The sequence below is a fragment of the Homarus americanus genome, unplaced genomic scaffold (genome assembly GCF_018991925.1).
Source record: "Homarus americanus isolate GMGI-L3 unplaced genomic scaffold, GMGI_Hamer_2.0 scaffold13944, whole genome shotgun sequence".
Classification (NCBI taxonomy): Eukaryota; Metazoa; Arthropoda; class Malacostraca; order Decapoda; family Nephropidae; genus Homarus; species Homarus americanus.
This window is the reverse complement of record NW_024757136.1, coordinates 9,814-153,992: the sequence shown is the minus strand read 5'-3', so window position 1 is coordinate 153,992 and position 144,179 is coordinate 9,814. Positions and strand designations below refer to the sequence as shown.

General features: G+C 42.1%; 2 protein-coding genes across 15 annotated transcripts; both read left to right on the top strand.

Moving 5' to 3' along the window:
• The first annotated feature begins 30,965 nt into the window (after nucleotides 1-30,965).
• On the top strand, nucleotides 30,966-79,850 carry LOC121857383 (F-box/LRR-repeat protein 7-like). 2 transcript variants are annotated; one of them, XM_042353402.1, is made up of 6 exons: nucleotides 30,966-31,156; nucleotides 69,651-70,438; nucleotides 71,492-71,660; nucleotides 72,004-72,078; nucleotides 72,298-72,495; nucleotides 74,521-79,850. In XM_042353402.1, the coding sequence occupies exons 1-6, from the start codon at nucleotides 30,991-30,993 to the stop codon at nucleotides 75,054-75,056; spliced, it is 1,932 nt and encodes a 643-aa protein (XP_042209336.1). In that variant the 5' UTR covers nucleotides 30,966-30,990; the 3' UTR covers nucleotides 75,057-79,850. The 2 variants fall into 2 exon arrangements, with proteins under 2 accessions (XP_042209336.1, XP_042209337.1); XM_042353403.1 differs by lacking the exon at nucleotides 72,004-72,078.
• Nucleotides 79,851-88,631: 8,781 nt separating this feature from the next.
• Nucleotides 88,632-136,421, top strand: LOC121857380 (E3 ubiquitin-protein ligase rnf8-like). 13 transcript variants are annotated; one of them, XR_006087177.1, is made up of 14 exons: nucleotides 88,632-88,839; nucleotides 95,026-95,136; nucleotides 95,594-95,796; nucleotides 98,749-98,895; nucleotides 99,486-99,594; nucleotides 108,396-108,494; nucleotides 108,666-108,791; nucleotides 109,578-109,793; nucleotides 111,299-111,475; nucleotides 111,614-111,818; nucleotides 114,412-114,517; nucleotides 125,869-126,464; nucleotides 130,054-130,799; nucleotides 136,355-136,421. XR_006087177.1 is itself a non-coding variant. In XM_042353390.1 (13 exons), exons 1-13 carry the CDS (start codon nucleotides 88,799-88,801, stop codon nucleotides 130,095-130,097), a joined length of 2,145 nt encoding a protein of 714 aa, XP_042209324.1. In that variant the 5' UTR covers nucleotides 88,632-88,798; the 3' UTR covers nucleotides 130,098-131,345. The 13 variants fall into 13 exon arrangements, 11 of the variants coding, with proteins under 11 accessions (XP_042209324.1, XP_042209323.1, XP_042209322.1 ...); XR_006087178.1 differs by lacking the exon at nucleotides 136,355-136,421 and adding an exon at nucleotides 132,231-133,028 and having other exon boundaries at nucleotides 130,054-130,547; XM_042353390.1 differs by lacking the exon at nucleotides 136,355-136,421 and having other exon boundaries at nucleotides 88,632-88,804; nucleotides 130,054-131,345.
• The last annotated feature ends 7,758 nt before the right edge of the window (nucleotides 136,422-144,179 follow it).

Genomic DNA, 144,179 nt, shown 5'->3' with positions numbered 1-144,179 from the left:
ACGTCATGTACCCCCATGCCTGTACCCAGTCATACTACCTGTCGTGTACCCCCAGCTGTACCTGTACCAGTCGGCACTACCTATGTCGTGTACTGGCTGTACCTGTACCTGTCCATGCTACTATGTCGTGTACTTTAGCACTGTACCTGTGCCAGTCATGCACCTATGTCATGTACCCCAGCTGTACCTGTACCTGTCATGCTACCTATGTCGTGTACCCCAGCTGTACCTGTACCAGTCATGCTACCTATGTCGTGTACCCCCATTTCCTTCACCCTGTACCAGTCATGCTACCCCTCATGTCGTGTACCCCCAGCTGTACACCTGTACCAGTCATACTTTCCCACCTATGTCGTGTACCCCAGCTGTACCTGTACCAGTCATGCTACCTATATCGTGTACCCCCAGCTGTACCTGTACCAGTCATGCTACCTATGTCGTGTACTAGCTGTACCTGTACCTGTCATGCTACCTATGTCTCGTGTACCCCCAGCTGTGCCTGTACCAGTCATGCCTATGTCGTGTACTTTTAGCTGTACCTGTACCAGTCTGTGCTACCTATGTCGTACCCCAGCTGTACCTGCTTACCAGTCATGCTACCTATGTCGTGGCCACCCCCAGCTGTACCTGTACCAGTCCATGCTACCTGTCGTGTACCCCCAGCTGTACCTGTACCAGTCATGCTACCTGTATCGTGTACCCCAGCTGCCTGTACACCAGTCATGCTACCTATGTCGTGTACCCCCAGCTGTACCTGTGTACCTGTCCATGCTACCTATGTCGTGTGCCCCCAGCTGTACCCTGTACCAGTCATGCTACCTATGTCGTGTACCCCCCAGCTGTACCTGTACCAGTCATGCTACCTATGTCGTGTACCCCAGCTGTACCTGTACCAGTCATGCTACCTATGTCGTGTACCCCAGCTGCTTTTCTTGCAGTCATGCTACCTATGTCAGTATTACCCCAGCTGTACACCTTGCAGTCCTTCTGCTACCTATGTCGTGTACCCCCAGCTGTACCTGTACCTGTCATGCTGCCTATGTCGTGTACCCCCCCAGCTGTACCTGTACCTGTCATGCTACCTATGTCGTACACACTTTATTGTACCTGTTACCTGTCATGCTACCTATGTCGTGTCTTTAGCTGTACCTGTACTCAGTCATGCTACCTATGTCGTGTACCCCCCAACTGTACCTGTACCAGTCTTGCTAATGTCGTGTACCCCAGCTGTACCTGTATAATAATATAACCTATGTCGTGGCCACCCCAGCTGTGCCTGTACCAGTCATGCTACCTATGTCATGCACCCCAGCTGTACTACTGTACCAGTCATGCTACCTATGTCATGTACCCCCAGCTGTACCTGTACCTGTCATGCTACCTATGTGTACCCCCAGCTATACCTGTACCAATCATACTACCTATGTCGTGTGCCCCCAGCTGTACCTGTGCCTGTCATGCTACCCCTGTCGTGTGTGCCCCCAGCTGGCCTGTACCAGTCCTCATGCTACCTATGTCATGTACTAGCTGTACCTGTACAGTCATACTGCCTATGTCGTGTACCCCCAGCTGTACCTGTACCATCATACTGCCTGTGTGCCCAGCTGTGCCTGTGCCAGTCATGCCCTGTCGTGTACCCCCAGCTGTACCTGTACCAGTCATGCTACCTATGTCGTGTGCACTCCAGCTGGCCTGTGCCAGTCATGCTACCTGTGTCGTGTACTAGCTGTACTACCTGTCATACTTACCTATGTCGTGTACCCCCCAGCTGTACCTGTACCAGTCATGCTACCTATATAAGTGTACCCCCAGCTGTACCTGTACCCAGTCATGCTACCTATGTCATGTACCCCCAGCTGTACCTGTACCTGTCATGCTACCTATGTCGTGTGCCCCCAGCTGTACCTGTACCAGTCATGCTACCTATGTCGTGTACCCCCCAGCTGTACCTGTACCAGTCATGCTACCTGTGTCGTGTGCCCCCAGCTGTTACTGTACCAGTCATGCTACCTGTAATAAATTGTGCTTCCCCCCCAGCTGTACTTTGTGCCAGTCATGCTACCTGTGTCGTGTGCCCCCAGCTATACCTGTACCAGTCCTTGCTACCTGTCGTGTACCCCCAGTACCTGTACCCAGTCATGCTACCTATGTCGTGTACTTTAGCTGTACCTGTACCTGTCATGCTACCTGTGTCGTCTTACTAGCTGTACCTGTACCTGTCATGCTACCTATGTCTGTACCCCAGCTGTACTGCAGTCATGCTACCTATGTCGTGTATGCCCCAGCTGTACCTGTACCAGTCATACTACCTATGTCGTGTGCCCCAGCTGTACCTGTACCAGTCATGCTACCTATGTCGTAGCCACCCCCAGCTGTACCTGTACCTGTCATGCTACCTATGTCTGTGTACAGCTGTGCCTGTACCTGTCATGCTACCTATGTCGTGTACCCCCAGCTGTGCCTGTACCTGTCATGCTACCTGTCATTGTACCCCCAGCTGTACCTGTACCTGTCATGCTTACCTATGTCGTGTACCCCCCAGCTGTACCTGTACCAGTCATCACTACCTATGTCGTGTACCCCCCAGCTGTACCTGCCTGTCATGCTACCTATGTCGTGTACTAGCTGTACCTGTACCAGTCATGCTACCTATGTCGTGTACCCCCAGCTGTACCTGTACCTGTGTGCTACCTATGTCTCATGCCCCCCAACTGCTTACCTGTACCTGTCATGCTACCTATGTCGTGTACCCCAGCTGTACTGTACCAGTCATGCTACCTATGTCTCGACACCCCAGCTATACCTGCCCAGTGGCACTACCTATGTCTCGTGTACCCCCCCAGCTGTACCTGTACCTGTCATGCTACCTATGTCGTGTACCCCCCAGCTGTACCTGTGCCAGTCATGCTACCTATGTCTCGTGTGTACCCCAGCTATGCCTGTACCCAGTCATGCTACCTGTCGTGTGTGCCCCAGCTGTACCTGTTACCTGTCATACTACCCCTGTATGTATGCCCCCCAGCTTCTGCCTGTACCTGTCATGCACTACCTATGTCGTGTACCCCCCAGCTGTACCTGCTTACAGTCATGCTACCTATGTCGTGTACCCCAGCTGTACCTGTACCTGTCATGCTACCTATATCGTGTGCCCCCAGCTGTACCTGCTGCAGTGTGCTACCTATGTCGTGTGCTTTGGCCTGTGTACCTTGCCAGTCATGCTACCTATGTGTTGCTTTTAGCTGTGCCTGTACCTGTCATGCTACCTGTATCGTGTACCCCAGCTGTACCAGTCATGCTACCTATGTCGTGTGCCCCCAGCTGTACCTGTACCAGTCATGCTACCTATGTCCGTGTACCCCCCAGCTGTGCCTGTACCAGTCATGCTACCTGTGGTGCCCCAGCTGTACCTGTACCAGTCTGCTACCTATGTCGTGTACCCCCAGCTGTACCTGTACCTGTCATACTACCTATGTCATGTACTAGCTGTACACCTGTACCAGTCATACTTTCACCTATGTCGTGTACCCCCAGCTGTACCTGTGTACCAGTCATACTACCTATGTCTCGTGTACCCCGGCTGTACCTGTACCCAGTCATGCTACCTATGTCGTGTACCCCAGCTGTACCTGTACCTGTCATGCTACCTGTCGTGTGCCCCCAAGCTGTACCTGTACCTGTCATGCTACCTATGTCGTGTGCCCCCAGCTGTACCTGTACCAGTCATGCTACCTATGTCGTGTACCCCCAGCTTGCACCTGTACCAATCATGCTACCTATGTCGTGTGCCCCAGCTGGCCTGTACCTGTCATGCTACCTGTCGTGTGCCCCAGCTGTACCTGTACCAGTCATGCTACCTATGTCGTGTACCCCCAGCTGTACCTGTGTACCTGTCATGCTACCTATGTCGTGTACCCCCAGCTGTGCCTGTACCTTGTCATGCTACCTATGTCATTAGCTGCTTTACTGGCTGTACTTACTGGCTGCTGTCTGTCTTTACACATGTCATTGCTTTTAGCTGTACCTGTACCAGTCATGCTACCTATGTCGTGTACCCCCAGCTGTACCTGTACCTGTCATGCTACCTATGTCGTGTACTAGCTGTACCTGTACCTGTCATGCTACCTATGTCGTGTACCCTAGCTGTGCCTGTACCTGTCATGCTACCTATGTCGTGTACCCCCAGCTGTGCACTGTACCAGTCATGCTACCTATAATAAGTGTACTAGCTGTGCCTGCTGCCTGTCATGCTACCTATGTCATTGCTAGCTGTACCTGTACCTGTCATGCTACCATGTCGTGTACCCCAGCTGTACCTGTACCAGTCATGCTACCTATGTCATTGTACTAGCTGTACCTGTACCTGTCATGCTACCTATGTCGTGTACCCCAGCTGTACCTGTACCTGTCATGCTACCCCACCTGTCATTGTACTTTAGCTGTACCTGTACCTTATCATACTACCTATGCATCGTGTACTAGCTGTACCTGTACCAGTCATGCTACCTATGTCATGTACCCCAGCTGTACCTGTACCAGTCATGCTACCTGTGTCGTGTACCCCCAGCTGTACCTGTACCTGTCTGTACTACCTATGTCGTGTACCCCCAGCTGTACCTGTACCAGTCATCCTACATGTCGTGTACCCCCAGCTGTACCTGTGCCAGTCGTGTGCCACCCCTGCTCCAGTGTACCCCCCAGCTGTACCTGTGCCTGTCTGCCTACCTATCGTGTGCCCCCAGCTGTACCTGTACCAGTCATACTACCTGTGTCGTGCTTACCCCAGCAACTGTACCTTACCAGTCCTTTACCTATATCGTGTACCCCTAGCACCATACCTGTACCAGTCATGCTACCTATATCATGCCCACTTTAGCTGTACACCTGTACCAGTCATTACTACCTATGTCGTGTACCCCAGCTGCACCTGTACCAGTCATGCTACCTGTCGTGTACTCGCTGTACCTCACCAGTCATACTACCTATGTCGTGTACCCCCCCAGCTGTACCTGTCATGCTACCTATATCGTGTACCCCCAGCTGTACCTGTACCTGTCATGCTACCTATGTCATTATTACTAATATACCTGTACCAGTCATGCTACCTATGTCGTGTACCCCCAGCTGTTCCTGTACACAGTCATGCTACCTATGTCATGTACCCCCAAGCTATACCTGTACCGAGAGATCATGCGCTACCTATGTCGTGTCACTTTGGCTATTGCCTGTACCTGTCATACTCACCTGTGTTGCTAGCTGTGCCTGTACATCATGCTACTATGTCGTGTACTTTGCTGCCCACCTGTACCAGTCATACTACCTATGTCATGTGCCCCCAGCTGGCCTGTACCTGTCGCTTCCTATGTCGTGTACCCCCAGCTGTACCCCTGTACCTGTCATGCTACCTGTCGTGTACCCCAGCTATACCTGTACCAGTCATGCTACCTATGTCGTGTACCCCCCAGCTGTACCTGTACAGGGTGTGTGTGTGTGTACCAGAGAGCTGTTGGGGAGAGAATACACGTCCTTCACGATAGCCTCAGGTCCTCCTCCCCACTCACCCTCTCCCCCCACTCCCCTCTCCCCACCTCCCTCCCCCACTACTACCCCCAACAGCGTACCTGAGTGGAGGCAGGGGTGGAGTGAGGCCTTCTGTGTATGCCTGGGACCTCTTCGCTGGTATCAGGATCCACACACGGATACCAGGAAATCCACAGCTTGCCGCAGCCTCCATCCATCCGTCCATCCATCTGTTCTACGCGTGTGGTCGATAAGGACGGTGTGTGTGTGTGTGTGTGTGTGTGTGTGTGTGTGTGTGTGTGTGCCGGTACCTTGTCAGATTTTTTGGTACTGGTTGATATTGACTAGTCTGACGAATTTTTTGGGGGTGGTATTCGAAGCTCATTCCTCTGACAGATTTTTGGATAGGTTTTGATATTGATTTACCTGACAGATTTTTTTGGTAGTTGTTGTTATTGATTTACCTGACAGATTTTTTTGGTAGTTGTTGATATTGATTTACCTGACAGATTTTGATAGATTTTGATATTGACTCACCTGACAGATTTTGGTTAGTCGTGGCGAAATTTAAAACGAAACTGAAACCATAGAAGTAACATATGATATCCTTGTAAATAACACACATCCTTCCTTCCTCTTCCTCCTCCTCCTCTTCCCTCATAACCCTCCTCTTCCTTCATCACCCCCCTCATCCCCACCCCAATCTTCCCCACCCTCTTTCCCCCACCCCCTCTTCCCCACCCCCCTCTTCCCCCCACCCCCTCTTCCCCCACCCCATCTTCCCCCACCCCATCTTCCCCACCCCATCTTCCCTCACCCCAATCTTCCCCCACCCACCCCTCTTCCCACCCTCTTTCCCCCTCTTCACCCTCCCCACCTCCTCCTCTACTTAAAAGCATCAACTAAGGAATATATGAATAGTTTTAAAACATCATTTACAAAGTCATTGAAATACAGATTTTAACTAATTGTTCCTCCTCGATGACTCTGTGTTTAGTGGGGACAGACAGACAGACAGACAGACAGACAGACAGACAGACAGACAGAGGGATTGAAGGACCATTATATACATTCACTGCTGATGTGCCCCTTCACTGTGTCGAGTTAATGTCCCCGGGAGGTGCTGACATCAGTAATCCAATTTCTGACATCAATAACCCAGGTTCTGACATCAATAATCCAGGTTTTGAAATCAGTAACCTAAGTTCCGACATCAGTAATCCAGGCTTTGACATCAGTAACCCAGTCCCTGACATCAGTAACCCAGGTTTTGACATCAGTAATCCAGTTCTGACATCAGTAATCCAGGCTTTGACATCAGTAACCCAGTCCCTGACATCAATAACCCAGGCTCTGACATCAGTAACCCAGCTCTGACATCAGTAACCAAGACTTCGACATCAGTAACCAAAGCTTCGACATCAGTAACCCATACTCTGACAACAGTAACCCAGTCCCTGACATCAATAACCCAGGCTTTGACATCAGTAACCCAGGCCCTGACATCACTTGACTCAGGCTGACAACAGTAGTAGACATCATTGATTAATTGACCCATCAACTCTTTAAGTTTTGGCCACTTCTTTGACGTCCTCAGCAACAGTGGGCAGAGAGTGAGTGATTGGTGCTGGCTGTGAAGTGACGTGCACCAACCTACCCTCGGCAACCAATCACAAATCAGCAATCTTCCTCAAGTGGATGGTATTGGCTGCTAAAGACGCCAAAAGGAGGAGCTTGAATGAGTATAACCAATAGGGACGATTTGGTTTTTTTTTTGTATATATAGATAATATAACACTGAGATGGTTATTAAAACAAGTCGTGTCGTAGTGAGTAATAAAGTAGCAGTAAAGTAACAGTAAAGTAACAGTAAAGTAACAGTAAAGTAGGAGTAATAATACAGTAAAGAAGGAATTAGTGGGGTAAAAATAGAGAATAATTGAATGAGTAATAAGTAAACACACACACACACACACACACACACACACACACACACACACACACACACACACACACACACACACACACACACACACACACACACACACACACACACACACAACACACACACAACACACACACACACACACACAACACAACACACAACACACACACACACACACACACACACACACACACACACTAAATGGAACAGTTGAAGGAAGAGATTTGTGTGTGTGGAACATACAGGGAGGTAAACACACATTATTGTTGGGTAAACACGAGTGTCTGGTGGCCGTCAAGGTAAACCACAACCCACCCACCCACCTACCCACCCACCCACCTACCTACCCACCCACCTACCACCCAGTGCCCACCTACCTCCACTCCCAGTGCCCACCTACCTGCACAGTGCCCACCTACCTGTGCCCACCTACCCAGTGCCCACCTCCCCACCCACCCACCCACTAAATGGCTTACATTCTTCATTATCACCACCACCGTTGTTATTACCACTTCCTTCACCATCACCACACCAACACCATCACCAACACCATCACCAACACCATCACCAACACCATCACAACACCATCACCAACACCATCACCAACACCATCACCAACACCAACACCATCACCAACACCAACACCAACACCAACACCATCACCATCACCATCACCATCACCATCACCAACACCATCCCAACACCAACACACTGTCAACGTCGATCGGTTTGTGCAAATGTATGTTAATATGAGTTGAGAATTATTAAATGTTGTTCTCATCTCAGGAAGAAATTGACGTTTATGAAGAAAGCAACAATTTGAGTAATTTGAAGGAGGAGGGGAAGGAGAAGGAGGGAAGAGGAGGGGGAGAAGGGGAGAAGGAGGGGTCGGATGATGAGGAAGAACAGGAAGAGAGGAGGGGAAGATGGGCGAGTGGTAGATGATGGGTGGCTCCTCCTCCTCCTCCTCCTCCTCCTCCTCCTCCTTTCTTCCTCCTCCACCTCCAAACCCCCTACTCCTCCTCCTCCTCCTGCTCTTTCTCCTCCTCCACCTCCAAACCCCCTACCCCACCCTCCCCCTCCTCCTCCTCACGCTGACGAAGACGCCACCATCAGTGTCAAGAGGCGTGTCTCATCATCATCATCATTTGAGATGTAACTACTGGCCTCCCCACCCCTATTTCACACACACACACACACACACACACACACACAACACACACACGCAGACACACACACGCAGACACACACACATGAGGTATATTTTTGTCTCGTATTTTAATCAACAAAGTTATATATACCTCACCGTTGCTTAACTGGTGGTTGGTGATGGTGGTAGTGGTGATGGTGGTAGTAGTGGTGATGGATGGTGGTAGTGGTGATTGATGGTGGTAGTGGTGATGGATAGTGGTAGTGGTGATTGATGGTGGTAGTGGTGATTGATGGTGGTAGTGGTGATGGTGGTAGTGGTGATGGATGGTAGTGGAGATTAATGGTGGTAGTGGTGATGGTGGTGATGGATGGTGGTAGTGGTGATGGTGGTAGTGGTGATGGATGGTGGTAGTGGTGATGGTGGTAGTGGTGATGGTGGTAGTGGTGATGGTGGTAGTGGTGATGGATGGGCAGATTTGATCGATTTCCATAAGCATATGACTTGCTGTTTTGACTTGACTCTGCTGCTGTTTTGATGACTCCAATTCATGTTTTTATGACTTGCCATGTTTCTGCTGACTTTTGACCTGCCATGACTCTGCTGAGCTTTTTACTTTGACTTTGATCTGCCATGTTTTTGATCTGCTGCTGTTTGTTTCTGACTTGCTGCTGTTTTTGCTTGACCTGCTGCTGTTTTTGCTTGACTTTGACTTGCTGGTTGACTTGACCTGATTCATGTTGTTTTTATTGACCTGCCATGTTTTTATGACTTGATCTGCTATGCTTTTATTGACCAACTGCCAGTTGTTTTCAGCTGATATGTTGTTGCTTGACTTGACCTGCTGCTGTTTATGACTTGCCAGTTGTGCCATGACGTGATGCTGTTGCCATGATTTGCTGCTGTGCTATGACTGCTGTTGCTATGACTATGACTTGCCAAGACTGACTTATGACTTGCTACAAGACTTGCCACATGATGACCTGCTGCTGAGCATGACTCTGCTGACTCTGCTGCTGCCATGATCTTTCACCAGCTGTTTTGACTTGCTGGCTTGACTCAGCTGCTGCTTTGACTTGCCATTGTTTTTGCTTGACTTTGATCTGCCATGTTTATTTTGACCTGCTGTTTGCTTTGATCTTGCTGCTGTTGGCTTGACTTTGCTGTTTTCATGATCTGCTGTTTTCATGACTTGCTGCTGTTGATCTGCCATGTTTTCATGACTTGACCTGCTGTTTTCAAGACTTGCTGCTGTTGCTGACTTGCTTGCTGTTTCATGACTCATGTTGTTTTTGACTTGCTGACTTGCTGTTGCACTTGACTTGCTGTTTTTATGACTGACTTGCCATGTTGACTTTTTGCCATGTTGTTGACGGACTTGCTATGACGGACTTTGCTAAGGATTGATGGTGGTAGGAGGGTGTAGAACAGTGTATTACAGAGTGGGTGTATGACCTGGTGTATAATAGTGTATACATGAAGGCAGTACACTCATTTAACTTAGCCCTTCATACTCGACCTTGACCTTTGAGATACACCTTGAGGAATGAGAGAGAGAGAGAGAGAGAGAGAGAGAGAGAGAGAGAGTTGTTACCTAGTCATGGGGAAACAGCCTAGGGTGATGGGACTCTCACCCCCCACCTGTTTGTTCCCTCACTCACTTCCACACCCCCCTTCTCACGTTCTAGGGGGGGGTGAGGGAATTAAGGTGAGGGGTTAAAGGGGTAGTAATGATGTAGGGGTTGACTGTGATGGATGAAGTGGTGGTTGTGGGTACTGGTGGTGTGAGGAAATTGTTGTAGTAGTGGTGGTTGTTGTTGGTGTTGTTGTTAGTTGTAGTCGTGGTTGTTGTTATTGTTGTTGTTGTTGTTGTTGTAGTAGTAGTACAACAAATACAACAACTATAGTGATTAGAGTGTTATGAAGTCTCTCTCTCTCTCTCTCTCTCTCACACACACACACACACCAGGTGAAACACGTCGACATACACAGTGTGGACCAGCGGGGATGTTTACATGGCGTCAGGAGATGTAGCCAACCATAACACTACTACCATGACCACTGGGAGTACTACCATTGTTATTACCATTATTATCTCTGTGTCTCTACCATCACCACTGCAACTACCATCACCATCAGTCACCAGTCACCACCATTATCACTATCAGTCACCACCATTAACAGTCACTACCACTACCATTCACCACCATTACCACTACCACCATTAACAGTCACCATCACCACTACCAGTCACCACTATTAACAGTCACTACCACTACCATTCACCACCATTACCACTACCACCATTAACAGTCACCATCACCACTACCAGTCACCACCATTAACAGTCACCATCACCATTATCAGTCACAACCATTAACAGTCACTACCACTACCATTCACCAATTAATACTCACTACCACCATTAACAGTCACCATCACCATTATCAGTCACAACCATTAACAGTCACTACCACTACTACCACCATTACCACTACCAGTCATCATCATTACAGCACTAGAGACTGTATGCATGCACCCTCCTCTCCCCATCAATTCATCTTAACCCACCCACCCTTTTCCCTATGATGCTAGTGAGTGGAAGTGGACTGTACACACATTAAGCGAGGCAAGGGCGGACCTGTCACCTCGACCCTGTCCAGTCACCAGTCAGGGGAGTAACTGGGGGTGACAGACAGCTGCTGCTTGACTGGCTGGCCCGGGAAGACCTGTTCCTCACCCGACACATCCTCCTCCTCCTCCTCCTCTGCCTCTTCTCCTTCCTCCATTTCCTCCTCTTCTCCTTTCTCCTCCTCCTCTTCCCCGTCCTCTTCCTTCTTTTCTCCTCCCTCATCTCCTCCTCCTTTATTATGTCATTTATTCGAGGAAGATAGAACGAGGAACTGGAGTAGGAGGAGGAGGAGGCAGGGAGGCTTATTTGTCACCCTTGCGACTGCCTCTGTCGTCGAAAACTGTGTGTGTGTGTGTGTGTGTGTGTGTGTTCAACACTACATCCGGGACTGTGTTGACATAGACTCTCCCTCCGTCCCTTCTCCTCCCCTCGTCACTCCCTCGTCCCTCCCCCGGGTAGAGATATAGATCAGCTTATATTAAATCTAACTCACTACCACAGTATAATACATTATAATATATATATATATATATATATATATATATATATAGTATATATATATATATATATATATATATATATATATATATATATATATATATAACATAACCACAAGGTTAGCATATACCTGATCACGCGCACCTACAGTGATTTATTTGTGCATATATATATATATATATATATATATATAATATATATATATATATATATATATATATATATATATATATATATATACATTTTCTTTAGAATATTAACCCCAGAATTTAGAATTACCTAGAATTTAATATACTATACCTCAGATCTCTTCCATTTTTATATTACGAAATTATTTGGGTCAAAGATTTGTCTACGTAAAAGTGACCTATGATGATGACCTTTTGAGAGCTGACATGACCTGGGTTGATTTTTTTTTTAAGTGATTGGTGAAAATTTTGTTGCTGGGATTTGTTTTGTTTTTTCCTCGGGTGCCGAGAGGTTGAAGTTCGTTTTGTTATGTGTGATTTTTTTTTTGAAGGTGGGGTGTTTGTTACAGTATATATTATCATCACACACACACACACACACACACACACACTGTCATCATTGACATCATCATCATTTACACACACACACACACACACACACACACTCACCACTCACTGTACCAAATACTTGTTCCTATCCTCCACTCACAAGGCCGCAATATACAAATTAAACTACATCATCCACACTGTGTCAGAACATCTCGTGTGTGTGTGTGTGTGTGTGTGTGTGTGTGTGTGTGTGTGTGTGTGTGTGTGTATGTGTTTATTTGACTTTTTAACGAGTATGGTATAGCTCACAGAAAGTTGTTTGTTTATACCTGTTTAATTCTTCCTTAATTAGCAGTGGATCGCCAGGTGTTTGAGAGAGAGAGAGAGAGAGAGAGAGAGAGAGAGAGAGAGAGAGAGAGAGAGAGAGTGTGTGTTACTCTTCGCCCCCCACAACAGCACCTCTACACACACACATGTACACCTGCGTCATGGCGAGACTGAAACGAAAAACAAAAAAACATATCAAATGAAACTGGACACTACACTCCCGGGCAGCATCACACGAGCTCCAGTAGAATAATCAACTCCAGTTTCCACTGACAGGATTTACTCGACAATTTTTAGACCGCCGTGTAGTCAACTCAACAGCCCGGCCTTCCTGACCTGGTTGGTGGTGTAATTGACGTGTGTGAGGACGTGTAGTTTATTTCTCGTGGCCAGTGACTCAGTTTTATAAGTCAGTTATGTTCTTGACTGTGGTTAGTTAGCCCTGGGAGACAGATGGCCCGGTCGGCCACTGGTCATGAGAGCCAGCCGGCCCTTGGTCTTCAACTTTTATTTGAAGTGACTGTTGCATTAACCAGCCTTATCTTATTTAGCGCGCAGTTATGTTCGCGTTGTCCCTCCGCCACCAGCCGCCCCACACGCGCTAAAATCCCTTCATTCCTCAACTTACATAAATTCAAATCATCTTGTTTTATCACAGACAAGTACCTGGGTTGTAGGGAGGACTACGGGAGATAATTCAGAGAGAAACCTCGTTGGGCAGCCTAGCGGATGAAAAGATATTGGCCGCCTCCTGATGGGGGAGTTTGCGCTAACTTTCTTCACCGACCAAAATATCCCAGATCAACACCGCCTCTATTTGCTTAGTAGTACAACATTTCCCTCATTCACCCTCACCACCACCCGCTCTCTTCCAACTCATTCACAAACTCGGAAGATTAAAAATATACAACAACCATCGGTAATATTATATACAAGAACACGATATATATATATTTTTTTTTTTAAAAGACTTAAAATATTGGAATAGAAAAAAGTAGAAAAAAAAACAAAGTAGTATCACGTGTAGATTAGGCACCCCGGTTTATTTCACCTCGAGATTAACCATCCTGAAGCTAACCTAACCTAACCTAACCTAACCATCCTGTAGCTAACCTAACCTAACCCCACCAGGTAGTATTAGGGTGTTTATTCATAAGATAAAATAAGACTAAGGTGTTTAAATCTTCAGGTGTGTGTGTGTGTGTGTGTGTGTGTGTGTGTGTGTGTGTGTGTGTTGAGTTCTCTGTCCCACTTGATGTACTGACGATGGCCTCACCCCCTTCTTCTTCTTCTTCTTCTTCTTCGGTTTCTCTTTCTGCCCCTCCTCCTCCTTTTAACTTTCTTTCCTCTCTCCTCTTCCTCCTTCTCCATCTCCCTTTCCTTCTTCTCCTCCTCTCCATCTACCCCACCACCTCTTCCTCTTCTGCTTCTTCTTTCGCCTCAACAGTCACTCTTCTGGCCACTGCGCTCATGTGGCCAAGACTCAATATGGTGGCCATGATGTAATTTTTGGCCACAGTGAAGCTCGGTTGAAATAACAGTTAACGGGGGGGGCTGAGCTGACTGTTAACAGAGGGCTGAGCTGACTGTTAACGGGGGGCTGAGCTGACTGTTAACGGAGGGCAAGATAACAGTTAAGGAGGGCTGAGGTAACTGTTCACGAAGGGCTGAGTAAACTATTAACGGAGGGCTGAGCTGACTGTTAACGGAGGCCGAGCTGACTGTTAACGGAGGGCAAGATAACAGTTAACGGAGGGCTGAGGTAACTGTTCAGAAGGGCTGAGTAAACTATTAACGGAGGCTGAGCTGACTGTTAACGGAGGCTGAGCTAACTGTTAACGGAGGCTGAGCATACTGTTAACGGAGGGCTGACACACTGTTAACGGAGGGCTGGTTGAGCTGTTAACGGAGGGCTGAGCTAACTGTTAACGGAGGCTGAACACACTGTTAACGGAGGATGAGCTAGCTGTTAACGGAGGCTGAGCACACTGTTAACGGAGGGTCATGCTGTTAACGGAGGGTTGAGCTAACTGTTAACAGAGGGCTGAGCTAACTGTTAACGGAGGCTGGAGCTGACTGTTAACGGAGGGCTGAGCTAACTTTAGACGGAGGGCTGAGCTAACTGTTAACGGAGGGTTGAGCTAACTGTTAACAGAGGGCTGAGCTAGCTGTTAACGGAGGGCTGAGCTAACTGTTAACAGAGGGCTGAGCTAACTGTTAACGGAGGCTGAGCTAACTGTTAACGGAGGGCTGAGCTAACTGTTAACAGAGGGCTGGAGCTAACTGTTAACGGAGGCTGAGCTGACTGTTAACGGAGGCTGAGCTAACTGTTAACGGAGGCTGAGCTAACTGTTAACGGAGGGTTGGCTAACTGTTAACAGAGGGCTGAGCTAACTGTTAACGGAGGGCTGGGCTGACTGTTAACGGAGGCTGAGCTAACTGTTAACGGAGGCTGAGCTAACTGTTAACGGAGGGCTGAGCTAACTGTTAACGGAGGGCTGGCTGACTGTTAACGGAGGGTTGAGCTAACTGTTAACGGAGGGCTGAGCTGACTGTTAACGGAGGGCTGATAACTGTTAACGGAGGGCTGAGCTAACTGTTAACGGAGGCTGAGCTAACTGTTAACGAGGGTTGAGCTAACTGTTAACAGAGGGCTGAGCTAACTGTTAACGGAGGGCTGAGCTGACTGTTAACGGAGGGCAAGATAACAGTTAAGGGAGGGCTGAGGTAACTGTTAACGAAGGGCTGAGTAAACTATTAACGGAGGCTGAGCAAACTGTTAACGGAGGGCTGAGCTAACTGTTAACGGATGGCTGAGTTAACTGTTAACGAGGGCTGAGCATACTGTTAACGGAGGGCTGAGCTAACTGTTAACGGAGGGTTGAGCTAACTGTTAACGGAGGGCTGAGCTAACTGTTAACAGAGGGCTGAGCTAACTGTTAACGGAGGGCTGAGCTGACTGTTAACGGAGGGTTGGGCTAACTGTTAACGGAGGCTGAGCTAACTGTTAACGGAGGGCTGAGCTAAGTGTTAACGGAGGGCTGAGCTAACTGTTAACGGAGGCTGAGCTAACTGTTAACGGAGGGCTGAGCAAACTGTTAACGGAGGGCTGAGCACACTGTTAACGGAGGGCTGAGCTAACTGTTAACGGGCCAGGGATGATCCAAGGAGTCCTGTTGAGAGACTTAACGGGTTCTCCAGAGTCTCCTGCTGAATGGAACCTGCCCGTCATTCCCCGAGCCACCACCTGCAGCAGTCCCCACCACCACCTGCAGCAGTCCCCACCACCACCTGCAGCAGTCCCCACCACCACCTGCAGTCCCCACCACCACCTGCAGCAGTCCCCACCAACTGCAGCAGTCCCCACCCACCACCTGCAGCAGTCCCACCACACCTGTAGCAGCAGTCCCCACCACCACCTGCATCAGTCCCCACCACCACCTGTAGCATCCCCACCACCACCTGCATGAGGTCCCCACCACCACCCAGCAGTCCCCACCACCACCTGCAGCAGTCCCACCACCACCTGCAGCAGTCCCCACCACCACCGGCAGCAGCTCACCACCTGCAGCAGTCCCACCACCACCTGCAGCAGTCCCACCGCCACCTGCAGCAGTCCCCACCACCACCTGCAGCAGTCCCCACCACCACCTGCAGCAGTCCCTCACCACCACCTGCAGCAGTCCCCACCACCACCACCTGCAGTCCCCACCACCTGCAGCAGTCCCACCACCTGCAGCAGTCCCTACCACCACCTGCAGCAGTCCCACCACCTGCAGCAGTTCCACCACCACCTGCAGCAGTCCCACCACCTGCAGCAGTCCCACCACCTGCAGCAGTCCCTACCACCACCTGCAGCAGTCCCACCACCTGCAGCAGTCCCTACCACCACCTGCAGCAGTCCTACCACCACCTGCAGCAGCCTCACCACCACCTGCAGCAGTTCCCACCACCACCTGCAGTCCCACCACCTGCAGTTCCCACCACCACCTGCAGCACCTACCACCTGCAGCAGTCCCACCACCTGCAGCAGTCCCCACACCACCTGCAGCAGTCCCACCACCTGCAGCAGTTCCACCACCACCTGCAGCAGTCCCACCACCTGCAGCAGTCCCCACCACCACCACCACCTGCAGTAGTCCCCACCACCACCTGTAGAAGTCCCCACCACCTGTAGAAGTCCCCACTACCAGACATCCTCACCACTTGCCTCTCTGCACCAGGGTGGGTTATAGACTGTGAGGGTGGGTTGGAGAGGTCTGTGGTGAGGGCGAGCTAGACAGTACAAGGGTGGGCTGGAAGCTGAGGGGTGGGCTGAACTTGTTTGGTGGGCGTGGTGGGCGGTGGTGGGCTGACGACCTCCCTCTAGCCGTCATGTTACCATCACCACTATCGCTACTGGCATCACTCACTCCTACCAGGTTGTCCGGCCAAATTTATGACTTACAGAATATATTTATTTATGATATTTCCGACTTACAAGTTTTCCGAGTTACGAAATTTCCGACTTACAAGTTTTCCGAGTTACGAAATTTCCGACTTACAAGTTTTCCGAGTTACGAAATTTCCGACTTACAAGTTTTCTTAGTTACGAAATTTCCGACTTACAAGTTTTCCGAGCTACGAAATTTCTGACTTACAAGTTTTCCGAGTTACGAAATTTCCGACTTACAAGTTTTCCTAGTTACGAAATTTCCGACTTACAAGTTTTCTTAGTTACGATTCCGACTTACAAGTTTTCGGCTAAAATTTCTGACTTACAAGTTTTCCGAGTTACGAAATTGACTTAGTTTTCGAGCTACGAAATTTCCGACTTAAAGTTTTTCGAGTTACGTAATTTCTGACTTACAAGTTTTCCGAGTTACGAAATTTCCGACTTGCAATCTGACTAGAGCCATATTCCCAAACGACCCATAAGTTCTTTTTCTTTCTCGTAATAAATCTGACAGAATGTAATCCCTAAGCTTCCCATCATAGCTTAAGTGAATCAGTTAGATACATTCTCACTCATCAGTTAAGTTGGGAAATTTAACTTATGGGAATCTTTGAGAATCCATTTATTTTTTAATCAGACATTTTGAGATAATGAGATAGTTCTTCCCATTTCTCACTTAAGGTATAATATCATCGTAAAATTTTTAAGAATATTGTGTCTTGCTCCTACATATTCTTAACTGATCGTAAGTCATTGAGAAAATATTACGAGAAAAAAAAATCTATCGTAAATGTTGTATATGGTGGAGTGATAAAACCTTCAATGTTAGTTGGTTTATGGGGTGGTGGAAGGAGGGAAAGGAGGAAGGGAGAGAAGGAGTGAGGGAGAGAGTCAGGGGAGGAGGGAGGGAGGAGGAAGGTTTTGGGCAGATGATGTTGATAGTGTCAGTGATGAACTTGACAGAGTAAACCATGGGAGGGAGTTGATGCCTCTACTGATGTGCCTCTCTCTCTCTCTCTCTCTCTCTCTCTCTCTCTCTCCTTGTCATCGCCGTAGCTCCTCAACCCCACACAGTTCCTTGCTTAGTCCCTCCCCCTCCTCCTCTTCTCCTCCTCTTCTCCTCCTTCTCGTCTTCCTCCTCCCCTTCTTCCTCCTCCTCCTTGCCTCAGTAGCTGACAATCCCTCCTGACGACCGCTGGACTCTGGGCAAGTTGAAAATTGCAGTGACATCTTGTTGGGTCAGGTTAGGTTGAAAGACTCTCCTCCTTCTCCCTCCTTCTCCCCTCGTCTCTCCTTCCCTCCCCCCCCCTCTCCCCCCTTTAAAACCTACACCTACAAGCATGGGACGCAGAAGTATGTGTGTGTGTGTGTGTGTGTGTGTGTGTGTGTGTGTGTGTGTGTGTGTGTGTGTGTGTCTTGGTGATGGATGATGTTGAAGAAACCGCTCTTGAAAAATGATCCGCTCAGAACAGCCGTGTATGTGTGTGTGTGTGTGTGTGTGTGTGTGTGTGTGTGTGTGTGTGTGTGTGTGGCTTGTGCAGTGTGCATCCTTCCTGCACCTTGCAATACCACTGCATTGGTGGCATATACTTGCAACTTTTTTCCTTCCCCACCTACCTCCATCCTTCACTATCACCCAACCTCCCCCCTCCTACCCTCCTTCCCCATCTCTCCCTCTTTTCCTTACCTCCCTCCTCTCTCCCTCCCTCTCTCCCTCCCTCTCTCCCTCCCATTCTGGTGCCCGTCTTGTGGATGATGTCACCAGTGCTTGTCTCTTGTCACCTCTGATCCACCTACTTGATCCACCTACTTGATCCACCCTACTTGATACACCCTACTTGATCCACTCTACTTGATCCACCCTACTTGATCCAATCTCTACGATCCACCCTACTTGATCCACCCTCTACTTGATCCACCTTGCTTGATCCATCTACTTGATCCCACCCTCTTGATCCACCCTACTTGATCCACTCCCCACTCCCCTCCTCTTAACATGTTTTAAAGTCCTCCTTTCCCCGACACGCTTTAAAGTTGTGATTATATTATAGAACAGAAAGGTGGTGTTGACTTGTGTTGTGATTGTGTTTCTTAGTGGTGTTGACTTGTGATTGTGTTCATAGTGGTGTTGACTTGTGTTGTGATTGTGTTCCTAGTGGTGTTGACTTGTGTTGTGATTGTGTTCCTAGTGGTGTTGACTTGTGTTGTGATTGTGTTCTTAGTGGTGTTGGACTTGTGTTGTGATTTGTGTTCTTAGTGGTGTTGACTTGTGTTGTGATTGTGTTCATAGTGGTGTTGACTTGTGTTGTGCTGTGTTCATAGTGGTGGTGTTGACTTGTGTTGTGATTGTGTTCATAGTGGTGTTGGACTTGTGTTGTGATTGTGTTCTTAGTGGTGTTGACTTGTGTTGTGATTGTGTTCTTAGTGGTGTTGACTTGTGTTGTGATTGTGTTCATAGTGGTGTTGACTTGTGTTGTGATTGTGTTCATAGTGGTGTTGACTTGTGTTGTGATTGTGTTCTTAGTGGTGTTGACTTGTGTTGTGATTGTGTTCTTAGTGGTGTTGACTTGTGTTGTGATTGTGTTCTTAGTGTGTGACTTGTGTTGTGATTGTGTTCATAGTGGTGTTGACTTGTGTTGTGTCTTGTGTTCATAGTGGTGTTGACTTGTGTTGTGATTGTGTTCATAGTGGTGTTGACTTGTGTTGTGATTGTGTTCTTAGTGGTGTTGACTTGTGTTGTGATTGTGTTCTTAGTGGTGTTGACTTGTGTTGTGATTGTGTTCATAGTGGTGTTGACTTGTGTTGTGCTTGTGTTCAGTGGTGTTGACTTGTGTTGTGATTGTGTTCATAGTGGTGTTGACTTGTGTTGTGATTGTGTGTTCATAGTGGTGTTGACTCGTGTTGTGATTGTGTTCATAGTGGTGTTGACTTGTGTTGTGATTGTGTTCATAGTGGTGTTGACTTGTGTTGTGATTGTGTTCTTAGTGGTGTTGACCTGTGTTGTGATTGTGTTCTTAGTGGTGTTGACTTGTGTTGTGATTGTGTTCCTAGTGGTGTTGACTTGTGATTATGTTCCTAGTGGTGTTGACTTGTGATTATGTTCCTAGTGGTGTTGACTTGTGTTGTGATTGTGTTGCTAATGATTTTTGTCTCCCCCACAGGTGAGAGCCACTGTAGGTCTGAGTATCTCCAGGTATACAACCCCGAGTGTGAGTAACAGTCTAGAGTGTGAGTAACAGTCTAGAGTGTGAGTAACAGTCTAGAGTGTGAGTAACAGTCTAGAGTGTGAGTAACAGTCTAGAGTGTGAGTAACAGTCTAGAGGTGGAGTAACAGTCTAGAGTGTGAGTAACAGTCTAGAGGTGAGTAACGGTCTAGAGTGTGAGTAACAGTCTAGAGTGTGAGTAAAGTCTAGAGGTGAGTAACAGTCTAGAGTGTGAGTAACAGTCTAGAGTGTGAGTAACGGTCTAGAGTGTGAGTAACAGTCTCAGAGTGTGAGTAACGGTCTAGAGTGTGTGAGTGTTGGTCAGAGTGTGAGTAACGGTCTAGAGTGTGAGTAAAGTGTCTAGAGTGTGAGTAACGGTCTAGAGTGTGAGTAACGGTCTAGAGTGTGAGTAACAGTCTGGGAGTGTGAGTAACGGTCTAGAGTGTGAGTAACGGTCTAGAGTGTGAGTAACAGTCTAGAGTGTGAGTAACAGTCTAGAGTGTGAGTAACAGTCTAGAGTGTGAGTAACGGTCTAGAGTGTGAGTAACAGTCTAGGAGTGTGAGTAACAGTCTAGAGGTAGTAACAGTCTAGAGTGTGAGTAACAGTCTAGAGTGTGAGTAACAGTCTAGAGTGTGAGTAACAGTCTAGAGTGTGAGTAACAGTCTAGAGTGTGAGTAACAGTCTAGAGTGTGAGTAACAGTCTAGAGTGTGAGTAACAGTCTAGAGTGTGAGTAACGGTCTAGAGTGTGAGTAACAGTCTAGAGTGTGAGTAAAAGTTAGAGTGTGAGTAACAGTCTAGAGTGTGAGTAACAGTCTAGTGTGAGTAACAGTCTAGAGGTGAGTAACAGTCCAGAGTGTAGTACAGTCTAGGAGTGTGAGTAACAGTCTAGAGTGTGAGTAACAGTCTAGAGTGTGAGTAACGGTCTAGAGTGTGAGTAACAGTCTAGAGTGTGTGAGTAACGGTCTAGGAGTGTGAGTAACGGTCTATGATAACAGTCTAGAGTGTGAGTAACGGTCTAGAGTGTGAGTAACAGTCTAGATGTGAGTAACAGTCTAGAGTGTGAGTAACAGTCTAGAGTGTGAGTAACAGTCTAGGAGTGTGAGTAACAGTCTAGAGTGAGTAACGGTCTAGAGTGTGAGTAACAGTCTAGGAGTGTGAGTAACAGTCTAGAGAGTGTGAGTAACAGTCCAGAGTGTGAGTACAGTCTAGAGTGTGAGTAACAGTCTAGGAGGTGAGTAACGGTCTGGGAGGAGTAACAGTCTAGGAGTAACAGTCTGAAGTGTGAGTAACAGTCTAGAGTGTGAGTAATAACAGTCTAGAGTGTGAGGCCTAGAGTGTGAGTAACAGTCTAGAGGTGAGTAACAGTCTATTGAGTGTGGGTACAGTCTAGAGTGTGAGTAACGGTCTAGAGTGTGAGTAACAGTCTACCTGAGTGTTTATAAAGTCCTTGAGTTGTGTAAAAGTCTAGTTGGTTATAAAGTCTTGATGTTGTGTTTATAAAGTCCCTTGATGATTGTGTTTATAAAGTCCCTTGATGTTTGTGTTTATAAAGTCCCTTGATGTTTGTGTTTATAAAGTCCCTTGATGTTGGTGTTTATAAAGTCCCTGGATGTTGGTGTTTATAAAGTCCCTTGATGTTGGTGTTTATAAAGTCCCTTGATGTTTGTATTTAGAGTTCCTTATCTAACCCAACCCATCACCCCAACCCATCACCCCAACCCATCACCCCAACCCATCAACCCAACCCATCACCCCAACCCATCACCCCAACCCATCACTCCAACCCATCACCCAACCCATCACACCAACCCATCACTCCAACCCATCCAACCCATCACCAACCCTCCCCTTACATCACAACCCATCACCAACCCATCACAACCCATCACACCAACCCATCACCCCAACCCATCACCCCAACCCATCACTCCAACCCATCACCCCAACCCATCACCCCAACCCATCACCCCAACCCATCTAACCAACCCATCACCGCCTCATTCCCTTATGGACGAGGACACAGCAATCTTCAGGAGGTTCGAATTATTTCTCTTCTTAGTAGTGCAAGCGTGTTATGGTCGTCACGCTTGAGTTTTTTGCCGTCACGCTTGAGTTTTTGCCGTCACGCTTGAGTTTTTACCGTCACGCTTGAGTTTTGCCGTCACGCTTGAGTGTTTTTGTCGTCACGCTTGAGTTTTTACCGTCACGCTTGAGTTTTTACCGTCACGCTGGAGTTTTTGCCGTCACGCTTGAGTTATTACCGTCACGCTTGAGTTTTGCCGTCACGCTTGAGTTTTACCGTCACGCTTGAGTTTTTACCGTCACGCTTGAGTTTTGCCGTCACGCTTGAGTTTTTAGCGATGCGTTTGAAAATTATATTCACGTATTATTATTTTTCAGGAGCAATATTGTCCTAGTAGTCAAAAAATGTGATAGGGTCAAAAATAGAAGGAAATGCAAATGGCGCAGGATTTACGTTGAGACTCATTCCTCCCTCTTTCTCCTCCTTCTTCCTCTCCTTCTCCTCTCCCTTCTCCTCCTCCTTCTACCTCTCCCTTACAGTCACTGCCACCACTACCACAATCAGCATAATTATTACCACTATGACAGCCACCAGCATAACAACGTCACCCGAAGCACATACCAAAACCACTACCACAACCATCACTCACCATAACCACCACCACAACCACAACTACCAACACCACAACCAGCAGCCAATAACCACAACCACCACCACCATAATTAATACCACTATTACTCACCATCACAACCACCACCACCACCAGCCAATAACCACCACCACACCACCACCACCACCAGCCAATAACCACCACCACCACCAGCCAATAACCACCACCACCACCAACAACAACAACAACAGCAACCACCACCACCACCACCACCACCAATAATACACCACCACCACCACCACCACCAACAACAACAACAGCAATCACCACCACCACACCACCACCAGCCAATAACCACAACCACCACCACCAAATTTACCACTAACCACCATCACAACAACCACCACCACCAGCCAATAACCACCACCAACAACAACAACAACCACCACCACCACCAACAAATAAAACCACCACCACCACCACCACCACCAGCCAATAAACCACCACCACCACCAACAACAACAACAGCAACCACCACCACCACCAGCACCACCAGCCAATAACCACCACCACCACCACCACCACCACCACCAACAACAACAACAGCAATCACTACCACCACCACCACCAGCAGCCAATAACCACAACCACCACCACCATAATTCCACTACCACCATCACAACAACCACCACCACCAGCCAATAACCACCACCAACAACAACAACAAAACCACCACCACCACCAACAACAACAGCAACCACCACCACCACCACCACCACCAGCCAATAACCACCACCACCACCACCAACAACAACAACAGCAACCACCACCACCACCAGCCAAAACCACCACCACCACCACCACCAACAACAACAGCAACCACCACCACCACCACCACCACCAGCCAATAACCACCACCACCAACAACAACAACAGCAACCACCACCACCACCAGCCAACAACCACCACCACCACCACACAACAGCAACCACCACCACCACCCAATAACCACCACCAACCACCACCACCACCACCAGCCAATAACCACCACCACCACCAACAACAACAACAGCAACCACCACCACCACCAGCCAATAACCACCACCACCACCACCCAGCCAATAACCACCACCACCACACCACCACCACCACCACCAGCCAATAACCACCACCAACCACCAGCCAACCAAACGACCCTAATCTTGGCCCGTCTCGCTGTGTCAATTTACGACTGGACGGAATTAGAGAAAAATATTATTGTGTCTTATAATATATATATTTTTGTTTGTGTTGTAATTATTATTATTGTTGGTGAAGGTTGTCAGAGGGTAAAGGCTTGGCCACCAGCCCGCCTCAATTACTGTGTCACTTGGATTAAAAATAAACGCGCTTCTTACATGTGTGTGTGTGTGTGTGTGTGTGTGTGTGTGTGTGTGTGTGTGTGTGCGTGTTTGGATATATTAATTTATATACATACATACATACATACATTCATACCCAGGCACACACACACATACATACATACATACATACAAACACACACACATACACACACACACACACATACATAAATACATACACATACATGCAAATAAGTGTAGGTGTGTGAAGGCAGGTTAAGTAATTCCTTATTAGCGTGTTAGACCAGAGTACACCTGGTGATTATCTCTGAGTGTAATGGTGGTTAGGAGGTGGCTCATGATGTGGTCGGCGCCACACCCTCCAACACTACTGACCTCCAACACTACTGACCTCCAACACTACTGACCTCCAACACTACTGACCTCCAACACTACTGACTCAACACTACTGACCTCCAACACTATTGACCAACACTACGTTGACCTAACACTACTACTGACCTCCAACACTACTGGCCTCCAACACTACTGCTGCTGACCTCCAACACCACTGCTGACCTCCAACACTACGACCTCCAACACTACTACTGACCTCCAAATACTGCTGCACTTCCAACACTACTGACCTCCAACACTACTGGCCTCCAACACTATTGCAAGCCTCCAACACTACTGACCTCCAACAACATTCATTTACTGACCTCCAACACTACTGCTGACCTCCAACACTACTGCTGATTCTAACACTACTGCTCCTTCAACACTACTAACCTCCAACACTATTGTGACCTCCAGCACTACTGCTGACCTCCAACACTACTGCACCTCCAACACTACTGCTGACCTCCAACACTACTGCTGACTTCCAACACTACTGCTACTGACCTCCAACACTATTGCTGACCTCCAACACTGCCCTCACCACTGCCCTCCAACACTCTAACCTCCAAAACTACTGACCTCCAGCACTACTGACCTCCAAACACTACTGCTGACCCCTAACACTACTGCCCTTCACTACTAACCTCCAACACTATTGCTGACCTCCGCCACTACTGCTGACCTCCAACACTTCACATGGACCTCAACACTACTGCTGACTTCCAACACTACTGCTGACCTCCAACACTACTGCTGACCTCCAACACTACAGCGCTCCACCCAAACCCCACCACTGCCTCACCCGCCACCAATCTCTACCACCACCATCATTTCTACCCTCTCACTCACCTTCCACCACCAACACCCACACACCACCACCACACTCTCCACCACCAACACCCACACCACCACCACACCTCCACCACCACCGCCACCCACCTCACCACCACCTCCACCACCACCACTCCACCACCACTCCTCCACCACACCACCACCACCACCACCACCACTCTCCACCACCACCACCACCACCTCCACCACCACCATCTCTTCACCACCACCTCACCACTCCACCACCACTTCTTCACCACCAACACTTATCACCACCACTAACACTCCATCACCACCACCATCACTCAATCACCACACCACTGCCCACAGGTAACAAAGCCACAGTAAATGGTAAAGATAAATAAGTATTATCCAAAAAAACACCTGAGAAAAATATTGTGTTTTCCTTAACTTTCATGATCAAAGGTGTAACCAATTTATACACCTGTTCTTGTTTTGTTGTTGATATTGGTGGTGGTGGTGGTGTTGGTGGTGGTGGTGGTGTATTAGTAGTGGTGGTGGTGTTGTAATGTTGTGTTGTTGTTAATGTGGTGGTTATTGTTATTTATTTGTTGTTGTAGTTGTTGTTGTTGGTAGTGTTGTTATTGGTGGTATAGTATTGTTGGTGTGGTGGTAGTGGTGTTGTTGTTAGTGTGGTGTTATTGTTGTTAGTGGTGTTTGTATTGTTGTTGGTGTTGTTGTTGTTGTTGTTGTTGGTGGTGGTGTGGTGTTGTTTATTGTTGTTGTTGTTGTTGTTGGTGGTGGTGGTGGTTGGTGTTGTTGTTGGTGGTGGTGGTGTTGGTGTTGTTGGTGTTGGTGGTGGTGGTGTTGTTGTTGTGGTGGTGGTGGTGGTAGTGTTGTTGTTGGTGGTGGTGGTGGTGTTGTTAGTGGTGGTGGTGGTGGTGTTGTTGGTGGTGGTGGTGGTGGTGGTGGTGTGTTGTTGGTGGTGGTGGTAATTAGTGCAGTGTTGTTGGTGTTGTTGGTGGTGGTGGTGGTGTTGTTGGTGGTGGTGGTGGTGTGTGTTGGTGTGGTGGTGAGTGTTGTTGTTGGTGGTGGTGGTGGTGGTGTTGTTGGTGGTGGTGTTGTTGTTGGTGGTGGTGGTGGTGGTGGTGTTGTAGTTGTTGTTGTTGTAGTTGTTTTTGTTGGTATTGTTGTCGTTTTTTTCTTCAGGTAAAACAGAAAAAAACACGACAGTATTATTTTTTTTTCTAAACCACATTAAAAAAAAATATTATCGACATTAGCTAAAAAAAAATTAATCCCGTTTCCCAAAAATATGAAATTGTAGGTCGAAAATTATGAATATCCGGGAACGAATTTCGAGGTATCTTGATTATCGCGCTGATTGGTCACCTCTGTAAGGCTCCGTCGGGGAAGACATGGTGTAGTGTTACCAGTCCGCACTCCCCCACCAGGAGATAAAGAAGAAAAGAAAGAAAAGAGTGAGAGAGAGATCTTATAACACAGAACTGGTTAGTAAAGAAAAGAAAAGAATGAAAGAAGAAAAGATATCACGCCTGGCTTTAAGTCTCATGAACGAGATATTGTAACACATAGATCTGGTTAGTTTTGTTTGGTTCTTGCAGCGCTCTTGATGTTTACGACCCCCAAAGACCGAACCCCAAAACGTCAAGTTGTCGTATCATCCAACATGAAACAAAAACAAAAAAGAAACGGGTTTTAATAACAGCAACGAGATATATATACGATTAAAAGACCTAAAAAAAAAAATTAACATGTAACTATTATTTATTGTATTTAAGAATTAGTAGATAAGTAACTTTTGAGCAATATTATTCTCCTCAAAGTTATTCTGAATAAATAAAATAAATAAAATAAAATTGACTTAAAAGAGACTAAGATGTATTTAGGTAATTCTGAAGTCATTTTTTTTTAACTTGTCTTGGCTGAATTAAATGGTTATCTTGTTCTGTTTGTGACTTCATTTGTGGGAGATAAGTCGTTAATTATTATTGTGTGAGGGGAGTAAAGTGTGTGTGTGTGTGTGTGTGTGTGTGTGTGTGTGTGTGTGTGTGTGTGTGTGTGTGTGTGTGTGTGTGTGTGTGTGTGTGTGTGTGTGTGTGTGTGTGTGTGAGAACTGCATAATGTTAGGTACCTCCTCTCGTATATACTGCACACACACACACACATATATACCTGTATATAAACAAACTATCTGAATTTTAGAAATTTTGGGCAGCTGTGGTGTAGTTTTGGTATGGGGTAGTGGCAGGTAGTGGTATGGGGTAGTGTGGAAGGGGTAGTGTGGTGTGATGGGCATGGGGGTAGTGGCAAGGGGTAGTGGGTATGGGGGTAGTGGCAGGGGAGTGGTGGGCATGGGGTAGTGGAACGATGATGATCATGCCAAAGTCACCACCACTATTAGCAAGGACAAACGTTTTTACTAAGAAAGGAGGAGGGGAGGGTAGTTGTGGTAGTGGTGGCGGTAGTAGTGGTGGTAGTAGTGGTAGTAATGGGGTTGATAGTGGTGGTGGGGGTAGAAATGGTAGTGGTTATGGTTGTGACGATAGCAAACACACACACACACACACACACACACACACACACACACACACACACACAAATTCTCAGAGCATTTTACACCAACGTCAGTAAATTCTCAACGGGGGAAAGACGAACAGGGAAAGAACCGTTAATTTCTACCTTCACAACAGAACCCCAACAGGAGAACTATCTAACGGGTAAAAAAAATCCAACAGGGGATAGCAGTAAATAAAATATAAAATAATAATAAAAATTCATTAAATTCCACCCGAGAATTGAAGTAAAATGTCACTCTGTAAATACCAATTTGGACAAAACTATCAAAAATTAATAAAAAAAGGTGAAAATTCTAACAAGGGATTTAACTGTTAAGAGAGAATTTGAGAATTTTAATATAATAACAAAGAGGAAAAAATACCCGTGGGAAAATTCCGACAGGTTAACTCGTATTTTAAACCCTTCTGGACCACAAAAAAAAATGCCGACGGTGGTAATTTTCAACGAAGATTCGAGCGGAGAATTATATTTCGGGAATTTCAACGCAGGTACAAGTAATGATCGCGAGTACCTACCCTCCAGCACCACTACTTCCACCACCATTATCACCACCATTACCACCACCACCACCATTATCCCCATCACCACCACTACCACCATTAGTCTTACCACCATCACCATTATCCCCTTCACCGCCACCATTATCCCCAACACCACAATCACCATCACCACCATTATTACCATTACCACCACCATCACTACCACTATCCGATACCATACCGACTCACCGTGTGTGGGAACTGTTCTGCCGCGTGCCCCGAGGAGAGAGAGAGATGCTATGTGCGTTTCTGTGTGTGTGTGTGTTGTGTGTGAACTGTCTGTTTGTCTGTATGTATGAAGAGTCTTGAAAATCGATCAGAGATAATTTGGAAGGCAGTGGTGAGGGAGGGGTGAGGGAGAAGGGGGGGAGAGTAGTGAGGTGGGGGTGGAGAAAAGACTTGGACTGAGGTAATAAAGACCCTGGACACGTTATGGATACGATAAGGTTAGGTTAGGTTAGGTTAGGTTAGGTTAGGTTATTAGCGAACATTCTCATCTACGTGTGTCGGATCACCTGAGATTAGGCACCCCATCTTATATCACCTAACCTAACCTAACCCAACACTAACTCTAACCTAACCTAACCTAACACTAGCCTAACCTAACACTAACCTAACCTAACCTAACTAACTCACAACACTAACCTAACCTAACCTAACACTAACCTAACCTAACACTAACCTAACCTAACACTAACCTAACCTAACACTAACCTAACCTAACACTAACCTAACCTAACACTAACTCCCTCAGGTACCGTTAGGTGTTTTTAATCATCAGGCATATTGTAGGGGGGAGGGGTGCTTAATCTTCAGTTGATCGCGTGTTTCCCAGCCCGTCAAATTACAGTACAGAATTATCATGGCAGTGTAAAGCATAACCTGTGTATTAATGTGTGTCTGTGCGTTTATGTACTGTACCGGCATTTGATATATCTCGCATGCACACACACTCTCTTGCTCACACACTCTCGCTCACACACACACACTCTCTCGCTTACACACACTCTCGCTCACACACTCGCACACACACACACACACTCTGTCGCTTACACACTCTCTCGTACGCACACACACACTCTCCCCTCACACACTCTTCCCCTCACACACTCTCCCCCTCACCTCGCCTCACACACTCTCCCCCTCACCTCCCCCCTCCCCCACCTCTCCCCTCACACACTCTCCCCCTCACACCTCTCCCCCCTCACTCTCCCCCACACACTCTCCCCTCCCACACCTCTCGCCCTCACACCTCTCGCCCTCACACCTCTCTGTTCGTACCTGATGGTGGAGTAAGGAAAAGTGGATTGAAAAAGTCGATTTATATTTGTGATGGTGTGCAGGTGCATGTTCCTCCTCCTCCTCCTCCTTCTTCATCTCTCTCCTCCTCCTCCTCCTCCTCCTCCTCCTCCTTCTTCATCTCCTCCTCCTCCTCCTCCTCCTTCTTCATCTCCTCCTCCTCCTCCTCCTCCTCCTCCTCCTCTCTGCTACACAAGACCATTGGGTTCACTCAGTATCGTGTAATGGGAGAAAATAACCCCTTTCCTCACAAAACAGCACAGCCCTTCACAACGCTCATATGAAAAGCATGAGAACGATTTCCAGGGATAATATTTTTGTCTGGCCATTCCTGTCTCGCCTTCTTCCTCTCCTCCTCCTCCTCCTCCTCCTCTTCCCCTCCCCTGCACCTCCACCACCACCCGTCCTCCTGGGCTGCTAGAGGAACCCCTGTTGGTGTTCCATATGTTATTGCCGCCTTCGCTTTCTTGGTGAGAATGCGAGTTATGGTGGTGATGTGTGGACAGTGAGAGTGTGTAGCGGCTGTGTGAGTGTGTGGGTGAGGTGCTTCCTGCTAAAGTGAGGGCCTTGTTTGTGTCCATAGCTGAGCTCTCTCTCTTTCTCGCTCTGCTCGCCCTCTCTGTCTCTCTCTCTCTCTCTCTCTTTTCCTCCTCCTCTCTCTCTCTCACGTGATCCCACTTCGCCAAGCTTTTAAGGATATCTGTACTGAAAGTCCTTTGTTGTGTGGCCCTCTGTGGTTAGGTAGAGGTGCCGTTTTTGATTACAGGTGAAATATTCAGATCGTGTTTATCTGTCAAACACGGGGGCTTTCTCTAAATGCGCACAATTTGAGTTTCACATTTGTATGGTAAATGCTAGCGTGGACACCCAACCTCCATTCCCGCCGAGAGTATTGATGCCAGTTATAACATTTTAGGCGTTCAGATATACCCTGTGAGACGGTGTTTACTGGGAGAGTCATCATATCGGTTAATACTTTTGTATAAGACTGTACATAAAGTATAAATAAAAATGAGTCAGCAACCTTTGAGATGAACGTCATGTGTGCATGGTCAAACGTCTCGGGTATCTGGCGGCCACTGACAACTCTCCTCGGATGCCATTGAGGGGCCCCTGCCTAAAGACTTTAGTGTTGCTGGTACAGTCGTAGAGTGAATATGTATCGTGATCGAGGGACGAAATTGAGAATACGACCGAAATTGTACTCTCCTACAGTTAGTGGCAAGACTGTGGTGTTAGGATGTGACATGTGCGAATCAGGATACGAGACAGAAAGAACATTAACAGTGTGTAGGTGTGGATACTCTTGGAAGAAGCGAATATGTGAGTTGGACTGCCATTCTTCTTGCCTTCTTCCATTTTGTGTGTGTCTCTCTCTCTCTCTCTCAAGGATTGGATATTGTACGTGTGGGTTACGTGAAGGTGCTGACCAGAGAGGAAGGAGAAGCCCGCCGTGTGTCTGCGGCGAAGTGTTTTGTGTTGTTGTTGTGGTGGTGGTGGTGGTGGTGATATTAATGTGTTCCAGGAAGCTCACTCTCTGAAGGTGGTGGGGGATAATGCGGTGTTGGGATGAGGGAGACGTTTCAACCATCGTGTCCTTGGTGATGTACATGCATACATTTATAGCTGAGGATCGCGAGCCATGGAGGATGGGTGTATGGTGGCGCGGACATTACTGATATTATAAGCATCATCATCATCATCATCATCATCATCATCATCATCATCATCATCATCATCATCATCATTTCTCTCATAGTCTGATACATCTTTCTATATATCCACCATAACCTCAACACGTCTTGGTATACGATGCGCTGGTCACCTCCTGTCAACGCCTCATCATGTGACATTTTTACAACATCTGGTCGACTTTATCTTGGCTGTGACTCCCTATTGTTTTCTTTTTCTATAGTCATCCACTACCCCTACCCCCCCCCCCTTCCCCTGTGTTATGGTGTGAGCCCTTCTCTACCGACAGTCTACCCATCTATGTTATGACCCCCTCTCCCCCTCCTCCCCTCCCTTTCCTCCCCCACCCCTCTTCTTCCTCACTGGTCAACTCATGCTATGCGTTAAACCTTTCACCCCCCCCGCCCTCCATAGGCAGTCATCCTCACAGCCAGTCAAACCCACAGCCAGTCAAACCCACAGCCAGTCAAACCCACAGCCAGTCAAACCCACAGCCAGTCAAACCCACAGCCAGTCAAACCCACAGCCAGTCAAACCCACAGCCAGTCAAACCCACAGCCAGTCAAACCCACACTCTGTAGCTCTCTAAACCTTTACAACATTATCTATATACAAAATAAATTCTCAAATGGTACCATATACACCCTCCCACAACCATACTTATCTACCATCTACCATAACACTACAACCATACACAAACAAAGAGGTAAGCACGAAACCTTACAGTATCCGACTAATTGTATGATTGTATGGTAATTTTTTTTTTATTGTTGTATTTAATTGTTTTTGTTGTGGTGTTGATGTTATTGAGTCTAGTGTGTTTGTTACTGGTGTTCTTGTTGTGATTGCTGTGGTGTTTGTGTGTTTGTTGTTTGGTATTGTTTTTGTTGATGGGTTTGTGTTTCATAGTGTTATAGAGAAGTGTTGGTGTTATATAGAAGTGTTGGTGTTATAGAGAAGTGTTTGTGTTATATTGAGTATTTTGTGTTATAGTGATGTTTGTGTTATAGAGAGATTTATATATTTGTGTTGGTGTTATAGTGAAGTGTTTGTGATGGTGTTATAGTGAAGTGTTTGTGTTGGTGTTATAGTGCAGTGTTTGTGTTGGTGTTATAGTATGTTGGTGTTATAGAAATGTTTATGATGGTGTTATAGTGAAGTGTTTGTGTTGGTGTTATGAAGTGTTTGTTTGGTGTTTATAAGTGTTGGTGTTATAGAGAGAAGTGTTTGTGTTATAATAAGTGTTGTGTTAGAGTAGAGTGTTTGTATTGTGTTATAGAAGTGTTGGTGTTATAGAAGTGTTGGTGTTATGAGAAATGTTTGTGTTATAAATGTTTGTGTTATAGAAGTGTTTGTGTTGGTGTTATAAAGTGTTGGTGTTATAAGTGTTGGTGTCGTGGAGAAGTGTTTGTGTTATAGTGAATTGTTGGTGTTATAGAAGTGTTGGTGTTATAGAAGTGTTTGTGTTGGTGTTATAGAAAGTGTTTGTGTTAGTGTTATAGTGAAGTGTTTGTGTTATAGAAAAGTGTTTGTGTTGGTGTTATAGAGAAGTGTTGGTGTTATAGTGAAGTGTTTGTGTTGATGTTATAGAAGTGTTTGTGATGGTGTATAGTGAAGTTTTTGTGTTGGTGTTATAGAAAGTGTTTGTGATATAAAGTGTTATAGAAGTGTTTGTAGTTGTATAGAAGTGTTGGTGATGGTGTTATAATGAAGTGTTTGTGTTGGTGTTATAGAAGTGTTGGTGTTATAGAAGTGTTTGTGTTGGTGTTATAAAGTGTTTGTGTTGGTGTTATAGTGAAGTGTTTGTGTTGTGATTGTTATGATGTTTGTGTTGGTTGTTATAGAAGAAGTGTTTGTGATGGTGTATAAAGTGTTTGTTGGTGTTATAGTGTGTTTGTGTTGGTGTTATAGAGAAGTGTTGGTGTTGGTATAGTGGAGTTTTGTGTTGGTGTTATAGAGAAGTGTTTGTGTTGATTGTGAGTGAAGTGTTTGTGTTGGGTTATAGTGAAGTGTTGGTGTTATAGTGAAGTGTTGGTATTATAAGAGAAGTGTTTGTGTTGGTGTTATAGAAAGTGTTTGTGTTGGTGTTAGTGAAGTGTTTTTGTGTTGGTGTTATAGAGAAGTGGTTTGTGATGGTGTTATAGTAAAGTGTTTGTGTTGGTTACAGTGGGTGTTATAGTTGGCAGTTTGGTGATGGTGTTATAGTGAATTGTTTGTGTTGGTGTTATAGATGTTGTTTGTGTTACCATAGTATTTGTGTTGGTGTTATAGAAGATGTTGGTGTCGGTGTTATAGTGAGGTGTCAGTTGGTGTTAAGTAGCTGTTGGTGTTATAGTTGTGCTTGGATGGTGTTATAGTAGTTGTCTGTGTTGGTGTTATATAGATGTTTGTGTTATAGAGAGTTGTTTGTGTTTTGTGAGAGTGTTTGTGTCTGTGTTATAGTAAGTGTTTGTGTTGGTGTTATAGAGAAGTGTTTGTGTTGGTGTTATAAAGTAGTTGTTTGTGTTATAGTATAGTGTTTGGTGTTGATGTTTATAGTAAGTGTTTGTGTTGGTGTTATAAGAGAAGTGTTTGTAGAAGGTGTTATAGTTGGTGTTTGTGTTGGTGTTGTTAGTGTTTGTGTATATAGAGCTGTTAAGTTATGTTACAGAATGTTTGTGTTGGTGTTATAGAAGTGTTAGTGTTATAGAGTGTTGGTGTTATAGAGAAGTGTTGGTGTTATAGATAGTTGTTGGTGTTATAGAGAAGTGTTTGTGTTGGTGTTATAGAAGTGTTTGTGTTATAGAGAATGTTTGTGTTGGTGTTATAGTGAAGTGTTATTGTTATAGAGAAGTGTTGGTGTTATAGTTAAGTGTTTGTGTTGGTGTTATAGAGAAGTGCTGGTGTTATAGAGAAGTGTTTGTGTTATGTTTATAGAGAAGTGTTTGTGATGGTGTTATAGAGAAGGTTTGTGTTGGAATAGAGAGAAGTGTTTGTGTTGGTGTTATAGAGAAGTGTTTGTGATAGTGTTATAGAGTAGTGTTTGTGTTAGGAGAGGTATTGTGGTGGTGTGTACTGTTTGTTAGAGAGAGAGAGAGAGAGAGAGAGAGAGAGAGAGAGAGAGAGAGGTGCTCCTACCCATGTTGCTTGTATCAGTGTGTGTTCTCTCTCTCTCTCTCTCTCTCTCTCGTTTTATTTCGGTTGTTTTATCTCCTGTGTTTGATATTCTTGTGTGTGTTTTTTTGTTTACGATAATGTTTTATTACTGAAACTCTGGGTGTTTTGATGTTACCTTCATGATGTACTGAGTGTTTTTTTTATTCTTTTCTATTATGTTTTGTGTGTGTGTGTGTGTGTATGTGTGTGTGTGTGTGTGTGTGTGTGTGTGTGTGTGTGTGTGTGTGTGTGTGTTCTATTATTCTAATGTTTATGTTTATTGTTAAAAATCTTTATTATTATTATTATTATATTATTATTAGGTGATGGAGAGGATAATCAAGAGGTGCAATAATTAGGGAAGAGAAAGAGAAAAAAATCGAGAGAAGAAGAAGAGAGAGAGAGAGAAAAATAATTGAATAAATGGAGAAATCAGGATGACAGATAGATAGAAAAAATGGAAAGAAAGTAAAAAAAACAACGAACAAGAAAAACAGAAAGACTAAGTTATCTAAGAGGTAAAGATGGGGTGGGGAGGGTGAGAGGGGGGGGGAGAGAAGGAAGAAGGTAGGGGCTGGGCTGAAGAGATAGAGAGAGAGAATGTTAGTTGGTTGGGTTGTCTGGTTGGATTAATGTTAACCCTACAGGTAGCAACCCTCTAAATAAAGATTATATTTACCTCAACAAAAAAACGTTGATATCACAGTAGCTGGTCTTGGTGCCCTGGTCCTCCCTCCCCCTCCCCTCCCTATCCCACCCTCCCTATCCTCCTACCCTCCCTTCCTCCTCCTCCCTTCCCTCTAGAGTTTTCCGAATGAGATAACAGTAAAAAAAAATAGAAACATATCGATATAATTCTCTAAAGGTCTGGTTTTAAGACTTAGTTGATACTCAGGTGGAGAAATACCACTCGGAGAATTCTTTGCCCGAACGAAGACCTATTAAACGGTGCTTCATGTTCCTGTGGTAGTTGAAGCACCTTAATTAAAACTAAGACCTAGTTAGTGGTCCTAAAACTTAAAGACCTATTAAACGGTGCTTCATGGTCTTGTGGCAGCTTCCTAAAACAATAAGACCAATTAATACGTGTCATCGTGGCAGTATAATAGACAGTCTTTAATAAAATACAAAATTATATACCTGTATCACCACCTCCTTCCTCTTATTCCTCTTCTCCTTATTCCATCATCTCTCTCTCTCTAGCATGGCTGCCCCTTCCCGTTACGTCGATAGGGTAGCCAGAATCAAGATAAAACACCTTTGCTCTTAGGCCACCATCAGCAGTAATAGTATATATACCCCTGGCAGGAGAGTCACCCAGAGAGAGAGAGATCCCCCTCTCTCTCTCTCTCATTCTTATTACGTATGCTAGACGATTACTCTACAACATAGTCCGGCTAAAATACGGTTCTTTCTCAGGCCATCTATAGTTACAGGCGTTTTATATTATAAGGTAATGACTCGCCTTCCACGGTATGGTATAATAATGTGTTTTCTATCGAGAATTGAGGGATAGATGACATGCACGACAGGAATTTTTTTTTCTTCTTGGGAGACGACGCCATCTTTGTTTACAATTCTACGCGGCTTATGATTGGTTCTCCTGAACACTTGTGACGTCACACTCAGCCAATCAGTACCTTAGAGATTATAGCGTCTTTTTTTTCATTAAATTATAGAAATATAGTAAATATCGTTGTTGTTGTTTTTGTCGACTGTTGGATAAATAAACACAAACCAACAATTTATTTATAGGAAAATATACCCTTTTATATAACCTCAGTGAAATCATATACCCTTGTATACCCAAGAATTTATCAAGAATATAACGAAGAAATATAACGAACAGGTATAGCATTGAATATAAAACACACACACACACACACACACACACACACACACACACACACACACACACACACACACACACACATTCTTACATAACCCCAGAAAATAACACATCCCTATAACTTAAACGGCACACACACACACACACACACACACACACACACACACACACACACACACACACACACACACACACACACACACACAATTAGAGAGAGTATACACAAAAAAAATGGAACAACGGACCAACCCCATATGAGTGGTTCTATGTGACGAACGTATAGTATTAAGAAATCCCATATCAGTGCGTTTATAATGTGGGGTCATGAGGAACTCTACCACTTTACTGGCCAGGGCGCGCGTGTGGTGTGTGTGTGGGGAAGGGAGGGAGAGAGAGAGAGAGGGTGTATGGAGAGAAGAGAGAGAGAGGGGTGTGGTGGAGAGAAGAGAGAGAGAGAGGGGGTGGGTGAGAGAAGAGAGAGAGAGGGGTGGGGTGGAGAAGAGAGAGAGAGGGGTGTATGGAGAGAAGAGAGAGGAGAGGGGTGTATGGAGAGAAGAGAGAGAGAGGGGGTGTATGGAGAGAAGAGAGAGAGAGAGGGGTGTGGTGGAAAAGAAGAGAGAGAGAGGGTGTATGGAGAGAAGAGAGAGAGGGGGTGTGTGGAGAGAAGAGAGAGAGAGAGGTATGGAGAGAAGAGAGAGAGAGAGGGGGTGTATGGAGAGAAGAGAGAGAGAGGGGTGTATGGAGAGAAGAGAGAGAGGTGGCGGGAGAAGAGAGAGAGGGGGGTGGAGAGAAGAGAGAGAGAGAGAGGGGTGTGTGGAGAGAAGAGAGAGAGAGGGTGTATGGAGAAGAGAGAGAGAGAGGGGTGGAGAGAAGAGAGAGAGAGGGTATGGAGAGAAGAGAGAGAGGGGTGTGTGGAGAGAAGAGAGAGAGAGGGGGTGTATGGAGAGAAGAGAGAGAGAGGGGTGTATGGGAGAGAAGAGAGAGAGGGGGTGTGTGGAGAGAAGAGAGAGAGAGGTGTATGGAGAGAGAGAGAGAGGGGTGGTGGAGAGAAGAGAGAGAGGGGTGTATGGAGAGAAGAGAGAGAGAGGGGAAGGGGGAGAGAAGAGAGAGAGAGGGGGTGTATGGAGAGAAAGAGGGGTGTATGGAGAGAAAGAGAGAGGGGTGTATGGAGAGAAGGTGTATGGAGAGAAGAGAGTGTATGAAGAGAAAGAGGGGTGTATGGAGAGAAAGAGGTGTATGGAGAGAAAGAGAGAGGGGTGTATGGAAAGAAAGAAGGGTGTATGGAGAGAAAGAGAGAGGGGTGTATGGAAGAGAGGGTGTATGGAGAAGAGAGAGGAGAGGGTGTATGGAGAGAAAGAGAGAGGGGTGTATGGAGAAAGAGAGGGTGTATGGAGAAAGAAGTGTATGGAGAAAGAGAGGGGTGTATGGAGAGAAAGAGGTGAGAGAGGGGTGTAGGGCCCAGTCTTTACCTCAGCTCAGCACAGCCAACAAACCACAGATTACTGTTGATATCATCTGTACACGAGGTACCCGGCTATAATTGACCCACCTCAACCTGAAGAGCCTCTGATAAGTCTTCATAGGGAGGGGTAATTCTCCTCTTCTTCCTCCTTCTCCTCTTTCTTCTTCTTCTTCTTCTTCCTCCTCCTCTTTCTTCTTCTTCTTCTTCTTCTTCTTCTTCTTCTTCTTCTTCTTCTTCCTTCTTGTTGTTATCGTTGTTGTGTTGTTGTTGTTGTTGTTGTTGTTCTTTTTCTTCTTCTCCTCCTCCACCTCTTCTTCTTCTTCTTCTTCTTCTTCTTCTTCTTCTACTACCTCTTCTTACTGCCGCGAATATGTGTGTGTGTGCGCACATAGTCCTCCTGAACACGTAAAACACACACACACACACCTGCTTTCTCTCCTTCATTAACCCTCAATAGCCCAGGTTAATGTTGTAGAGGTCCAAAGGGCAGTGGTCAGGGTTCAACAGGTCAGGGGTCAGTGGTCAGGGTTCAACAGGTCAAGGGTCGGAAGCCTCTCTCTCTCTCTCTCTCTCGGTCACCCTTGGCACAGTGCCCCATTATAATCCACCGACCTATCACACACACCTGTCCTTTTTACCTGCTTAATGAATCATCCTTACCATATAGATAACTCCTACATATGTATTTTTATAACACATAATGGTATTTTATAATATGTAATAACGTATATGAAATTACACATAAATATAATGCAAGTCGTTGGAGGTTTACTTTATTTATTGACCGTGTTGTAAGTTCAGGATAAGTGTGTGAGTCAGTTAGTGAGTGAGTGAGTGAGTGAGTCAGTTAGTGAGTGAGTGAGTCAGTTAGTGAGTGAGTGAGTCAGTCAGTCAGGTCAGAATTTCACTCCAAAGAAACGCAAAGCATCTTGGACTTTACCTGGTTTTATCAACGTCTCTTAGTCCCTTTCTTTCTTCCCTCTCCGCCTTCCCTCTCATTCCCTCTTCATCCCCTTTCATTCTTCCCTCCTCCTTCTCTTCTTTCCCTCTCATTCCTTCTCCATTCCCTCCCCTACTTCCCTCTCCACCCCCTTCCTCCTCCCCTATCGTCTCCATCATTCCGTCCTCCTCCTCCCCTAATCGTCATCCCTCTGTCAGTCCCCTACCCCATACATCATGGTTCTCCCCATCATTATCTCCATCATTCTTCCTGATTTCATTCCTCCCACCCACCCATCACCCTTCTTCCACCATCACCTCCTCCCCAACCAACACCTTTCCTCCTCACCATCACCCCACCCCATCACCCTCCCTCCCTACCTCTTTCCCCACCATCAACCCTTCCCCACCCTTCCTCACCCCCCATCACCCCTTCTTCCCACCATCACCTCCCTCCCCCAACCAACCTTCCCCTCCCTCACCATCCCCCACCCCCATCACCCTCACCCTCCATATCCTCTTCTCCCCACCATCACCCCCTTCCCCACCCTTCTCCCACCCCATCACCCTTCCATATTACTGGACAACTCTGTTATATATATTTTTTCCCTATAGAGATGTGTAGTATCATTAGCGGGGCGAGTAAGAGGCTGAGGGGCCGTAGTAAGTGACGTGGAGGAGACGATCAAGTGTTATTAGTCAGGATTAAAGGGTTTTATCTAGGCTAAATTATGACCTACAAGTGATTATGGTATATGGTGGCTACTGGCCAGATACCAGGACTGACGCTGCTGCTATACTCACACGCACACATACATACACACTCTCTCACACACATACATACACACTCTCTCTCACACACACATACACACTCTCTCTCACACACACACACACACACACACATACACACACTCTCTCTCACACACATACATACACACTCTCTCTCCACACACACACACACACACACACACACACACACACACACACACACACACACACACACACACACTCACACACACACATACACACTCTCTCTCACACACATACATACACTCTCTCACACACACACACACACACACACACACACACACACACACACACACACACACATTTAACACTTATTGAAACAAACATTGAATACATATCAGTTTCATATAAAGTATCGTATGTCATCACCAACAAAGTATACACAAAGAAATAATTAAAATTTAAAGCTGAACGGGTCAGTAATTTACCTTGGCGGTAGAATTAAACCGTAGGGCGGCGAGAAGCCAAGGTTTATACAGCTAACTAACCTAACCTAACCTAATCTAACCTAATCTAACCTAACCTAACCTAATCTAATCTCAATCTCTAACCTAACCTAATCTAATCCGCCTAATCTAACCTAATCTCCTAACCTAACCATGGTAGTTGAAGCACCTTAAAACCTTGACCTAGTGAACGGTGCTTAATAACCCTGGCAAGTAGAGCACCTAAAACAACAACCACAACAACAACAATAACGGTGGCTGGGGCAAGCAACGTGAAGGCTTGATGAGAGATGGCTGTGGCGAAGACGGCAGGGGCCGCGGCAGGCAGAGATGGCGTGACAGATGACGGTAGCGACGACGAGCGGTGACGGTGGCTGAGACGGTATTTGCAGGGGGGCCAGGATGAGCTGTGGGGATGACGTTAGCAGGGGGTGACAGTGGCTGGGCGATGGGGATGGGGATTGGGAGGGAGGATGAGGTGGGGACTGAGCCGGGCAGTGGCGATGACTGGGGAGCTGTGAACGGGAGGATGAGGTGTGGGCCAGGGATGTTTGTGACGGGCGGGGCGGTGGCAGGGGTTGGTGTGGGGTGGCGTGTGGGACGGTGGGGATGGGGAATGGGGATGGGCTGTGGGCGGTGCTTGATGGGGATGGGAGTTGGGGCTGACGGTGCTGACGGGGGTGGGGGCTGTGAGCAGGGCTGTGACGGGACTGCTGGGGATGAAAATGAGACAGAGAATGGTGTCAGGCTGAATGATGAGGGCTGTGGGGAGACTGGGAATGGTTTATGACAGGACGACCAGGATAGCGACGGTGACGGTGGGAAGCAAGAATGGCTGAAGGCAGTAGCAGGCAAGGACAGGATGGGACGTGAAGGACGGGCGGTGGGCAGACTTGGGGAGGATGGGGCGTGACAGGGACAGATTGGATTGATGACGGGAGTGGGTGAGCAGGGCGGTACTGACAGATGGGGGATGGCTGTGGAGCCAGGATGGGATGGCAGTGACGGTGACTGGAGACGTGACGGTAGCAGGCGAGGCAGGCCAGGAGGATGGCTGTGACAGGGGCGGTGCGGTGCCAGTGACGGTGACTGAGGTGGCGGGGAGCCATTGCTGTGACTGACAGGGGAGATGGCTGTGACGGATGACAGGGGTGGAGCTGATGACGGTCAGGCTGGGGAAGATGACGGTGCTGACAGGCAGGAGTATGGATGTGAGCAGGATGACGGTGTGACTGACAATGAGATGGCTGTGACAAAACAGGCGTCCATGACAATGACAGCCGCACAACAGCAACAATAACAACAACCACAACAAACACAACAGCACATCAATAGCTTCAAGGTACAACCAGGTGTTGAGGTACATACACACACACCAGTATGAATGGGTTTACCGGTACCTCTCAGGAGTGACTGGTGAGAGGGGGGGGATTGTCTTGTGGTGTCTGGAAGGTTCCCCCCTCTCAGGGAGTGACTGGGGGGAGGGGGTGTCTTGTGGTGTCTGAAGGTTCCCCTCTCCAGGAGTGACTGGTGGGGGGGGGGAGGGGATTGTCTTGTGGTGTCTGAAGGTTCCCCTCTCAGGGTGACTGGTGAGAGGTGTCTTGTGGTGTCTGAAGGTTCCCCTCTCAGGGTGACTGGTGAGGAGGATGTCTTGTGGTGTCTGGAGGTTCCCTCACCACACTACTTCCCCCACCCACTCCCCTCTTCAACCCCTCCAAAGCCTTCTACCCCCACCCCACCCCCCGCCCCATTGTAAACACGATAGCTCTAAGTTCAATAAAGTTTTCCCTTATGAAAAAATTTTGTCGTCTTTAAGTTTATTAGGAATTATTATTATTATTATTATTATTATTATTATTATTATTATTATTATTATTATTATTATTATTATTATTATTATTATTATTATTATTATTATTATTATTTATTATTGTTATTATTATTATTATTATTGTTATTATTATTATTATTATTATTATTATTATTTTATTATTATTATTATTGTTATTGTTATTATTATTATTATTATTATTTGTTTTTTTTATTATTATTATTATTATTATTAGTAGTAGTAGTAGTAGTAGTAGTAGTAGTAGTAGTAGTAGTAGTATTAGTATATGGCTGTGAGGGAAGGTTGAAGATCATTAAATAAAAGTAGTAGTACAGTAAAAATAATAAAAGTAGTAATTATTTTTGTTTGAATATTTTTTATTATTATTATTATTTAGTTTTTTTGTTCCTTATGTAAGTTATTTATGTTTATATGTTTATCAATATTGTACCTTCCATGTTATTTATCTTCTGTTGTTGTTTATTATTTATTAGACTCTCTTTCCTCCCCTTCTTTTCTTCTTCTCCTTTTACTCCTCCTCTCCTCTTCTCTCTGTCTTATTCATCATTTCCTTCCTTCCTCTTCTCTCTTTTTGTTCAATCTTTCTTTCTTCTTTCCATCTCCTCTTCCTCCTTATTCCCACCGTTTCATCTCTCCCCCCCTCTGTTTCCCCTCTTCCCCCCCCTCTGTTGCTGCCCGTCCCTCTCTCCTCCTCCTCCTCCTCTTCCTCCTTTGATGCTGCCGCCCTCTTCTCCTCCTCTTCCTCCTGTTGTTGTGCCACCCCCTCTTCTCCTCCTCCTCCCTCCTCCTGCTGTTGATGCTGCCCACCCCCTCTTCTCCTCCTCCTCCTGCTGTTGATGCCCGCCCCTCTTCTCCTCCTCCCCTCCTCCTGCTGTTGTTGCCCACCCCTCTTCTCCCTCCTCCTCCTGCTGTTGATGCTGCCCCTCTTCTCCTCCTCCTCCTCCTCCTCCTCCTGTTGATGCTGCCCGCCCCCTCTTCTCTTCTTAGCTACCATTGCACTGGTAGTGGGCAAGGGTAATCAGAGTGGGGGTAGGGAGAAAGAAGGAAGGGGGAGGAGGGAGGGAAGAGAGAGGGAGGGAGGAAGGAGCCCGTAGGGAGGTGATGAAGGTTCTGAGGGAGTGATGAAGGAGGCTGGGTGAAGAAGGGCGGAAAGGAAGGGATGGGGGAGGGAGAGAAGGCAGTTGGGGCCAAAGAGGGAGGGGGAGTACCAGAATGGAGGGAGGGCTGATGGGAGTAGGGGGAAGGAGGGAGGGAGAGAAGGAGGGAGGTAAGGAAGGAAGGAAGGAAGGAGAGAAGGAGGGAGGTAACTGAGAGAACTTATCAACTTCAACAATTAATCATCAACCACCTCCTCACCCTGACTACCCCCTGATGACGTCGATCCATAACACATTCTTAAAGACTCCCTGGCCATTCTTAAGACTCCCTGGCCGCTCTTAAGACTCCCTGGCCATTCTTAAGACCCCCTGGCCACTCTTAAGCCTGCCTGGCCATTCCTAAGCCTCCCTGGCCATTCCTAAGCCTCCCTGGCCATTCTTAAGACTTCCTGGCCACTTTTTAGGCGTGCTGTTCCTGTTACATTCTGAACACACCCCTCATGTTATACAGTACACCGGGCAGGTTAACTTGTGTACATATGATTATACTGTATAGTGTTGATTGTGTTTCTTCTTCACATCTGGCACAGTAGTCATATGTAGCTTATTTCAGTACAGTTTATATGTATCTAGACTTTAAGGATAAAGTCTAAATGCACATATTTAGTAGTGTGTATGAGTATAACCTTCCTCAGATTAAAATGTAATTCTACATTTTGTACATTCGAACTTGAATGCCTATTGGCCTATGTATAGTAAAGTCTTAATTCTCAAGGATAGTTGTTTTTTTGGCCGTAAAGTCTGGGAAAGGAATTTACTGTATATCCTTTAAGTAGTCTTTTCTTTATACTCCAGCCAGTCTTTAAAACCCTCTTGCAATACCCCCAACAAGTCTTAACCACCATAGTCTTTATTTGTATTTTTATATATAAATAATATTTTTATTTTTTTTTTTGCTACAACAAATCTTTAAAACCTCCTCATGACCGCCATTAACTTCGAATCAATTCCAGTCGCCCTCACTCATTAACTGGAGAGGAGGAGGAGTGAGGCGAGGGTGAGGGGGCGGGGTTGGGAGGGAGGGTGGGGTGAGGTAGGGATGGGTGGGAGAGACCTGAAGACCCTAGTTATTAGGTTTGATCCATGTTTCGTCCCCTAGTCATTACGCTCTACAACTAGATTCAACCCGCGGCTATTAATCAAACACTAACGTAAAAAAAAAAAAAAAGGGGACGAGACCTAATAACGAGACGGTCGGTCAGAATCTACTAGGTACCCCTAGTTTTCTCTCCTAGTCCTGTACCCCTCTAGTCTTCTCTCCTAGCCCCTACCTGGTCCTGTAGCCTGGTCTTCTCTCTGGTCCCCTGGTCCTGTGGCCCTCTAGTCTTCTCTCCTAGTCCCTACCTGGTCCTGTAGCCTAGTCTTCTCTCCTAGCCCTACCTGGTCCTCCGCCTAGTTCTCTCTCCTAGTCCCTACCTGGTCCTGTAGCCTAGTCTTCTCTCCGTCCCTACCTGGCCCCTAGTTCTCTCTCCTAGTCCTACCTGGTCTGTAGCCTAGTCTTCTCTCCCTAGTCCCTACCTGGTCCTGTAGCCCTAGTCTTCTCCTGGTCACCTGGTCTCCCAGCCCTCTAGTCTTCTCTCCCTAGTCCCTACCTGGTCCTGTAGCCTAGTTTTCTCCCCTAGTCCCTACCTGGTCCTGTAGCCTCTAGTCTTCTCTCCTAGTCCCTACCTGGTCCTGTAGCCTAGTCTTCTCTCCTAGTCCCTACCTGGTCCTGTAGCTGGTCTTTCTCTCCTAGTCCTACCTGGTCCTGTAGCCTAGTCTTCTCTCCTAGCCCTACCTGGTCCTGTGGCCTAGTTCTCTCTCCTGGTCCCTACCTGGTCCTTGGCCCCTGGTCTTCTCCTAGTCCCTACTGGTCCTGTAGCCTAGTCTTCTCTCCTAGTCCCTACCTGGTCCTGTAGCCTAGTTCCTCCCCAGTCCTACCTGGTCCTGCAGCCTCAGTTCTCTCCTAGTCCTGGTCCTTGGCCTGATGCTCTCTCTCCCTGAGTCCTACCTGGTCCTGTAGCCCTAGTCCTCTCTCCCTAGTCCCTACCTGGTCCTTGTAGCCTGGTCCTCTCTCCTGGTCCTACCTGGTCCTGCTGGCCCTAGTTCTCTCTCCTAGTCCCTACCTGGTCCTGCCTTTAGTCCTGTCTCCCTGGTCCCTACCTGGTCCCTGTAGCCCTAGTTCTCTCTCCTAGTCCCTCCACCTGGTCCTGTAGCTAGTTCTCTCTCCTAGTCCCTACTGGTCCCTGTAGCCCCTAGTCTCTCTCCCTGGTCCCTACCTGGTCCTGTAGCCCTAGTTCTCTCTCCCTAGTCCCCACCTGGTCCTCTAGCCCTAGTTCTCTCTCCCTGGTCCCTACCTGGTCCTGTAGCCTAGTCTTCTCTCCCTAGTCCCATACCTGGTCTGTGGCCCTGGTCTTCTCTCTAGTCCCTACCTGGTCCTGTAGCCCCTGGTTCTCTCCTCCTGGTCCCTACCTGGTCCTGCTGGCCCTAGTCTTCTCTCCTAGTCCCTACCTGGTCCTGTAGCCCCTAGTTCTCTCTCCCTAGTCCTACCTGGTCTGTAGCCTAGTCCTCTCCTAGCCCCTACCTGGTCTGTAGCCCCAAGTTCTCTCTCCCTAGTCCCTACCTGGTCCTGGCCCTAGTCCTCTCCTAGTCCCTACCTGGTCCTGTAGCCTAGTTCTCTCTCCTGGTCCCACCTGGTCCCAGCCCTAGTCTTCTCTTCGGTCTGGCCTAGTTCTCTCCTGGTCCCTGGTCTGGCCTAGTCCTCTCTCCTGCTACCTGGTCCTGTAGCCTAGTCCTCTCTCCTGGTCCCTACCTGGTCCTCTTGCCCTAGTTCTCTCTCCTGGTCCCTACCTGGTCCTGTAGCCCTAGTCTTCTCTCCCTGGTCCCTACCTGGTCCTGTAGCCTGGTCTTCTCTCCTAGTCCTACCTGGTCCTGTAGCCTAGTCCTCTCTCCCTAGTCCCTACCTGTCCCTTAGCCCTAGTCCTCTCTCCTAGCCCCTACCTGGTCCCTTAGCCCTAGTTCTCTCTCCTGGTCCCTACCTGGTCCTGTGGCCCCTAGTCTCTCTCCCTAGTCCCTACCTGGTCCTGCTGGCCTAGTCTTCTCTCCCTAGTCCCTACCTGGTCCTGTGGCTAGTCTCTCCTAGTCTACCTGGTCCTGTGGCCTAGTCTCTCTCCTAGCCCTACCTGGTCCTGTGGCCTAGTTCTCTCTCCTAGTCCCTACCTGGTCCTGTAGCCCTAGTTCTCTCCTCCTAGTCCCTACCTGGTCCTGTAGCCCTAGTTCTCTCTCCTAGTCCCTACCTGGTCCTGTGGCTGGAGTCCTCTCTCTAGTCTACCTGGTCCTGTAGCCCTAGTTCTCTCTCCTAGTCCTACCTGGTCCTGTGGCCTAGTCTTCTCCTCCCGATTCCCACCTGGTCCTGTAGCCCTAGTTTCTCTCCTAGTCCTACCTGGTCCTGTAGCCCTAGTTCTCTCTCCTAGTCCTACCTGGTCCTGTAGCCCTAGTCCTCTCCTCCTGGCCCCTACCTGGTCTCCCAGCCTAGTTCTCTCTCCTAGTCCCCTACCTGGTCCTGTAGCCTAGTCTTCTCTCCTGGTCCCTGGTCCTGTAGCCTAATCCTCTCTCCTAGTCCCTACCTGGTCCTGGCCTGGTCCTCTCTAGTCCCACCTGGTCCTGTAGCCCTAGTCCTCTCTCCTGGCCCCTACCTGGTCCTGGCCCTAGTCCTCTCTCCTGGTCCCTACCTGGTCCTTGTGGCCTAGTCCTCTCTCCTAGTCCCTACCCGGTCCTGCTGGCCCCTGGTCCTCTCTCCTAGTCCCTACCTGGTCCTGTGGCCTAGTTCTCTCCTAGTCCCTACCTGGTCCTGTGGCCCTAGTCTTCTCTCCCTAGTCCCTACCTGGTCCTGCTGCAGTCCTCTCCTAGTCCCTACTGGTCCTGTAGCCCTAGTCCTCTCTCCTGGTCCCTCACCTGGTCCTGTGGCCCTGAGTCTTCTCTCCTAGTCCCTACCTGGTCCTGAGCCTAGTCCTCTCTCCTGGTCCCTACCTGGTCCTGTAGCCCTAGTCCTCTCTCCTAGTCCCTACCTGGTCCTGGCCTAAGTTCTCTCTCCCTAGTCCCTACACCGGTCCATGGCCCTAGTCTTCCTCCTCGGTCCCTACCTGGCCTTAGCCCCTGGTCTTCTCTCCTGGTCCTACCTGGTCCTGTAGCCTAGTCTCTCTCCTGGTCCCCACGGTCCTGTGGCCTAGTCTTCTCTCTAGTCCTACCTGGTCCTGTAGCCCTAGTCTTCTCTCCTAGCCCTACCTGGTCCCTAGCAGCCCTAGTCCTCTCTCCCTAGTCTACCTGGTCCTTGGCCTAGTCCTCTCTCCTGGCCCCTACCTGGTCCCAGCACGTCCTCTCTCCTGGTCCTACCTGGTCCTGTAGCCTAGTTCTCTCTCCTAGTCCTACCTGGTCTGTAGCCTGTCCTCTCCTGGTCCCCTCCCCTGGTCCTGGCCCTAGTCCTCTCTCCTGGTCCCTACCTGGTCTGTGGCCTGGTCTCTCTCCCTAGTCCCTCCTGGTCCCTGTAGTCTCCCTCTCCCTAGCCATCCTGGTCCCAGCCTGTTCTCTCTCCTAGTCCCTCACCTGGTCCCTTAGCCCTAGTCTTCTCCTAGTCCCTACTGGTTGGCCCTAGTCTTCTCTCCTTAGTCCCTACCTGGTCCTGTAGCCTAGTCTTCCTCCTAGTCCCTACCTGGTCCTGTAGCCCTAGTTCTCTCTCCTAGTCCCTACCTGGTCCTGTAGCCTAGTCTTCTCTCCTGGTCTACCTGGTCCTGTAGCCTAGTCTTCTCTCCTAGTCCTACCTGGTCCTGTAGCCTAGTCTTCTCTCCTGGTCCTACCTGGTCCTCCTGGCCCTAGTTCTCTCTCCCTAGCCCCTACCTGGTCCTGTAGCCCTAGTCTTCTCTCCTAGTCCTACCTGGTCCTGTAGCCCTAGTCTTCTCTCCTAGTCCCTACCTGGTCCTGTAGCCTAGTTCTCTCTCCTAGTCCCTACCTGGTCCTGTAGCCCTAGTCTTCTCTCCCTAGTCCCTACCTGGTCCTGTAGCCCTAGTCTTCTCTCCTAGTCCCTACCTGGTCCTGTAGCCCTAGTCTTCTCTCCTAGTCCCTACCTGGTCCTGTAACCCAGTTTGCTCTTAGCCCCTCCAAGCCAGCACCCAGCCCTCTCCTATAGCCCTCCCCGTTTATACCCAAGTCCCGCTTCCCTCCATCCAGGATCTTACAATCCTCCTTCCTCCTTCCCTCCTTCCCCCTCCTTCCATTTCCATCCTCCGTTCCTTCATCCCTTTCCTCCCTCTCTATTGCTTCCTAACTTCACTTCACTATTTCCCCCTTCATTCCTCTTCCCTCCTACTTCCTCACCAACAGTTATTTTAATAAATTGTTCTCAGCGGCTTCCCTTCCTTTCCTTCAGCACCCCATCATCACTGTCCCTTTCACCATTTCGATTCCCCATCCCTCATCCTTCTCTCCTCTCCCACACACAGACCCCCACCTCTTCCACTACTCATCTCACCTCCATCTTCCGTCCTGTCCCCCACCCCCCACCCCACCACCCTGACCCTTTAATTAGCCCACTTTCACCCATGACCCAACTAGCCCCACCCCTCACCCCTAGCCCCCCCACCCTCTCACTAACTCTTTACCCCTGACTCCTACTTGCCCTACCCACCCTCAGCCCCCTCAACCCCCCCACTTCCCCACTCCACCCATAGCCCCTAGCCACTCAGCCCCACCCCTGGCTCCTGACCCCCACTAGCTCCGACCCCCACCCTGGCCCCTGAGCCCCACTAGCTCTCCTCACCCCCTGGCCTCTGACCCCCCTGCCGCCTCCCCCACCCCTGGCCCCTGACCCCCACTAGCTCCCCACCCCACCCTGGTCTCCCCAACGCGAGAAGAACAACACCCCCAAGGCTTGACACCTAAATGACTAAGATAGACCTCTGCCGTGTTGACGCTCACACACCCAAGGGCCTCGTCAGCCTCCTGCTGCTTGTGGCGCCCGGAGGTTATGATGGGCTGAGGGTGGGGCCTCCTCCTCCTCCTCCTCCTTCCTTGTCCCTTCCCTCCCTCTATCCTTCCTCCTCCCTCCCTCCCACTCCCTCCCATCCTTCCTCCTCCTCCTACTTCTTTCTATCCTCCTCCCCCCTCCCTCCCTCCCTCCTCCCCTTCTGTCCTTCCTCCTCCTCCTCCTTCTATCCTTCCTCCTCCTCCCACTCCTCCTCATCCTTCCTCCTCCTCCCCTCCTTCTTCTTATCATCCTTCCTCCTCCTCCCCCCCATCCTCCTTCTATCCTTCTTCCTCCTCCCACTTTTTCATCCTTACCCATCCTTCCTCTCTTCTCCCTCTTCTCCTCTTCTTTCATCCTTCTGCATGGGGTCCACACCTTTCACCCTCCTTCCCTCCCTCCCCCCTCCCTCCCTTCCCTCCCCCCCCCCTTTACCCTGTCTCCTCACTAGACCTCTCCACTTTTTTTTCCTTGCTTGGGGGCCACACCTTCACCTCCTCCTCCCCCTCTGTGTTGGAATGGGGAAACAAGTGTTGGACCAGACAGAGGTGTGCGTGTGTATGAGAGTGTTGGACCAGACAGAGGTGTATGTGTGTGTATGACTGACCCCATATAGGAATTTCTATGTAGGTGTCTGGACTTGCTTTGTGTCTGAACTTTTGTGTGTGTGTGTGTGTGTGTGTGTGTGTGTGGACTTGATCTATACAATGAATACAAAACAAATAGAAATAACATTGATATATAATACACACATCTCAGAACCCGTCAGCTCAAATAGATACAGACGGTGTAAAGATTCACTCCCATCTACTCCCCAACCCCACCCTACCTACCTTGACCTCACTCGTCCTGATCTACCCATTCTACCCTACCCTACCACTACCTCTACCTACTCCTTCTCACTCCCACTCCTACCACACCACCACTAACTCTACTCCTATTTTACCTGACTAACCTACCCCTAGCCTCATTCCACTTACCCTACCATCACCTTACTCCACCTCTCTGGACTAACCCATTTCCCTTAATCCTACTTACCATCACTCCCCTTTTCACTCTGGACTAACCTACATCTGCTTACCACTACCTATTCATCCTGACTAACTCCATCTACCTCCCACTACCACTACCCTACCTTACCCTCACCCCTACTAATTCCATCTTAATTCCTACTCCCTACTCCCACTCCTACCTCTGCCCCACTCTACTCCTGACTAACTCCCACTCCCTAATTCTAGCCTACTCCTACTCCTACTCACCAATCTCCCAATTCACCCTCACTCCCACCACCCATCTCCATTCCCACTCCTTACTCCTCAATTCTCTACTCCCTACCACTACCCTTTACTCCCGTACCCTTCTCCATCTGTACTCATCACTCCCCTTTCACCCTGACTAACCTACTCCTCACCCTAGCCTACCTCTTCCTACTCCTCATTCCCACTACCTACTCCTGTACTCTACTCCTCATCCCTACTTACCCCACCCTAACCCTACCCTACTCTACGTCACAGACACAGATACCAAACAGCTCGTAGTGTTGGTACAGACGAAGCGGCGGTAATGCTAATTTAAATCAGGGTAGAAGTAGGTTAGTTACGTTATGGTTACGTTAGATTAGGTTAGGTTTAAGTCGGTTATGTTAGGTTTCTCTCTCTTACAAGCATAATAAAACAATAATAATAATAAAGATTCTACCAGCAAAACAGATAAACAAAACCAACTCGCCTGTAATAACGGGGCATAACGCATTACACGAATGACAAATACCGCCGCCATTACCAGCCACGGTGTAATGTTATGTTGTGGTGTGTCAATCAGGACTCACGAACCGGAAGTGATGTGTTGGGACGGCGGGGATGTGTGGTGGGATGCGTGGGATGTGCGTTATGTGTGTGTGTATGCGTAAGTTAGGGATTTTATATGTGTGTGGGGGGGTACATATATGTAGTACATGTTTGTGATATGCGTTAAAACATTGGTGGGATTATGCGTGGTTTATGGGTCATATGCGTGGTTTATGCGTCAACATATGCGCAAACTGATGTCTAAACCATTAGTTGTTGGGTTGTTTTTAATCACCGTTGTGTTCTAAGATATGAAAAGGTGGTGATGGGGAGAGATGATGGTAGGTGATGGGAGATGGGTGATGGAGGTAGGTGATGGGAGAGATGGGTGATGGTAGGTGATGGGGAGAGATGGTGACGGTAGATGGGAGAGGATGGGTGATGGTAGGTAGGTGATGGGGGGAGGAGGAGGATGGGGAAGGATGCTGGGGGAGGGGGGTAAAGAGGGAGGTACTAGGAATGGAGGAGAAGAAGGGAGGAGGAGGAGGAGAGAAGAGCTAATGAAGTGTGAGGGAAAGGGAGTGAAGACCCAGGCTGTTGGTTTATGCAAATGATGGACCCCTTTATTTATTTTATTTGTAATTTACTCACTGTGGGAGTCGACAGTGGCTAGGGGGGCCTTGATGGAGGGCTGTAACCATGGTGAATAATTTTGAAGTGTGGTGGGAGGTAGGAGGAGGTGAGGGGTATGAAGTAGGCATGAGGTGGGAGGGGGGTATGGCGGGAGGTGAGGTGTTATGTAGTTAGGCATGAGGTGTAGGGAGGGGGGTATGGCGGGGAGGTGTGAGGGCAAGGAAGGCAGAGGTGTAGGGAGGTGGGCAGGGGAGGTGTAGGTGGTATGAGGGGTGTAGGGGAGGGGGTGAGGGGATGTGTTAGGCATGAGGTGTAGGGAGGGGGTATGGGGGGAGGTGAGGTGTTACGTAGTTAGGCATGAGGTGTAGAGAGGGTATATGGGAGGTGTGGGTGCTGGTAGTTAGGCGAGGTGTGGAGGGGGTACAGGGGAGGTGGAGGTGTTATGTAGTTTGGGCATGAGGTGTAGGGAGGGGGTATGGCGGGGAGGTGAGGTGTGTTACGTGTTAGGATGAGGTGTAGGAGGGGGTATGGGCGGGGAGGTGTGAGGTGTTACGTAGTTAGGCATGAGGGTGTAGGAGGGGGGTAGCGGGGAGGTGGAGGTGTATGTAGTTAGCATGAGGTGGGAGGGGTATGGCAGGGGAGGTGAGGTGTTACGTAGTTAGGCATGAGGTGTAGGAGAGGGTAAGGGAGGTAGGGGGTTAGGGGTGAGGTGGGAGGGGGTATGGCGGGGGGAGGTGTGGGAGGTACGTGTTAGGCATGAGGTGTTGGAGGGGTACGGGGAGGTGTGAGGTACATGTAGTAAGGCATGAGGTGTGGAGAGAGGGGCGGGGAGGTGTGGGAGGGGTACGTAGTTAGGCATGAGGTGTAGGAGGGGGTATGGCGGGGAGGTGGAGGTGTTGCGTAGTTAGGGGATGAGGTGTTGGAGGGGTGGCGGGGAGGTGGAGGTGTACGTATAGGGCATGAGGTGTTGAGGGGGATGGCGAGGGAGGTGTGAGGTGTTACGTGAGTTGGGCATGAGGTAGAGAGGGGTGATGGGAGGTGTGAGGTTACGTAGTTAGGGCATGGAGGTGTGGGGGGTATGGCGGGGAGGTGAGGTGTTACGTAGTTAGGCATGAGGTGTAGGAGGGGGTATGGGGAGGTGTGAGGTGTTACGGAGGGGCATGAGGTGTAGGAGGGGTATGGGAGGGGAGGTGGAGGTGTTACGTAGTTAGGCATGAGGTGTAGGAGGGGGTATGGCGGGAGGTGTGGTAGGCGTAGTTAGGCATGAGGTGTTGGAGGGGGTAGGAGGGGGAGGTGGAGGTGTTACGTAGTTAGGCATGAGGTGTTGGAGGGTGGCGGGAGGTGTGAGGTGTTACGTAGTTAGGCATGAGGTGTAAGAATTGGTGATATTAAATTATAAGCAGATAAAAATAGTTTAATAGGTTGATAAAATGAGCTACAGAAGACAGTGTTATGATATCAAAGTGAGTTCCATTGGCCTAACGCTCCATTAAGACGCTGTGCTGTTTAACAAAGCTTTTTTCAGTACGCAAGGAGACACCACGACCGACACTGCACTCGACCACCCTCACTGCCTCATCTGTAAAGTTAAGGCATCCATCTACGTTGACTGGGAGTACCCTGGGATTGAACCACAGACCCTTAGGATGGGGAGAGAGTACTGTATCAACTCAGCCACCGCAATCCTGTTAAAAGAGTTAAGAGTTTTAATCAAGGAGGTAGTTAAGTTGAAGGTGGGAGGGAGGAGAGGTGTTTGAGTGTTTGTTGTACATTTTGGAGGAACTGTGTTTACCTGTGTTGTACCTGTGGAGGGACTGTGTTGTACCTGTGGAGGGCTGTGTTTACCTGTGTTGTACCTGTAGAGGGACTGTGTTTACCTGTGTTGTACCTGTGGAGGGACTGTGTTTTACCTGTGGAGGGGCTGTGTTTTCCTGTGGAGGGACTGTGTTTACCTGTGTTGTACCTGTGGAGGGCGTTGTACCTGTGGAGGGACTGTTTTACCTGTGGAGGGCTGTGTTTACCTGTGCTGTACCTGGGAGGGGCTGTGTTTACCTGTGCTGTACCTGGAGGACTGTGTTTACCTGTGTTGTACCTGTAGAGGGACTGTGTTTACCTGCTGTACCTGGAGGGTGTGTTTTACCTGTGCTGTACCTGTGGGAGGGACTGTGTTTACCTGTGTTGTACTTCTGGAGGGACTGTGTTTACCTGTGTTGTACCTGTGGAGGGATGTGTTTACCTGTGTTGCACCTGTAGAGGGACTGTGTTTACCTGTGTTGTACCTGTAGAGGGACTGTGTTTTACCTGTGGAGGGACTGTGTTTACCTGTGGAGGAACTGTGTTTACCTGTGGCAGGGCTCTGGTGGGGAGGGACTGTTTTTACCTGTGGAGGGACTGTGTTTACCTGTGTTGTACCTGTAGAGGGCTGTTTTACCTGTGTTGTACCTATGGAGGGACTGTGTTTACCTGTGTTGTACCTGGGAGGGACTGTGTTTTCCTGTGGAGGGACTGTGTTTACCTGTGCTGTACCTGTGGAGGGACTGGTTTTTACCTGTGGAGGGGCTGTGTTTTACCTGTGGAGGGATGTGTTTACCTGTGTTGTACCTTGTGGAGGGACTGTGTTTACCGTTCGGAGGGACTGTGTTTACCCTGTGGAGGACTGTGTTTACCTGTGTTGTACCTGTGGAGGGACTGTGTACCTGTGAGGGGCTGTGTTTACCTGTGAGGACCTGTTTACCTGTGTTGTACCTGTGGAGGGGACTGTGTGTTGCCTGTGAGGGACTGTGTTTACCTGTGCTGTACCTGTGGAGGGACTGTGTTTTACCTGTGGAGGGCTGTGTTTTCATGTGGAGGGACTGTGTTTACCTGTGTTGTACCTGTGGAGGGGCTGTGTTTTACCTGTGGAGGGACTGTGTTTACATGTGTTGTACCTGTGGAGGACTGTGGTACCTGTGTTGCACCTGTGGAGGGACTGTGTTTACCTGTGTTGTACCTGTAGAGGGGACTGTGTTTACTCTGTACCTGTGGAGGGACTGTGTTTACCTGTGGAGGGGCTGTGTTTACCTGTGGAGGGACTGTGTTACCTGTGCTGTACCTGTGAGGGGACTGTGTTTACCTGTGTTGTACCTGTGGAGGGCTGTGTTGTACCTGTGGAGGGCTGTGTTACCTGTGTTGTACCTGTGGAGGGGCTGTGTTTACCTGGTTGTACCTGTGGAGGGCTGGTTACCTGTGTTGTACCTGTGGAGGGGACTGTGTTACCTGGTTGTACCTGTGGAGGACTGTGTTTACCTGTGTTGTACCTGTGGAGGACTGTGTTTACCTGTGAGGGACTGTGTTTACATGTGTTGTACCTGTGGAGGGGTTGTGTTGTACCTGTGGAGGACTGTGTTTACCTGTGTTGTACCTGTGGAGGGACTGTGTTTACCTGTGTTGTACCTGTGGAGGGGTTGTGTTGTACCTGTGGGGGGGCTGTGTTTACCTGTGCTGTACCTGTGGAGGGGCCTGGTTTACCTGTGCTGGTACCTGTGGAGGGGCTGTGTTTACCTGTGTTGTACCTGTGGAGGACTGTGTTTACCTGTGTTGTACCTGTGGAGGGACTGTGTTTACCTGTGGTTATCTGTGAGGGACTGTGTTTACCTGTGGAGGGACTGGGTTTACATGTGTTGTACCTGTGGGAGGGGTTGTGTTGTACCTGTGGAGGGACTGTGTTTACCTGTGTTGTACCTGTGGAGGACTGTGTTTACCTGTGTTGTACCTGTGGAGGGGTTGTTGTACCTGGAGAGGGGCTGTGTTTACCTGTGTTGTACCTGTGGAGGGGCTTGGTTACCTGTGTTGTACCTGTGGAGGGACTGTGTTTACCTGTGTACCTGTGGAGGGCTGTGTTTACCTGTGTTGTACCTGTGGAGGGACTGTGTTTACCTGTGTTGTACCTGTGAGGGACTGTGTTTACCTGTGGAAGGACTGTGTTTACATGTGTTGTACCTGTGGAGGACTGTGTTGTACCTGTGGAGGGGCCGTGTTTACCTGTGTTGTACCTGGGAGGGACTGTGTTTACCTGTGGAGGGGCTGTGTTTACCTGTGTGTACCTGTAGAGGGCTGCGTTTACCTGTGTTGTACCTGTGGAGGACTGTGTTTACCTGTGTTGTACCTGTGGAGGACTGACTGTGTAGGAGGGACGTTACCTGTGTTGTACCTGTAGAGGGGCTGCGTTTACCTGTGGTACCTGTGGAGGGGACTGTGTTACCTGTGTTGTACCTGTAGAGGACTGTGTTTACCTGTGTTGTACCTGGGAGGGGCTGTGTTTACCTGTGCTGTACCTGTGGAGGGACTGTGTTGTACCTGTGTTGTACCTGTGGAGGGACTGTGTTGTACCTGTGTTGTACCTGTGAGGACTGTTTTACCTGTGTACCTGTGGAGGGACTGTGTTGTACCTGTGTTGTACCTGTGGAGGGACTGTGTTGTACCTGGGTACCTGTGGAGGGACTGGTTTACCTGTGTTGTACCTGTGGAGGACTGTGTTGTACCTGTGGTACCTGTGGAGGACTGTGTTTACCTGTGTTGTACCTGTGGAGGGACTGTGTTGTACCTGTGTTGTACCTGTGAGGACTGTGTTGTACCTGTGGGGGACTGTGTTTACCTGTGTTGTACCTGTGGAGGACTGTTGTACCTGTGGAGGGACTGTGTTGTACCTGTGTTGTACCTGTGGAGGGACTGTGTTGTACCCTACACCTCAATGCATCACATCAATGTCACACACGAATACAATAACTAATCAGTGTTTTACGTTTATTAATGTTCTGCAGGACGACATGTGAACTGCCACCACCTTCACTGACAACCTCACACCACTACACGGGGGCCAGCAGTGTCCAATAACACTCCACACCAGTTTCACAGTGTAATGGATATCTTTCCACGCATGTATAGCCAGGTGGACACAGCTTTCTCTTCCTGTGTTAACATGGACCTCTGCTGGTATGCCCTGAGTTAACATTGACCTCTGCTGGTATGCCTTGTGTTAACATAGACCTCTGCTGGTATGCCCTGTGTTAACATAGACCTCTGCTGGTATGCCCTGTGTTATATAGACCTCTGCTGGTATGCCCTGTGTTAACATAGACCTCTGCTGTATGCCTTTAACATGGACCTCTGGGTTTGCTCTTAGTTAACATAGACCTCTGCTGGTATGCCCTGAGTTAACATTGACCTCTGCTGGTATGCCTGTGTTAACATTGACCTCTGCTGGTATGCTCTGAGTTAACATTGACCTCTGCTGGTATGCCTGTGTTAACATGGACCTCTGCTGGTATGCTCTGAGTTAACAGACCTCTGCTGGTATGCTCTGAGTTAACATTGACCTCTGCTGGTATGCCTTTGTTAACATTGACCTCTGCTGGTATGCTCTGGAGTTAACATTGACCTCTGCTGGTATGCCCTGTGTTAACATAGACCCTTTCTGGTATGCTCTGAGTTAACATTGACCTCTGCTGGTATGCTCTGAGTTAACATTGACCTCTGCTGGTATGCCCTGTGTTAACATTGACCTCTGCTGGTATGCTCTGAGTTAACATTGACCTCTGCTGGTATGCTCAGGTGTTAACATGACCTCTGCTGGTATGCCCTGTGTTAGCATTGACCTCTGCTGGTATGGTCTGAGTTAACATTGACCTCTGCTGGTATGCTCTGAGTTAACATTGACCTCTGCTGGTATGGTCTGAGTAACATTGACCTCGCTGGTATGCTCTGGAGTTAACATTGACCTCTGCTGGTATGGTCTGAGTTAACATTGACCTCTGCTGGTATGCCCTGAGTTAACATTGACCCTGCTGGTATGCCCTGTGTTAACATTGACCTCTGCTGGTATGCTCTGAGTTAACATTGACCTCTGCTGGTATGGTCTGAGTTAACATTGACCTCTGCTGGTATGGTCTGAGTTAACATTGACCTCTGCTGGTATGCTCTGAGTTAACATTGACCTCTGCTGGTATGCCCTGTGTTAACATTGACCTCTGCTGGTATGCCCTGTGTTAACATTGACCTCTGCTAGTTGGCATACGGTTATTATCACCAACACACTCTGTTTACGTGTGGACACTTATTACACATGACTAACACGCATATTTTCCCAGGCGTGTATTGCATTGTCCAGTGTTACCGATGGTGGGTGTGGCGGTGGTAGTGGTGGTAGTGGTAGTGGTGGAAGTGGTAGTGATGTTAGTGGTGCTGGTGATAGTAGTATTGGCAATGATAGTGTTGTTGTTGGTGGTGGTGATGGTGATGGTGCAGTGAGAGTCATACCTCACACTACTCCGGTAGCTGTGAGCCTCGACGGAGTAACAGGTCTCTCTCTATCTCCGGGTAATCTGTTTCACTATTAATCAGCCCGTGGTGATGTGGTGGATACGCGCCATAAATTTCCCGCGTTTATGTGTTTACGTTGAGGCGCGCGACATGTTGTAATAACTCTAAGAAATTTGTTTTGATATTAGTGTTGATGTTATTTTAAGGAATAATATGAGAAATTTATGCAGAAGAGACTTTCATATGAAATATTTAGTGTGACATTCCCGCCAAAAATCAATTATTATTCCCGTTAATTTGTGGAGAAACAGACTGGATGCTGTGTTCATCAACACATCCTATTAAGGCACTTGAAGGAAAGAGTAATTGCTGCTGAAGACAAAATTAAATACGGCTGAGGTGGTCAAGAGGTTTATAAGGAAAGAAACCCCCAGCCTTAAGTAATTAATCGCTGACACCACTGATGAATGAGAGCCGGGGGAGGATCACGCTAAGGGTCAAATGAGGTACTGTATAAAGACACGGCCATTAGGTAAAATGAAGTACTAACGTTGGTAAAACCTCGACGTGAAGATCAAATGAGGTACAGTATTAAAAGTAACAACTGAGAAACTACGCGACAGTATAAGATCTTGTTTTGTTAAAGATCAAATGAGGTACTTTACGAGAGTATCAAATGAAAACTATCCTGAAACGAAGAATCAAATGAGATACGAAACAAAATTAAGATAAATACAATATTATTAGTTTACGCCATAAAAAAAATGCAACTAAATAAGGCTTTGTGGGACAGCAAACACAGGGTCAAATGAAAGCTTGCAAAAGACAGTTAATATTTTAGGGTCAAATTAAGATCTCTTCAGCCATAAAAAAAAAGATCAAGCGAGATACTGAAAGGAATTAAATAGTTAAATGTAGAGGCCGCTTGACGTAATACTTAAAGGAGATATAGTGTCGGGGTTAAAGTGATGTAAGTGATAATTACTGTAGACGTGTAAGTAATAACTGCTGGATGTTACTCTCACTTAAGGTATAGTTATTACATCAAACACGGTAATGATATGAAGACTTGTAACTGTTGTAATATTGTGGTCACGTAGATGAAGGTAATAATAAGAAATAAATAATAATGATAATAATAATAATAATAATAATAATAATAATAATAGCCCAAAGAAAACAAAATATTGAGGCAAGGAAATTGATTTGAGAAAATTAAACACAGATGAAATTATTACTGTATTATTATTATTATTATTATTATTATTATTATTATTATTATTATTATTATTATTATTATTATAGTCATTATTATTTTTATTTTTATTATTATCGTTATTTAATTTTTCACTAAGGAACTATATTGTATTTTTAGATATAATTTATTTTTGTATAATATATATTTTATTGCATTTATTTCCGAAAGGTGGTGGAGCTATTTCCCATCACGTCATCGCTAGGGTGAGGTAGAGATAGGGGGTGGAGGTAGGGTGAGGTAGGGGTGGTCTAAGGAGGTGGAGGTAGAGGAGGTTGAGGGGGGGAGGGGGTGAGGTAGGGGTGGTCAAGAGGTGGAGGTAGAGGGAGGTCAGGGGTGGAGGAAGGGTGAGGTACAGGAGGTCTAAGAGGTGGAGGTGGAGGGGTGGAGGTGGGGTGGAGGTGGGGGTGGTCTGAGGGAGGTAGAGGAGGTTGAGGGGGAGGTAGAGGGGTGGCTCAGGGTGTGGAGGTAGAGGAGGCCGAGGGGGGAGGTAGGGTGAGGTACAGGAGGTCTAAGAGGTGGAGGTAGAGGAGGTTGAGGGGGTGGAGGTAGGTGAGATAGGGGTGGTCTAAGAGGTGGGAGGTAGAGGAGGTTGAGGGGGTAGGAGGTAGGGGTGAGGTAGGGGTGGCTCAAGAGGTGGAGGAGGAGGTTGAGGTAGGGGTGGGTGAGGTAGGGGTGAGGTACATGGAGGTCCAGAGGTGGAGGTAGAGGTCGTGAGGGTGGAGGGTAGGAGGAGGTCTAGAGGTGGAGGTAGAGAAGTTGAGGGGTGGAGGTAGGGGTGAGGTAGGGGGTGGCTAAAGGTGAGGTAGAGGAGGTTGAGGGGTGAGGTAGGGAGGTAGTAGGGGAGGTCGAAGAGGTGGAGGTCGAGGAGGTTGAGGGGTGGAGGTAGGGTGAGGTACAGGAGGTCTAAGAGGTGGAGGTAGAGGAGGTCGAAGGGTGGAGGTAGGGTGAGGTAGAGGAGGTCTAAGGAATGGAGGTAGGGTTAGGTAGGAGGAGGAGGAGGCCAGTCTTCCCTCTTTATGGTGAGGGTGCCGCAGCGGGAGAGGAGGAGGAGGAGGAGAGGCTTACAGCATCCCGTCACCATGACAACAGGAGTCTAACCTCTCCTTGTAAACCCTATCTACCCTCCCCTCTCAGCTGGCCTTGTGCCCTCCTCCTCCTCCTCCTTCCTTCCTCCCTCCTCCCTAGGGTGATGGTGAGAGGAGGTGTCGGGGTCTGCCTGGCGGGGCGCTGCAGCAGGGGGTTGAAGAAGGGTCCTGGATAATTCCCCGTATTCCCCCGTCAGTAGTGTACCCGCCGAGGGTCTGTACTCAGTCTCAGGGTGGTTCTTCTTATACCTGGTCCTGAGTTGACTTGTTATCCTTCGCTGTACCTGGAGAGGGTACTGTCACATTCTCTCCTGGGTGTCTCCTTCTGCTGTCCACAGACACATCTATGACACACCTCCATGACAACACCTCCATGACAACACCTCCATGACAACACCTCTTTGACAACACCTATGACAACACCTCTATGACAACACCTCTATGACGACCCTATGACAACACCTCTATGACAACATTCCATATGACCACCCTATGACAACATCTCCTATGACAACACCTCACAACACCTCTATGACAACACCCATGACAACACCTCTATGACAACACCTCTATGACACTATGACAACATCTCCATGACAACACCTCCATGACAACACCTCTATGACAACACCTCTATGACAACACCTCTATGACAACACCTCCATAACACCTCAATGGCAACACTCTATGACAACACCTCTATGACAACACCTCTATGACAACTACTCCATGACAACACCTCCATGACAACACCTCTTTGACAACACCTCTATGAAAACACCATGACAACACCTCTGTGACCAACACCTCCATGACAACACTCCATGACAACACCTCCATGACAACACCTCTTTGACAACACCTCAATGGCAACACCTCTATGACCACCTTTATGACAACACTCTCCATGGCAACACCTCTATGACAACACCTCTATGACAACACCTCCATGACAACACCTCCATGACAACACCTCCATGACAACACCTCCATGACAAACCTCTTTGACAACACCTCTTTGACAACACCTCTATGACAACACCTTTATGACAACATCTCCGACCACCTCCATGACAACACCTCTATGACAACACCTCTATGACAACACCTCTATGACAACACCTCTATGACAACACCTCTATGACAACACCTCCATGACAACACCTCTATGACAACGGTATTAAATTTGTCGCAGCGAAAGAGTTAACGATTGTCCGCTTAGTGTAAATGGTGCGGTGGCCCAGTGAAGACAGCTCTCTCTCTCTCTCTCTCCCCGGCATTGAACGGAGGCCACCTGACTTTACTGTTGAAGAAGAAGTGAAGTTGATTGAATGCAGTGTCTGGTCTCACTCAATACCTTATTGTGAACAGAGTCTTAGTGTGCTGTATCCCCCACTGCTAACAGGACCCACTTTCACTTGGTGTGTGTGTATGTATCTCTGTGTATCTATGTGTCTGTGTGTATCTATGTGTGTATCTGTGTGTGTATTAATCCTCCTCAGCCTAGACTAGAAGCCGATGATCAGTATTTTGGGTCGACTTTGTACAGAGTTACGAGCCCATGAACCATGTGTCCTGACGCGGCCACTGCTGGTCTGGGTTACCTGCTCTGTAAGGAGACACCTCACCTTTTGTTGTTGTTATTATTTGTTTTTATTATTATTGTTGTTATTATTATTATTATTATTATTATTATTATTATTATTATTATTATTATTATTATTATTATTATTTATTATTATTTGTTTTTATTGTTGTTGTTGTTATTGTTGTCGTTGTTATTGTTGTCGTTGTTGTTGTTAGTATTTTTATTTACTATTCGTCATAAAAAGAAACTATCCGACCTTCACTCAGCAGAGGGTGACGGCCGGACCCCAGGAAGAGGAGAGGATAGTTCACGGTTTAATCCTTCTGGGTTGTGGTGGTGTTATAGGCCTCTCCTGCACCCCTCCCCTCTCCCTGTCTCCTCTTCCTTCTCTCTCCCCACCTAACCCCTTGACCCCTCCCCGTTTCCCACCACCCTAAGAAATCTTACCTGGTCTCTTGACTGGTACACACTGTTACGAACCCGCCTTGTCATGATCTACCTGCAGCACTACGAACCACGCCATCTGTTTGTCTACCTACCACGAGCAACGCCATCTAGGGACAGAAACACGAGTATGATGCTTTTCGTGTTTCGTCTAAATCAGCTATATCAGGATGATGATTCATAACTGTTCCCCACACCTGCGTCCTGTGTGTACAAACTTTCTTCTTATTATTATTATTATTATTATTATTATTATTATTTTTGTTTTTATTTTTATTGTTGTACTTATTGTACATTGTTTATTTTTATTTTCACTACTAAAACTAACTTAAAATTCCAGCAGTCATGTTTAATCTGTTGGGGGTAACTGTGGCAGTGCTCACAATGACTCATTTAGAGCCCCGGGAACTCATTAAAGGTGATTATCATACATCGCAGGTGCTCGCTGTCTGGCTCGGATAAAGAGACTGGTCTCTCTCTCTCTCTTGGGTCTTCACTAGAGATTCGTAAAGCTAATCTTATTTTTTAACCCCCGTAACTTAAGATGAATTGTGTTCATCCAGTCTCAGTGTTGTTTTGACGCCATTAGGGTTGAAACTTTGTTGTTGTTTTGTTATTGTTTTCTATTAAAGAACCATAAATTGCCATGTCTTCACTTATGGGAAATAGTTAACGTAAGGTTTATTTTGATTGACTTATATTACAGTGTATAGTTGAGATAGTTTTAGTGTTATTTTGGTGTTATTTTTGGGGTGAGTTGGTTTGTGGTTTAACTTGGGTCTTCCATTCCCCAAATTTACGACGAAAAGTTTACATTAGAACCTTTGAGAATCTGCGTTTTAATGTCGTACACACACACACACACACACACAATGGCATAAACATTACTTAACATTAAACTGAAAATAATGAAAACGAATTCCATTTTTTAACAAACTTTGGTGAACTAATTTATCCAACATGAGAACAAAATTAAATTAAATATAAACGACTTTTTTAACCCAATTCCTCCCTTTTTTCTGATTGGTTGACTGACAATGTTTACTAGATCAGCTCGTCACTTACACACCACATTTGATACATTTTCTGACAGATCATGGCTTGGTTCTTAGATCTTCTTAAAGGAACATATATACGGTCAAATTTCTCAGTAGTTTCGTCGCCATCTTTGTGTCATTCGTTATAGTGAGTCATGTCTCGTGTTCGTTAGGGTTTGTAAGGGTTCGTAAGTATTCGTAAGGGTTCGTAAGGGATCGTAAGGGTTCGTAAGGGTTCGTTAGTGTTCGTAAGGGATCGTAAGTGTTCGTAAGGGTTCGTAGGGGTTCGTAAGTGTTCGTAAGGGATCGTAAGTGTTCGTAAGGGTTCGTAAGGGGTTTGTAGGGTTCGTAAGTGTTCGTAAGGGATCGTAAGGGTTCGTAAGTGTTCGTAAGTGTTCGTAAGGGATCGTAAGTGTTCGTAAGGGATCGTAAGTGTTCGTAAGTGTTCGTAAAGGTTCGTAAGGGTTCGTGAAGTGAAGAGTCCTCCTAGGTGACGATCTCTCTCTCCAAGGTGTTTGACCAAGTCCCACATACTCGACTAGTCTCTCTTAGACCCAGGCACATGACGTCACAGATGAGATTTGGAAGTGACATTATCAATAACAAAAGCAACAAGAACACTGCAGTAATGATAAACAATAAGATGCCGTATCAACACCACTACGGACAACACAACAACAACAATATCACCACCACCACCACCACTAACAACAACAGTATCACCACCACCACCACCACTAACAACAACAGTATCACCACCAACAACAACAGCAACAACAGTATCACCACCACCACCACCAACAACAACAACAGTGTCACCACCACTACTACCAACAACAACAACAACAGGAGACTCACGCCACATTCCTCACCCTCGGACGCTGCCCCTCCCGTCCTCCCCTGATGGCGCGCCTCCGTAACCCCATCTGACTCTGACTTCGTCTTATAATTCTCACCTTATATAAAAAAAATACGTGTCAATTATGTCAAAAAAATACATCCTATGTATTAATAAATCCATATTCGTTAATTTAAATATCATATAAATTTGCTAGATAATAAAACAAATTTAATGAATGTGTATGTGATAAGATAACGAAGGCGAAGTCATGAACGAATGGTACGTTTCGGAGGATGGATGGCCACTGCGGTATGCCAGGTAGGCCTACGGTGGTGTGCCCTGCCCTAACACTCTTCCGTTTCCTTACAGTTTATTATCATCATCACTACTTCTTCTTCTCTCACTTTTATCAATATTTTATACACTTTTTTTTTTACCATGTCTTCTCTCTGTGTGTATTATTGTTTATAGTGTGTATATTCTGTTCGGTTTTGTGTATAATAAGCGTTGGTGTATTAATCCGTTATAGTCCGTCTACCTCCGCTAGTGATAGATTACCTGTTTCATTTCCTCTTATTTCACATCTTTCTCACCATCTTCCTCAACCATATTTCTTATTCTTTATCTTCTTCCTTCTCCTCTCTTCTTCACATTTCTCATTTTATTTTTCTTCCTACTTACTCCCAATTCTCTTGTTATTCTCTTCTACTTCATTCCCTGTTTATTCCCAATTCTCCTCTCTTAAACGTCTTTATCATATATTTATCTTCCTTATTCTTCTATCCTCTTCCTTTATTTCTCATTTATTGGTGTTTCTGTTTACTGTTTTCATTACACTTTCTGTTGTTTTTCTTCCATAGGTCCTCACTACCATAAGTCTCTACTAGTTAATCTCAAAGTATCCCAAGTGAGCTTAGTGTGATCTGATCCTAGTATGTGAACTGATCTGAGGGTTGGCGACCACCGTCCTTCACTCTAAACGTTTTGGGGGCTGTTTTTACCAATCCTCCAAGGTTTTGTATCTCTTTCGGGGACCCAGTTTTTTATTTCATTCGTCCATCCTTGCTCTCCTACCCCTCAACTTTGTCTATTAATATTTCTGTTATTATTCCCCCATCACTAATTATATGACCGAAGTATCGTATTTTTTTCCTTTTTTTTTTGTACATTTTAAGTATTTTTCTTGAAGGTTTTGCTAATGTTTGCCTGTCAGTGTAGTTTATTCTTAGCATTCGTCTATAACACCACATTTCGAAGGCCTCCAGCATCTTTCTGGTACCTTAGTGTTTCTCATTACTTTAAGGGCTTGCTTGTTTTAGTTTTTTACACTAGTTCTTTGTTTTGTGTCCTCAGTGACATTACCCATATACTCTAGTCTCTAATCTCGCCAAACTTTGATTCGGTCTTCACAAAACTCTTGAAACACCAAGTACCAAGATCATCAAACTTGATCCTATCTTCAGCCCAAATCCTTGAGACTCGCCTGTCTCCACCGAGATCAGCACCAAACTTGTTCCTGTCTTCACCAGGAAACTCGTCTGTCTTCATCAGGAGCAGCAAACTCGTTCCTGTCATCGCCAGAACTTGCCAACTCATTGACAGTTTCCACAAAAACGTTTCTCGTTTGTAGCACCAGAGTAGAATGTCTTGGGGAACATACCCGCCTCCCGCCCGTACCTGCAGGCCTCGTGCTTGGTGGGCAGGCTAAGATTTACTCGGATGTTTTGGCGCGATTGTACTGTCGATGAATCTTGTGTGTTACTGGGTATTTGACGTTTACTTAGACTCGTTGAGATCCGATAACTTCAGGTGAGCGTTGCTGTGTTTTGGTGCGTTCATTCTGTTCAAATCATTATCGTGTACTTACAGATAAAAGTAAAACACTTCGTGGGGACGCGCTATGAGTAGGTGAATATGTTTTAGGGGAGTATTAATAACAGTCAATCATCCTTACATGTTATTAAATACTGTACTGTGTTTATGATTCCTTTAGCTTCGATAATTTTTTGGGGCGCATTCGACCTGTATTCGTTTCGCGCGTTATTGGCCAAACATCTGTGTTTTTATTACCGTATTTCTTGGTTCATAGACGAGCTAAAACTGTATAATTTGTGGTGTGTTCATATTAGTTGTTCTTGTGTGTTATTGGGTAGAGGAACAAACTTTTGGGTCCGGTGTTTAAAGTCTAAAGGGAACGGGCGACATTATTAGGTACAAAAGAGAAACAAAGAGAGGAGTGAGAGAAAGGGAGAAAGAGAAGAACAAAGAGAGAGAGAGAGAGAGAGAGAGAGAGAGAGAGAGAGATTTGTCCTGGAGGAAAAAACATAATTAGGGAAAGACAAAGTACAGTAAATAGAAATAGCTGTTCATTGAAAGGTGTGAGGGAGAGACATCAGCTGATCACAGGAGAGAGGAACAGCTTTCTCTGGAGGGTGGCGCGGCGTTCTCAGCTCCCACCTGGTGCTTCACGGCTTTCACCATCCCGCCTGCTGTTCACCACCACCACCACCACCCGGCCTCTTAGTCACCATCACCACCACCAGAGAGAGAGAGAGAGAGAGAGAGAGAGAGAGAGAACAGTATCGTGCCACCTCTGAACCCCCGAAGTGACCCCTGAGAGACTGGTCGTGTACAATAGTTCTCCTGAGAGACTGGTCGTGTTAAATGGTTCTCCTGAGAGACTGGTCGTGTACAATAGTTCTCCTGAGAGACTGGTCGTGTTAAATGGTTCTCCTGAGAGACTGGTCGTGTACAATAGTTCTCCTGAGAGACTGGTCGTGTTAACTGGTTCTCCTGAGAGACTGGTCGTGTACAATAGTTCTCCTGAGAGACTGGTCGTGTTAACTGGTTCTCCTGAGAGACTGGTCGTGTACAATAGTTCTCCTGAGAGACTGGTCGTGTTAACTTGTTCTCCTGAGAGACTGGTCGTGTACAATAGTTCTCCTGAGAGACTGGTCGTGTTAACTGGTTCTCCTGAGAGACTGGTCGTGTACAATAGTTCTCCTGAGAGACTGGTCGTGTTAACTGGTTCTTCTGAGAGACTGGTCGTGTTAACTAGTTCTCCTGAGAGACTGGTCGTGTTAACTGGTTCTCCTGAGAGACTGGTCGTGTTAACTGGTTCTTCTGAGAGACTGGTCGTGTTAACTGGTTCTCCTGAGTGACTGGTCGTGTTAACTGGTTCTCCTGAGAGACTGGTCGTGTTAACTGGTTCTTCTGAGAGACTGGTCGTGTTAACTGGTTCTTCTGAGAGACTGGTCGTGTTAACTAGTTCTCCTGAGAGACTGGTCGTGTTAACTGGTTCTCCTGAGAGACTGGTCGTGTTAACTGGTTCTCCTGAGAGACTGGTCGTGTTAACTGGTTCTCCTGAGTGACTGGTCGTGTTAACTGGTTCTCCTGAGAGACTGGACGTGTTGACTGGTTCTTCTGAGAGACTGGTCGTGTTAACTGGTTCTCCTGAGAGACTGGACGTGTTGACTGGTTCTTCTGAGAGACTGGTCGTGTTAACTGGTTCTCCTCTCCCACAATTAACCATAAGCCCTGGGTTCGACTACTCAAAGTGATTCGCTATTAGTGAATATTCGGCGTAACTAAAGATGTGTGACTGTATTCTAACCTAACCTAACCTAACCCAACCTGACCTAACCTAACCTAACCTAACCCAACCTAACCTAACCTAACCTGACCCAACCTAACCTAACCCAACCTGACCTAACCTAACCTAACCCAACCTAACCTAACCTAACCTAACCTGACCCAACCTAACCTAACCTAACCTAACCTAATTCCCTGCCGAAAAAAAACCGAAAATGAACGTAAGATAAAACAACTTTCCTATGATTCATTTAAGTTACGTTCATTAGAAGTTAAACAAACGTATCTACTTAAATCTCAGTGTTTTTAATTTTAACGTTTTGGGTGTGTGTGTGTGTGTGTGTGTGTGTGTGTGTGTGTGTGTGTGTGTATCGTACGTTTAACCTCGTTGTGTGTTAAGTGAATCAGTAAGGTAGATTCTTATTATTGTTTTAACTTTCAAGAGGAAGAAGACTCATTGTGGCGAGCTTTTGAGAATGAGAAACCAGTATTTTTCTATTTATATTCATGTATGTTAGTTATGTGTGTGCGTGTGTGTGTGCGTGTGTGTGTGTGTGTGTGTGTGTGTGTGTGTGTGTGTGTGTGCTTGGCTGACACTTGAATATAAGGTAAATCCAGTGACTTTTTTTTTAATATGAGATTAATCCAGTATTCTATTGAGTTGTTTTTTTTGTATAAGGGATAAATTCTCTTCACACACACACACACACACACACACACACACACACACACACACACACACACACATCGTCGGCTTCAGAAGGTATCGTGCCACCTTTGAACCCCAGAAATGAAACCTTAAGTGAAATGAACCCCTGAAATGAATCCTTAAACGAATCCCTAAATGAATCCTTAAATGAACCCCCTGAAATGAATCCTTATATGATTCCCTGAATTAATCCCTGAAATGAAACCTTAAACGAATCCCTGAATCTTGTAATGAAGTTGATTATATTACCGGGTCCGGACTCAAAACCGGGCCTAAATTTGCATTATAAGACCGTGGGTTAAACCAGGAGAAATTTCGATTTGGCGGGTTAGGTTAGGTTAGAGGTAGATTGGATAAAGTTAAGTTAAGGGTAGGTTAAGTTAGGTTAGGTATAGAATATAATGAAACGTATTTAAATAATAATAATAATAATAATAATAATAATAATAATAATAATAATAATAATAATAATAATAATAATAATAAAACTCCCTCACGTTAATCAGCCCAAAAGAGACAGACATTGAGCTGACACACGCATCCAGAAAATAAAAATTAACCCCCCCATTTTAACATTAGGTGGCAACTGCATCTCACACGCGGTGATATGTAATTAAGCAATTTATATATCTGGCGAAGTAATTTATTTATATATTAAAAAAATTTATTTATGTGACCAATGTTAATTATTTATATATTAATTAGGAGTTGTGTGACGGTAAATAATGAATTGGTGATTAATTCTGGCCAGTTAGAGAGATGATGACATTAATGGGTAGAAAAAGAATTGTTTACGCTTTCTCTTGAAATTGGATCTTGTATTGGTGTAATGAGAGGTTGCTTACAGTGTGTGTGTGTGTGTGTGTGTGTGTGTGTGTGTGTGTGTGTGTGTGTGTTTATTATATGTTTGTTTGTTTGTGTTTAATTCTTCCACCCACATTGTGGACGGTGGAGAGTGAGATTGACAGACACAAAGGGACAGATGTGTGGAGTTAGTGGCTTATGTGGTGTTTTTACTGTTGTTGTTTGTGCTGAAGATGGATGGATGGATGGGTGGATGGATGGATGGTTGGATGGATGGATGGATGGATGGATGGATGGTTGGGTGGATGGATAAGTAAATATTGATGGATTGAGGGACACGGTTGTTATAAAATCAGGAAGAGTGAGATAGACTGTTGGTTTATTAAGTGATGTTGTTTTATGTTTACAGACGTGAGTGAGGGCGGACGAGAGGACGAGGACAGTGAGGGTGTGGGCGAGGCGCCGCCCGGCTGCCACCCCGCCACTGACCCGCCGCCCCCGCCGCCCTTCAGCCCGCCACCCCCTCGCCCGCAAGCCATGGAGGGCCGCCCTGCCGCCGCCACCAAACTGGGCCGCATGTCACCCTCCGTTTATGTGGGCGGCGGCACCTTGGGGCGTGTCAGTCCCGGTCACGACCTGGGCTACCACACCCTCGTCACCAGACAGACCCCCACGCCCACCAGGGACCGCACCACACCTACCAGAGACCGAACCACGCCCACTAGAGACCGGACCACGCCCACCAGAGATCGTACCACGCCCTCGCCCTGGTCTGACGTGCGAGCCTCGCCTTTCCCCGCACTCGACCTGTCTGCATTGTCGTCGTGTCCGCGGTCCTCCCCGAGACCGCAGCTGCCGCAGGTGCCCCCACAGCAACAGCAGACGACGCCGCAGCCGCAGCAGCAGTTGGAAAGCACAGACCAGCTGCTGGCCACGTACAAAGGTAAACGGGTGGCGCGGTCGTCGCCGTTCGACAAACTAAGCGACGAACTGGTGGTGCGGATCTTGTCCTTCCTGCCGACCAACTCGGTGTGTCAGTGTGCTCGGGTGTGTCGACGTTGGTACGTGTTGGCGTGGGACCCGCGGCTCTGGTCCACTATCACCCTGGCCAGTGAGGCCATACACGCCGACAGAGCCATCAAGCAGATCACCAGACTCCTGGCCAGGGACTCCGGCGGCTGTGTACACGTCGAGAAGGTCAGTCACCATCCACACTGTTCACCAATACCTCCATTATACCTATAAACACCTTTCATCTGTTTACTTTTATGGTGTGTTAATTACACACCTGTTATATTTGCTATCCATTAATTACCTCTTCTGACCTGTATCATCTATTGATTATCAGTGGTAATTACCCAGGTGTCATGAATTAGATTAAACATTTCTTAGATTATGTTATAGTTGTACCTACATTTAACTCATCATACTGCCTCTACGTTACTTAGTCTTCCCTCTATACCCAAAAGAATTACACCCACCCACACCCATAACACAACACTACCCACAAAAGTCACTACACTACACCCACCTACACCCATAACACAACACTACCCACAAAAGTCATTACACTACACCCACCCACACCCATAACACAACACTACCCACAAAAGTCATTACACTACACCCATAACACAACACTACCCACAAAAGTCATTACACTACACCCATAACACAACACTACCCACAAAAGTCATTACACTACACCCATAACACAACACTACCCACAAAAGTCATTACACTACACCCACCTACACCCATAACACAACACTAGTGCCCCAACATCACTTACTCCCGGGTTGGCTTTATCTCTGTGTATCAAGCCACGCCCGTCTGAGTAGATATATTAGTGTCGAGATTAAATCAGTTGGCTCCCCTTCCATTACCTCGTGCTGTACCTTAAGAGAAAGAAGAAAAAAGTAATCTTGGCTTTTATATTGGACTGTTTTCAAATGATTCGTTTTGTTTTATTTCTTATACCTAGACAGACAGTCACTCGACAATGGTTTTAGTTTTTTTTTTTTCGTGGCCTTGGTTTATGATGTTTATTTACGTCACACAAATAAAAGTAATGTTGTCTCCTACACAGTCAGCGAACACGGCATTAAGCAGAAATTCTGTTGTGGGAATCATATCTCGGTTTTGTATGTTAAAACTTTACCTTTGAATGACCCTCAGGAATACTCCAATAAACTAAATCTTTCCTTCCTTATCATGTAAGAGTAATTAACACTTCTCCCTCCCCACCAGGTGATTCTCAACAGCTGCTCTCGACTGTCTGATCGAGGATTGTCGTTGATTGGTCGACGGTGTCCTGAACTGCGACACCTGGAGATCAAGGGTTGCGTCAATGTCACCAACGTCGGTATTTTTGAGCTGGTCACGCAGTGTGTTAACCTTGAGCACCTCGACGTCACAGGTGAGATTGATACTACAGATGAGGTTCTCTTTAAGTAGTGCAGGCGGTGAGTCTTCTGGTTTGTGATTGGTCTCTCGCTTTGATTACGTTGTTTTGGTGTTTATATGAAAACACAACCAGAATTCTCCTAGCCTATGATTGTCTGGAATTTTCCTGGACAATTGTAAAAGAATTTGATGTTTGAGTATCACCTGTAATCACTTAATCAGTCAAAAGTACATACTGAGGTCTTACCTGACTATAACGCTACTGTACTTGACCATATACTATACTGTACATAATTTGTAGATGATAAATTATATTGAATTCTTGGTTAATGTAGTGTTTCCCATTGGTTGATCAGGTAGAGCGGTTAGTACCCTCAGCCAGTCATGGTACCCAGAGTACTTGTCTGATGCAGTACATGTTTTCCATCCAGGTACCAGGCGTATTGTTCCTTGTTAAAGATTAGTTATACAGTATGTTCTTATTTAAAGGTCAGGCATACTGTTCATACTCGTAGGTCAGGCATACTGCTCTCACTTGTAGGCCAGGCATACTGTTCATGAACGTCATAGTTACCACACTGATAGAGTACAGTACACCCATTATAGGCCATACCTTCAGTGCCACTAAACCCTTCTCCTTATATCCACAGGGTGTCACCAGATCACGTGCATCCACCTGACACAACAGGGAACGGTGGAGCCTGAGCCGATGCACTCCCGTCAGCTTTACCTTCAATACCTCGACATGACAGACTGCTACGCCCTTGAGGACCAGGGACTCAAGGTCATTGTCAAGAACTGTCCACAGCTCCTTCACCTCTACCTCAGGAGATGTATTAATATAACAGGTAAGTCCCCCAGCTACTGAAGGAGTATTAATATTATAGTTAGCCCCCAGCTACAGGAGATGTATTAATATTATAGATCAGCCCCCAGCTACTGAAGGAGTATTACTATTATAGGTCAGCCCCCAACTACAGGAGATGTATTAATATTATAGATCAGCCCCCAGCTACTGAAAGAGTATTACTATTATAGTTAGCCCCCAGCTACAGGAGATGTATTAATATTATAGGTCAGCCCCCAGCTACAGGAGATGTATTAATATTATAGGTCAGCCCCCAGCTACAGGAGATGTATTAATATTATAGGTCAGCCCCCAGCTACAGGAGATGCATTAATATTATAGATCAGCCCCCAGCTACCTGAAAGAGTATTACTATTATAGTTAGCCCCCAGCTACAGGAGATGTATTATATTAGGTCAGCCCCCAGCTACAGGAGAGGAGGTCATCAGCTACAGGAGATTACAGGTCAGCCCCAGCTACAGGAGATGCTCAGCCCCAACTACAGGAGATGTATTAATATTATAGGTGCCCCCAGCTACAGGAGATTAATATTATAGGTCAGCCCCCAGCTACAGGAGATGGCTATTATAGATCAGCCCCAGCTACTGAAGGAGTATTACTATTAGGTCAGCCCCAGCTACAGGAGATGTATTAATATAGATCAGCCCCAACACAGGAGATGTATTAATATTATAGATCAGCCTCAGCTACTGAAAGAGTATTACTATTATTGGTCAGCCTCAGCTACAGGAGATGTATAGATCAGCCCCCAGCTACAGGAGATGTATTAATATTATATAGCCCAGCCCCACAGGAGATGTATTAATATTATAGGTCAGCCCCCAGCTACAGGAGATGTATTTATAGGTCAGCCCCCAGCTACAGGAGATGTATTAATATTATAGGTCAGCCCCCCAGCTACAGGAGATGTATTAATATTATGCTACAGGAGATGTTAATATTATAGGTCAGCCTCAGCCACAGGAGATGTATTAATATTATAGGTCAGCCCCTGGCTACAGGAGATGTATTAATATTATAGGTCAGCCCCTCAGCTACAGGAGATGATTAATATTATAGATCAGCCCCCCACAGGAGATGGCATTAATATTATAGATCAGCCCCAGCTACAAGGAATTTATTATAGTTAGCCCTCAGCTACAGGAGATGTATTAATATTATAGATCAGCAGCTACAGGAGATGTATTAATACAGTCAGCTACAGGAGATGCATTATTACAGATCAGCCCCCAGCTACAGGAGATGCATTAATATTATAGGTCAGCCCCAGCTACAGGAGATGCATTATATTATAGATCAGCCCCAGCTACAGGAGATGTATTAATATTATAGATCAGCCCCCAGCTACAGGAGATGTATTAATATTATAGATCAGCCCCAGCTACAGGAGATGTATTAATATTATAGATCAGCCCCCAGCTACAGGAGATGTATTAATATAGGTCAGCCCCCAGCTACAGATGTATTAATATTATAGATCAGCCCCCAGCTACAGGAGATGTATTAATATAGGTCAGCCCCCAGCTACAGATGTATTAATATTATAGATCAGCCCCCAGCTACAGATGTATTAATATTATAGATCAGCCCCCAGCTAGAGGAGATGTAAATATAGGTCAGCCCCCAGCTACAGGAAATGTATTAATATAGGTCAGCCCCCAGCTACAGGAGATGTATTAATATTAAAGATTAGTCCCCAGCCCCAAGTGATGTAGTATTTGTATGAAAGGTGTTCCCCAAGTCCCAAGTGATGTTAGGGTGTGAAGTGAGAGGACTTAATCAACTTTTGGGCCATTGTTGTGTCTTTTATTTGTTTATCGACAACTGATTTCAACATACAGTACTATACTGGTTTCCTGGTTTTATTGGATTTTGTTTTTTAAGTCAGTAATTGTACGTCTAGGGTTCCTGTGTGTTTCACTTAACTTTAGGTTTAAGCTACTTTGTTACCTGCATACCTTTCGTGTATACTGCCAAATATTAATATAATGTGTAATTGTTGCAGATACGGGAGTGAAGCACATGGCCAGCTACTGCCTCATGCTGCGGGAAGTGAGCGTGTCTGACTGTGTCCAGATCACCGACTTCGGCATGTACGAACTAGCCAAGTTAGGGCCCAACCTCCGCTACCTGAGTGTGGCCAAGTGTGACCAGATCAGTGATGCTGGCATCAAGCAGATAGCTCGCCATTGCTACAAGCTTCGCTACCTTAATGTGCGAGGCTGTGAAGCGGTCAGCGACGATTCCATGGAGATGGTGGCTCGGTCATGCCCGAGACTACGTGCTCTTGATATCGGCAAATGTGACGTCACTGATAATGGCATGAAACTCATTTCAGAGCACTGCCCAAACTTGAAGAAGCTATCGGTGAAGTCTTGTGACATGATCACTGACCGTGGTGTTCAGTACATTGCGTACTACTGCCGTGGCCTTCAGCAGCTCAATATCCAGGACTGCCAAGTGACCATTGAGGGTTATAGGACAGTTAAAAAGTACTGCCGGCGCTGTATCATAGAGCACACTAACCCGGGTTTCTTTTAGTGAAGCTAAAATGTGTCTGCGCCTCGCCCAGTGTTGTGCCAGTGACTATAGCAAAAAATTGTACCAGTGCCAAATAATGTGAGCCCCTGTAATTTTGGTGCCACCAGGGACAAGACCCGGGTGCTGCTGTGAACAGCCCAGTGCCAATTCTAATGCAGCCCTAGGCAAGACGTGTGCCTACTCACCTGTGCCAAGTTTGCAGTGCCAAAACGGTGAGCTGATTCCCATGTGCAGCATGCATCAAATAACTTACTCCTCCGTTTACCAAAGTAATGCTACCGTCGCCCTGCATACAGTGCCAGATGCTGCTTTGTAGCATGCACAGTTGTAATGCATCTGCAGTGTGTGCACACTCATCTCCGTGCACCAGTGTAGTGTGTACCTGTGTAGTACACGCTTTCACCACATGCACCTTCACGATGAGCATATTTGCTGTGTGTACCTTTGTCATGTGCATCCCCATAACTTGCATCTTTGTCGCGTTCATCATCATTAAGTACCATTGATGTTCACTTATTGTGTACACTTTCAGTAGCAACTTCTCATGTTGTGCACCTGTATAGTGTACACCCTCACCATATGTAATTTCATCACATCATTTTCCTTTTCCGTAGTGCCAGTCCTTGTTACAGCAAATAGCATCGTCTGTCTGGACCTTATCTGTTCACTACCGATTATAGAGAAACATTATGCAACAACATATACAAAGTGATATTTAGGAATAACTTTGGCATTGAAAAAAGTTCCAATGTTTAAAGTTCACCAGTGATAAAATGAGGAAATATTTGCTTCATGAAATCTGTGATGCAACAGTTGTTGTTCTGTACCTGTGAGTCTGCAAAGAGAACCAACAGCCTACAAGTGTATTTCCAGGAGATAAACAATATTGTTTGGGCAATAGTTGGATCCTGGCATCAAAAGCCACATTTTCAGTAACTATGTAGACAGGATGTATAATGCCACTAAGTATGCCAGGCAGTGTAACATTGTATGCCAGTAATGTGGATTCATCCTTTTCTTATGCTGTATCCCTGTACATAAACGGGGTCCTGTATACTGTACACTAACCTTCTACATTTGCTGCATGATAGACAAAACATGCTTTAAAAACTATTTCTAGGGGTGCCTTATCATGCTCAAATTCAGGGTAAATATTTGAGTGATCAATCCTGGTATTTTTTGCTCCAAGAATCTTCAAAATAAACTGAGAATGACATATACACACTCACATGAATATTTAGGCAGCCAACAGAGTTTACTTGCGATTGGCAATGTCAACAAATTTTAGTTTCGTAAGAGAAGTTAAAAAATGTGGTTTGTAATATATTGTCCAGTATATGACAATTGTGCCTTTACAAAATGGCAATCAGAGTTTCATTTTATATATATATACAGTATGTACATGTGGTCATTATTTTTTTATGGAAAATCATTTATCCCTATCATATAATTGTTTGAAATTTTTATATATCCCAAATTTACTTCTAAGCTCCCAGAGTTAAGTGATATAAAATTGCAACAGTGCCTCAAAAATCGTAAAGAATGTTTGTTATACTTGCATACAATATGTGCCTTTTTGTTTCTAATTGCCAGATAAATTTGAAAGTGTTCTCAACTGCACCTTTTGAACAGTACCATCATTACCAGGACTACCAGTATACTATGTAGGACACCATCATTACCAGGACTACCAGTATACTATGTAGGACACCATCATTACCAGGACTACCAGTATACTATGTAAGACACCATCATTACCAGGACTACCAGTATACTATGTAAGACACCATCATTACCAGGACTACCACACTATCACACCTCAACTCCCAAATGCATCATACTTTCCCTCTCCTAGACTATAGCCACCATGTTCCTAAGAGCACACACAACACAACACAACACACACACACACACACACACACACACACACACACACAACACAACACAACACAACACAACACAACACACACACACTTTGCTACAATGTTACCAGTGACTACTATACCATTCTGTTAATGATCATGACACTCACCAACGTGTTTGCGATAGCCTACTCCCCCCACCCCACCCCCACACATTACAATTGAACCTACTATTGATTGTCCTCTCTGCCATGCTTGACTGTTGCTGTAATCCGGTGTTCCTAACAACTGTTACCACAACCTTGCTACCATTCTCCTGACAGCTACTACCATCATTGGCTACCATATATACTCCACCACCTGGTCTCTAAGAACCACCGCTGAGGGTCAGGGTCACCACTGTGGTTGACCTTCACCATAATATCAAATGTCCTACCATTCCTGACCCATGACTTGTTCCTGACTGGCATCAACTACCATGTCTGGCAACCATGCTCCTGCAACCACTACTACCATTCATCTGATGACTACCAGAATATTTTTCCTTATTATCCTCCCAAACGACGACCATTGTTGTTACCATTGTCCTCTCATAAAGGGGCCCATGAACATTTAACCATCTACCACAACACACTACCATCATGGCTGTCTACCACCATACCTGCCCCCCTATGTTTACCGTTGCTCTCATTGGTTACACCTGTTTTCTTGATGACCAGTTACCAAGTGTAGATTCTTCTGGGCCCTTAAGATCTACTAGATGTTGGTCCTAACATCTGACAGTCATTGGTCGTAGCAATTGGCAGTCATTATTCTTAGCATCTGACAGTCATTGGTCCTAGCATCTGAGTCATCGGTCCTAGCATCTGGTAGTTATTGTTCCTAGCAGCTGACAGTCATTGGTCCTAGCATCTGACAGGTGTTGGCCTTAGTATGTGGCACGTGTGGGTACAGTAGGAGACACAGTTAGCCAGACCATAGTTCCATCAAGTCTCTTCCAGCAGATGCATGACTCTATACCACACACCAAGCCTTTCGTGAAGGTCTGGTACCAAGGATGCCTGTCCCTCAGATTACTTATGCATGGTTCGTAAATATAGTACTGTTAAACTTCTCGAATGTCTTTCTGAGAAACTTTGACCAGCCATATCATCTTCTCACTGAATATTACACTTTACATGTACAGAAATGGTTACAGGCAATGATATATATGCAGTCTCTTACAATCTACAGCAACAGCTTCCTCATGAGCCACTCTTAACAGATCCGTAATTTTGAAAGTTTCCTCAGCCCTAAACATTTGAATAAAGTGAAGTAGCGATACAAATCTATTTGGTAGTGAAACAGTATTTATCAAGCTTGAAGAACATGAGGCTTCTCTTTCACACCCTTTACGGCCATTAATTAATCTTAAACTCTGCACAAATTAAAAAGAATAATAATGTTGAAGGTTCCATTCTCCTCACACAAACAGGTCAGCCTCTATATTTACACCTTTGTCTGTAAGAATTTATAACATCAGGTCATGGCCTTTGTTTACACCTACACTGTTTACCTGTCGGATGGTGAAGAGGGCGGGAAACTAGCGTGATTACAGGAGCACTTGGTGGGACAGGCATCTAGAATCTGTGATCTTTTTTATACTTTATTGTAGCGAGTCAAGGTGTGGCAAGATGACAGTACTTTCTCTACAGTCTTCACAAATATAGTAAACAAACTGATTATTTAAAGACTTGTGATATTATTTTGTTTAAAGAATTACAAATTGTAGGGTATTGATATGGTCAAATTGTTAGTGACCATTTCCTGTCCATTCTATAAAAAATCAATGAGGTAGATTTCAAAATAAATTGTCTTTAGACCAGAAAATTTAATCATAATGTATTTTTATATAATCCAAACCACGATATACTGTAATAGTGAGTTATTGCTAATTTATTTCACACAAAACTACTGAACCCTACAGTGTCAATTCAGGTTACGTCTACCAATTTTTTTTTTATTGGAGTTTGTTATTTTTAACCCAGGAAATATAACTCGGCAATCCTGTATTCTTCCCTTGTATTAGAATGTGATGAGATTGATTTTCAAGACTTAAGAGGGATGGAGAATTTATGGTTGGTTAGGTTTGAAGAACAGAGAAGACGGCGAGTTACTTAATGTTTTGGGTCTATAGAACAAAGAAAATAATGGAAAAGTATAGCCAATCAGTCATGGTATTGCCCAGTCTTAACTTAGTCAGTGTCTGGAAGAGTTTTGTTTGATGTAGGTTTGTGTTGGTCACTATAGTAAATGATATGCCTTGTGCCCAGTGATATGTTGATGCTGCTACCAGTGGGACGTGAAAAGTATCCCATGCGCTTGAAAACAGAAAAAAAAACAGGTGAATGACAGTGACAGATCAAAAGAAGAAGAGAAAGACACTGTGTGATCAATTTCCTTACAGGTCTGGAGGGGGTAAAGCTCTCTCGACTGTGTTGGGTGCTGACAATTTTCCAGTGATATTCTTCTTCCTATTTTGTCACCATAAACCAAAATGCCACTTCCGACTCGCTGCCCCCAAACTCACGGCTGTTCAGAAAATTTATCATCTCACTTTATACGTGTTTACTTCTCTAACTTCTGAAGTAAAATAGTGTAATGATAAAGAACTCTGTATTACTGTAGGATACTCGTTAACTGAGTGGAATGTATAAATTAGATAAATTAATAGCTTTTAATCACTTCCTTAATCTCGTTTTCAGTAACAATCGTGAGTTTGGTCATTGACACTATTGCCATAATGTGTGCCTATTCGTTTTATATACAATCATAATGTATTGAATTTGTATATTGTTATTATCCCTTTATGTAAGTTTTTTTATGAGATATTTTATAATTTATTTACTGACACAAGATTTTATTTCTTGTGTAGAATAAAAAATTACCAATCTGTATTACTGTCATTATCCTGAGCTTTGTTCACCAGTGTTGGATTGTAATAGAAATGCAGTTAAATGTAGACCTGTATATTGTTGTATTAATCAGTTGAAGTTATTGCATTGACAGGCAATTTATGTAGAGTTAACATTATGTATTATCGTATGTTCAACTGTTTTCAATATCTGAATTATGTAGCAGTGAATATGATACGATAATTAAAGTTATAGAAACCTGTATAAATTATTGCAAAATGTACAGTACCTCAACAGTAACATCTGGGACCGTATATACTTTATGAAATGTGTACGGTGCAAAATTGAACAGTTTTACATCAATCCATCTATAATCAGGCTACAGGCCGGGCAATTTTGTACACATTTTATTTTTCTTAATTTAAAGAGAAAATGTCTTAAATATTACATTGTATAACATTTTTATTTAGGTGAAACTTTTTGTTGTTGCCAACAACATAATTATAAAGGCGATTGTATTTAAAACAATTTGCTTCACTGTTTAGTCAAGTAGGGTTCGGGACAGGAGTGACTCAGTATGAGGATGGAGGAGGGTCGGGCTGGGCTTCAAATAGGAGTGTTTTAGTGTGTGGGAGCGAGGAGGATCGGCAGGTGAAGTGATCTTAAACCTCGATCACACAATGATACGAGCACACCCTGGCCCAAGGAAAGTATATAGGTTTCCTTGACCTGGCCTCAGTCTCTCACCGGCACCAATACTAGCAACACCGTGGCCTGCCTACCACACAACACTGCACCGCAACTCTCAGGTACAGTAATGTGTCTTCTACCACTATGGGCATTTATAGTCCTTACCAATGTGAAAAATCAGTCTCTGTCAGTCTGGCTCCTGTGTCACTGTTTTGTTAGGAGACAAGAATCTCTTTACTGATCGTTCGTAATGGTCGTACACCAAAAAAAAAAAAATATTCGGCACACGTGTTATATTGTATCACGCCGTAAGGGTGCCGAATAATTTTTATTTTTTTTTTATTTATTTTTTTTCTAATTAAGATATTTTAATTAAATACATTTAGAAATATCTGAATTAAAAAACTTTAAATACAAAAATATTCTAAAAAATATTTTCCAACTTTAAATTAAAAAATAATGGAACTTATAATTTTTCAATATTCTCTTAACCTATAAAAAGCTTATCTTATTCGTGCTTTCAGTGTTCAGTTATGTGATGGAAATTTTTTCGGTGTTCAGATGAAGCGCCCATAAACTCTAAAGCGATTCTTAACCTATTTACAAATTAGAAAAGGTTGGGTAAGGTTTTCAAAGGATTGTTTTCAGTATTTTACCCCACATTTCCGTCAACTTCAAAGCCCTGCCCACTTTGAACAACCAGTATTTTGGGTGAAAATACAAGAAACAAATTTGCGATGGACGCGTAATATAATAAAGTATTTTTGTTTAGGTATTTATTATTTATTTTTTGTTCTATTTCCTTATATAAGACTCCATGTATAGGTAGGTGTTGGCAACTACCACATATTAACCTCGAAGTGAGCTGTCATTTTCTCCTGTCACCTTCACTTGTCACCTTTACGTAACACTGAGTTCTTTCTGTGATTGTCAATTCCCCCCGTCAGCACTTCTACACACTACTGGTTCAAGCTCACTACTGACTCCTCCACTAATTTCGACTCCTTGATCCGAAAACGACCTGCTTCGAATCGATGGATAGATATTAGTTCAGTAAATCATCATAGAGAGATAGATAGTCGGATAGGTGGGTGAGTAGATATATAGAAATATAGATAATTACATTGATATTAAATTATAATTATATTAAATTAGTATATTTATCCACATGCATGAAAGTGTACAATAATTCAGCTGGACTTGGCAAATATGTGGCTATGGAGTAATTAATGACCATTATATGGCGCCAATTGTTGGTTAAGATTCGTTTTAACGTCCCCGCCAGTTTCTGTATAAAGAGTTAATGTTTAGTTATTTGGGCTTCAGATGTAGTTTAGGTTACCTTTCAACATTCTTGGAGGTAATGTCGAAAGTTAAATTCGATGAAAAAAATTGTATCACGAGCGTCTCGACATCACCTCCGTATCTACCACCTCCCCACCCTCAATATGACCAATGGCGCTCTACTCCTGCTCCTGGATTAGTTTAGGTTAGTTTGCAGTCAGGAAAATATATTTTCTGGTGTATTTTGGTGTGTTTTGTTTAAATCTGACTATCATTTTCTTTGTAAATTCTCCATGTCTTTATAAAATGTCTGACATTTTCTCATAAATGGAGATTTTCCAAAGAAAATCAGTCAGACTTAAACAAAGCACAGCAAAATACACCAGAAAAACGTATTTCCCTGTAAAAAAAAACGAAGAGGGCGTTAAAATTAATAAATATACTTTATAGTAACCATAATCAGGTTTTACATATTGATTAATACAACTATCTCCGTCAGGGGTTGGTATTGTGGTGTTACAGTGACCAAGCTTTCCAGGAATCAGGGATGGCCTTATCAAGCATCAACTTTGGGAAAAGTTGTGGGATACGTGATATTTGGTTCACACTCAGGATGGGATGGAGAAAGGAAACTCACAATGTGCTCTCTGTATACATATTGTTTTGGATGTACAGTGACGCTTGGTGCTGGGAAGTGGCAGCGTGGTTACAAGCGTGATGTAGAGAGAGCTGGTTGGTGAGGGTGCTCAGAGGAGGACCAGCTTGTGGGTCGCCATGGTCGCCGGCGGGAGCGGCGGAGGAGGAGGAGGTGGTGTTGCTTGCTGGTGGCTGTGGGTAGTAAGAGTGGTCACCACGAGGTGTGGGTCGCCATGGTCGCCGGCTGGAGCGAGGGCCGCCAGGCAGGAGTGGAGGAGGAGCTGTTGCTTGAAGACTGGCTGTAGGTAGAAAGAGGTAGGTCACCACGAGGTGAGATCTTATATAGCGGAGGTAGGCGTGGCTTAATAGTTGACCTCCGTCATGTAAGGCGGCGCTGGTTGACCTAGACCAAAAGTCATACACTGGGGAATTCGCGGGGTCGGCTACTCAGCGACAAAAGCGTTTGTAGGGGAGGAATGCACGACAAAGTAAACAAAATTAACACTCATACGTAGGAATTACAAGGGTTAAAAAAATATCATCTTTCTTTTGCCAGCATTTGGAAGCTTAGAAAACCCTCATCTTGGAGAACTAGGATCTTTTCTTATAGATAAGTCTGGTTTGACAGAACAAATTTTTGTTATTTGTGTGGTTCAGAGAAAATAATATTTACTCATCTAGTGTCGTCAATTATACTTTAATTTATATCAAATTGTTTATTTATATAAATAGTAAAAAGAAAAGAAAAATGGATCACAAATTTACACAAAACTTGAAATTTACCACAACCGTTTAGGAATAAAAAGGTTGTAGTTGTAAAAGAAATCCACCAGATGCCAGCACGTGACGGTTCAATCGTAGAAAGTGAGTTTGGCCAATCAAGGGCCATGCTGTTATTCACATTATATGGAGAAACCTTAATTAATGAGAGGGTCCTCGTATCATTATCAGTATGGCGCCTGCATGTCACGGGACTGGCTCTGCCGCTTCGATCACAAAGTTGACCAAACTCACTATTAATCTACGATCTACGTAATGCTACAAGCATACCACGAACATCACTAAATACCCATTTATTAGTCTTGTCGTATGAATCGAAAATTGAAATGAAATCAAACTAAATTTAACTTCAGAACAAATAACATAAGATAAATACGTGAAATTAAGTTTAAAATATTCAAGTTGCTTTAAAAAAACGATTAATGATTGTGTTCGTGGTACTTACATACATTGACCAACGTACAAAATTGTCTTGACTAATTACGATGGTACTTTTTTTTTGCTTACGCGTCTACAAGCAATTATTTTCGCGTTCTTTTACCATGGGCTATATATTAATACTTTTACTTTCTAGTCATCATGAATTCTCAATTGTGTATAACGTACTGTATAAATAAAAATCAGCCATTGAATTTGAAACTAATCATAAGTATTCTGTGGTTTCATCCTGTACTAACACTGGACAATGAAAGCTAGTAACAAAGAACAGCTTATAGCTAATGGAAATGTTATAGTAGATTTACATTTAATAAAAAAAAGTTATTATTGACATCGGTGTATATAAATATATTAATAGGCTCGTAGTTCATCGAGTCATCGACATTGTTGCCATGCTAGCGGTTTTTCCTCCAAATCTAGATGTTTTTGACCCTTCATTCTAGCTGGTAAATTTGCTGTTTAGCTGCTAGCGTTTTTTTCGGATTTAACTGATGTCTGGCGAATTTCTAGCGGTTTTAGTTATATATATATATATATATATATATATATATATATATATATATATATATATATATATATATATATATATATTGTAGGGTTACTTGATATTATGTTGTCTAGCACTCAGGATGGGGTTGATGGAACTCTAAGGTGGTGGTTTTCTTATATAAAATATATTATATGAAAGACAATCTGGTGCTGGAGATGCCGTGTGGTGAGGAGCTTGCTCGGAGGACACGTTCAGTGAGTAGCGTGCTTGAGGAGGTATCTGTGCAGGAGCTTCGTTAGAAGAGATTGAATTGAAACAGAATTGAATTGAATTGAATTGTAACAGTTTATTTAGCCAGAAAAATACAGATACAGAGTGGATTATAATAACAATATTAACATGGCTGAGCCAGTTGAGAACCTGAGCTCTCTTTGAGGCACCTGATATATACTATACATTTATCTCAAGGAAGTATTATGTAACATTTAGTATCATCTGGAATAGTACAATAGCATGGTGGTAATGAGAACATCTCATAATGTTACCACGGTTATCACTTCAATATTTATTTATTTTATTATTTATTATTTTTATTTTTATTTATTTATTTATTTGTATTTACTTATACAAACATATACACATACATACATATATATATATATATATATATATATATATATATATATATATATATATATATATATATATATATATATATATATATATAATATATACACATACATACATACACATAAATTAGAGTGAAATTTAAAAACATACGTATAATGGGGGAGCAGTACATCCTGGATTGTGCAGTAATAAGGTTGAACAAGAGGACAGAGTTTTCAGGATTATGTCTAGTTGGCAATTATGTGTATTGCAATGGTAATTACTTATTTATTTACATGATAATTTCCGATAAAACGGATTTGGTGGTACAATAAAAGCAGGTACTGTAAATTTAGTAAGTGTTACAAGAAATATTAATACTGAGACAATAGATATTTTTTTTAGCAAGATCTCTCCAGCACCTCACCACCCAGCTCCCTCAGAGAGCTCCTCGCCCTACAGGACCTCTGAGCAAGCTACTCCTCACCTAGTAACTCCTTAGCACTGCTCTGTACAACAATATATGTATACAGAAAACGCAGTGAGTTTCTATTCTACCTCATTCCTGAGTGTGAGATATAAATAATAATAATAATAATAATTAACGGTTTATTGAAAAAGTTCTGCAGCCCGAAGGCTGAAAATATACATTGGACATAAATGACTTATTACATACATTGGTGGTTTAACAAAAGCCTTCATTAGAGAAAGGTAAAGGAACATACAGTGAACATACAGATTAATGTAGGTGTTGAACAGCAAACTCGTAGTGTAGTAACTCCCTCCCAGATTGTGTTAGGAGGGACCTCACGTGGTGTAGTAGTTCCCTCAGATGGTGTTATGAGGGACCTGGCGTGGTGTAGTAATTCCCTCGCAGATGGTGTTATGAGGGGCCTCACGTGGTGTAGTAATTCCCTCACAGATGGTGTTATGAGGGACCTCACGTGGTGTAGTAATTACCTCACAGATGGTGCTATGAGGGACCTCACGTGGTGTAGTAATTACCTCACAGATGGTGTTATGAGGGGCCTCACGTGGTGTAGTAACTCCCTCACAGATGGTGTTATGAGGGGCATCACGTGGTGTAGTAATTCCCTCACAGATGGTGTTATATGAGTGAGGTTTGGTCTTAGGCCTTCCTATCGTAGCCGGATTAACACATAGCTGGTTGTTGTTGGGTCTCACGGGCCGTTATCACTGGGTACCTGGGACCTCACTGTGTGAAGGTTAACTTGGGTACGACTGTTACTGTTGAGTTGTTTTCACTGACTTAAGCACTGTTCACCACTGTTCACCTCTGTTTAACACTGGTTCCGTTCCTTTCCTAAATGAAATTGTAACTTCTGGCGAGAACTTGTTGATATTCCGGTGGGGAGGTGGGTTCAGGGGAGAGGGTTGGTATGGGCCAACTTAACAGTTGACCTGGCTGTTCGGAGAGGAGCGCCAGGTACGTCTTGACCCTTCCGTGGTCAAGGATGTAGATATCTACATGTACGTACGTTTGTGTGGCCATACAAAGAGAAAATAGACATCTAAAGAGAATTGACTACTGGCCACATTACAGTACGCCACAATTGGTGTTCAGGAACGGAGGGTAGAATGAATCTCAGTGGATTTTTTTTATAGATTTGTAGGAATATTACCTACGCGGACCTTAAGCTAAAATGCTGGTCCACCCTTCTTAATGGAGAGACAGAGCTTATATACACGGCAGCCGGAAGTAAACCAGTGGGAACTCGCCGGTTTCTTGATTCCGTTGCTAGGGAAGACATAGCAGGTGTGGACCAGGGTTGCCAACTCGGATTTTCAAATGTCGCTAGGCTGGTACCTAAAAGTAGCTAAATGTCGCTAAATCTTCCATGGAAAGTCGCTAGCTATTATTCCCCCCCTTCAGTAATTTGATGCAAATAATATTTTCATAATGCCGACTATAATGGACGGAGTATAAATAAAATGCATTATGTAAAAATATCATTTTTCAGATTTTCTGTGAAATGTGGCGCAAGAATATTGCATATTATCCCAGAACACTTTGATGTTTTTAACTTGAGTTCACTGCCTGCCTTGCTGTCACTAAAACATACTTTACACACTTCACTTAAGTGTTCTACCACACGAATAGAACAATGTTCAGCTACAAACATGGCCAGAGTTCCCTCCACTTTTTTTGCTTCACCAAGTTTCTTGAATGGTAAAATTGTCTGTCTTTCTGCACTAAACGGCTCTTCTGCTTTCTTGTGTTTTTTAGTGTTTTTATGTTTTTCAATGTCGCACAACTTAGCAGACAAAGTACACTTGCAAAATTTACAAAATCCTTTTTTATTATCTCCTGGCACCTCCAGAAGCCAATTTTTGTATCTGTCATCTCTGAGCCATTCCTTCCTAAATCGCTGCGAATACTGTGGCTTACCCATTTTCAATTGGGACTATGAAGGGTTCAAATTAATAAACAGCATGCAAACAAGCGGAAACTTTCCTTGATGGTTTTTGGCAAAGCGGGTAAACAGTGTCGGGGCAACTGTATGGAGTCTATGGGCCACCCATGGTGGATGGGTATGAGAAGTTTGGAACCACGCAGGCTTGATAGAATTAATTCTATAAGATGTTTTGCTAATATTCTTTAAAATTTAGCGTATTAATGAAATTCATATTGCATATCTGACAAAGAGGTAAGTTACCCAGGTGCTACAAAGGCGAAGGTAACAGACAAATAAATGACGACACGGCAACATTAGCCATGGACGGGCTGACATCAAGTGATCAGGAAATAGACGAGTCCCTCCTTCTGTACCACGACCCGTTCAAATGTATTAAACTTTTCTTATTATTTATTGTCCCTGTAACCCCCTTTGCTATATATTATGGCTCGAAATTAGGAAAACTGAGTTTTCATGGACAGTCCAAAAGTATCCAGAAAGTCGCTAGATTTCTGTGGATATCTCTAGATTTGCGACAAGTCGCAAATCGCTCTAAAATGTCGCTAGAAAAAAACAAAAAGCTCTAGATCCAGCTACAAAGTCGCTAAGTTGGCCACTGTGTGGGGACCCCCCGTGTTGCTAGGATACTGTAGCAGCTGGTGACCCCCCCATCCTGAACAGCTCTCTTGGTTGCTAGGATACTGTCGCATTGGAATGCGGATGCGCAGTTGTAGGGAGAGATCACTACTATATATATATATATATATATATATATATATATATATATATATATATATATATATATATATATATATATATATATATATATATATATATATATATATATATATATATATATATATATATATATATATATATATATATATATATATATATATATATATATATATATATATATAGAAAATGCCATTGTGAGTTTGCTTTCTTACCTCCATCCTTGGTGCGAGATCTCCTACGTGTACGTATGTATGTGAGCCTAAGCAAGAGAAATTTGACAACTGGCCACATACACTACGCTACAATATCTTGAAATTGATTGGAACTAGCAATGCATACGTCAGTGAACCAATCCTGATATCAACACCAAGAGCAAGCGCATCTCGAGAGGAAACAGAGGTAGAGGAATTCGATGATTCCTCTCTCTTCCTGTTTTAAAAGCAAGCCATGCATATCCTTTGATGTTGATTATACATTCATATTAGGCTACTTATGTGACATTATGCCCACCGATGTGTTAATTAGCTATACTTCTGTGTACCATACTTTTTATATTTATCATTCTATCTATTTGTGTATATTAATCAGTTCAGTTGTCTATATATCTATACTGTATACTGTATATATAACACATGCTATTATCTCTACAGTCACAATCTAGCGGATTAGGGATCAAATCTAGCGTGTTTTGGAGTCTCATATAGCGGGAATGTAAATTTGTAGATGGCAACACTGATCATCGACAAGGAGTAGTCCTGTTGCGTTCGTTAGACAACAACAGACACGCGGTTGTTAAGTGAAGGTTATCGTTAACCTATAGTTTAAACCAGTAATCTCGTTCGTCAAACCCAACGGCAGAACATGGCGGAGAGAAGATGTTATTATTTAAAGCGTAATCCTCCTCATGACGGTCAGTACTCCATCATCCCGTTCAAGACAGACGAGGTGAGGGAGAGAGAGTGTGAGGTTGAAGATGTCACTGTTCTCTTGTCTAGTGTTGGTTGTCCTTCACTGGTCTCTAAAATAAGGATTGAGCTTAAGGCACAGAATGTTATATTGTTTAGTAGCTTGGATGATATATGGTGGAGGTTCAGCATATAGAGACTGTGTGCTTCTTAGGAGGGAAATGGGGTTATGAATATCAGAATTTTCATGCCATTACATGTTTTCAGTAGTACTTAATAGGCATAGGTTGTAGGTACGGCAGCTGGGTAATTTTCACTTGTTGCCACTATGTTTTTCCGATGGTTTTTGATGTTATGAACAAATTTTACCTTAATTTCTGGAGCAAGTCAATAATTTCAGAGATAAGTCCCCCACCCCTTCCCATCTCAGAATTTAGATATTTGCAACAATAATCTATGTCACACCGTTCACTTTTAGCAAGTTAAAAATAAATTTTTCTAGTGTATTTGTGTGTGTTGAGACCGAATATGACCTTCCTTTTTGGCGGAAGTTAGCCGTTTTTTTTTTAAGATTTTTTTTCGTTTGACCTTTTCCGAGAAAAAAAAGTGGCTAAGCGACTAAAAAATACACAAAAAACATTAGAAAAACAATACCCAAACCTAACCTATCCTAGCCTAACTTAACTGACTCTCACCTTATGATCGGTCTGACTAATTACCCAAATGTTGCCACAATTAAGTCAAATAATGGTTCTACATGAATAAATCGGACTGCCAATCACTTCTCGACTAGTATTTGGTGTCACAGTAAAAAAAAATTGGAAAACTTACTTTAATCTGAGTTAATAGATCGCTTGCATGTACCGAGGGAGCGAGTAATTACCCAAATGTACCCAAATGTAGTTGCAATGAAGTCAAATGATGGTCCTACAAGCGTAAATCGGGCTGTGAATCACTTCTCGATTATTATTTGGCGTCATAAAGTCACAAAAAATTGGTAAACTTAATTTAATCCGAGTTGTGTTAGGTTAGGTTAGGTTAGGTACATGCACTCGATCTATTCACTCAGATTAAATTAAGTTTACCAATTTTTTGTGACTTCGTGACACCAAATACTAGTCGAGGTTAGGTTAGGTACATGCACTCGATCTATTAACTCAGATTAAGTTAAGTTTACCAATTTTTTGTGACTTCGTGACGCCAAATACCAGTCGAGAAGTGATTGGCAGTCCGATTTAGTCGTGTAGGACCATCATTTGACTTAATTGTGGCTACATTTGGGTAATTAGTCGGACCCGCGTCTGATGGAATCACCTATTTCTTACCTTATTGGCCTGGTTCTTGTTCGTCGTTGCATTCTGGGATTCTTACAAAACGCCACATATGTTGGTCTTTGCGATATTTACATTCAGTCTTGCTCTTAGTACACTTTACTGAGGTTGGAAGAACACCATGCGATCGAAAAAATGCTATAGTTTCTTCGTTTTTTTTTCCCAAAAACTCGCAATCAGCTCCATATACTTTAAGTGACACCCATCGCAGACTTCCATGGTCGGAACTGAACTTGAATTTCAAAATATGAGAGATCAAAAAGAATACTCGAATTTGATTGGGCCAAAAATACCGCGAATTAAACCCAAAAACATTTTAATTGGTTTCAAAATCAAAAAGGCTTTTGATTGGCCGCGTGACGTGTACAGCAACGCATGCGTAGGATGATTTATGAAGGAGACGCAGGAGACACGCAGTGTTGAAGGAGAGGCAGACGATAATGGCTGGGTGTTAATGGAAGAAAATAGAAAATATTTTGGAAAAGCTATCTCCGTTATTATACATTTCTGCCGGTAATGTAATAGATGAAAATTATCTTATAAATAGACGTCTTATTCGAATATAATAATAGATTAGTGGTAGGAATGAACGGTGTGTAAAGAAAATAATACCAAAATCTAGGTTAAAAAGTGTTTAAAACATCAAAAGCCATCAGAAAAACAGTTTTGCATCTAACCTAACCGGGGGAGCTCCACTGTTGTTTAATTTACTGGGTGTGTACTGCCACGTACGAACTTACGTACAGGTGCACCATTATCTATTACAGTATGTGGATCAAATTATCACTGAACATTTTTGTGTAGAGAACTGTCAGAATATCATAATGACCAGTAATTTATGGTAAATTTTATTCCTGCAGATATTTTATAAATACAAATGTTGTGTAAGTTTAAATACTATCAGGAGTTAGGGAGCAGGCATACAGGTACCAACATATGACGATACACTGGAGAAAATATCAAAACATTTTGCCCAGAGTTTCCAATTATGAAGACGGAAAAGTTACAGTAATGTATGAACTAATTAGTTTGATTATTACTGCAGTATTACTCTTATAAAATATAATACACAGTTTGCTAAAACACTCACTGCCTCTGGATTTTTCTCTAGTAACTCTCGGACCTTCTCAACAGCATTTTGTGTCTGAAAGAAAAAGGAAAATTCATTAAAAGGTACAGTATACTGTAATTAAGTGATCCCTGCACAGCAATATGTACAGTACCATAATAAAATTCAGGATTGGCCAATTTAAACTAATGGTTTAAACCATGATTTACACCAAACAAAAAAATATATATTTTTTCCATTAATTACAGGTAGTTATAATAATTTATAGTAGATTTGAAAAAGGCATATGTTAGGGTGAACAGAAAAGCATTGTGGGAGGCATTACAAGTGTTTGGGGTGGGAGGAAGGCTATTAAATCCAGTAAAAATATTCCATGAAAACAGCCAGGCAACAGTAAGAACAAATGGGGAAGAAAGTGAAACACTTGAAATAAATGTGGGTGTTAGACAGGGATGCATTATGTCCCTGTGGTTGTTAAATATAGGCATGGATGTGAACTATTAAACACTGGTGAATGTGGTGGTAATAAGCTTTCTTACAGGGCTGCACACATCTCAAATCCTGATTATAAGGGAGCCAAGTTGCCACTGTTCAGTACAACTGGTGACTGCTTCTGTTTATGGTTGGGCTCTGAACCTCTAATTCTAATTTGTTCAGATCATGTATTACGTAAATGGGTCCAAGGGAGTCAAGATACCACTGTACTTCAATGATTTCTTTTAAAAGTTTCAATTATAAAAGTAGAATAGTTTTTTCCATGTATTAAGGTGAACTAAAACATAGTTTTTGCCTTTAAGCATGTAGGATGAGTTTGGATGACTGATCAAAGCTTGTGTTTTTCAAATTTGGCCTTTGCACAGTGATTTTTTGAGATGGAAGAGTATAAATGATTGCTAAATCATCCTGAATGTAATGCTTATGATTCTTACCAAATAAAAAGTTTATAAAAAGGACTACAAATATTTATAACTCATTAAAACCAACATTATACCATTAAAAAAAGTTTTTTTTTTTATCTTTTTTAAACAATGTTTTTCTCTAACCCTGATTAATAATATACAAAAAACTCTCTAAAACTATTACTGCCTGAGTGTAATGCAGATAAGTGAAAATCCAGCTTTGAGCAAAGTTCCTTTATATTATACTATTTTGCCCCAGACACTCACTAGACATGGTGGGAGGTGATGGTGAAGACTTGACAGGGCTTTGTGTGTCGTTGCATGAATGATACACATGCCTCACACCCTTTCCTGTTACAGTGTAGTCATGCTGACATTCTATTACAGTATAGTACTGTACTGCACTGTACTCTTAAGCCAAGAAACTGTTATTATCAGGCTCAGAACTTGTTATGGTTAGACCAAGAGCCTCTTATACTTAAACTAAGTGCAGTAATGTACTTCATATAGTTGGGCCAAGAACTTGTTAAAGATAGATCAAGAACTTAAAGTATAGGTATGGTACGTCCTAATGGTCGACTAACTATTTTATTTTTGGGCATATAAGACGCACTTTTATGTCTGAAAAATTACTAAAAATATCAGCCTGCATCCTATATGTGAAGTTGCTGTCTCCCATAGGCTAATGAATCCCCCAGCTGCTGTCTCCAGTAGGCTAAATTTATGAATGCTGGATCGACGTACAATATGCTATTTTCTACATCTTTTTACTACTCAGTATGTTACATGCCCACTCAATCTTACATGTACTGTACTGTATACAGATTGTGCAAAAAAAAAATATCAAAAAGTTTAAAACTCTTTTAGGTCAAACACCAAACTTCAAATTTCTATTTTTATAGGGAGAAAGAGAGAGAAAAATCTATTTATTAGGTTTCCGTTGCAAATTTTCATTTTTGGAGTATTTTGGACTTTTCAATAGCACACGGGTTAATATTTGGCATGTAACCATTCCTCTTCTAGTGTTTATGACTACCCAAAGATGTTATTTTTTATTTATGAATCGATATTTAAGTGTACCATTTCTTGTGCAAATGCTTAGTAGCTTTTTGGCCGTGGATATTTTGCCGAGACTGGCTAAATTCCTACTAATGCTATTTTAGCATGAGAGCACACTGAATAGCTAATAATCCATTACCGGCAAACAACGTGATAACTATATTTGACCGTGACTGGCGGCATTTCGCATTTATTTCACTGCGAGTTGATCGTCGTGTAGCTATAACATACAGTGGGGTATGCTATAACGAACGGATCCTACTACGAATATTCCTATAACGAACGGTTTTACCTATAAAATTGAGAATGCTATAACGAACGAAACTCCTACAACGAACATTATTTAATTTTTTTTTTTTAACTAATTTATTGTTTTTTTATTACAAGTATTAATGATATTCTTTATTTCAGGGGTTTGCTGTAGATGCATATTTATGCACTTTTTTACAATTTTTACAATTTTACATTATATTTTTCAGTGTTAAGTGGTTGTATTTGGGGGCCTTGAACGGATTAATCCTATAACGAACGAATGCTATAACGAACAAGGTTCTAGAACCAATTAGATTCGTTATAGCATACCCCACTGTATGTAAAATAAATTTCAAAATGACCAATAATTTGCTTGCAAACACAGGAAAAAAGCCTTTAGTTGAAGAGAGTCTCAAGCAAGATGTTACCTCCACTGAAAAGACAGAGAGACTGGCGCCTGTTTGATGTGTTGCCAGGCTGGATGGCGTGCATGAAACTAGTTTCCTTCCCTTCAATTATGTTCAATAATTGTTAAAATGGCTAACAAAATTAATATTAAACTTTTGAAATTATTGAATAGTATAAACTTCTTGATATTTACTAAAATAGTAAGGAATTTAAGCCCTAAAACCGATTACTGTATTGGCGGACTAATACTACAGCTGGTGGATTGCCAAATGCAAGCGAAAACATGTTGAGGTCGGCTCGTAAAAAACTCGTTAATCAAGGGATTGCTCGTTAACCGAAGTTAAGAATCTTATGGAAGGTAAATCGTTAACCGAAATCTCGTTAAACGAGGGATCATTGTACAGCAATAAAATGCTAAATATCTCGCTTAAATGTAATTTGCTCAAGAAATGCCATTTGAAGAAAAGTGTCTTAGAATTGTCAAAATTACTGATTGCACTTACAAAATTCCTGAGATATATAAGAATCAAAATAGACCTCCATGCATGCCAACTTCAAAATATTAACCAAAATATAAATAAAATGAAAATACTTTATTGCATTTGTCTGAAATCTGTGTGGCTCTTAACCATAACTGAATGGTAACTTTTTATCCTGTTTAATAAAGGATAATATGAATATTCTGTCGCCAGCACAACAACCACACCCTAAGTTAACGACCTGTATGACAACTACTGGTTAGGCATTACTTACCGTAGGTTAGTTTAGGACAACTACTGGTTAATCATTACCCGGAACACAATCCCCAAACTGATTGACGTTCAGGTTCACAATTCTTTCTGGGTAAACAAAGAGTGTAAAGAAACTTGCCCATAGTTCACCCTGCCCAAGAATAGAATACTGGTCCACTCACTTGCAAGGCTAGCATATTGACCATTGGACCACAATAAGGGCTAGGATTGTAAAGGAAAGGTAAACTGATTTTCAAATTCCAGTCAATAATGTTGGAGTCCATGGAACCCAAGGATATCAACCTGTAGTCTTGTGTGGGTCTCTTTAAGTCACCTGTAGACTTGTGTGGGTCATTTTTAGTCACCTGTAGACTTGTGTGGGTCTCTTTTTACGTCACATAGCTATCCAGGCTTTGGGCATGTACAGCATTGGAATTTGAGGAGTGACATGAAAAAGTTTAATTATTTTTCTTTCAGGTTATACTAGGACGGTCAGTAGAAGCAACCAATTTAATTCTTGATAGAGGTATATCTAGGAAACATGCTTTATTCACACGCAGAGGTGATAACTGGATTGTTAAGAACCTTGTAAGTATCTAATGAATTTTGTAAAAACAGTCTATGCTATGATTGATTAGTATATTTTAACATTTTGTATGGTTTTTTACAAGTATAATTATTCATGTATACTCTACAGTAGTAGTTTTGGTATTGTTACTTAGACCCTTGATTTTTTATTGGGTTTGTCCATACAATTTCCATATAACATGACTCTACTGATGACAAAAAATTTAGCTTAGTGTATAGAAAATTTTATGAGAATCAGTGTTCAATACTTCTGCTAAGCTTACTACTTGGCCTGTCAGTCACTTCAAACAACTGAATTAATGTCCATCTTAAATACAGTGTATTGAACTGAGTTGTTTAATCTGCAGGTGATCCTGTTATTCTAATGAAGCAAAACCATGTTAACTTTAATTATAGCATAACTTGAAAAACCACAAATATTAAGGCATTAAACTGTTTAATATTACTTGTTCCACAGAGTCTGAATGGAGTATTAGTGAATGATAAACCTGTAAAGACAGAGGAGGAGCAGGATTTGAGTATTGGTGACACAATCATATTTGGTGGGTCATCAAAATTTACGTATCATTTTGGTGTGAAGGAGATAATGGCCAGGGAAGGAAGTACCAGTACTTCTCAGTCCTGCTCCAACAACAAGAGACTTAAATCTGAGGACAGCCGGTTGGTGTGACACTAACTTTCTATATTTTTTTTTTATTCTTAATTTTGAAGAGGAGGGGTTTAATATTACAGTGTCTCTCTCTCTCTCTCTCTCTCTCTCTCTCTCTCTCTCTCTCTCTCTCTCTCTCTCTCTCTCTCTCTCTCGCTCTCTCGCTCTCTCTCTCGCTCTCGCTCTCTCTCTCTCTCTCTCTCTCTCTCTCTCCTCCCTCCCTCCCTCCCCTCCCTCCTCCTCCCTCCCTCCCTCCCTCCCTCCCTCCCTCCCTCCCTCCCCCTCCCTCCCTCCCTCCTCCCTCCCTCCCTCCCTCATGTATATATGTATGTAGTATATATGTATGTATAGATAAATCGATGGTGGGACACTGACATTTAAAAAATGTATATACATATATATATTTTTTATTATCTTATTTTCTTCATTTTACTATAGTGCCTAGTCCGTGGCCCACCTGAGAACCACCCCATGGTCCACCAGTTAAAGACCACTGCGGGCCTATACTTATTGTACAGGGGCCCTTATGGTTGTGAATATATTATATAATGAAATACTTGGTGTACACTTGAAACAAGGTTATACGCTGGCACGCTGCGCGACAAATTGGTTTCAGTGTGCCCCTAGATACCGGTTGGCCCTAGGCCGATGGCCTACTTGGCCTATTGGTAAATCTGGCCCTGACAAGAGGGAAGTACTGTAGATATACAGCTAGACCCCGACTTACGACGGGGTTAGGGACCCAAATCCAGGTCGTAAGTCCGAATGGTCGTAAGTCTGACATAGATAAAAAAAAATAAAAAAAATAATAAAAAATCTACAATGAAATACAGTACAGTAAAAGTAATAAATAATGAGGAATGGATACAGTGTGACTGAGCACTTTAATGTAGTCAGCTGAATGCACATGGGGCCCCCATGATTTTCTAATTATACATGGAGACTACATTAACTGGAAACGTTTCGGTATAGAAAATGCGTGTGTCATTTGAAAAAAAAAATGGTCACAACTGCGGCGGTCGTAAGTCCCGACGGTCGTAAGTCGAAGCATTCGTAAGTCGGGGTCTAGCTGTACTAGTGAAAGGAATAGTGTGTAATACTGGGTAGGGGAAAAAAGTATCAGTGGTAGGATAAGCCGTATGATGCATACAAGGGAATAGTTTGTGGGAACTATGACTATGCAAGCCTAATAGATTAGTGATGGTGTGAGATGCGAGACATTCAAGTTGTTATGTTTTAAATGCAAGAAAGTGGTTTTCTTACCGTAGAACTCGGATACCTTCACACTGATTCACCCAGGAGATTATGGTGTATCACTACGCAGAATTTCACTGTGTTTCCGGCATTCAATGCGTTGTGTACTTGATAAATGATGATTTAATGAATTCCATTAATTTCCAACATCCATCTAAGTTTCTAGTTATACTTAGTCAAAACCAATCAGTCATTACCTTTGATAATAATAATAATAGAGGGGTCACAGATACGGGCAGATAATTGCACTTACGTTTATTTGGCACAATTCCATACACTGGACTTATAATTTGCATGGATAGGTCAGTCACTCACATTCGCGCCACAGTACCGTAAGTTATAAGGGAGAGTTTGTCAACCTGGGGAATTAATCGTTAGATCTATTAGGCCGGCCTGGAGTGCTCTTGTAGCAAACAGGCCCTCACCAGTGATCACTTCCTTTACAGGATGCGTTAACTTTTCGCGGGACTTAACAACAAACTCGGGGATTTGCACACACAGACTCGTAGCACTGGTAGGACTGTATGGCCCGTTCTAAGTCCGCGGAGCAGGAGGTCTCCCCTCGCCCAAGGTCTAAAGCCCACTGACTAAAATGTGGTTTTGAGGGTGAAATGATTATCAGTACAACACTGTCTCACTAGCCTCCCCCTATTGGCTGGCCGGGTACCTTATCTCTACCTAAACAATTATTTGGGATGGGTTGTGGGGTGGGTAGGCCCAACGCAACCCATGACACAAGTGAAGGACAAAGTAAGGGATGTGTGAGCTAATACAGGTACTGGGAGGGATGTGTGAGCTAATACAGGTACTGGGAGGGATGTGTGAGCTAATACAGGTACTGGGAGGGATGTGTGAGCTAATACAGGTACTGGGAGGGATGTGTGAGCTAATACAGGTACTGGGAGGGATGTGTGAGCTAATACAGGTACTGGGAGGGATGTGTGAGCTATTACAGGTACTGGGAGGGATGTGTGAGCTAATACAGGTACTGGGAGGGATGTGTGAGCTGGGAGGGATGTGTGAGCTAATACAGGTACTGAGGGATGTGTGAGCTATTACAGGGATGTGTGAGCTGGTACAGGGATGTGTGAGCTATTACAGGTACTGGGAGGGATGTGTGAGCTAATACAGGTACTGGAAGGGATGTGTGAGCTAATACAGGTACTGGGAGGGATGTGTGAGCTAATACAGGTACTGGGAGGGATGTGTGAGCTAATACAGGTACTGGGAGGGATGTGTGAGCTAATACAGGTACTGGGAGGGATGTGTGTAAGAAATTTGAGTTACTATGGATACAGTGAAGGATATACTGTATGTGTGAGAAAGTTGTGCTAGTGTGGATATGGGGAGGGATGCTTGTGAAAAAGTTATGCTATAATAGTATGGATGAATGAATCAGATGGACTGTATAAATAGTATAAGGTAATACAGAATATTTTTAATTTTTGTAATATATATAAACTTCATTGGTGGTTTTTGGTGTTTAAGGAGGGATTGATGTAGATATTTTCATTGAAACCATGACAGTATACAGTAAGAGTGACAGAGGCTTGTTAAGAACTAATTATAGTGCATCTGAATACTGTACCTGTATTGTAAAGACATTACAGTATTTTATGAAGAGTAAGACTGTGCTTTAATTGTTATTTATAAAGATATTTGATATATTTTGAATCATTTGTTTTAGTCCAGTTGTTGGTGTATTGCAGAAGTATTTTGCAGACCAACCTAAGCCAAGAACATGCAATACTAGAGCAACAGTTAAAGGAGAGTGATGCCCTTCAACTCAGATTGGAACAGGAGAGAAACCAGTTGCGTGATTCACTGCAAAAACAACAGGAACAACTAAAAGACAAGTAAGATTCTGTTTCATTACCTTTAGCTATTGGAAAAGTAAGACTCTCCATTTCATTCCTTTCACTTACAGGAAATACAATGTTTTATGCTGCCTTCCTCTCTGCTGCAAAGATGATTAAGGCTGTTTCATTCCCTTCAACTAGCTTCAGGGAAAGTGAGACTGTTGCTTCCTCTATAAGCCAGAAAAAAGGGCTAAGGCATCACATAAAATTTGTACTTACACCCAACATAGCAAAGGGGGAAGATCATAGACATTGTCCTGAGATAATTACTGTATATGGTTGATTAAGAACAATTACAATCTGTAACTGGAATGTTTGTTTGAAAACTTTTCTCAGGCCATATAATGAGTGTGGTATGAAGTACAGCCACAGTTCTCAGCAGCAGGCAGTTGACAGCTGATCAGAGCCTTGACTAATATATTTTATTGTTCTCTTGGTCTTAGTTTAACAGATTCTTACCTGATTTTGGTAAACAAAGAGTTCAAAATTTCCTTTATTGGAAAAACTTGTGGATTGGACATAAGCCTCGAGGAACTTCTGTGGCAATGTAGTTGTTTAGATAATTAAATATTTGACCTGTTTTTCAGATATCAGCAAGAGAAAGAGAAGCTGGAACACCAGTTTGCAGCTGGTGCTCTTGCCCAGCAGGTGATGTTGAAAGAAAAAGAATCTTTAGCACAAAGATTAAAGATGCAGGTCAGTTGATCTTTTAATAAAAGGTTTATGTTACACTGTTGTTTAATAATTATACAGTATTTACTCTATTGTTATATTTTAAGAGGTGTAGAATATATTTAGATTTTGTACTGGCTGCCAGAAATATTGACTAACCATTGATATTGATTGGTGCAAATAATTCTTGATGCTCTCTCTATCAGATTATATAAATTTTATTTACCCGACCTTTTATGTAAACTAATTTTGTTTTCTTGATAAAATCACACGGGAAAAGGGAAACAACGGAGCACCTTAGCTTTCGTCTTTATTCAAGACATCTTCAGAGGCCTCTGAAGATGTCTTGAATAAAGACGAAAGCTAAGGTGCTCCGTTGTTTCCCTTTTCCCGTGTGATTTTATCAAGATTTATCTTATCCACGTTTTCATTGTGGATCTTAATGTAATTTTGTTTATATACTTGTTAAATGGTTTATACAGTAGTATGTCCATCATGTACGTAACATTTAGCAGGATGTGCAATAGGGGGCAGTGAAATTTTGCTCAAAGCTGCACTCTTCAGGCATTGTTCCTTATACATATCTAAGACTCCATGCCAAATTTGAAGCCGATATGTCGAGGTTTAGTCTGCCGCATTTTCTACTGAAATTTTTAAATTTACCTACAGTACTAGCCAAACAGCCGCTGTGGCGGTGCAATGTTCTGTTCAGTGTTTATCAACTTTTTTTTCATATCTCTTATTTCATTTAAGTTGTCTTGTTGCAGATGAGTATGGTGCTATGTCTATATTGATTATCAGCCTTTTCTCATTTCATTTCTCAATGTTGTGTTACTGTACTGTAATGTAGGGGAGACCTGGGTAAGTTGCCGCTTGTGACCGATACTTGATTAGTGATTATGCTGGAGCTGCCATTGCTACTGCCACCTTAACTGACTATGGCATTATCACAAAGGATGACAAGAGTCAGGTTATTGGACCACATAAGCTGCGGGATGCGAGACAAAAATACCGATTTAAGAGGCAAGAAATTGAGATGGCTAGTTTAGATAATTTGACGTCACTCTATTTTGATGGTAAAAAGACCGCCACTCGTGTGATGATAAAGAATGAGAAGACCGAGAAATGGAGTTCGAGGATGATGGTGAAAGATCATTATGTCATCATGGTTGAGCCTGGCAATGAATATCTCACACATGTGACTCCCAAGACTGGACACGGAAAGCAGATTGCCAAAACTATTCACGAGTTTCTGGTGGAGAAAAATCTAACCCAGCAGCCCATTGTGTGTGTTGGTTGTGATGGAACCAATGTAAATGTAGGATCAGAAAATGGAGTCATTCATCATCTTGAAATGTTACTTGGTCACCCGCTCCATTATTTCATATGTCAGCTTCACGGAAATGAGCTGCCTTTCCGCGCAGTTTTTTATCACTATGATGGTAAACCAAGTGGTCCTGAGCATTGGCGTGGTCCCATTGGAAAGCAGATCAAGGAGTCTTTGTCTGAGCTTCCAGTTGTCGCCTTCCAGCCAGTCAGTTTCCCTGATTTCCCTGTGTTTAATGATGAAGTGGAGAAAGATCTGTCCTGGGATCAGAAATACCTGTATAGGATTTGTAAAGGAGTTATCACAGGTGTTGTTGAAGATGACTTGGCTGCTATTGAGCCAGGTCCTCCCTGTGTGTCAAGGTGGAACACCTTATGGATTAGAATCCTCAGGCTGTATGTAGCAACATCAAGACCCAGCCATGAGTTGAAAAGAATTGTCATTACAATAATAAAGTTCAGTGCTCCAATGTGGTTTTACATCAAGATACACCCTTACGTAACACACGGCTCAAGGAACGTATTCCAGTCCCTGCTATATATGAAACACCTGAATAGTGAGGAGGAGACGATAGTGAAGAAGGCTGTCCAGAGAAATGCATACTTCGCCCACACAGATCAACTTCTTCTTGGTATGTGTGCAGATGAGGACATGACTGTTAGAGAAAAAGCTGTCTCAATGATAAGAAAAATTAGAGAGGAGAATCAGCATAAGGAAGAATGCACTGGCAGATCTGAAGAGGAGGAGGAAGATTCTGATGCTGCTGTTGACGAGAATTTGTTAAACTATACTGATGAGGAGGGTAAAGATGGAGATGGGAATGAGGATGTGCCTCCTGTAGTCAACATGAGAAAGGTGGTGACTCCGAAACTAAAGTGGCAAGCAAAAAACTATCATTCCATGATTAACTGGAGGAATGAACTCAAGACTGAGCCTCCTTACATTGCTTCTCTGTCAAATCTACAGGTTAATGACATTCTTGAGACACCATTAGTGGTGCCCAAGTGGCCAAACAGCACTCAGGCGGTCGAGAGAGGCATAAAAGTGATGACTGAAGCTTGCACTGAAGTGACGGGATACGAATCGAGAGATGGATATATTAGGCAAAGATTATTGTCTAGGAAAATGATGTCAAGGTTCCGCACAAAAAAGAATTTCAATATGAACTTGTAATGATTTTCTATACGGTGTACCTGTAAAATAACATGTGAATTAGATCGATGTCACCCATGTAAAATTTATCATTATCCTGGAAAACATTAAATGACACCTAATTTTTGGTATACTGTACACTAAAAGTTGACAAAAAGTCGTTCGCGATGCGGCAGGGTAAGTATGCATGAAATGGCATGAAATTTTGCACAGGTGTTTGTTACAGCCATACAAACGATGCCTGAAAAGTGCAGCCTGCAACTCAAATAAAGGTGTTTTTCCCTGCCCCCTAATGTGCAATATTGTTTGTTTTCACATTTGATAACCAAAGAAATAAGCAGCTGTAAAAGAAATTCATTATCTGAAGGAAATACAATTTTACAATTTTTTTTTATTATTATTACGTATTATGTTAAATACCAGGGGTGGCCAGACTTGCTTAACCCAAGAGCCGCATACGATAATCTTCATACGTTCGAGAGCCGCAAGACATGAAGAAACTTTATACACGTTTTTATTGTTACATACACATTTTATTACAAAATTTATATGCAAATATTACAAGTACTAAGACATACATGTATGCAGTATTATATACTAATGTATGTAGATTTTTAAAATCTTAAATTGAACTAATTTCAATAATTGGAATGCTCATATGCTGTGTATACTGTATACCTAATGTTATCAAAATCTTGAGTGATGTTTGTTTTAACGGTGTTGAGTAAGTTTAATACATAATGATCTACGGGAACATCTCAGAAAAAAATATGCAACTCTGCATTTTAGTAACATAATATGAGAGTGCTGAAATAAATGGTAAAAAAAAAAATACTGTCAAGTATTTTTAATTAAATTTATTTGTCTTAGAAAATGTTTGGTCAAAGCTTGGAGGAAAATATGCAAAAGAAAAGCAAGTAAACCAATAAAATTAAAGATATTTTAATCAGATACCACCTTACAAAGTTACAATATTGTCATAACATTATTTATGACGTAAAGAGATATTGCTACAATAATCTGGCTATTTACTACTAGTAGAAGTCTTGTGGGTCTCCAACTTGGCTGTGTCTCTTTGAAAATTTGGCTGATATGTTGTCAAGGCTGTTTGAATTATCTTCGTCAGGTTGTTGATTTGTGAGGATTGTACAATGTTTTGACTTAACAAACTTCATTACGGAGTACAATGATTCGCAGCAGTATGTTGTGCTGAAAATTGAGATGAGTCGCACACTAGTTTTCTTGAGTTCAGGATATTTTGTTTCTGGAACTTGCTTCCAGAACTCGACTGTAGACTGAGGTTTATGTATCGTCTTTAAACCCAGGTCCTCCTGAAATTCCATTAGTTCCATTTCCACAGCAGATGATTCTGTAACCAGAGGTTTGAGAATTGGACAACAATCATTGATTACATCAACCATGAATGGATTTATAAGAAAGGCGAAGTAGGGTTTCAGCTTCTGTAAGTCATCAAATCTGGCTAGGAAATTATCAAGGAGTCCTTGTAATTTATATTTGTATTTTTCCAGTTTGTGGTCTTTATTTGAATATCAGGGAATGTTTTTACTCTCCTTTTGAGATGGGGAAAGTGGCTGAAGTTTCTTGACAGTACAGTATGTCTCTTTGAAAAACTCTTATTTTATTCTGGAAGCTGAAAATTGTTTGAGCAAGATCAGAAACAATCTTATCCTTCCCCTGGAGCGCCAAGTTGATTGTTTGTAGTTGTTTTGTTATGTCAGAAAGGAACATCAGATCTTGCATCCATTCATCATTTTCCAGCAGAGGATAGGATCATTTCTTTTCTTAAGGAAAAGTAGTGATAAGGTTCAGCAGATCTACAAACCTATTCAAGATGTTGCTGATTAACACCCACCTCACAATGCAGTAAAAAGAAACATTGTTGGGCTTGTCTTCAAGCTCCAGTTCTTCAATAAAGTTTTTGAACTGTCGGTGGGTCTTCTCACTTGAGCGGATGAAATTGACAATATCTAGGACAATTTTCATAAAATTTTCGTACCTGAAGTATCTAGCTGCTAGGTGTTCATGATGAATGATGCAGTGAACAAGGAGGAACTCTGGAAATTTAGGATCACTTTTCATGAGTGCAATTAGTCCTGCATATTTCTCCACCATTGCAGGTGCTCCATCTGTTGCAACACTGACATGTTTATCCAGTGGAACATCAGCATTTGTTAAGGCTCTGTCAAGCGCATTTTTAACGTCGGCACCACGAGTTGTTTCTTTTGGTGCCTTTAAGTCTAATATCTCTTCTTTCACAGTTCCATCAGCGGAAACATAACGAGCAAATAACGCCAGTTGTGGGTTGTCTTGTATGTCTGTAGACTCATCAAGAGCTAAGCTAAATGCTAGGGAATTCTTCAAATCATTGTGCATCTTGCTTGCAACATCAACACTTATCTGGGAGATACGCCTCTCTGTAGTGTGGCGTGAAACTGGAGTTTGTGCTATTGGTCGCTGAAGTTTTGTGTTATTGGGATCTAACACTGCAACAACTTCAGCTATATTCTTCTTAACAAATTCTCCATCAGAATATGGGCGTCTAGCATGAGCAATATTCCATGAAATAACAAAACTAGCTTCAGTTGTCAACAGTGTCCGCTGGCTATTTAGTGATGATTTTAACACAGCTTGTTTTTCTGTAATTTTGATTTAGGTGGATAATCACACGAAAAAATTTTGTGATTTGCTTCGTAGTGGCGTTTCAAGTTACTGGCTTTATAGTGAGTGAGTGACACATTGCAGATAAGGCGCAAAGGTTTGTCTCCTTTATCGGTGAATGCAAAATCTTCCACCCACTCTGGCTTAAAATTTCTGTTTTCATCTTCATACTTTCACTTCTTACAATTTGATGATGCCATTTTCCTTCACAAAATTTTCCCAGACAGTGCTCTCAAATATATTTAACAGTATTTAAAAACAACTTAGTCTTGTGAACTGTAAACATAATTTATATCCTGAGTGTACCAACTGGATCTGCACAGTTCAAAGTCATATGTTACGCTGTGTTAATGTACATGTCATGACGTGAGGCCGAGCCCTGACCTTCCAGGCCCATCCCCTTGCTCCTCCCTCTGACATTCCTCCGTAATCCCTCTGCTGACCTTAAATTAACTGATCGGAGATTTGCTGATCTGAAACTTCTTTAATCCCTTTACCTCCCACCATCCCTCCCCTCAGCACTGATGAACGACACCTGACCCAGATCTAGCATTAAAATTAAGAGTTAAATTCTTAAATATTTGTACTCGCCTTGAATGTTTAACTTAGGTTTTCAACCAGTCGAGTCTTAGTTTATAAATATAAAGCTCAAACATTTTTCTTATTTACCGGTGCTGTACCTTTAATGTTAATTATGACGCAAAAAGGAGGTGAGCCGCACATTGAGTGTCAAAGAGCTGCATGCGGCTCTTGAGCCAGAGTTTGGCCACCCCTGTTATATACTGTATAAAATAAAATTTAACTTTGATTTTTGAAGCATATGTGAAAATTTTGACCTAAAGACTGTACACTGTGCAGCACTGGTAGATGATAGTTTTGTTAATTTACTGTATATACTCGTCTATAACCCCCCTTCGTATATAGGTCGACCCCGATTTTTTGACCAAGAAATCGTTAATTTATGAAATTCCTCGTTTATAGGTCGACCCAAGTTTTTGAGGGTAAAGGAACAACAAAACCTTCAGAAAAACACTACATCCTATAAACTTGTTTACCATTTATTATTCCGACACTTTACACTGAAACGCGGGTAGTTTCAACAAAAATATTGTATATTTCCATTCAAGTATTTATTCAAGTGAATTAGGATAGAATATTATTGTAATACAACAGTTTTTAACTGAAAACCATTCGAAAAGCGATTACGGTAACATATTTTGAACGAAAGAAAGCAAAAGTCATTGTTTTCGTCACAATTTTATCCCACTTTCCACTGTAATACGTACGTCATTTCAGCAAAAAATATTACATTTCCGTGAATGTATTATATCAACCACAGTATAAATAGAATATCACTAATATAACAGTATTTTAACTGAAAACTATTAAAAAAACGAGTAACATATCTTGAACATCAGAAGGTTTGGTAAAGTCTTTTGTTTTCATCATGTAGTTTATCCTAATTTACATTGAAATACATCACGTTTCGGCAAAACTACTATTTATTTCCGAGAATATGGAAATGTAATATTTTTGCTGAAATGACGTGCGTATTATACTGGAAAGTGGGATAAAATCGTGACAAAAACAATGACTTTCGCTTTCTTTCGTTGAAAAGATGTTACCGTAATCGCTTTTTGAATGGTTTTCAGTTAAAAACTGTTGTATTACAATAATATTCTATCCTAATTCACTTGTGATGTAACAGTTTTTTAACTGAAAACGATTCGAAAAACACATGTACCGTCTAGCTGATACGGCAGAGCCCTGGTCGCGGAGGCTTTGTGTTTGCGTCGGCCCTTCTTAAGCAGCTTTTAATTTTAGCGTACGTTGAAATTGTGTTTACCGGTATATTCTTATTTTCTTGCTTCTTATTTTCCATAAATATGACAAGTTTGTATATAATACAATGTTATGGTACTTTTAATTTACAAGTATTCATTTTTAAAAATACAGAAGACATCAAACAAATACCAGCACTATGGTTATTTGCGTGACTCTCCCGCCAAAAAAGACCAAACAGCTGGTACTCTCTCCCTCAGCCCTACCAAAAATAGCCCAACGACATCTTTCTTGTTTATTCTCTTCCAATTTCTCACTTTAACTGGCATTTTTTACTTCATATTGCCTACATCAGATAAACTACAGTAATTGAGGTTAGACACTGTTATAAATTTGATTACCGGGTCCTGGCAGGTGCCGTTAGAACCACCTGACCCTACCAACAGTGTTGCAAGTCAGACAGCATTTTTTTAATCATCCATGTGCACGAGAAAGGATGGATGGATGAAGGCAGCATACAAATATGGCTTAAAAAAGTCTGGAACTTTAGACCAGGGGGATTGCGCAAAGAAAAAAGTCTTTTTGTGTGGGATATGTTTCGGTCACATCTTGTTGACAGCGTTACTGCTGGGATTAGGAAGGAAAACACTGATACAGCTGTGATTCCTGGTGGATTAACAAGTCTTGTCCAACCACTGAATGTTTCCATAAACAAACCATTTAAAGATGCGGTAAGAGTGAAGTGGAACAACTGGATGATAGAAGGCGATAAGACATACACAAAGGGAGGCAACATCCAAGCTCCATCACTAGCAACATTATGTGAATGGATTGTAGAGGCCTGGGATGCAATCAGACCAGAAATTGTGGTGAAATCTTTTAAGAAATGTGGGATTTCGAATGCTCTTGATGGAACAGAAGACGACTTGTTGTGGGATTATGAGGCTAATGAGAGCGTGAATGAGGATGAAGATATTGATGATCCTATGGCTGATGATGGTGTTGATCCATATGACGATGCTGTTCAAGGAGAGGACTGGGAGGAGCTGTTTGGCGCTGCAGATGATAAGGAAATTGATTTTGATGGATTTTAATGAAAATATTCAGAAATATGGTATCGTAGTATTTATTCAAGTCAATTAGGATAGAATATTATTGTAATACAACAGTTTTTTAACTGAAAACCATTCGAAAAGTGATTACGGTAAAATCTTTTGAACGACGAAAGAAAGTGAGTCATTGTTTTCGTCACAATTTTATCCCACTTTCCACTGTAATACGTACGTCATTTCAGCAAAAATATTACATTTCCATATTTATTTCTGAGAATATATTCATTCAGGCACAGTTAAGGTAAAATATACTTGTGATGTAATATTTTAATGAAAATATTTATAAATAAGGCATCATTTTTCTTTTGTTTCAAATTTAATTAACAAAGATTGATGTTTCAAATTTAATTAACAAAAATTTATGTATCTATAAATAAAATTTTAAAAAAGAATACTTTATGTTTTACATACTCTTGTGCATACCATACCATGCATTTGGCTACTTTGGGCTTGCTATGATGACGCAAGAGATCTGCTCTGGCAACTGTACCGACACTCACAGCGGGTGGTGCATTGGTGCATCGTTTCCATTGTTTACTGGTAGTTACTGGTAAATATTTTTCAACCTAACGAAACTATTACCCGTATAGAGGTCGACCCCCAACTTTTTGCCAAAAAATTTGGTCTTAAGAACTCGTGCTATAACCGGGTATATACGGTAATTGGATAATAAAAGGATACAGGTTAAAAAAATTTCACTGTACATCTTATTATGTCAGGTGTGCATCAGTAGCTAACAGTTTACTGGAACTACATGTTATGTGACCCAACAGGTGAAGAAGCTTCAAGGTCGTTTGGATGAAGATCGAAAAACATTGGAAGATCAATTAAGGTTGGAAGAAGAGCAGAGAAATCACATTCTCCAAGAAAAGGTAAACAAACTCTGACCTGTGGTAGATTGCTTATTTAAGTTTTTAAAAGAAATTTCTTTGGTAGATAAACTTTTACGATATTTTTATTTTATTTTTTTTAATAAAAGCCATTGAAGTGGAAAGTCATTTAAAGTAATTGTGATTTAGTGATACTTCAAACCCAATTTGCAGGAGAAAGTGCTCCATCAGTTAGAAGAGGAAAAGGCCAACCTTGAGCGTGTATTAGAAGAAGAACGCCATCGTCTGCAGGAGCAACTTGAGGCGACAGAGTATCACAAAGAAGAATTACGACAGCAGGTATTATGTTCACATTTTTGTGTAGCGAATGATTTTTGCTGGTTTTAATAATTACTGTTTGTGTACACAGAAAGACTGAAAAATATTGTTAGTGATATCCTATTTTAGGGTATATTTTTGTGATGATTTTCACTATGTTAAGATGATGTTAGCTTAGACTTAAATCATATTATTTGTCAGTCTCTGGAAATCCTATCTTCAACCCATTTATTCTTGTGATTCAGCAAGTCGTGTTAGTACCATCACCTACCAGACCTGTGTTCCTGTTGTTAGCCATGGCTTCCAAAAAGTGATCATTGCATTTCATATTATCTCCAGCATTATACTATTAGAGATCTTATGTTGTTTTGATGCCAATGAGACAGAGAGTTAGCTTGTTTGTCAATACAGCAGCACATTGAGAAAAGCTACTTTCTGAAGTGCTCATTGAAAAGAAAGTCAGTCAGTTTTATGACCTTGTGGAAGTTGTTGAAGCAAGCTAATTCTCTCTCAGGTGGTTTGATCATTATAAGGACAGACATGGTATTCACAAACTTGCTATTGCAAGAGAATTTTTTTCCAATTTATGATTTCCATTTTTTATTTATTTATTTTATTTTATTTTTTCTGAGGAATTCACTAATCCAAAAAGTGGTTGATCTGGACCTCGTTCAGTAAACAGTAAAGACATTTTGCTGTGTAACTACATAGAATAATAACCACATTATTCTGGCTAACAGTGGTATCACTGAAGAGTATAGTAGTTTCTTGAAGCCTAAGTATTCATTGTTTCATAAATTTTGACAGTTAGAAGCCAAAGAATCTGCAATCCTTGCTAAAGAAGTTGAAAAGAAGAAGGCAGAACAGGAGAAAGAAAGGTTGGAAGATGAGTTGGCAAAGGAGCGACTCAGACTTGCAAAGGAACTAGAAAGCGTTAAAAATCATTATGTAGAAAAAGAGCGGAAAAATTTCCTTCTTGGCTCTATGCTGAAAGAGAAGGAAGAGTCGTTGCGTACTGAATTGGTAAGTGATGTAGATTTATCAGTTCATTATATCAGGTCAGTTTATTAATGCTCATGTAAGTGGATGACTAGAAAGTATGGCATTGAATAGTTTATGGATATATGATTTGTTATGCTGAGTTCAGTCAAGTGCCAGGGATAAACCAGATGGATACTTGAGGTTCCTCTGTAAAGGGAACACTTGCAGAACACATACGGTGGTTAGAGAGCATGACTGACAAGAAATTGAGTGAGATGTTATGGTTGGTCTTGATTCCAGCTGCCATAAATCATAAAAGAAAGAGGCTTGTGAGAGCGGGGTCATGTAAGATTAGCCACCGTAGCTTTATCATCTGATAATTAAACACCTTAATGCTAACTTATCATAACCGAACCTGATGCTTACCTTAACTAACCTACCCCCCCCCTACCAGGTAGCATTAGGTTTTTAATTACCAAGTGAAATAGCTTCATGCAATCCCAAGAGTTATGAAATAGATGAAGAGCTTTGGTTAAAATTGTGAATGAAAGGGGGTTCTTTATTCAGATGCATATATCACCAGTAACAGCAGAAGTGGATAAATCTACAGCCATCGAGTGTTCATTATAGCGAGATTCGACCTTTTTTCTGAAAGATGGCAAGAGGAAGTATTTTTGTAAGAATTTGCACACACATTGTAATACAGTAAGTCCTCGCTTAACGTCGTTGTTCCGTTCCTGAAAACCGCGACGTTAGCGGAAACAGCGTTAACGGAATTAATTTTCCCCAAAAGAAATAGATAAAATACGGGAGTTACGTTCCCCAGCTTCCCTTTGAACCATGAAATACATTACATATACATAAATTTAATGGAATTTTAATAGAAAATATTTTATATTCTACATCCAAACGATAAATAAACTAAATCATTTTGTATTGTACTCACTGTTGGGCGGAGATTTAGCGAATGTGTGGGTGGGTAGTGGAGAGGAGAAGGGCGGCGAGTGACTGAGACCCGGAGGGTGGCTGCTCCTCCCGCTCTGACTGGGTGAGAGAGGGTGATGTGCCGTACAAAATAGTCCATGACGTTGTTATACCGAATCTGCGGGACGTCAGAATCATGGGTATTTAAAGATTATCGACGTTATAACAAAACAACGTTGTTGGGGGCAACGTTAGACGAGGACTTACTGTAATGTTAACAGGGCTCTCTTTAAAGTCGGCCGGAACTTGTCGTACATTTTGTTATATAGATGAATATGTATTTTTAACAATTCCTTAAAAGTTGAACCTTAAAGAAAAATAGTGGCTGTGCATTCCTCCATGTTGAAAGTAGAAACTTAAATTGTGCATAAATGCACTGAACTTCCTAGTTGATAGATTGTGAATGTTAAATAGTTTCGGGTGATAGATAGTGTATGGGTGATGCATAGTATGTGGTTAACAGATAGTTTAATGGCTGATGGAAAATAGTACATAGATGAAGTACAGTATATAGTTGATTAAGAATAATATTCTTAAGGTTGATTCTGTTATATCTTTCTCAGTTAAGTGGCTTACAAAATGAATTGCAAACCCTGGAAGCCCAAAATATGTCCTTAGAACAGGAACTTGAGTCAACAGCTGTTGCAACAAAATATGCGAGGGAGGAAGTGGTGGAGTCTGTCTCTGGCGTCTTAGAGAATGAGCTTCAGTGCTCTATCTGCAATGAACTCCTCATTACTGTAAGTAAAACTAGAATTAAATGTTTTATGAAACACTTAAGGAAAATAGTAATGAATTTAAATGGATTGAATATGAATTTAGGTGAAAAAAAGTATATGTTCAGTATTCAATTGAGTGAAAGAAATTAAACATTTCAGGCCATAACGTTGAACTGCAGTCACACGTTCTGTAGATATTGCATCGACCGGTGGAAGAAAAACAAGCGAGAGTGTCCAAACTGTCGTGCTTCCATAACGTCAGAGACACGATCTTTAGTTGTAGATAATTTCATTGAAAAAATTGTGCCAACTCTGTCTGAAGAAATGAAGAAGAAGAGAGCAGATATTGTTGCTGAGAGAAAAGGTATTGTGCCTGTGACACTATAGATTAGGCATATTCCTGTGACTAGGATTAACCCTTTTGTTCCAGGTAATGTAAGACCCGGTGGACACCCATGCAGACATATTTTGTTGATTTTTTATTTTATTTTTTTTTTTGAGCCACAGTTGAAAACTGGCATTTCAGGAATAAAATTAGTGCAGTCACTCAAAGTGTACTGTTGTAACTGGTGTGCACTGTGCCCACGACCTCATTGAGGGGATGGGGAGGAGGTGTGAGTCCCATTATATGTATCGCTGTCTTCCCCGCTGGCTGCCTCAATGAACTTGACGTCATTGAGGTCCGTTTCCTAAACTGATACTATGTCAATGCCACTCAGAGGAGCGAGGTGGTGAGTAACTGGACCACTAGACTTGAGACAAAGATTATGGGCGAGTTGAGTAGCCAAATAAATAAATATCATTTACTAAGTACTACGTCCTGCCTGGAGATTCAAACTATGCCGTGAAAATTAAATACGTAGAAGAATGTCTCCCTGGTGTTGCTATGGTGGGCGTAAAAGAATGTCTCCCTGGTGTTGCTATGGTGGGCGTAAAGGAATGTCTCCCTGGTGTTGCTATGGTGGGCGTAAAGGAATGTCTCCCTGGTGTTGCTATGGTGGGCATAAAGGAATGTCTCCTTGGTGTTGCTATGATGGGCGTAAAGGAATGTTCCCCGGGCTCTAAGGGTTAAGCATCTTTCTTAATTATTATACAGTATAGTCTGCATTTACGCGGTCAATTGAACCCGTGGAGGTCCACGTAAAACGAGAAACGCGTAAATGAAATAACAACATGGGATTAATTGAAATAGAGACTGGGCCGACCCCCAAACTCCACTTTTTCCGACACAATACGTATGTTGTAGTAAAAATAACATCTTAATTTTATGATGGTATGCACACAATTAATAATTAAGAGAAATATCAATAATATTAGGTTTTTTAACACTTACGTTAGTAGAAAAGCTGGGTCGGCACACGTGGATGGTGGCTAGTTCCGAGGCAGAGGGCAGATTAGTTGCCCTCCGGTGAATCACTTTCACTTTCACTACTCGCAGAGGTTTGCAGGGCCTCCCAGACAAACCCCTCAAAGTCCATATCGTCACTATCACTGACTTGGGCTGGCTGTGGTTGTGGTGGGTTGCGGGAGAGGAAGTCTTCGATACTACGTTGACGACTAGCATTGATGTTGTCGAGATAGATCTGGATATACGGCTCCATAACTTTCGACAGAAGGTTATTAGACACTTCATACCGATGCTTGACTGTGTCTTTGTCAAGGATGAGCTTAATTTTCTCCCCCAACTCGATGATTTCCTTCACATTATCGTGACTTGGTCCAAGTTCAAGGTTTTTCTGGGGTGGTGGGGGTCCACACACGCACACACACGCACACACACACACACACACGACTCTTCCTTGCCTTAGTGTTACCAACCTGCGAGAAGGACATCTATATATTTCCTGTTTATATCAGGCATGGCCAGTTTGTAAGACTAGAATAGCCCGAAGCCCAAGGGTTAATGAGTGTTTTCTGTTTTGGTGTTGTCCATATAAAATTACAAATATTATAATTCATAAATTACAAAGATTTTTATGTCTTAAAGTTTTCACTATTATTATTATTATTGTTGTTATTACCATAGTCCCTCGGTTAACGAGCACAATTCGTTCCAGAAGGTTGCTTGTTAACCGAAAAATTCGTTAACCGAAACCATTGTTTCAATGGGTTTTTGGGTAATTGGTTCCAGCTCACAGATAATTACATACAAACTAAAAATAAATGCAGTAAAGTACACTTACTTTGAGGTGTGTTTGTAGAAGGCTCCTGGTTGATGATGATGATGATGAGAATTAGAATGGGGATGGAGGAGTAGGGAGAAGAGAAGGCATTGGGGTGGAAGAGAAGTCACCCCATGCTGCCATTTCACCCATAAAATTTTAGTTCACTTGGTGTAATTCAAGATTATTTTCTTTAAATCAACACTGCACTGCATTATGTATTATAAATATGTAAAATATATTTCAAAACGACCAATAATTTGACTGGAAACACAGAAAAAAAGCGTTTATGTTGATGAGAGTCTGAAGCAAGATGTTACCTCCACCGAAAAGACACAGAAACTGATGCCTGTATGGTGTGTTGACAGGCTGTTTGGCGTGCAGAAAACTAGTTTCCTGTACTTAAATTATGTTAAATAATTGTTAAAATGACTAAAAAATTTAATATAAGACTTTTAAAATTATTGAATAGTACAAACTTCTTGATATTTACTAAAATAAAAAGGAATTTAAGTCATGGAACCGATTACTGTATTGGCGGACTAATATGACCGCAAGTGTGCAAGCGAAAACATGTTGAGGGGCGCTCGTAAGGAATTCGTTATTCGAGGGATTGCTCGTTAACTGAAGTTAAGAATCTTATTGAAGGTAATTTGTTAACTGAAATTTCGTTAACCGAGGGATCACTGTATTATTATTATTATTATTATTATTATTATTATTATTATTGCAGTAGTATGGGTACTCTGTACTGTAATTAATTAGTAATTAATTAATTCAATTATTTTCTTCCAGCTGAAATAGAAGTATGCTCTTTGGCCCAGGCTGCAGCAGCAACACAAAGGGGAAGAAGAGGAAGGAGAAGAGGAGCAAGAAGACAAAATGCTCCAAACAGAGCTGGGTAAATAAATCTTAAAGCTATGGTAGTCAGAAGAAGTACAGTAGAACCTCACTAATTCAGCCTCCACTAATTTGAAGTATTGTACTTGCTAATTTGTACACTTTTTTATGACAAAATATTTAAAAAAATTGGAAAAGATTTCTGCAAATTGTATGATTTATTCAAAGTTTGTGTAAAATTGACCTAGGTGTTTGCCTACTAGGGCACCAATTTGAGCATTCCATCACACTTCTGTTTCATAAACACGTTCTTTGTGGAAGTTCAGATAAACTAGATATGTCATCCTCCTGTACAACCACTACTGGCTTAGAATAATAGGGAGGAGATGTAATGTACACTTTTTTTTATAAGTATTATCTACAATATAAACCAATAACATTCTTCACAACACTGTCAGGTCCAACTTAAGTCAGGGTGAACTGCACACTTGACCCGATCCCCACTCTGGTACATACAGTCCCTGTTTTTCTAGTACAGTGGTCCCTCGGTTAACGAGCGCCTCGGTTAACGAGTTACTTTCCATAGGATTCTTAACTTCGGTTTACGAGCAATCCCTCGATTAACGAGTTTCTTACGAGCCGACCTCCATATGTTTTAGCTTGCATTTGGCGGTCCACCAGCTGTAGTATTAGTCCGCCAATACAGTAATCGGTTCTAGGGCTTAAATTTCTTGCCCTTTTAGTAAATATCAAGTTTATACTATTCAATAATTTTAAAAGTTTAATATTCAATTTTTTAGTCATTTTAACAATTATTGAACATAATTGAAGGTAGGGTCACTAGTTTGTGGCACGCCATCCAGCCTGCCAACACAGCATACAGGCGTCAGTCTTTGTGTCTTTTCAGTGGAGGTAACATCTTGCTTGAGACTCTCTTCAACTAAATGCTTTTTTTCTGTGTTTACAAGCAAATTATTAGTCATTTTGACATTTATTTTACACATTGACAATATATAATGCAGTGCAGTGTTGATTTAAAGAAAATAAACTTGAATTCCACCAAGAGAACTAAAATTTTATGGGTGAAATGGCACCATGGGGTGACTTCTCTTCCACCCCAATGCCTTCTCTTCTCCCTTCTCCTCCACCCCCATTCTAATTCCCAACATCATCATCATCCAGGAGCCTTCTACATACACACCTCAAAGTAAGTGTACTTTTCTACCTTTTTTGTTGAATTTAGACAATTTTCAGTGAGCTGGAACCAATTACCCAAAAACCCATTGAAACAATGGTTTCGGTTAACGAGTTTTTCGGTTAACGAGCAACCTTCTAGAACGGATTGTGCTTGTTAACTGAGGGACCACTGTAATGTCTTAGTTTGGTCCTCCTACAGTTCCAACACGTGTAATCTAAACAACATTAAGTGCATTCAACAAATTTATATTCTCCTGGTAATTTGAATGGGTTAAAGCCCCAAGGATGTTGAATTAGCAAGGTTTGAGTGTACAGTATTTGTAATACAATACTGTAGTTATACATTTTCATTGTTGACATGTTAATTATTTGAATAATAATGAGGTCTTTGATAATGAATTTTGAGAGATGTAGAAATAATTAAGGATTTTGTAGCTTTTTGATAAAAAAATTAAAATTACAGTAGAGTTTAACTTTTATGTTAACTTATTAGCATTTGTAACTCATTGCTTAGTCTCCCATGTAAGTCTTAATTTTTAGAAATATTTTTTTCTTTCTTTCCTTTTTCTTTTACTTTATGTCCTGTGAGCATTTTAAGAATGGTAGGATCAAATACAGTGGTCCCTCGCTTAACGAGCACAATTCGTTCCAGAAGGTTGCTCGTTAACCGAAAAATTCGTTAACCGAAACCATTGTTTCAATGGGATTTTGGGTAATTGGTTCCAGCTCACCGAAAATTACATACAAACTAAAAATAAATGCGGTAAAGTACACTTACTTTGAGGTGTGCATGTAGAAGGGTCCTGGTTGATGATGATGATGATGATGGGAATTAGAATGGGGGTGGAGGAGAAGGGAGAAGAGAAGGCATTGGGGTGGAAGAGAAGTCACCCCATGCTGCCATTTCACCCATAAAATTTTAGTTCTCATGGTGTAATTCAAGATTATTGTCTTTAAATCAACACTGCACTGCATTATATATTGTCAATGTGTAAAATAAATGTCAAAATGACTAATAATTTGCTTGTAAACACAGAAAAAAAGTATTTAGTTGAAGAGTCTCAAACAAGATGTTCCTTCCTCTGAACTGGTAAACAAACTGACACCAAGCTAGGTTTGTTGAATGGCTGTTTGGCGCGCAAAAAACTAGCTTCCTGTATTTCAATTATGTTCAATAATTGCTAAAATTACTGAAAAATTTAATATAAAACTTTAAAAATTATTGAATAGTACAACCTTCTTGATATTTACTAAAATGGTAAGGAATTTAAGCCCTAAAACCGATGACTGTATTGGCGGACTAATACTACAGCTGGTGGGCAGCGAAAACATGTTGGGAAAAATTCGTAAGGAATTCGTTAACCGAGGGTTTGCTCGTTAACCGAAGTGAAGAATCTTATGGAAGGTAATTCGTTAACCGAAATTTCATTAACCGAGGGATCACTGTATATCCAGTTGAGTACTATACCTTGCTTGTTTGAGTAAGCATTTTTAATTTGGAGTGGGCTGTAGGATGTATCTTATCCGTTCACCTTGGGTATGTGTGAACACCCTACTGTGCACATTGAATTTTGGAGTTAAATAATAAAATTTATGAGCTAGAAACCATTATTATGTCTAGTGGAACACCTTTTCCCAATCTTATTCAGATTTACTTCCCAGGTGGCATCGGTAATCATTCTCTCACCCCAGAGGTGAGTATGGAGATATTTTAAATTGTCACTAAAATTTTCATTGAATTGGGCTGGTAGATGCAGTTACAAACTTCTCCAGAGAATTGAAGAGTTACAGTACTTTGTTTTGGTAATAGATCATCTGAAGGGTTATAATTGTACACTGTACCCTCGTTAATTCAGATTATTATAATTCGGATTTCAGCTTAATTCGTGTGTTTTTAAAAAAAATAATTAAACAATTTTAATTTGGAATGAATTTGAAATTACCGAGCGTTTCCATAAAGTTGATTATTACTAGAGGAATATATTATGAAACAGATTAAGATGAATGAATTATAAGAATATAATATGAATTATATTAAGATACTGTCCAAAACCATGTTTGGGTGCATATCCCAAGAGAGGAGGGAGGCGAAGACAACTCTCCTCCCGCGATCTCTTTATAACAACATTATGTAATTTCACAATAATTCCCCTATTATTTAGGTTCATTTGCTGCCGGGTTAATAAAACATCAGAAAATAATTATTTTGCCCCCAAAATCCCACACTCAATTCCAGATGAGCTACTGTGCCGTGGAATATTCTTCTCTTGTTTATAGAGCGGTAACGGTCGATCGTTCCCCCTGACCTGCTCTCTGTAATAATGTTGTCAGCACTCGCCATCTTTCAAGCACCGTTGTTGTGACTGTTCAAGAGGGTTGGTCCTTACCACAGGATCTGTCTTGAGCACTGAGTAAATATTTTTGTAGCATATTTATCAGAACTAATGAATTTCCATATGCCCTGGTTTATTCACTGATCAGTTATCTGAGTACAAAAGTAGCCAAATCGAGCCATCATGTATCAATTACTTTTCAAATAGAAATTATAAAATAAAATGTTATAATACAATGGTTTAGTAGTGCTGTTTAAGTGCCTTATCATGTCACCTCGCCTCACTGCCCACCTCAGTGTTACATTTGTTTATTCCTGTACCAGTATGTACATTTAAAGAAATATTTATATTCGCACAGTAATTATAAATTGATTATTTGGCGACAGCCAAGGCATGGATAGGTGCAAAAACTGAACCAAAAAGAAACAAATAATCGAACACCAAAAAAATAATCGAAAATTGTCGAACAATGTCAAAATATTGCGAAGTCGGTTAATTTGGAATTTTTGGTAATTCAAGTGACCCAGTCTCTTTTTCTGTCAAATTAACGAGAGTCTAGTGTATTCTAGTTTGTAGCTTAGTCTTCTCCTCTCACTTTACACACTTCTCTTACATCTTTCTCTCCCACCTTTCCAAAAGTAGGAGAGGAGTTAAAATGATATGCTAAAGACAAATAGAAAGTTTGTAGTATAACTGACCACTATTGTTTTAGAGTTTCGGTATGAGTGTTTAGGTGAAGGAACTGAGGCTTTAACCCTCATTGTAAAGTAAATTAGCAGGATGTTACATAGTGTGGTGGGCTTACTGTCCCTGGCTAGACCAACTAACACCTCAGCACAAGGATTTGGTTATCCATCATATATGAAACAATACACTTGATTTTGATTATATATTCAGAATTTATCATCAATATCAGCCAGTCCATCCATCAAGTTGAAGGTCTAGCCCATGGTTTCAAAATCATCTGTATTTGAGCTGCCCTCCTTGCTCATTATTCATTTCATTTCAAACTTGGTAATGTTGTGTTTTCTGTTCACTTTGTAATTGCTGTTTTGTTATTATTGTCCCTCTCATATATTGTGGGGTCCATACAAGGATATCTTTGGCCCATTGTTGATTTTTTTTTTTTTATGAATGGTTTGACTTCACATGTATATTATATATTTTGCCATACTTTCTGAATTTGAGTCATGGGGGATGACATTCCTCGGCATACAGTATTTTGATTCAGAAGGTTCTTGGTAAACTGATGGTTACCCTCACATGCATGATGAACAACTGGCATTATGAGCCTCAACTTTCTTTATATAGATAAGGTATTTATATTTGAGAGAGAGAAGTACACATGGCAGTTTGCTCTTTGGACACTTAAAGTTGACAATTACTGTACCTAAATTCAAACTACCCTTGTCGAGTACACCACTTACATGCAATATTAAAATACATGTTGGTAAGAGATACAGTATGTATATGTCCTAAATTTGAATACCTGTAGGTTGTAAGTTGATGAAAAAATAAGAGAGAGGAGTTGCCATTGATAGGTGTGAGCTCATAGGTTACTTTACCATTGGTAGGAGGGAAGGGTATGCAGACAGTCCTCAACTTTGAACTCCCAGTGTTCTCAAGAGAAGTAAAGTATTGTTTTAACTTATTAGCTTATTGTAGAATACAGTATATAACATCATTTATAATTATTTAAAAGTTTCAAAGCAGTTTGTTGTGTTACCTTTAAATACTGCCGGGTCATATTGCCAGAGTATTGGAGTTGTGTCATTAATGTGATTTGTCCAGCAGGAGTAAAGTTATTACTATATTTTATTGATTTTTGCCATATCATAGAAAATGTGGTCGGTATATTGTGTTTCTTCTGTGTATTCATCTGTATGATTTATTTATTTTATTTTTTTAATTAGTTAGGCTTTGTTGGTCAATGTAAAATTTTATTTGCAGCTTTATAGCAACACTGTTTATGCTGAGTTTGATAAGTAGCCCTTGTTCTATTAGGAATATAGATGGGTATACATCATTGACAGTGATTGTTTAATTTTGATGGTGTGGTGAAATTACATACAAATAAGTCTAGAAATACAGTATAGATATGCATGTGCTCTCTCTCTGTCTTTCTTTAATTTTAGAGTACAATACTGTAATTGATTTACACACATGGGTCCATATAGACTGGTAACATTAGTGTCTTCAGTGCATGATGCCATGTCTTTATGATGTCTTTATTATTGTCCTGTCTTTATTTTACCCAATCACAATCTTGTATTTGTATTCAGTATTTGGACCTGGTTGCACGGTTATTATAAGCACAATAATATATGAATGGTTTGTGATAACTGATATACAGTGATATCTCCGTCAGCCTAACAATTGGTACGGAGCTCTTCCGGGAATTAGAGATTTCCGGGTAATGAGACGACTCTCAAAGCTGGAAAAAAATCCCTCATCCCCGGAATTTTCCGGGTATAGCATGCCCTGACAATTCGCGAATCTCGAATATTTGCGGATGACACCCTGGTTGTACCCAAGAATATCTAAGGGTAGTTTTTTAATTGCTGGCATTTTTGTGGCCGGGACAGGGAGCCGTTCGATAGCTGGGATTTAAATTTTCCGAGGGGCACATTTTCTGGAAAATTCCGAGAAAATTTTCCCAATGCCCGGAAAATTCTGGGGATGGGGGAGTTTTTTTCCAGGTTTGAGAGGTGAAATTCAGGCGCATTTTTTGGAAATTCCGAGAAAATTTTTCCGGTACCGTAAAATTCCGGGGATGAGGGTTTTTTTCGGGCTTTGAGAGTCGTCTCGTTATCCGGAAGTCTCTCATTCCCGGAAGTAGTCTGCACCAATTGTTCCGGCTAACGGAGATATTGCCTTCTTACTACATTATATTCATGAAAAACATGCCCATATGACTGGTGTATTTTAGTCACTTGCATCTTCTCCAGGCCAACACACTGCTCAGAGAGCAACAGGATAAGTATCTTTTATTTTTGTGCTGCCTCATGTGTTATTAACTGGAAGAGGCTAACTGAGATTACCAAAAAATTAATTAAAGAAAAAGGAAATTACTTGGAAAAATATTATACAGACTTTGGATATGTTTTTAGTGTCATGCTTTGTAACCCATCAACACTTTGTGTTTCAGGGATTTTTTGATAATTTGGATATGATAATCTTTTACCTTTTTTTTTTTTTTTTACACATTAATGTTAGTGACTGAGCTTTGTTTTCAATAATAGTTTATTTTACTTGATGGTTTTATGAAAATGTGATGTTAAGTGAACATCGATAATAGTACAGTCTGCCCCTAACATACATGGGGGTTAGGTAACAGAGATACCCTTGAATGTTAAAAATCCGCTTATTTTTGCTGCCCCCCCCTAAAAAACACCCATGGCCCCCCATGTCCTTATTTACCGTATATACATGTGTGTAGTTCGAGTTTTTAAGATCAAATTTTTTGGCCAAAAATTGGGGGTCGACCTCTAAACGGGTAATAGTTTTGTATGGTAGAAAAATATTTACCAGTAACTACCAGTAAACAATGGAAACGACGCACCACCAGCTGTGAGTGTTGGTACAGTTGCCAGGGCAGATCTCTTGCGTCATCATAGCAAGCCCAAAGTAGCCAAATGCATGGTATGGTAGCACAGGACGATGTAAAACATAAAGTATTCATTTTTTAAAGTTTATTTATAGATACATAAATTTCTGTTCATTATATTTGAAACATCAATCTTTGTTAATTAAATTTGAAACAAAAGAAAACTACGATACCGTATTTCTAAATACCGGGTCTTTTCATTAAAATGTTACATCACAAGTATATTTTACCTTAACTATGATTGAATGAATATATTCTCAGAAATAAATATGGAAATGTAATATTTTTGCTGAAGTGACGTACGTATTACAGTGGAAAGTGGGATAAAATCATGACGAAAACAATGACTTGCGCGTTCTTTCGTTGTTCAAAAGATTTTACCGTAATCGCTTTTCGAATGGTTTTCAGTTAAAAACTGTCGTATTACAATAATATTCTATCCTAATTCGCTTGAATAAATAGTACGATACCATATTTCTGAATGTTTTCATTAAAATCCACCAAAATCATTTTCCTTGTCATAGTCCAAAGCACCAAACAGCTCCTCCCAGTCTTCTCCTTGAACAGGGCTAGAGGGTACGTGTTTTTCGAATCGTTTTCAGTTAAAAAACTGTTACATCACACGTATATTTTACCTAAACTGCACCTGAATGAATATATTCTCAGAAATAAATAGTAGTTTTGCTGAAACGTGATGTATTTCAATGTAAAATAGGATAAAATACATGACGAAAACATAAGACTTTACCTAACCTTCCGATGTTCAAGAGAAGTTACTCGTTTTTTTAATAGTTTTCGGTTAAAATAGTTATATTACAATGATATTCTATTCATACTGTGCTTGATATAATACATTCACGGAAATGTAATATTTTTGCTGAAATGACGTACGTATTACAGTGGAAAGTGGGATAAAATCGTGACGAAAACAATGACTTTGTTTCGCTCAAAAGATGTTACCGTAATCGCTTTTCGAATGGTTTTCAGTTAAAAAACTGTTGCATCACAAGTGAATTAGGATGGAATATTATTGTAATACAACAGTTTTTTATCTGAAAACCATTCGAAAAGCGATTACGGTAACATCTTTTGAACGAAAGAAGCGAAAGTCAATGATTCGTCACTTTCCACTGTAACACGTACGTCATTTCAGCAAAAATATTACATTTCCATATTCTCAGAAATAAATAGTAGTTTTGCTGAAACGTAATGTATTTCAATGTAATTTAGGATAAACTACAGTGAGTTCTGCTATAACGCGTGTTTTGATAACGCGAATTTGCTCTAACGCGATTTATGAATTCGGAACAATATTTGTATAACGCGATCGCTTGTTTGCTATAACGCGATTTTTGCTTACTATTTCTCCAATTTTGTGGTATTAACTGTGAATATGGTAAAGAAGAATATCTCCAAAAAGCATTCTGATGATAGAATTCCCGGTGATTATCGTAAAAGAAAGGATATAACACTTGAAGAGAAGCTTGATGTTATCAACCTCAAAATCACCCTTCTCCCCCATCAAGTTACATTCATATTTTTTCAAGGTAAAGTGTTAAATTTACTGTATGATTTCATTATTAGATATGAATGTAACATTTATTTAGACTGTGCTATCCTTTGTGTTAGGCTAACTACTAAATTTTTTCGATTTCGAGTAATCTGCGCCTAACCCTATTTTCTCCATAAGCCCTGTTATTTCTATTACGCGATTTTCTATAACACGATATTTTACAAGAACACAACTATCGCGTTATAGCAGAACTACCTGTACATGAAAACAAGACTTTACCTAGCCTTCCGATGTTCAAGATATGTTACTCGTTTTTCAATAGTTTTCGGTTAAAATACTGTTACTATATTAGAGATATTCTATTCATACTGTGCTTGATATAATCATTCATGGAAATGTAATATTTTTGCAACTACAATGCTGATGTCAACACAAGCGTGGTTACAGCGAAACTGACTGACGGAGCGAGCGCTCCCGCGGGGTGGCGCGGGCGATGTGTGTTTGTGTGTGTGTGTGGTGTCGCACGTGATTTGAATAATGTATATTCCTTTGAATGTATATTCCTCCGGCGGCAATCCGCGTATTTGCAAATCCGTGTAAGTTAAACCCGCATATGTTAAGGGCTGACTGTATTAACTACAGAAGTACTACTTGGCTACTGTCAAATATGTCGTATAGACTGGCACTGGAAGAGTGGAATGTGCAGCTGAAGTTTTGTGTCTGTTAATTTTTAATCATAAGAATTATCAGTACATTTGACCTTAAACTTTGCATGCAGTTTTTTCCTCACCTTTGCAAGTCCTCTCCTTGTCTTGCTGCTAGAATTGAAATTTGTACAAACTTTTCCTTTATAAGCTGTCATTTATTTTCTTTAACTGCTGTCTGATTTGTGGTTCATCATAGATCAGTTGACACATTGCTGTAAAAACATGCATACACACATCATTTATTCCTGTCTGTCCCATACGGCACCTACCTTAACCTGTTCTTCCCTCTCTGTCTTTTTCCAAGCATTAGCTTCTGAATTATGTACAGTATCAAACTTTTTGCTTCACATTTTCTGCGTGGTCTACCACCTGAAGAATGCTGGTTGGTACCCTAACTTTCAAAGACTGTGATTGGCTGTCTATCCAAACATTTCCTTTGCGTTTACATTAACTTCTTTCCATATTTCACATTATCTGCATCCTGCTCACCCCACATAGTGCATTAAAGTAATTTATTTATTTTTCATCTTAACTTTCTTCTACTTCCATGGATGTACTGTACAGTATTGTTAAAATGGACAGTATCTGCTAGGACGGGTCCATTGACTTCGGAAATGCTACATGCAACTTGTGATGTTTCGGGAAGGTTGGGATGCGTGACTCTGTGGCATTCTGTTTCTACTACATTTGGTAACCGAACATCATATTAATTATGCCAAAATACACCTTGCATTACAACATGCCCTTCAAATTCACGGAGGTTAGGTTCTTAAAATGGCCGCGAATCACCAAATCCGTGAATAACATTTGCGGACGGGGGGGTACATTTTTACTTATGTACAAAGAAATGTGTATTCCCTTTATGTGTTTGCCCTTAGGACAATTATTTCTTTTACCTGTATTGTATATACAGATATATGTGCGTGTATGTGTTTGTGTCTACACACACACACTAACGTATGCGTCACCAGCCTGGTCGTCTTCTCTCGACTCCACCCAACATCGTCAGCTAGAGAAGGTACAGAAAAGGGCCTGCAGAATCATGCTTGGCTCAGAATACTCAGGCTACACCAACGCTCTCTCCACCCTGGAAATGCCATCCCTCAGTGACCTCCACCACCAAGCACTGGAAAGGTTTGGCAGCCAACTAATGCACCACCCTCTTCATCGCCACCTCCTGCCACCGGCAGCCCCCCACCCACCACGCGCAGTCCGCCACTACAACAAAATCCAGCCCATAAGAGCCTGCACTGATAGATACAAGAACAGCACCATCCCATCTATTGTTAAAATAATAAACAACTCCTGATTTATGTACTGTACAGCCCTGTAAATGTATTCAATGAATATTATATCATTATGTCTAAATCAAATGTAAGTCTGTATTTTTTCAGCCACTGGCTGCAACTCTATGAATAAACTGTTTATTACTATTATTATTATTATTATTATTATTTTTAGTATTACAGGTATTATTATATACAATAGTACAGGTAAAGGAAATTACTGACTGTAGAATGAATGGCTCCCTGTCCCGGCCGCAAAAATGCTCGCAAATTTAAAACTACCTGCAGACATTCTTGAGTACTGTACATCCAGGGTGTCATCCGCAAATAATCAAGGACTGCAAAATAGAAATTGCGAATTATCCAGGCGTACTGTACTTATGTTAAACTATATACCAAAGTAAATGCATGTCCTAGTATCTATCATCTGTGGTCTCATAATGTTTCATATAGTGTGTGGACAGATACTTTTTTGAGAGACTGTGCCCATGTTTAATGTTTGTAAAGTTTTCCTGGCATAATGCTGTTGTGTACCCCCAAAAAATTTTGATGTATGATACAAATGAGCATATAACTATTACTGTCATCTTGCTTGCAGCTTCTCTCCAAATGGTCTCCCACAAGTTACTTTTCTTTTTCAAAGTGGGATTTATGTGTTTGGCTTTCCTAAAGGAGAATAATTTCTTTTCTCTTTATTTTAATTTGATTCTTTAGTTAAAGATAATGTCAGCAGCTTAACTAAGAAAATTATTTGGTGGTATTTTTACAGATGGGAGGATCTTGCTCAGTTTCAAATCATCATACCCCTTCTTCAAGAAGAAGCTGTGAGTGTAGTTGATAATAATAGCCGGACGAATATTCCACAAGGACGTACTGCTCCAATAATTGAGAGTCTACCAGTACATCAAAGGCAAGGTATATCTGATTCAGTAGTTCCTCCCGGGATTGGCAGAGGTGGCAGCTATCCGTCACCTAATAATGGAATTGAAGCACCTGGAGGATCTACTGCTACTGACAGCCCTCGGAGCAGTCGAACCTTGAGAAGGCCGGCAGCCAGACCATCCATGCGAGCTAATAGTGGTTTGGGTGCTGCAGAAGATCCCATTGTATTAGGAGCTAATGAACCACTCTCAACTTACAGAGCGAGTCAAAGACAAGGCCGATCACAAACCGGAGGAAACCAGACTGGACATCCTCCTGATACAAGAAACCCCCAGCCTCAAAGAAATGAGCCACAGTCTCCTGTACCTGGGACTTCAGGAACAATAACAGTGAGGAACAGCGATGATTTCACGGATTCAGACTCATCCACATTGTCGGGGGATGAAAGTTATTATGGGGGTTATGGGCGGTGCTTCAACTGTGGTATGTATAGTTCAAAATAGTTACAGTATATTAAGAAATTTGTAGCTCTTTTTTGAGGTAGCCCGAATTGTTTTCCCCACATTTTATGTGTGGTTGAGTTGCTAGCTTTGTTTATTCATGGAAACAGCATAGTGGGGGGGGGGAGAAAATGAGATGCATTCACTTGAAACTGCAGGTGGCAACTGCTACACTAATGTGATGCTGAAACAGAATGTAATGTTTTCCACCAATCTTTTATATTGGTGCATGGTCTTTTATGCAAAGATAGTCATTGGGTGAAATGCGTCAGGGAATTCTACATGTAACTTCCCCCCCTCAATCGCAATATAAAGTGTGGTAGGTCACTCATGGTGAATTTTTAGATTTTTCCATGCTCCATTTACCTTTGTGTGCAGTACATGGCACTATTATTTCAGTATAGAGATGTATGTACATTATGGATCTTTATTTACTCGCTTCATACCTTTCAAGTCTTTAGAAACTTTATTACCCATAAGAGTGACAAGAATCTAACTATTCCTGAGTTACCAGATAAGTTTCTAAACATGGATATAACATGAACTTGTACTGTACTAAGTTACTAATACCCAGATACTGTATACGTTGTTCCCTCACATGGGTCCGCATCCCTGAGGTGATGTGTTAGTTCAAGGGCTTATGATAAGAGTGGCCACTTCTCAGTCTTGCTTTTGTAAAATTCTTTCATTAACTCTATGCACAAGCCACTGTGTGTGTTTCCTTTTTCTCAGAAATTTTGGCCAACTTATATGTACAGTAGCTTGTTTTCTAAATACTATGTATTAAATTGGATGTAACATTTACACAAAGCTGAGATCTCTCACTCTTTAAAATATGTATTAATAGTCTTGCTCTTTTCTCAACAATATGGGGTGAAGATCGAACTAATTGTTAGGAAAAGCTGTAAAACTCAAGATTTTTGTCATGGTTGAATGTGTTATGGTTATTTTTAAGGTTATTGGTCTGTTGGATGTCTTGCTTGTCCCCATCACATACTGCGCTGGTCCCTGGCCAAATGGGCCCAACCTAACCTTTCCATTTGGTTTGGGGGTCAGTTGTAATGGGTCCCAGGCTTGTAGATTAGTTTAGATTGAGGTCCACATGAACTGCAACCTACACACTGAATTCTTTCTTGAATTTTAGGTTAGTCACTAGCTATACTTTTCATTGCACTGTACCCTTCTGAATCTCCCACATGTCCACACCCTTCAGTTATTTCTCACATTTTCTTTTTCTATCCTCATAATCATTTTGATATTGTTGTACTATACTTCATGATATTTTTACTGCTTACAATATTTACTCATACATTGGAGGCTTATTCCTTCTCGTCACTAAGGCTCACAGGATTCCACCAAATTTCATTCCAGTTCTACTGTCATTGCTAGCCTTTGTTAAACTTGATTCCAAATATTTTAATTCATTCAACACCTCTTAACTCCTTATTCCTAGTGAAAGTACCCATGTAAGCACAAAAACTTTATCGTTGTTTGTATACTTTACAAAAACAGTACTGTATAACATTATCCTTTATGCATTACCAGTTTAGGGACTAACATAAAATAATGTATTGTAATTCACATTCAGGATGACTACATCAGGGGTCAGCTTCTAGAATAGGGAGATATTTTACGATAGTATGAAAAAGAAATTCATTACAAATCTCAACAAAGAATTTATCTGGGTACACTGAGTAGGTGTTAGTCTAGGTCATGTGTCAGCTCTTGACCCACTTTTTTGAGGATATTAAATTACAGTAATATCTCCGTTAGCCGGAATCCCTCAAACCCGGAGCTCTCCGATAGCCGGAATTTAAATTTTCTGAAAATTTCCACGAAAATTTTCCCGATACTCAAAAAATTCTGGGGATGGGGGAGTTTTTTCGGGTATGAGAGATGAGAATCGGGCGTATTTTCTGGAAATTTCAAGAAAAATATTCCGTTACCCGGAAAATTCCGGGGATGAGGGATTTCTTTCTGGCTTTGAGAGTCGTCTCGATACCTGGAAATCTCTCATTCCCAGAAGTGCTCCACACCGATTGTTCTGACTAACTGAGATATCACTATTATTAATTTTTTTTTTTGTATATTGTATATACTGTATACACTTACCTTCTCTTGTTTAACTCTATCACAGTTTTTAGGCAGTTTATAGGGTTTACTGTATGTATGGGCAGTCATGGTGATGCCTGGTAGGTTTATTCTGTTGATGCAATCAGTGATAAATCAACTTTTTTTTTTCCAATTGTATGAGTTTGTAAATGGTGTGAATATGTCCTTTGGTATTTTTAATTACTCTATTATAGCAAATGTGTTGAGCTGTGTTGTTCCCCTTCCACAGCTTATTTGTTCGATCTAAGAATTCATAATTGACAAGAAAGAAGATTAGGCATTGAGCATTTAAAAGCAGTGTTGAACATTTCTTAAATTTCATTGAGATAAGTAATGAATAGGAAAGTCATACTGTACAATATTGTATAGACTGAATATATGTGGTGTGAGTTCAATTATTTCACTCTTAGAGTTGTTTCTAGTTTAGAAAATTAATGAATATATTCTGCCATATTTGGATTGGTGAATTTAGACATATTCAGGGGTTAGATATTTTCCTTGTCTGTAATGAAAGGTATATATTCACAGACATTTAGACTTGTAAAACTAGGATGTAGGAAGTGATAGTTAAGCCTGATGATATCTTTCGGTCTTGTTGTGGGAGAGGAACACCGGGAGAGAAAACATTTGTTGTATCAGTTAGAAAAGTATATGAAGAAAGAGAGTACTGTATGCTGCTCTCAATCCTGACCACCCAGCACCAGTAGTGGGCAAGGATACACTAGAGGGAGAAACATTAAGAAAAAAGTTACATCATTATTTTCTAACAGCAGATATTTCAATTTTATTCTGAAAAAGTTCATTAATCTGTAATACACTTGATAGATGTGAACACTGTACAGGTATCCCCTCCTTTACAAACGCTCGAGATATGAAAATTTGCTTATACGAATTTCCAAATTTAATACATCGTTCTTATTTAACAAAAGTTACCCTTGCTTATACGAATTTTGGTCCCAGCAAAAAATTTAAATCGTGCATTGCTGTGGCCAGTATTAAGGCCACACAGTCAAGTTTTATGCAAATGGTGGTTGTGTTAAACTTTAATTTAGCTCTTCCTAAATGTATTTAGCTGCATATTTTCATTCAGATATTATTTTATTAATATTTTTAATGTGTAAAGTAGTAAGTTACGGTACAGTAGTCGGGTATTATTTTTCATTAGTTAGGTAGGTTTTTGTTCGTGAACTGATTTCATGTTTTGGGGGTATTACACAGTACAAGTTTTCTTGTCATCGGGGAACCAAGCCCACTTTTTTCCCATTTGTTCGAGATACAAAAATTCACCTGACAAATCGTTTTCCAGAAACCTAACCCATTTGTTAAGCAAGGGGTACCTGCAACTGTCTGGGCATTCTAGATAATATTTGGATATGTACTCTTATGAAAACTGTGGATGCTGTATTATTTTGCACCAGAACTTGATTACATGTTTTTTTTATGCTTTTCGTATCTTTTAGGTCGTCGTGGTCACTGGGCCGGCGGCTGTCCTTACAACTGGTAAGACTCCATCAACATTCAACTTTCATTTGCATATTTTGATACTACAAGACTGGACTCCGCTCCCTCATATCAACTGAATATCCTCGCATAAAGTGTTTTCCTTCTGTATAAACTAAAGTTTTGCAAAAATCAAAGTGTGATATTTTTGTCTCAAATAATATGTCAGTGGAATAGCCTCACTCTGACGGCAAAGCTGAGAAGGCGTCGGTCAGGAAAGCAACGTGATAAAAGAATCTCATAAATACCAGACTTAAGGTTCATAATGACAACAGCTTCATTTATATACGCTCCTATATTGCATCAAATCTGAACTGTACTTGATGCCTCTGAACATTCCAGAATGCTCAAATTTGGATGTACTGTATTATTTGAATATTTTTTTTTCCCACCAGTTGGAAATCATATGCAACTGCCATTGTTCAGTAATCTTTATTTTGTACCATTTTCAAAGGTGTCAGATTATTTAAGGGGTATATTTTTATTCCCGTCTTTTGAAATCGTTCAATTTATAGAAAAAATTTCAATCTCATAGTACAGTACAGTAGTCCTGTGAACTAGAGATGTGTTGATTAATTCACCAGTACTGTAGTGACTCCTTTTATGTTGATATATAATACAGGATAGTATTTTCTACTTTGTTTTATTTATTTATTTTTTCATAAAATTTTCTTCCCAACTGTTTTTCCCATCCCCTTTGTGTGAGGTTTGTTTATGTCCTTAATCCAACACTTCACATAGGAATGGGAAAAGGTAACAGCTAATGGGTAGATATGTACTGCAGTATAACATTTTAATTAACAAGTGCTCTACTATACTGTATATGGTAAGGGACAGGAATGGGCAAATATTGTTTTGTATCCTTTCATTTGCTTGTCTAAGTTTGATATGTAATGTAAAAGAATTATTTTATGTTTGAAATAAAAGACTTTGAGTGCTAAATTTGTTGTTACAAAAAGTTTAATGGTTATTTTTTTTTTCATTTATGTAATCATGTCATGGTCCTCAGTAACATTATTTAGATATGTTGCCCAACTCAGGTATGTTTCATGTTCTGGAACTGTACTTCAATTATTTGAATATAAAAGTTCAGTACAGTATCATAATTAAATGATGTGATATATAAAAAGCATAAATTTTACTTTACTTTTCTGTGGAAGAAGTTGAAGTTTTTATTTGAGGCCATAGCTCTCTCCTGTACTTGATTAGTCTTCTTTATCTTAAATAAATTGAAGATCTTGTGGGTTTTTTATGAATTTGTCACTTGTACCTAAACAGGGCAGAGTAGAAGTTAGGGTAAGAGCTCAGTGTTTTTTACAGAATGTGGATTTGTGGTGCCTCTGTTTGGAATAACTGTACAGTGAGTTCTGCTATAACGCGTGTTTTGACAACGCGAATTGGCTCTTACGCGATTTATGAATAGAGGAACGATATTTGTATAACGCGAACACTTGTTTGCTGTAACGCGGTTTTTGTTTACTATTTCTCCAATTTTGTGGTATTAACTGAATATGGTAAAGAAGAATATCTCCAAGAAGCGTTCTGGTGATCGCATTCCCAGTGATGATCGTAAAAGAAAGGCTATAACCCTTGAAGAGAAGCTCGATGTTATCTACCTCAAAATCACCCTTCTCCCCCATCAAGTTATATTCATATTTTTTCAAGGTAAAGTGTTACATTTACTGTATGATTTCATTATTAGATATGAATGTAACATTTATTTAGACTGTGCTATCCTTTGTGTTAGGCTAACTACTAAATTTTTTTCGATTTCGAGTAGTAATCTGCACCTAACCCTATTTTCTCTATAATCCCTGTTATTTCTATTACGCGAATTTCTATAACACGATGTTTTACAAGAACACAATTATCGCGTTATAGCAGAACTGACTGTACAGGGTATTCACCAACATTCATTTTGGATACTGCAGCACCTTGGAAGAGAGTTTCTTGAGGCAAGCACTACTTGGTGGATCTCTTTGTGGTCTGTCATGCAAGATTTGAAGTACTTAACTAGTCCACTGAAAATTATCTTGAAGGAGCATTTTGAAGTAAAACATAGCCAGCGATGCCTAGCTCAACTTGATGCTTGGTGTGAAGTCTCCTCAGTAATCTTTATTTTGTACTATTTTCAAAGGTGTCAGATTATTTAAGGGGTATATTTTTATTCCCGTCTGTTGAAATCGTTCAATTTATAGAAAAAATTTCAATCTCATAGTACAGTACAGTAGTCCTGTGAACTAGAGATGTGTTGATTAATTCACCAGTACTGTAGTGACTCCTTTTATGTTGATATATAATACAGGATAGTATTTTCTACTTTGTTTTATTTATTTTTTTTTTCATAAAATTTTCTTCCCAACTGTTTTTCCCATCCCCTTTGTGTGAGGTTTGTTTATGTCCTTAATCCAACACTTCACATAGGAATGGGAAAAGGTAACAGCTAATGGGTAGATATGTACTGCAGTATAACATTTTAATTAACAAGTGCTCTACTATACTGTATATGGTAAGGGACAGGAATGGGCAAATATTGTTTTGTATCCTTTCATTTGCTTGTCTAAGTTTGATATGTAATGTAAAAGAATTATTTTATGTTTGAAATAAAAGACTTTGAGTGCTAAATTTGTTGTTACAAAAAGTTTAATGGTTATTTTTTTTTTCATTTATGTAATCATGTCATGGTCCTCAGTAACATTATTTAGATATGTTGCCCAACTCAGGTATGTTTCATGTTCTGGAACTGTACTTCAATTATTTGAATATAAAAGTTCAGTACAGTATCATAAATAAATGATGTGATATATAAAAAGCATAAATTTTACTTTACTTTTCTGTGGAAGAAGTTGAAGTTTTTATTTGAGGCCATAGCTCTCTCCTGTACTTGATTAGTCTTCTTTATCTTAAATAAATTGAAGATCTTGTGGGTTTTTTATGAATTTGTCACTTGTATCTAAACAGGGCAGAGTAGAAGTTAGGGTAAGAGCTCAGTGTTTTTTACAGAATGTGGATTTGTGGTGCCTCTGTTTGGAATAACTGTACAGTGAGTTCTGCTATAACGCGTGTTTTGACAACGCGAATTGGCTCTTACGCGATTTATGAATAGAGGAACGATATTTGTATAACGCGAACACTTGTTTGCTGTAACGCGGTTTTTGCTTACTATTTCTCCAATTTTGTGGTATTAACTGAATATGGTAAAGAAGAATATCTCCAAGAAGCGTTCTGGTGATCGCATTCCCAGTGATGGTCGTAAAAGAAAGGCTATAACCCTTGAAGAGAAGCTCGATGTTATCTACCTCAAAATCACCCTTCTCCCCCATCAGGTTATATTCATATTTTTTCAAGGTAAAGTGTTACATTTACTGTATGATTTCATTATTAGATATGAATGTAACATTTATTTGACTGTGCTATCCTTTGTGTTAGGCTAACTACTAAATTTTTTTCGATTTCGAGTAGTAATCTGCACCTAACCCTATTTTCTCTATAATCCCTGTTATTTCTATTACGCGAATTTCTATAACACGATGTTTTACAAGAACACAATTATCACGTTATAGCAGAACTGACTGTACAGGGTATTCACCAACATTCATTTTGGATACTGCAGCACCTTGGAAAAGAGTTCTTGAGGCAAGCACTACTTGGTGGATCTCTTTGTGGTCTCATGCAAGATTTGAAGTACTTAACTAGTCCACTGAAAATTATCTTGAATGAGCATTTTGAAGTAAAACATAGCCAGCGATGCCTAGCTCAACTTGATGCTTGGTGTGAAGTCTTCTCAGTAATCTTTATTTTGTACTATTTTCAAAGGTGTCAGATTATTTAAGGGGTATATTTTTATTCCCGTCTGTTGAAATCGTTCAATTTATAAAAAAAATTTCAATTTCATAGTACAGTACAGTAGTCCTGTGAACTAGAGATGTGTTAATTAATTCACCAGTACTGTAGTGACTCCTTTTATGTTGATATATAATACAGGATAGTATTTTCTACTTTTTTTTTTTTTTTTTTTTTCTTAAAATTTTCTTCCCAACTGCTTTTCCCATCCCCTTTGTGTGAGGTTTGTTTATGTCCTTAATCCAACACTTCACATAGGAATGGGAAAAGGTAACAGCTAATGGGTAGATATGTACTGCAGTATAACATTTTAATTAACAAGTGCTCTACTATGCTGTATATGGTAAGGGACAGGAATGGGCAAATATTGTTTTGTATCCTTTCAATTGCTTGTCTAAGTTTGATATGTAATGTAAAAGAATTATTTTATGTTTGAAATAAAAGACTTTGAGTGCTAAATTTGTTGTTACAAAAAGTTGAATGGTTATGTTTTTTTCCTTTATGTAATAATGTCATGGTCCTCAGTAACCTTTTACCTTTATGTAATAATGTCATTGTCCTCAACATTTTTTCTTTTATGTAATCATGTCATGGTCCTCAGTAACATTATTTAGATATGTTGCCCAACTCAGGTATGTTTCATGTTCTGGAACTGTACTTCAATTATTTGAATATAAAAGTTCAGTACAGTATCATAATTAAATGATGTGATATATAAAAAGCATAAATTTTACTTTTCTTTTCTGTGGAAGAAGTTGAAGTTTTTATTTGAGGCCATAGCTCTCTCCTGTACTTGATTAGTCTTCTTTATCTTAAATAAATTGAAGATTTTGTGGGTTTTTTATGAATTTGTCACTTGTACCTAAACAGGGCAGAGTAGAAGTTAGGGTAAGAGCTCAGTGTTTTTTACAGAATGTGGATTTGTGGTGCCTCTGTTTAAATACAGTGAGTTTTATAACGCTGCGAAAGTGACAACGCTTACTGCTTCTTACGCCGTATTTATGAATAGAGGAATTATTATTTTGTATAACGCCAACACTTTGCTTGCTGTGGGCAATATTTCTCCAATTTTGTGGTATTAACCGGAATATGGTAAAGAAGAATATCTCCAAGAAGCGCTCTGGTGATCGCATTCCCAGTGATGTCGTGAAAAGAAAGGCTATACTGAAGAGCAGCTCGATGTTATGCCTAATGTCAAAATCACCCTCTCCCCATCAGGTTATATTCACAGTTTTTTCAAGGTAAGTGTTGTTATTTACTGTATGATTAGATACGAATGCAAATTTGTTTGACTGTTATCCTTGTGTTAGCTAACTACTAACTCTTTCGATGTAGTAGACTAGTATCTAACTATTTTCTTATATCCTCGTTATTTCTATTACGCTTAATTATAACGACGAGGTTTCACAAGAACACACTATCACGCGACAGCAGAACTTCGGGACTGCACAGGGTATCTTCACCAACATTCATTTTGGATACTGCACCACCTTGAAAAAGAGTTCCTTGAGGCAAGTACTACTTGGTGGATCTCTTTGTGGTCTCATGCAAGATTTGAAGTGGTAGTTCTTGCTATAACGCATAATTGTGTTCTCTTGTAAATATCGTGGTATAGAAAATCGCTGTAATAGAAATAACAGGGCTTATGGAGAAAAATAGGGTTAGGTGCAGATACTCAAATCGAAAAATTTAGTAGTTAGCCTAACACAAAGGATAGCACGGTCTAAATAAATGTTACATTCATATCTAATAATGAAATCATACAGTAAATGTAACACTTTTACTTGATGGGGAGAAGGTGATTTTGAGGTTGATAAAATCGAAAGCCTTCTAGTAAGTTATATCCTTTTTTACTTATCATCACCAGGACATCCTTATCACCGAACGCTTTCCTTTTGTTGATATTCTTCTACTACATTCACAAAATTGGAGAAATAGTGTTGTAACGCCTATAGCAAACGCTGCTCTGTTATGCCAAATATCGCTCCTAATTCATAAATCGCTAGGAGCAAATTGCTACATCAAAACACGCCATATAGCAGAAATCACTGTACTTAACTAGTCCACTGAAAATTATCTTGAATGAGCATTTTGAAGTAAAACATAGCCAGCGTATGCCTGTGCCCAACTTGATGCTTGGTGTGAAGTCTTCTGTGCACCTTTATTTTGTACTACCAAAGGTGTCAGATTATTTAAGGTATATTTTATTCCGCTCGTTGAAATCCTAATCTTATAAAAAATTTCAATTTCATAGTACAGTACAGTAGTCCTGTGAACTAGAGATGTGTTAATTAATTCACCAGTACTGTAGCGACTCCTTTTATGTTGATATATAATACAGGATAGTATTTTTCTACTTTTTTTTTTTTCTAAAATTTCTTTCCTAATCAAGCTTTTCCCATCCCCTTTGTGTGTGAGGTTTGTTTATGTCCTTAATCCAACACTTCACATAGGAATGGGAAAAGGTAACAGCTAATGGGTAGATATGTACCGCAGTATAACATTTTAATTAATGCGCTCTACTATGCTGTATATGGTAAGGGACAGGAATGGGCAAATATTGTTTTGTATCCTTTCAATTGCTTGTCTAAGCTCTTGATATGTAATGTAAAAGAATTATTTTATGTTTGAAATAAAAGACTTGAGTGCTAAATTTGTTGTTACAAAAGTTGAATGGTTATGTTTTTTTCCTTTATGTAATAATGTCATGGTCCTCAAAGTAACCTTTACCTTTATGTAATAATGTCATTGTCCTCAACATTTTTCTTTTTATGTAATCATGTCATGGTCCTCAGTAACATTATTTAGATATGTTGCCCAACTCAGGTATGTTTATGTTCCTGAACTGTACTTCAATTATTTGAATATAAGTTCAAAGTACAGTATCATAATTAAATGATGTGATATATAAAAGCATAAATTTTACTTTCTTTCTGTGGAAGAAGTTGAAGTTTTTTATTTGAGGCCATAGCTCTCTCCTGTACTTGATTAGTCTTTTATCTTAAATAAATTGAAGATTTGGTGGGTTTTTTATGAATTTGTCACTTGTACCTAAAACAGGGCAGAGTAGAAGTTAGGGTAAGAGCTCAGTGTTTTTACAGAATGTGGATTTGTGGTGCCTCTGTTTGGAATAACTGTACAGTGGTATTCACCAACATTCATTTTGGATACTGCAGCACCTTTGGAAGAGAGTTTTTGAGGGAAGCACTACTTGGTGGATCTCTTTTGTGGTATGTAATGCAAGATTTGAAGTACTTAACTAGTCCACTGAAAATTATCTTGAAGGATCATTTTGAAGTAAACATAACCAGCGTATGCCTAGCTCAACTTGGATGCTTGGTGTGAAGTCTTCTCTTCTTGCTGATGATACTGGAAGAAGTTAGGTCAATCCTTGAACTTTTCCAGCAATGCTGTCAAAACCATTTCAGGTCATGCCAAGTTCAGTAAAATGTCTTTTCTTCCCTTGTGAGAATTTCAGTAATAGAGCTATCTGGAAACACCAACTCCAAACACATTTCACCTCATCACAAGACCTGCAGCTGTCATTATCACAGGGTGCAGACATCACCTGATTTCTACTGTTATTACTTCACCATGAAAATGTACAGGTAAGTGGAGCTACTGGTTAATTTGAAGAAAATAAGTTTTCCTTGTGTTGAACTGGAGTACTTTAGCTTTGTGTTTCACCTACATTGCAGCGGTTGGGGTAATCAGGCAGTCTTGTTTTGTCTTGGTCAAAAGTGTGTCTATCCTTACAAGTAACCACTTCCTTGGGGAAAAGGCCCAGAGTCCATCAGGTTTAGCCATAATTTTCTTGAAACTGTTTCCAGCAGTTGGCTGCTTAATAAGTGTAGATGATATCACAAGGTAAGTATTGTAGCTATCCTCAGGACTTTACCTTATGAATTTGCAAAAATGAAGCCTAGTTTGCTTGTATAAAAGGAACTGATGTCTTGTTGGAGAAACTTATTCTGTCTCTTATAATGAATAAGAGAGACCACAAACCTCGTCATTTTCGTTGAGATGCTTGTTTAGGTCATTATGAATTTATGGGGGTGCTGGTAGAGTGGTAACGCCTTTGTTCGCAAGCTTGTGAAGTCACGGGTTCGACCGGGCCGGTGGAGTTGTTTGGACATACGCCCTAGCCTATTAGTCCCCTGTTCACCTAGCAGCAAGTAGGTACCTGTTGTAAGTCTAAAGTTGCACTGTGATTCAGGGATGCAAGTTGTTGAGCTTCCACAACTTCTGATGACATAAACCATTGACTCCTTCAGGCTTCTACACCCTTAACTCATGAGACATAAAGGCAAGCATGATCTTAACATGCTTCCCTGTTGGGCACTGTAAACCCTTCTAAGCGCTTTCACCTACACAAGGATGTAGGGGGTGCCTAATAAAAAAAAAATAATTATGAATTCTATCACTTAAAAGACTGTGGATAAAATTTGGGGCAAAGCCAGAAACCAGACAAAAGGTTTGGGGAGAAGGGGTCAAAGATTGACTGTGCCTAAGAGAGTGATAATCCCCTTCCTAAGAAGATTATTAAAACAAAAATTATTATTTTGTTTTGTTTAAACATTGTTTTGTGTCAGTAATTAATACACACAGTATTTCACATTTTAAGCTTCTTTTTACTGAAGACTCGTAAATTCACTCTCAGTAAACCATTGATAGCTTGTAATATGATATACAGTATCTCTGAATGGTGGTAAAATACTCTTTTAAATTATTTTGGAATTATTTTGCATAAAAATATTTAATACATATCTCACAATATTCTGAGATAAGGATTACACAATGTTGGAATGGTGTAACACGTGTGGGACTCCACGCTGATGCGTTGGAGGCTCTTCTCTGGGTCAGCCGCCAGTTTATGCGAGTCTAGACCTAGTGAAAGGATTACCCTGCACCTGCAGCCACTCTACTTATTTTCACAGGTATTTTATACACAAAAGTGCTATTCCACCCACAATGAAAAATTTAACCAGTATACATGTACAGTAGTGTCTTAAGTGAATAATAACATTTAAAGCTGGTTCTGTAAGTGATTACAATACAGTCAATCCTCACTTTACGGGTCCCACATTCCGCTGTTCCACGCTTACGCCGTGCCCGCCAGAACCCAGGATGCTCACATTCCTCCTTTACACGTGAAGTATAATTTTTTATTTAGCTCATAAAATTCATACAAATTATCTCGCCAGAATATAATTTACATTGCTGGAATTTTACAATTTGATGATCATTTTGAATATAAACATCATAGATTTTGCATTAGACATACAAATTTTAGATATAATGTTTACTCTTGAGTAAATATGTTATCTTTTGTGCAAAATATATGATATTTATTTTCAAAATATTCCTGGTCTTACAAGGAATCCAGCAATGTCAATTATATTATCCTAACTTAGTCTGATTTATTATTTATTATTAAAAAGGTAAACAGTCTGGTATTCCCACACATTTATCTAGTAGGACGTTGGTGGGGGGTGGGGGAGGGATGGAGGACCGCCACCGACCATCTGTTACCGTGTGAAGAATATTTTTTTATTAACTGAAGATTTTATTTTAGCTCATAAAATTCATACAAATTACCGCCAGAATATAATTTACATTGCTGGAATTTACAATTTGATGATCATTTTGAATATAAACATCATATATTTTGCATTAGACATACAAATTTTAGATAAAATGTTCACTCTGAGTAGTATGTTATCTTTTGTGAAAAATATATGACATTTATATTCAAAATATTCCGGTCTTACAAGGAATCCAGCAATGTCAATTATATTATCCTAACTTTAGTTTGACGTATTATTTATTACTATACCTGGTTTTCCCCAAAATTTCTCAGAGGGAAGAGCCAGCAGTGTGTGTGAGAAGAGGGGAGGGAGTCGTGTCCATTATTTGAATGGACATTAACTTACGACTGTATTTCTATTTCTCTTAAGTATTAATTGTGTGCATGTACCATCATAAAATTAAGATGTTATTTTTACTAGAACATAGGTATTGTGTTGGAAAAAGTGGAGTTTGGGGTCAGCTGGTCTCTATTTCATTTAATCCCATATGTTATGTTTATTCATTTACGTTGTCACTTTCCGCTGTACCCTGTGGGTTACATTAACCGCAAGAAGTGAGGGTTGACTGTACAGTACAGAATTGTATTGTATATAGTGTAGTGCAGTGAGTCCCCATCATCAGCTGACACCACAAACTTGAATTATCCTCATCCTTCACCTGAAGTGCCGTAAGTGTTAGTTTTTGTTCAAGTTTTCTGATTATGGTGTAGGTTATTTTGGCCAAAAGTTGGGTATTCCAAGTTAATTTGTGGATGAAATTAAATTTACCATTCAGAAAGTTGCTAGTTATGTCAAATGAGGCAAGAGGGGGAGTAAAAGAGCAGTGATCAGGTTGATTTGATGCATTTTTCCATGAAGTGAATATCTTTTTTATGGGCAAGAGTACTGCCCTAAATTTGTGGTGCTACTTAAAACATACAAACAGCTCAGTACTGTACAGTGAAAAGTGAAAGCTGCTGTAATTTCTTTTTCTCCACTCATTAGTGACAGTTTGTGTTGACCACTGTTTCCATATATAGGTTAGGGCATCCAACCCATCCATTTTGTCAATGATTATGATGGCATCCTTGGAGGTGAGCTTGTTTATTTACATTTTGTGGAAGTGAACTTGTACAGGCATCCCCTGGGTTACAGAATTTCTGGTTATGGAATTACCTCAATGGAATTTACAAATTTAGACCTTAATTTGGGGTTACAGAAAAATTCTTCCTTCCTGAATTTTGAAAAGTTTTCAAAATAAAAATTGCAATTTGTAATAACTTTGTTTACAAAAAATAATAAAAATTATTAAGCGTGAATGCATCTGTGGTGGTAACAAGGCAGTTGGAAGGCTGTTCATCTCCCCAGTTTCCAGTATTCACTACAATGGAGCTGCTCAGTCAGAATCTTTTCCCAGCTTGTGTTCAGTTATTCGTCTGTGTTTCAGACTTTATTCACCCTATGGAATTTTTGTTAATTTATAAATATTTTCAATAGAAAAAATCATGATGAAAAAAATTTCACAGAAATTATAACATTTATTTTGTGTGGATTCTGAGGCTCACCTCCCAGCTTGTGCTCAGTTATGTGTCTGTGTATTTTTTACCTTATTCAAGATAAGCGCAATGACCACCAAGTTTAAGTGAAAGCAATGAGATAGAAGGTTCCAGGAGCAATAAGTAAGGAGGGATCTCAACTACTAGACACCTATGGGCGCTTTCACTGAGATTTTCAACTACACCCACCTGCTGGACTCCAAGACTAAACTCCTACGGTCAGGCTCATCTAAGTAACTAATTTACATCGACCGTCTGCCTATTATTTCCTTCATGCTCCAACCAAGCTTCCTGTGACTGAGCCAAGACATTCCAGCATAGAGCGCTCATTGTTTCACCTCAGATCTTACATGTAAAAAAGGAGAAACGTAATTTGTATCCCTGATTATTTATTAGATTTTTGAGGACCTTCAAATATTCCTTCAAATGTTAATATCCTGTGTCCTGTGGAGTATCCTGAGGAATGCTGAAGTACAGCACCTTTCATAGAATTTGAATTGCCGTGACAACAGCCAGTTTTACGGTACACACCTTACTCAAGCCGTGAGCAGAAAAAAGGATTACAGAATAGAGCTGTATGGCGTTTATCGGGATCTCAAAGACATGATGTAATATGGCATTGAATGTTATAGAGTATTTACAGTACGTCCAGATATGCTATGTGTGTATGTATGTGTGTGTATCACGACGCTTTTAGTGGATCTGCTGGCCCGAAATCATTGCCAGCCAAGCTAATTTAATCACGCAGAAAAATTCCGGTGTTTTGGGGAAGAACCAAATATCTTCTTTAAATGCCCAAATTGATGTAAATAATCCAGATCAGAAGCTTAAAATTGGCATGACACTAATTTCTTGCAACCTTTGGGGATGGGCTTTAGAAGTATATGGTACTTTCTTTATATAAACAAACCTCAATGTCTCTAGTATATATTTACAAAGTGTTCGAAAGTACAAAATTTATATGACGATTCAAAGTTGTTTATTACAGTCGTCATCAGATGCTGACTTGTCTGAGCAAGTCTGCAGTAGAGCAGAGAAGCGAATTTGAAGTGAACAGAGCCATCCATAAATTAATGAAGCATCACCATAAGAACCTCCACCAGAGATTATTTCATTTTAAAGTTAACTTAACTTAACTCTCCCTGCAAGAGCGTAGGGTGCTTAATCTTGGGTGAAATAAGCTAGTATATCTTCAGGTGATCTTAAACTTTGGCTCTTGCTGAAATCTATTTATGTTTATGGTTCCTTATTTGTCGTCTATTTTCCTTTAACTGACGGAAAAAAGAGAAGAGTTCAGTGCTGCCATCTTGTGTCAGGTGAGGAATTTATATTTAGTCTCTGCCACTTAGGGGAGAAAATTAAACGTACGTGTCTTTCAGAACTTGAGGGCGTGGTGTGTGTGTGTGGGGGGGTCAAGAATGGTCAGTTTGAGTGGCATTATCTGGGTAAGGTTTCCAACTTAGATTCTAAGTTCAGGGATCCAGTCCCAATGGGCCCCAAAATGTGTAATATTATTTTGTGATTGATTATTATAGGCCTGTTATAGACTGGGGCCTATTAAGACTTAAAAGGACCACTAGGACTCGGGCCTGTTTGACCACCACTGTACTGAGTATCCCTCATAAAGGTCTTACAGCCGGCATTCCCTGTTTAAGCGTGACGGCTAAGAACGTACGTCTCTGACGGCGCAGGTGGTGGCTGTACGGTGAGATCTCCTACCAAAATGGGACACATCCGGGAGCCAAGGTTAACATCGCCAAGGCCAATGCTATCAGGTAGGTACTGTGCCATTCAGGTCCAGGTGGGGGGTAGGAGGGGACCCCAAGGCAGTCAGGTCACAGCCTCGGGCAGGTGTCTCCCTTCCTAGGTCTAGGGGGGCTATACACATATAGTCAGGCTGCGGCCTTTCAGCAGGTGTCTCTTCAGGCCCGTGGAGTGGGGGCTATACAGAATGGTGTCACAGTCTTCAGGTGAGAGAGAGGATTAACAGGTAGTAGGCGTTAGATTTATTCCCCTATTTAGTTGCCCTATAATGTTGCTTTTGCATGTCTTATGTTTGTAGACATTTACCACAAATACAGCACATAGTCATTGTGCTACCATAGACGATCATCAATATTGTGCTAAATTCTCGGCACATAAAATAACCAAAAAGTATTACATTTTTTCGAAAGAGAACACAAAATCGTCTTAAAGAGTAAAAGTTCTAGATTTCAAAATACAAAATCCTTCCAAAGTTCTCTAAATCTATGTCTGTATATAATGACATGTTTAAGATATAAAAGCCAAAGACAGCTTACCCTGGCCTTCCATGGATTATAAAGACCCAACTACGCTATTCACCTCTCATGATTATAAACACTAACTAACACAGCTTACTCCCCACCTCTCATGTATCATGTACACATCAAACGAATACAGCTTACATTCTCACCTCTCACATTGCAAAGACCTAACTAAATACAGCTTACCTCACCTCTCATGATTATAAAGATTCCAACCAAATACAGCATACCCCCACCTCTCATGAACAGGTATGACTCCAACTAAATACAGCTACTCCTCACATCATAGCATTCCAACTACAATACAGCTTACTCTCACCTCCTCAAAGACGAGAAGACTCCAACCATGCTTTACCTCACCCCAAAAGCAGATTATAAAGATCTAACCAACACAGCATACCTCACCTCCCCCAAGTGATTATAAAAGATTAAACCACAGCATACCTCACCTCTCATGTATTTGGAAGACCTAACTAACACAGCTACTCCCCACCTCATGATTATAAAGACTAACCAACACAGCTTACCTCACCTCTCATGATTATAGTAAAGACTCCAACCAACACAGCCACTCCCCCACCCTCTGCTATTTATAAAGTGACTAAACCACAATACAGCGCCATCTTCAATTCTCATGATTATAGAAGACCTTACTAACACAGCTTACCTCACCTCTCAAGATTATAAAGACCTTACTAACACAGCCACTTCCTCACCTCTCATGATTATAAAAGACCTAACTAACACAGCTTACCTCAATTTCATGATTATAAAGACCTAACTAACACAGCCTACCTCACCTCCTCATGATTATAAAGACCCAACTAACACAGCT

Excerpts from the sequence above, each read along its gene's own strand:
- LOC121857380 (XM_042353388.1), top strand. The coding sequence starts at position 88,756 with ATGGCGGAGAGAAGATGTTATTATTTAAAGCGTAATCCTCCTCATGAC. Across the intron at positions 111,476-111,613 it reads GCAATGAACTCCTCATTACT|GCCATAACGTTGAACTGCAG; the intron begins GTAAGTAAAACT and ends TAAACATTTCAG. Across the intron at positions 111,819-114,411 it reads TATTGTTGCTGAGAGAAAAG|CTGAAATAGAAGTATGCTCT; the intron begins GTATTGTGCCTG and ends ATTTTCTTCCAG.
- LOC121857383 (XM_042353402.1), top strand. The coding sequence starts at position 30,991 with ATGTATCGTGATCGAGGGACGAAATTGAGAATACGACCGAAATTGTAC. Across the intron at positions 31,157-69,650 it reads CTCTTGGAAGAAGCGAATAT|ACGTGAGTGAGGGCGGACGA; the intron begins GTGAGTTGGACT and ends TTATGTTTACAG. Across the intron at positions 70,439-71,491 it reads GCTGTGTACACGTCGAGAAG|GTGATTCTCAACAGCTGCTC; the intron begins GTCAGTCACCAT and ends CCTCCCCACCAG.